The following is a 140,413-nucleotide window of genomic DNA, read 5'->3' on the forward strand; positions in this document are numbered from 1 at the left end:
CACCCCCTGGAGCCCAGGGGGTGCTGCAGGGCAGGGGGCTGGGATCAAGGCTTTAGGCCCGAGGAAATGGAAACTTCCTGTCGGGTGTTGGGTTTCAGGCAGACCGACCTAACGGAACGGGGGCAAAGCCTTGGGATTAGTTTTGAAGTATTTCCATTAGAAAATCGGGTCGGTTTGATGAAAATGCCCCTCCGCAAGTCCCGCCTGGACGGGCACAGTGGGCCAGGCCCTTTTGCCGGCAGGGACCAAGTCAGGTCCGCGTGCAGTCACGCCCACAGCCCCCGTCGCCAGCCACAAACAACTCTGGGGAGACGTGGAGCCGGTGACACCCCCTCTTTGCACCTTAGTTGTGCCATCTGCAAACCGGGGGAGCTGATGCAGCTGCCTGCTCTGTAGTTGTGATTGCGGCTAAACTGCCCCCCTTCCAGCAAACACAGGTCCCAGCGCGGGCTCTCACTGAGGCTGTTTTACCTCCTCCGCCCCCCCCCCGCCCCTGCCCCACTCTGGGGAGCGAGAGCCACATGGGGTACACTGCTTCTACTTGTGAAAAGTCACAGGCCACTTGTGAAGGGGGGAGAGGTGGTGGCATCTCAAAGGCCTGATGTCCCTCTGGGGTGCCAGCCACGCCAGGAAGGGGCCTCACCAGCTGCACTTGCCCAGGGTGGTCTCTGTGGTCATTACTGATGGAGCTGGATGCAGGGAGGCCAAGGCGCTGGGTGTGGGGGTGGGGGGCCGGGGGGGGTGGTCTCCAAGGCAGGGGGTTTAGCCCTATTCCTGTCCCCAGGCCCCGCCCTGTTCCTCCTTGGCCATGGTGGGAGGTCCCCCCACCCCCGGCCCCCGTACACGCAGCCCTAGAAGTCTGGCATTGGGATCCTTCAACACGTCTCCGAGTTATATTATGGTAACAAACCAGTCAAAATTCCATTTTACAGTTAAATAGTACAGAAGACAGACAGTTTACTGTACAAGCAAGTTGTGCATTGAAAACAAACACATCAAGCAAATTATAGTGCAAAGCAGTTTCCACCCCTCCCCACCCTCTTCCCAGCTCTGGGACGGATTTACTGAAGATAGGTGTGTGGCAGGTACTAACACCTCGACGTGACAATATGTCACAAAGGATCTGTACCCGCCACCAACAGGCTTACAGTAACGTGGTATCACAACCCCTCGGTTTCCTTGTGCTTTCTCAATCAGTGTGTTTGCCTAATACAACTTTAAAGCAGCCTCGTAAATAAGGACCCATTTTTAGCAGCCCCTGCTCTCTGTACCCACTATGGGCCTTAGAATCAGACTCGGCATGGCTATCATCACTTTTAGTCAGGGGGCGGAAGGGGGGGATCAATTTATTTCCTGTCTCTGCCCCTACCAGGGCTTGGCTATCAGGAAGGGCTAGTAATCCAGAGTGGGGCTACAAAGTGCTGGGCGCTGGGAACCCAAGGGTGCCTCCCCCCGCGGGCCTGGGGGCCGGTCTGTAACCACAGAGGACAGGAGTGAGCAAGGTCCAAGGGTGATGGGTCTGTAGCTGCTTCCTGAGAAGGGGTGGAGAGCCCCCCTGGGTGTAGGGAGTCAGCAGGACACCCCCCGCAGCCATCGTCAAGAGATGGAGACTGCTCTTTCCAGTGAGGACAGGACGAAAGAAACTGCAGCAGGGGAGGTCTGAGTAAGGTTACCAGAAGGACTTCCTAACTTGCCGCCGGAGTGTGTATCCGGTGTGCATCATCTGGCTGCTGTTACAGGTCGGGGGCGGCACGGCAGGCCGAGAGCTATTACAGAGACGACAGCTAAGGAGGGGAGATTGTCACATCCACAGAGGATGTGGCTGAAACTGACGAGAAACCACACGCTGTCTAGCCCTTAAGGGTTTTCTTGTCCTTTTCCATTTACGCCTTTTTAGAATTAAACTCAGACATGAGACTCTATGCAGCCTGAACCCCGAGGCTTCCCCATTTGCAAGCTAAAGGGGCGATACTTCACCTCTGAGCCCAGGGGGTGCTGAGCTGAGGCTGCTGGGCCCTTCATGGCTCTTCTGTTCCGCCATCACGCGGCCACGGCTCTCCACCCCTACAAATGTCTACGAGCCACGGATGTGAATTCCAGCATCACCTGGGTTTCCCTCTGGTCCCCACCAACGTGGGCCTTTGGTGGAAGTCGGTGGGACGCTTGCTGGAGGAGCATGGCCTCTGGGGGAGGTGTGGAGGGCTGTTAACAGTTCCACACTCTCAGAAGGCAGAGGGGATGTTGTTCGCTACGATAGGGCTTTACCTGTGACAGACAGTGTGTCTGAAAACATTCGAGGCTTCTTTTTCTAAAATCAGCTTTCGAAACCGGTTTTTGTTCCAGACCGCTTTTGGAGCACAGACTAAAGATGGAGAGCTGTCAGAGGCTCTGGCCGGGCCTGCCCACAAGGTTGGGGGTTGGGGGCGCACAGCTTGGCTGGACCTACATGGGACAGGACGCTGAAATCCGGCCCCACGACCTCCCACCCAATGTCTTCTGCTAGGACCTTTCTGGTCCCTGCGCTCTCTCCAAAAATGGCAATTTCGAGACCAGCCTAGAGGGAAGGGGGGATCCCTGGCCCTCCACCAAGAGAACAGAGGGTGAATGCCTTGGGCTGGTAAAGTGCATGGAGGACCTGCCTGCAGGTGTCTTTCCTGGTTTTAGGGACCTGCTGCCATTGGCTAGTCTACTCTGGGGCCTGGGACCCACAGACAGCTGGGGCGGCGGGGGGTGGCTTTGGGCTGCTGGGAACTGTAGGGAAGCAGAGCTGGGTGGGGAGCTGGCTCGGGGGTCTTATCATCTCACCTCTGCCAGCGATTTCCTGGGCCGCTCGGTGGGTCCCTTCCCCATCTATACAACGAGGAGAAACCCTCTGAGGGGTGGGGAGGCCTTCCAATTCTGACTCAGTTTGTATGAACGTGGAGGGAGGGCTGGGCCCGTGGGGTGGGGGTGGGGGTCTCTGAGGAAGGTGGGGTGGGGCAGGGAGGTCTTTCCAGGGCCCCGTGGGTAAGAGGCCAAGCCATGCGGGCAAACGTCACCTCTGTCTGGAACAGAGATGGTCTCCGCCCCAGGGGACCTGGGCCCCGTGACAGCACCGGGCGTAGCTGGGGACAGCTAGGTCATTCCGGGGGAGGCGGCAGGAGACTTTCCCCACGTGGGGTGAGATGAAGAGGAACTGGGCCGGGGGCAGTGACCTGAGGGAGGTCCCCGCCTGTCTGTACGACGACGTGGCTGGACTAGATGCTCTCGGAGCCACCTGCCGGCTCTGGAGCCCAGGATTCGCGGACCCCGGGCCCGTGACCGGCCCGGAGCGTTAAGTCTCATTCCCGTCCGGGGCCTCAGAGCTGCGCCGGCCACTTGTCGGGAAGGTTCGGGGGGCCCCTGCCTCCGTTGGGAGCAGTGGGCTCTGACCCCGGGCCGGTCAGTAGGGCCGCCACACGGCCTCGTCCACGCGGCCCGGCGTGCTCAGGGCGGTGGGGGAGTTGCTGTGGCTGCCGTCCGCCTCCACGCTGTCGCTCTGGCCGCCCAGGCTGGGGTTCATGAGGTTGCCGGCGGCGACGGAGGCGCCGCTGGGGCAGGAGGCCAGCATGCGGGTGGGGGAGCGGTCGCCCCCGCTGCCGGCCACCATGGAGAACTGGTAGGAGCCCGAGGACGCGCCGTAGTAGAGGTGGTAGGGGGACGGGTTGGCCTGGAAAGGCCCGCTCTGGTTCTGCGGGGCCCCCGGGTAGGGCGGCGGGAGGTAGGTGTGGTGGAAGCGGCTGGTGGCCGGCACGCTGGCCACGCTGAGGCTGCCCGAGGGTGTGGCGCTGTAGGGGAAGGCGGCCGACATGGCCCCCGGGTAATGCATCCTGGGGTCGGGGAAGCGGCTCTCGGTGAAGGTCTGCAGCGCCGGGAAGGAGCGGTCGAACTGGCGGGGGTCGGAGAAAGGGTTCAGGTCCGAGGTGCCTGGGGGACAGAAAGGGGGACAGTCAGTCGCAGCCTGACACCACCCCAGAGGCTTCCGGCGCACGGGCCCTTCGCGGAGCCCCTGCTTCTAGATCTGCCTCTGCTCTCACTGCCCTGGGCTGCTCGTGGGCCGGAGCCTGCCTGACTCCGAGGCCGGCCCCTGCAGGGAGGCGGCGTGAGCAGGTGCCCGGGCCACAGGCGGCCCCGGGGGCCTCCCTGGGCGGGCGGAGAGCGGGGAGGGCTTTTCTTTCTCCTCACGGAGTTCTGGCTGTGAAACAGCCCAGCTGCAGAGGCCTGCCGAGGGGGTGAAGGTGGCCCCCACCTGGGGAAGCGGCTTCTGCCTTCCTCCCTCCCTGTCAATAGCTGGTAAGACCGTGGGTGTGCAGACAGCCTCCAATGACGCTCTGAGCTTGGGAGCTGGGGCTTGCTTTTACAGATAAGGAAACTGAGGCAGAGAGAGAGAGAGAGAGAGAGAGAGAGAGAGAGAGAGAGAGATTGATTTTCCTGACGTGGCGCAGAAAGGACTAGAACTCATCGCGAGGCCGCTGCTTCCCGCTCTCTGCTGCTGGGTGTGCGAACCTCTCCTGCCCAGGTGGGGCTGGTTAGCTTACCTGAGCTCCCACCGGTGTGTGTGTGGGGGGGGGAGGGGCGGGGCTGGGTCCCCAGCAGCTGTCTGTCCCCCACCCTCACATCCCTCACCCCGGGCCTGTGTCTGCGGGGCTGTCCTGCAGGCCGGAGCGGACTGAAGGCCAGACCATGATGAGATGCCACCCTCCCTGCCTCAGCAGCAAAGCGAGATGGCAGCCAGAGGGGCTTAGCGGCCTGGACCCTGCCTTAACCTGGAGAGACCCAGAGTCCAGCCCAGGCACTGCGCTAGCTCCCCCGAGGATGGCTCCCCGCTAGACTCCGAGACAAGGGCATCTCAGCCTCTGCCCCCTACTCTTAGAGTCACAGACCCGCCAAACCTCAGCATTCAAAGGGGCTTCAGGACGGAGTCTAATCCCTTCAGTAGGAAAACTCAGGCTCAGAGAGGGTGAGGCACTTGCCCAAGGGTCACACAGCACATCAGACCTGGCACAGAATCCTAGAGTTCGGGTTCTGAGCCCTGACAGGTGTCTGATAGGCAGGCAGCTGTCCCATCTCTGAGGCAGCACGGCACCTGTCCTGGGTCTGACACTTAATAGCTGTGTGTCCTTGGGCAGGACACTTAACTTCCCTGTGCATCAGTCTTCCTACATGAAAAAGAGTCAATAATAGCTCCTGGAGTTAATGCACGTAAAGTGCACAGACCGGACGCAGAGCAGAGGCCCGAGGAGGGTTGCTGCAGTAGCTGTGACCCTCTGTGGCTCTGAGTACCCAGGAGATCTGGCCACTCCAGGGGCTGCAGAGATAAGGCCCTCCCCCTGGTCCTTCCTTGTACCCTGGCCGAGGGGGTAACTCTGGACAGCAGCAGAGAGGCGGGTGAGCCCCTGGCAGTGGTCCTGAGGGCAAGCCTGTCTGGTCCCCACCCCTCTATGCCACCCACCAACTAGGACTCAGGAGGAGACCAGTCGCTGTCACCTGGCCAGCTCTAGGCGGGCACTGCCTGCTCTGAGGACGGAGAGCTGCGGGTACCCTCGCGCCTCTTGATTCCCCAGATCTGCCCGACATGCCGTGTGATGTCAGGTGAGGCCCGTAACTTCTCAGGGCTTTGGGGTCTTCCTGACTCCACTGGGGAGAGCTGCCTTAGCAGCGGGCTCTAGTTCTGGTCCCAGCTGTGAATCAGAAGGGAACAGTGCTCCCAGGCTCGAGGTGGGTGGATGTGGGGACAAGGGTCCGGATGACTGCAGCCTTCTGGAACATTCTAACAGGTCCCTTGGCTGGTCAGTGCTGCCTTGAAATGTAAGGGGCCAGAGGTGCCTGGGTCCCCACCCTCGTCCCAGAATGCCAGTGCAGAACGCCCTGTCGGCAGTGCCTGGCACCCCGAGCAGAGCCAAGTGTGGGGTTGACAACTCGACTCTGAGCCCAGGAAGTGAGTGGTGCCCACCGGATGGGAGCCGCATTCTCCAAACAAAGGAAACCCGAGCAGGGGCCCCAGGATGTGACAGTAGGGCTGCAGCCCAGGACACACAAGGCTGTGCAAGGTGGCCCCGGGTCCGGTGCGTGTGGCCTGTGGAGACCACGTGGCCCTCGGAGTTGCCTGGCCTGCCACTGTCCTCTCCTGCCTCCCTCCCGGAGCGGTGGGGGAAGCGTCTGCCCTCAGCACCCCTGTGGCTGCTGCCCCCCCACCCCACCCCCAGCCCAGTAGCCCCAGGAAACCGGAGCTGGCCAGCTGTGGAGCAGCCAATCCCAACACTGGAAGGAAATGTTTATTTTCTTCTCCAAATTGCCCCAGCTGCTGCATGGTGGCTGAATGAGCCCTTTGAGCTGTGAGAAGCCCCCACTGTGGGCCCACAGCTGAGGGGGCCGGGGGCTGGGGTATGGAGGGCTGGGGGCCTCGGCACTGCTTGCTAGTGACCAAAGCCAGGGGGGTCAAAGGGCACAAGGGGCATCAAGAGAAGCGGTTGGGGGGGGGGGGTCCTGAAAATGATCCCAGGATAGATTCTGAAGGCAGAGGCTCATCCCACCAGAGGGGGAACACCAATGAAGGGGCCCCAAATCTAGCCCTGCTGACACCCCTCTGCGGCCGGTACTTTCTTCCTCCCACATTACAGATGAGAATACCGAGGTTCAGAGAGGTGAAGGACTTTGCCTAAGATCACGACCGAAGCCTGGCACAGCCCCTAGCCAGGTCCACCTGACTGCAAAGTTCATGCTCCTTTCCTGGTCCCGGTCATCAAGGGCCCTTCCTTCCACTCCAGAGAGGACAAGCCCGATGGGGATGGATGGGGAGAGCTGGCTGGGGCAGACGGCCACAAAAGGCTGCTGTGGATGATTAGGGAGGGGCTGGGGGCCCTGCTTCAGGATGCAGTAGAAGGGGAAGGACCGGGTCAGCCCTGCCCCCAGAGTGCAGGTAGGGGTTCTGGCCTGGCCCTCAGGCTCCTGTAGCCACATCCACACAACTGTGGCAGCGCGGAGGGAGGCTTTCCTTCCACAGGAGCTGCTGGACAGGAAGCCACTGTTTACTCTCACCTTCTAGATTCCGGGGCTCCCTGGGCCCCAGCTCTGCCTGTAGCAGGGAAAGGCCTAGAGTGTTAGGCTACTGTACCTTGACAAGTGCTGGCCTGTGGGAAATGGAAGCATGCACAGCTTTGGGCAGGGGTGGGCCATGAGCCCAGGGAGCAGAGTACCTCCCACTGGTTCTTGAGATCAGACCCTTGTGCGGCAGCCCCCTGGGCTCAACAACTACTGAGTGTCTCAAACTCACCAGCCCATGGGTCTTTCCCCACCCTGGGGGCTCAGTAGGGCCAAGAGTGGAAGCTTCCCACACCAGAATAGAAGGGACCATCTCTTCACCCCGAGGGACTATCGTAAGTCCCCCTGCCACTGCATCATGCCTGGCGGCAAGGTCTCTCTTAGTGGAGAGCCCCAGGAAGCCCTCATATCAGCCTGGAGCATGGAGAAGGCAGTCAGTTTGTGCCCCTACCGGGCTCTTCCTGCTTGGGGCCCCCTTGTCTGTGCCCTCAGAAGTGCAGGAAGCTCCTGGGGGTCGGTGCAGTGGGGCCCTTGGACCTAGTCAAAGGTCCAAAGTTTTGGGCTCTGTGACCCAAGAGTGGCCCTTAATCTCTTAAGCGTCAACTCGCTCATCTGCCAGATGGGTTCTAAGCAGGCCGAGAAAGAACAGTCACCCACATCAAGCAGTAGCAGCTGGCCCTCCCGCCTCTGTCCAGCACAGCTGACCAGGGCTCTCGGCCTCTGCCTGGCCAGGGGCCAGCCTCGCACGGTCCTCTGTGCCCCGACCCGCTGGCTGAGAGGGCCCGGAGTGCAGAGTAAATACTCACCACCCAGCCACTTAGTGGGCACCTGCCATGTGCCAGGCATCCTGTCTGCTCTGCAAGGCCCCATCGTGCCTGCTGCGTCCACCCAGGCAATGGGGACAGAGACACGGTCTGGGGCTTCGGCCTAGATGCCTCCCTCCTGTTCTGTTTGGAGAAACTCCCTGGGGCGGGGAGGGGGTTGGGGGAAGGGAGGGCTTTCCCCAGGGGGCGCTGTGTGTTTCCGGGGCTGCCACATCACTTCGCTGTTTACGAAGGTTGTCTGAGTGCAGCCCTGGCATTTGAACATCTGACGCCCCGGGGCTGAGGCAGCCACCACTGCCCCTCTTTCAGACGACGCAGCAGAGGCTCCGGCGGGGGCCACTGGGACTGGTCTGTCACAGGCTCCTTAGACAAGTCGTGCCCCAATTTTAATGGGTACACACACGGTGGAATTAATGCCCATCTCCCTCAAGGGACAGGCAGTTCCTGGAGGGCAGGGACCGTGTCTATTCATGCTGACCCCCCAGGCACGGCACATGACCCGTGGTGGGTGTCAGTAAGCGTCTGCTGAGTGAATGAACGAAGGGCCCAGCCCAGGTCGGGGCACATCCCTAGGAAACAAGTGTAGGAGCAAATGAGCACCAGCGACCTCCTCCAAAAAACAAGGCGGTGCAGCGCATGACCTTCAAATGAGCTTTCGGTCCGGAGGCGCAGGACCACGCCCCGGCCCCCCGTCCGCCTCCCCACTGCCCTTCCCGCCCGTGCCGCACCTTGGATGGGGGTCTGGGCCTGGCTGCTGAAGTGGCTGGCGGTGCTGATGGAACCGCGGGGACTGGGCGCGCTGGGCGTCACGCGCATGCGCAGTCGTTCCAGGTCCCCGAAGCGATCGGGGAACGCCTTGGTCTGGTCCTCCAGCTTCTGCCGGTGCCCTGCAAAGCATTGGGGGGGTGGGGGGGGAAGCCCGTCAGCAGCTGGTTCCTGAGAACCTCAGGGGGACGGAAATGCCTCACTCTGCTTGGGGGGGGGGGGTGCGGTTCTCCCTGACACCTCTGCAGGGACAATCCTCAGGTTACTACCGACCTCTTTTCTGAGGTTCCCCAGAGCCCTCGTGCACAGAGAACGGTCATTATGGGCTGCCCTGATGGCCCGCCTCACCCCTACCTGCTGGAGCAGGCGTATGTGCTCTTCTACCTGGCGCGCCTCTCCCCTACCTGCTGGAGTAGGCATACGTGTTCTTCTACTTGAACCTCAACAGCCCACTGTGCAGCACAAGCTAAACTGAAGCAGCAGCCGTGTGAAATGGCTCAGGTGGGCTCCCGTGGGCGTGAGGGAGAGAGCCCCAGGGGCAGGGGGTGCTGCCACCCTTTACCTCCCCACTCCCCCCCACTCCCCCCCTCCCGCAAGAATAATTGGCCCTGGCCTGGGACAGCTGGCTGCTCTAGCCCTCAGCCGTCCCGAGACCCCCCAGCACAGCCCTTGTCCTCGCCGGGCCCCAGACAGAAGGGAAAATTCACCGGGACGTGTGGAGGAGGCATGGGGAGGGCCCGAACTCCCACCTCTGAATGGGAGCTGGGGACAGGGGACCGGGGCACCTGGCTTGGGGCATTACACGTGGAGAGACTGCTAGCATCTGCCACTACTTCTCTGCCACAGCCCACCCGGGGAAGGGCCCCAGCCTCGTCTCCTAGGCCCCAGAGGTGCGGGCAGGGCTGGGGCGGCCATGCGCTGCCTCTGTGCAGCTGGCTGAGGGCTCCCCGCATGGCTTCTTGAATGACATCGGGTTTGTGGGGACCACCCCTCCCCTGCCACACCACATTTTCAACTATTCATTTTCCATTTCATAAGCAACACATGAATCTCTACAAAAACAAACGCACTGCAAAATTACAGATAAGGCTAATGACTCCTTCGACCCACCCTGAACCCCTCCCCAGAAATCTCCATGTGATCAGTTTGGGGGTCTTTCTTTCCAGCCTCTTTTTGGTTTCACGTGCACGGAAAACACAGAGCAAGTTTCTCCCGAAAGCCTCTGGAGTGGTCTCAGGCTGGTTTATCATTCTGTAACTCGCTCTTCAGCCAGGTGGACCACCTGTCTCCTGACCTGTAGAATGGGGGGAGTAACCCAGCCCCACAGAAACAACGGAGCTCCTGCCGAACCTCGGGGGGCCTCCTTGGGGCTCGGTGGGGGCTCAGCAAGTACGAGGAGGGCTGATCACTATGGCAGCAGATGTCCCTTGTTCCTGCTGGTCACAGCCCCTGGTGGCTGCCACTCGCTCAGCCAGTCCTCTAGGATGCTTAGGTCGTTTTGAAATTTCCTCCACTCTCCTTCACATGCAATGTCCCTGTCACAGCCCAGAAACGTCCCTATTCACACCTCTTTGTGTCTGGGGATCTCTCCAGCGCACAGACACTGGCATGGGCTGATCAGTCAGACACCAGCCGTGAGCCTGACACCCGAGGCTGGCCTATTCCACTCCAATCAACCCTGAGGGAGGAGGCCAGGCCAGGCAGGGAGGCTAGGTTCTCTTTTTTACCAAGAGAATTGCAGCTCAGAGAGGCGAAGAGGCTTGTCTGCAGTCACGCAGTGAGGAAGAGGGAACGATGTTTTGGATCTGGGACCCCTTGGAGAAGCAGCATGGGGAGGGGCTGAGGGAGAGGGAAGGCTTGCCTGAGTCCCCGGGTCTGCAGGGGCATGCCGAGTTTTCTAGATTGACAAGGAGAGAAGAAGAGGGAAGTAGGTAGGAAGTAAAACAGAACTCCTCACCATCCTTCCTGAGGCCTGGAAAATGGCATCCTGGGGGCCTGAAAAAGCATGAAATGACTGTTGACCTCCCTTGGGAATGAGGGGACAGAGTTGGAGGCCTCAGAACAGGTTTGACTTCTGATTTTCAAAATGGGGATGCAACGGATTCTGGCGCCACAGACACCCAGGCTCCCTGCCCACCCCTGCCTCGCACGGGCATCTGAGGGCTCTTGGGGAAGAACTTGGAGTCCTGGGAGCCACGGTGGGCTCGGCAAGTCACCAAGGAGCCGGGAACCCCCCTTCTCCTCCCAGGAGGCCCCAGGCCTGGAGCCCAAGGGACATTTGTCTGCCGCGGCCTCCCAGGACCTTTGGCAAGGGGGGAAATGTAGGCTGGGTGAGTTTAGCTGGAGCCAGGGCTACGGGCTCTGAGGCCTCTGGGGGCCGGCAGGCCATGAATGAGGCACTCGGGGTGGGTGGGGAGTGAGGCGGACTGGAAGAGGGAGTCCTTTGCAGGAGGGGCAGTTGTCCCCCGGTCCAGCCGACGGGTGCCCTCATGGGGGTGGACCCAGTGTTGCCAGACCCACCAGTTTGGCAGGAGAACAATAAACTTGCTTTTATGTGAAATCTCCCATGCTCTCTATGCTGGCAATTCACTCCAATACCGAGAAACAAAACAAAACAAAACAAAACAAAGAAAAGGAAAGAAACATCCCAAACCCACTCGTAGGATGTGTCCTGCTCAGGGGCTGCCAGTTTACAGCCTCCAAGTTCGAGATTTCAGCGTCCGGTTGGTTGTGTAACCTTAGCCCCTGAGGACTGCTTCGTGGCTACCCCTCAGGAGGTGGTCTCGAGGGGGGTGCCGCAGGGCTCAGCCCTGATAAGCCTGGGAAGACATGTTGTTGCCGTTGCTGCTGCGGCCACCGAAGAACCAGCAGGGTGGTGTGGACAAGCTGGGGGGCAAATGAATTCAGAACGATCTCAACAGGCAGGAAGTTGGCCGGATAGACGTGGAGACTGCAGACTGACCTGACAGCGGTGTGGGTGCGAAGATTCTGGGTGTCTTAGTCGACCACAAGCTTGAAGTGAGACAACGGGGGCTGCACAAAAACCCGTGCGATACGTCCGGCCTCCTGATGATCGCCATTGTGGAACGAAGCCCCGTTTCTGAGTCACGCTGTGTACGCGGCATTTGTGGCCCAGCGGAAGGAGGGCAGGGTTCACAGCCAGCCTGGGCTCGAGGTTGGGCCCAGCCACTTGTGCAGCTTGGTGGCCTCACTCAAGTCACACGCCCTTTCCCCTACCCCAAGCCGCAGTGTCCCCATTGTGGCCACACAAGGTCTATAAATGCCCTCCAGTTACATGGGTTACTTCTATACCCCAGCTCCTGCCAAGGGAGGGTGAGATTATCACCCCCACGTCAGAGATCAGGACACCGAGGCCACGACGGTAAGTGTGGGACAGAAAACGGGGACAGCAGAGCCAGCACTGGCGTGCAGACCCCTGAGACCAAGTCCCTTGACGCTTTCCTTTTTGCTCCCACTGTACAGATGGGGCTGCTGAGGCTTCCAGAGGAGATCTCTGCTATGTGGTCGGTTTAGGCCAGAAGTCAGGTAATCTGGCCCCGAAGCATATACTCCACCACGCACTGTGCTGCCGTCACAAAGGGCCCGGCCCCTGGAGTGTGGGAGTTCTCACAGGGCTTTGGGAATGGCTTCCTTGTTGCTGGGGAACAAGGGAGGAGCAGGGGGAAGCTGAGGTGGCTCCGCGTGGCCCAGGCGCCGGAGAGTCTCAGAGCCACAGGGCCCCGGCCTTCACGCTTGGAGCAGAACGGAACTTCCTGTGCCCGGGGAAAGATGGGCCCACAGAATAGACCTCTTTCATTTGGCCACCCACAGTGGGAGCCGGTGGTGGTGGTGGTGGGGGGGGGGGCTTGGCCTCGCTCACTCGGTCATCTGGGGCTCAGCCCTTTCACACCGTGCCTCAGTTTCCCCTCTGCACAGCTTGCTCACTGGGGCCCCTCTAAGCTTTGAGAGTCCCTGGCTTAAGATGACCACTACCGGTGGGAGCCACCGGCCATACTCGGGCCTCCAGAAGAAAAGGAGGCAGGGTTGCTTGCTCCATGGGTCACCCACCCCCCACGCCCCCACCCCACCTCTCTCCTCTTGCTGCTGTTCTTAGAGTTTCTCAACTATGCTCTGCCTCTCACACTTCAGAGCCACAGCTCAGGCACAGCCCCCGCCAGGAATGCTTTCCTGTCCTTTGGGGCTCGCCCCAAGAGCCCCTCCCTGGCAGGAAGACCCCTTGTCCCAGCACCGAGCCTCTGCAGCACCCCATAGGCTGAGAGCAGCAGCTAGCGGTGCCGGAAATAAAAACAGCAGCCCCTGCTTGCTGAACGCTCCCTCCACTCCGGCGTCTAAGGTGTTGACATGCGCTGCCTTGTTTCACCCTGCATCTTCTCACTGTCCCGACTTTACAGGTGAGAAAACTGAGGCTCGGTGAGGGGCAGCGACATGTCTGAGGTCACACAGATGGCTTGAGGCCACCTTCTCTCCCTGGAGTCCATCCTGAAAGCAAGGAGCCTGGGTTTTGACAATCATGGGCTCCAGATAACGGGTGTTAGGGCCGAGCCCCGGCCCAGGGCCCAGGGCAACTCTCTGGGGCCCAGGAGGACGGGCCTGGGAAGAAGAGGAGAGGGTCTCAGTGGACTCCACCAGGAGCCCCGCCCTGCTCTGCAGCTCAGTGCTGAGCGTCCAGCTCTCTCACCACACTTTGCTCTGACCCACCAAGTCTCTCTCCTCCTCTGGGCCTTAACCACCACAACGGTCAAGTGGTTTTCATACTACCTAACCCCCAAGGTGAGGATAAGCTGCAGGACAGACCCTAAGTGTTTAAAAGCAAAACACTTTGCAGGGAGGATGGGGGCCACCTGGGTAAGGCCCCACCTTGGCCCACCACACCTGTCAGCCTCCAGTAGCTGGGCTCAAGTCACTGCCGGTCCCTGCAGCATGCCTCGATTAGTGCTGTGACCCTCATTTATAGGAGGCCAAGGTCCCAGTGGCCCAGGCCTGGATGAGGCAGTTCTCACCCACTGGGGATCTTGGGCAGGTCACCTTCTCCCTCTGGGCCTCAGCTGTCTCATCTGTAAAATGGAGATCACATTGGAACTCCGAAGGGTGTGGACAGGCTGCAGGAATTAAACAGGTGGCCCGGCCTAGGCCCTCAAGGAAGGCGTTCTGGGCGCCATAGTTCTTCCTTAACGTGTCTATACGGTAGGCATGCCCAGCCTCGCAGGTGTAGGAGAAGGGCCAGAAGCGGGGGAAAGGAATACTGCGGCCCAGCCACGCTGAGTGATTCACCCAGGGTCACACGGTGCTGGAGGAAGAGAACGAGGGCTGGATTCTGGGCTGGGGGCTCCCTTCCCACGAGTCCCTAGGCATCCTTCATCACCACCAGCTGGGCCGGCACGGGGTCCCTGCACCTGTCAAGTACCTGGTGCTTCTTGGGGACCGTCAGGGCCATCCCCCTGCCTTCGTGCTGCCCCAACACAAGTCCCCGTGATGAGAGCGGCAACCACTTTTGCAGGCACCTACGAGGGGCCAAGCACCGTGCTAGGTGAGCCATGCATATCGTTTATAAGGGCCATAACCCTCTGAGGGGCTGCTACCATCACCCCCGTTTTACAGGTGGGAAAGTGGAGGTGCGAGGTCAAGGTCAAACCTGGACCGGTCAGCACGTTGCACGAAGCTTGGCGGCTGAGGTCTCGGCTTCCCAAGCGCTCCGAGAGAGGAGAGCTGGGCTGACTGGCGGTGAGGTCTGACTGGCAAGCGACCAGCTCGGCGCTCGGCCTCGGCTGGGTGGGAGAGGGACGGGGAGGCAGGGGACAGGGGACAGGGAGAGGCAGAGCCGGGCACAGGAAGAGCGGCGGCTGCCGGGAACAATGTGGGCCCCAATTACGGGGCCCTTCACCCATCCGAAGCCACTCAGCTGCCTCCTCGGCTGCCTGGCCCGGCTCTGGTGCGGTCACAGCCCAGACACAGCAGCCACTGTCCGCCCAGCTGCGGGGTGGGGCCCCCGGGCCCCAGGCCCGCTCTGTGGCCTGTCAGGAGATTTACACCCGACTCTTAACAACCGCGGGGAATCGCAGGCGGGTGCTGGGCCCCGGGTGGTCTGCCTTGAATCGGCCCCCTGTGAGCAGATGAAAGCCGGTCGGTGGCTGGGCTGGGAAACCGGCTGGCCGGGGGCCAGCGGGCAGGGAGGCAAGCGGCTCCCTCCCAGGGCCGCAACTGGGGCTTCCAGCGGCCTGGGGTTGATTAGGGGAGCCCGGGAGGTCTGAGGTTAACCCCTTCCCTCCTGCTGGGTGCACTCCCCTGGGGACCTAGGGGGTCCTGGGAGTACGGGCCTCTCCTCAGCCCAGGCCTCCCTCTACCTCCCCACACCTGGAACGGAGACCGAAATTGTGGCAACTCTAGGACCCTGGAAGGCCCCGCTATGGGCTTAGGGTCACGCTTCCTGCCCGTGCCATCCGGAGCCTGTTTGCTTACTTCCTTCAGGCCTCTCTGGTCAAATGTCACCTCCTCAAGAGGCTTCCCCGGTATCCTCTCCCTGCCCGCATCCCATCCCTGTGCGCTCTACCCCTCCCCCCAGCTTTGTTTTTCCCCATAAGACTTCCCACAACCTGAGATTAAGTCGACTAATCATTTAGGTACTTCATCTATTCAACCCATATTTACTGAGCACCTACTAAGCGCTCATGTCTGTATTCCAGGGTCTATGCCCGCACGTGGCAAAGCAGAGGAAAGAACTTCTGCCCCACAGAGCGTATGTAATAGTGAGCGGAGATGGGAAATAAATGACATAAATGAGTGAACTCTATTGCATCTTGGAAGGTGATCAGGGTTCTAGGTAAAAATCAAAGCTGGTAAGGGGTGGGTGCATGTGCGTGATTTGAAACAGCATGACGGTGGTGGAGATCTCACTGAGAAGTTTGAGTAAAGCCTTCATTCAGGGTGGGAAAGTACAAGCCACGCATCTGGGGGTGTCTGTGTTTCAGAGAGAGAGAACAGCAGTGCAAAGGCCCTGAGGCAGGGATGTGGCCGCCCAGTTTGAAGACCAGCCAGGAGGCCAGGGTGGCCAGAGCGGGGTGAGCAAGGAGGATGTCAGAGAGGAAGTCAGGGGGTAACGAGCACAGATCACGTGGGGTGCTGTGGCCACAGGGACAATAGAACTATTTATACCATCTTTCCCCACCTCTAATGTAGAAGACCCAAGTGGGACGGAGCCTGTCTATTGGGCTCACTGTGGCATTCCCAGTTTCTAGAACAGTGCCAGACACATGAAAGGTGCCCAGGAAAATATCTGTTGAAATCATCCCATGTACATTTTTGGGAAGAAAGGGCCCACAGGCAAGATGCTCAAACTGTCCCCCTTTGCCTCCGGCCGGATTAAAAACTTGGGTCCTACCCTTTCAGGTGCCAGCACCTGCTAAACCCGGAAGATGGGGTGAGTGGTTCCATGCCAGAATCCATGCCAGGCACCGGACTGCCTCCTGCCTGGATCCTGGACCCTGCTCAGCCACCTGCTTTTTAACCAGCCCCCGGTGACTATGAGGGACACCAGCATTGAGAACCTCAGAAACCAAGGCCACACAGGCAGGAAGCCACCAAGCTAGCCTTCAAACCCAGCCAGCCACCTGGCTGCATATCGGGCATGCTCTGCAGGGCACCAGAGGGGAACGACCCAGCCACAGAACCCACAGCTGGGCCTCAGGGATCTGCAGACTCCTACTCCTTGGCTCCCAGGACCAGCCCCTACTCCCACCCCCACCCCACACAAGGCTCAACCCTCACATGGGGTTGGGAGTCACAAAGCAGGAGAAAAGCCCAGAAAGGAAATCCTGTGATAATCCGTGAGGGTTTGGGTAATTCCTGCGGGCTGTGCAGCTGCAAGCTCCTTTAACGCTCAGGACAACTCCCCAGAGCAGATGCTACTATCCTCCCCATTTTACAGATGAGGCACAGTGAGGCAGGAAGGCCCTTCCAAGTGGCCCTCACTTCCCTGAGCCCCAGACTGGAGCCCATGGGGTGCACTGAAACTCACCCTTGGGCAAGTGGCTCTGCCTCCTGGCCTGTCTCCTCCCGGGTGGTTGCAGACCTGTTAATGGGGACCTGGCACACGAGGAGTGCTTGGTGACCAGCAGCACTGATCGGGTCTCTCACCTCTTACAGGTGGGGAAACGGAGGCCCGGAAAGGAGGAGGATTTGTCCAAGGTCACAGACAAGGCCAGGGTGGGGATGGCAGCCAGGGTGCGGGTGAGACCTGACCCGAAGGCCTGGTGGGCGGGGGCACAGGCAAGCAGGCCCTCAGGACGGGAGACCTGGAGAACTGCCTCCTCCCACACCTGCTCTTTTCTATAAATAAGCTTCTGCAAAGATTTTGTTTGAACAAGTCTCTTTAACGAGACTTAAAGGCCTAGAGAGGGGTGCCATTTGCCTCGGGTCACACAGCCAGCCTGGCCTCGGACTCCGGCCCATCTCCCGGGCTGGCTTCTCTTTCCTTCCTCTTGCTGTCTCCCCTCCCTCCGGCCTCGGGTGCCTTGTCCTGTGCAGTCCCCTGCTGACCCCCGCCTCCCACCGCCTTCCCCTATCAGCTCACCCCCAGAAGGGCTGTCTCAGGTCTGGGGACCCCAGGAGAGAAGAGCCGGCAGGGGATTTGAACTGGGGGCTCCCAAAGCCCTGCCCTTATCCAGGGCCCTCAAGGCGGGGCGGGGGGGGGCAGCTCTGGGCTGAGAACGGCTGGACATGGGGGGTTTTGAGGGATTCCAGGCATTGCTGGGCCCCTGGGAACCTTCTTAGCAAGCTCTAAGACCCCCTGCCACATGCCTCTATGGACTGGGTGCTCACTGCTTTGTGGAGTGGCTCCTAAGTGCTACATCATCGCAGTGAAGCCGACTGTGGCTCCCGTCCGTCCCGATTCTGCCCCTGGAGACAGAGTGGTGTGCCACCAGTTTGATACCCTTAGGGCCATGGCTTGGGCTGCCCCCCTGCTGCGGACCAAGAGTCACCACCCACCGATGGTGCTCGTGGTGGAAATGCACGGTGGTGGCCAGGTGCTGGGGATAACCGAACACCATGGCTCCAGTGACTCACCAGGACCCTCCCCCTGCCACAGCCAGATGCTATCCACATGCCATCACTGGTCTCTAGGCCTGTGGTGTGGGTGGTAGCACCCCACTTCCTGGAGGCGGGGGGGCTGAGGCTGAAAGAGGCCAGCAGTTTCCCCAACATCCCCAACCAGGCAGGCTGTCTTCCGCATCCTGGTGGCTTATGGCTCACAAGGGTTTCCCAGACATCACCAGCTCGAGACTCTTAGGGTCACTGACTCAGTTCACAGGTGACAAGACTGAGGCCCAAAAGACAACACGACTTGTCCAGGGTCATGGATCCCAAGGCCAGGGGCATGGACCCATCCACATCCAGTCCCGGCAAGAATCTGGCCAGAGCAGATGCCTGCCTTTGGGTCTGAAGACCATATGAGGGAGCTAAGGGAGGCTGGAGGAGGGGGCCCTGAGGGCCTTCAGGGAGAGTCATCCGGGGACACCAAGCCCAGCTTTAAGCCTTCCCCAAGTGGCCAGACACCGGAGTGGGCCCCGGAATTGGACAGATGGGGAGCTAGGTCAGTCTGATTCCCCAGGAGGAGGGGCCAGCCCTGGGTGGCCCTCACTGACGACACCCTGGCAGAGCCCCATCTGTTCTGAGCCTCCTGGGCTCTGGTCCCCACTCTGTCTTCCTGCCCCAAGTCCACCCAGCTTGGAATGGAAATCGACGATGACTGTCTCTGGGAAGACAGGGCCCCTCCCAGCACCAAAGGCCATGGGAGGCCCTGGCAGGTTCTCAACGTCCCCTGGCCTGGACTCTCTCCCCACTGGAACTCGGGTGACCCTTTGGCTCTGCTGTCGTAAGGATCCCAATGGACAATAAATGTGAGAGGGTTTTCTAAACTCTAAAGGGCCACGAGTAGGAAGGGAAAGGCAGGGTAGCTCCCGATACCCCACACTAAGCATGTTACAAGTTGGGGGGTGGGGTGGTCCAGAATGAGCACTCTGGTCAGGGCTCAGAAAGCAGCCAGTCCAGAAATGGCCAGCTGGCCAGCTGGTTCTCTGTTTCTTTCATTCATTCATTCATTCATTCGATTCATTCATTCATTCACTCATTTAGTGAACACAGACCTCTGGCCCATTCTGTGGCAGCTGCCCCTCAAGTGCCCATAATGTAAACCTGCAAACAGCATTATCCTTCAGCAGGCAGAAGCAATTAAACACAAACTCTCTTTGATGCTAAAAGGCACACATCAGGACTCCCTGCGCATAGTAGGTGCTCAGTAAATATCTGCAGAATCAAGTTCGCATTCTTGAGTGTGGGTTTGGGGGTCAGAGTGCCCAGGATGCGTGTGACTTAAGTCACATACTGAGACCCAAAGAAAGTTTCCAAGGAGGGGATGTGGCCTCACAGCCAGACCAACTCCTGTTTTTGATGGCTCCCTCCCTCAGCCACTGGCAGAGGAAGCTGGGACAGAGTAGAGCAAACCTGGCCCGACCTCCCCCCACCCCCAACACTCACAAATACCCTATTGGAAGACTTTTCCATCTGGTTCCTTTCCCTAACAGATGCCAATCACAAATCCATACTCTCTCAGCTGGCTGTCAGTGGGCAGTCCTGGGGGGTGGGGGGGGTCAAGCTGATTCTGCCATTACCCCTTCCTATGGTCCTTGCTGGCCTCCAGCAGTCCAGGGATAAGCACAGAGGGTTTGGGTTTATTGGCAGGCACCCGGAGTGTGCAGGGATGTAGAGCCCAGGAGTGCAGCCCCCTGATGAGAGCGTTTCAGGGGACCACTGCCATCTGTCTGACCTCGGCTGCCGCCCTTCCCCCTGCTGGACCCTCCTCCCCACTGCCCAGCGGGCTCAGTGGCTCGGGCACTTACGTCTGGGTTCCCGGGGTCCATCCACGGTCACCTTGATGGCTCGGTGGTAGGTGGCCACTTGGGTGGGGTTGGTGAACACGGTGATGGTCAGTGTGAAACTCTTCCCTGGAGGGGGGGGGGGGAGTGGAGAATAAAGGCAGGAGGTTGGCACCTGGAGCTGTTAACAACACCCCGTCTCCCTCCCAGAAGGGGCAGATCTCTCTCCTTCGAACCTGGGCAGAAGACGGGGCTCTGGGTGAAGTTCCAGCTGCTGGCCTTGGCATTCGGGGCCCCAGGAGGTCTGGCACCAACTTTATCATCTTCCCCCTCCCCATGCTCTGGCCACCCTGCTAATTTTCTCCCTGCTTCCTGGCTTTTGCGATTTGGGGGTGCGATTTTCGCAGCGACCCTTGCGATTTGGGGGGGGGGAGCACCGCACGTATAACTACAAAAATATGTATAAAAACGCACATATTTTTTCCTAAAGGTAATGAGTGATCTTTATAGAAAATTTGGGGAACACAGAAAAATCGCCCACGGTTCAACTAGCCAGGAATAAACACTATTAACATTTGGGTGTTTTCTCCTCTAATCCTTTTTTTGTGTGGGTTATGTGTATTTACAGAGTTGCAATGATACCAAAATACATATTTTCATACCCTGGTTTTGTTTTCTTTCATTTAACCTCACATCATAAGCACTTTCTCATGTCGTTAAAAATCCTTCATAAACTTCATTTTTAATGGCTGCAAAATATTTCAACTCACAGAAGCCTCATCTTTTATTTATCTGTCTTACTCTCTGACGCCCCTGCTGACTTCTCACTGGTGTGTGCAGCTGGGGCGGAAAAGGGGCTGATTTGGGAGCTGCCGACATTTCATTTGTACACGCAACTGTTATTTCCAGAACTCTGTTCTATTTTTAGACAGACATTTGGCTCCAAAGTCTCCATTCAAAATTCCTAAGAGAGGAAAAACTTTTAAAATGATAATTTTTTTTTAACCAGTTAGAATAAAATGAAAACGACCTTTCGTTTATAAGAATCTTTGTCTCCATCTCTGCTTATTTCCTCAGAAAAGATTCCAAGAAGTGGTGAGTGATTTCATCGCAGTCAGAGGGTTGGGACGTATTCAGGGGCATTGATCTCTCTGGCGAGATGGTGCTCCAGAGAGTCACCGCGACCGTGACAGCTGTCAGCGCGGTGCCATCGGCAGCATGGCCGCCTGTCAAGGTGGAAGGAAGACCTTACTGCCCCTGACTCCGTTTGCCTTTTGGCCATGCCCAGTGAGACTGAAAGTTTTGACACGTTCATCCTCTGTCCTAACCCAACGCCAACTATCGCCTCGACGTTCCTTTATGCTTTCCTATTGGCATTTCGGCGCCTTTGAGAGATCGCTCTGCAGTAGCCTCTGAGCGCTTTCCCCGCCCTTTGTGTGGCCATCAGTTTCTCAGCTCAGTGGCCTTTCTGTCTTGCGTTTTGCTTTTTGCCTTCTGACCCCGAGCTGGTTTGCATTTCCAGTGCTTCCTCTCGCTGGTGCTTTCTCCCACTGTCTTATGTTGAGGCGGGTTTCCCCGTGTGACAAGCGAATCGAGGCTTCCCCTCGATAAACAGCCTTCTTCTCTGCCTTCTACCTCTAATTCTTTGGCTCTTCTGGGGGTATAAGTGGTGGGTGGGGTATGAGGTCAAGATTCTCCTCAAAGGGCAACCCAATTCTCCTCTCACCTTCGCTGAAGTAGGCCTCTCCTCTCCTGCCCTCTTCTCTAGTAGCATCAAAGCCCCCACACGGTCTGAGACTGGGGAGGGTGCGAGGGGAGCCTCGCTGATCCCCTAATGCCGGCCTCCTCCTTCTCTGCCCCTGAGCATCCCTACCTCTGCACCCCAGTTGCAGACCCAGGGGCTCCCTAAGGGCAGGGGCCTGGGGGCCACGGGCGGGCACCGAGGGAGGCAGCCTGAGTGGACCCCTCTGCAGCCCCTGTACTCCCGGCAACTCTCCAAGGCAGGCAGGCAGGCAGGCAGGCAGGCAGCCAGTCTTGATGTCCCCGCTTCACAGGTGGGAGAGGAGCTCTCAGGGCAGGGAACACTGCTTAGCGGTTCTCTTTGCACGGTTGGGTCCAGTGATCCATGAAAACTCTAGCCCCCGAAACAGGAGATCCAGAGCGGAAGGAAATCAGGCTTCCAGGGCCCCAGCACGGAACCCTCGGGCTTCTGAGACACCAGGGGGTGGGTTACATTGAGGTGCGGCTCAAACTGGGGAAGAGTGGGGCCTCTCTGGAAGAATTTTCCTGAGCCAGTCCGCTGGAGGCAGGGACAGAAATGCAAACAGCGTCTTCTCCTGGACTCCAGGGTCCGCAGAAATCTAACCCCTCACGCTCAGACCACAGGGGCACTTTCCATGGTTTCTGGAGACTGGAAGTGCAGAAGGTCTAGGGAAATGCCAGGCCGCAGGCTCCCTGCCAACCCCCTCCTGGGACCTGCCTTCCCTCACTCTTTGGTCACTTTTCTCCTGGACTCCTCCCCCTCCCCAACTAGCTGGGCACTTTCTGGGGGGGGGGTCTCCAGGCCTCTGCCACTTCCAATGCTTCCTTGAACTGCCGGGTGCCAGGCTGGATGGGCCCCAATTATTGAAGTGCTTCTGCAACTCTCTCTGGACTCCACTGAAAAGTCACCTCCTCCGTGAAGCCCTCTCTGGTCACTTTATCACAAGCAGGCATCTTAAACCTGGCCTCCGAGGCTCCTTCTCAGAATTAAGTGGGCCCGTGAGCAGGGACAGGAAAACAAAAAATGACAATTGTATTGTCCCTAACCTCTGGCTGCAATTTAGCATCTCCCTCAAGTATGACCGTCGGCAGCAAACCACAGAGGTATTACAGAAGTTCCTGTGACCTTGTCACCAACAGACGTCACAGGTATTTACATATCACATTACTGACGTTGCAAATTTCTCTAAATATCTTTTGTGCTCGTCACGACCTCAGAATCGTGGTCGTCATCAGACCCATTGCCACATCTTACCATTTAATACGCTAACAAAGCAGCACATTTATCCCAATTTTAAAAGACATTTTGCTAACTATGTTTTATTGTCATTGGTTTCCATTGTAATCCTTTGTGTTTTATTTGATTCGGTAAAACACATTATTCTGAAACTGTCAGGCGGGCCATAGGGTAAAAAAAAAAAAAAAGGAAAAAAAAAAAAAAAGGTTAAAGACCTCAATCTGAAGCATCAGAGACCCTCTCGCTCCCACCCTACCTTGGGAGGGAGCTGCTTGTCCCTTGTTCACTGCTGCGTCCCCAGCCCCAAGGACAGCATCTGGCCCAATAGGAGATGCTCAGTAGATGTTGGTTAAATAAATTAAGGGAGAGAAGACCGTTCCCATTTTGCAGATGAGAAAACTGAGGCTCACGGAGGGGCAACGAGTCATCCGCGTCACACAGTATTTGGGCAGGGCCCAAAAGGTTAGAATGTGCTGGGGCCTGTGCCCCCACCGCATACTAAGGACCCGCTCCTAGGGAGTGAGAAGCCCCCACTCTCACCAGGCACTAAACGGTAAGCCATCCCTGAGGTCATCGGCCCTCCTCAACAGTTCCTCCCCCCCCCTTCCAGGCTTGGCACCATCGTCCCGGGTACCCAAAGAGAGGAGGGAGGGAGGAGTAGCTGCCCCATGGGGCCCTGAGTGACCCCAGACATTCCCATAGGACCGGGGGTGGGGGTGGAGGGGGGCCCTGGACCAATCAGCACAAACAGCCAGGTCCGGGAGTGTGGCTTTAGGCAAGTCCCTGTCCCTCTTAGATGGGTTCTTGGGTCATAACCCCTACCACAGGGGGATTCATGGACAGCAGGAGGGAACAAGTCTCAGGGGACCTCGGGGTTTTCTCAGTGTTGGCCAACAGGCCCTCTGTCTCCTCTCCCAGCGGCAGCCGGTAAGCCACACCCTCATCTCTCAACCCAAACCTCTCTCCACAAGCTCTGGCTGCTTTTTAACCTGCCAGGGATAGTTTAGGGAGCTCACGCTTTCTTCATTTTCACCTAGGCCGGTGGCTGCCTCCTAGAGGACATTTAGGGAATTTGTGGCGTCTGGTCCTCCAGAGGTGGGATGTGGGGGGCAGAGGACGCAGATGTCCAGCACTGCCCAGGGCACGGAGGCAGTCATTCTTCCTGTGTGTGGAGAACTTGTTACAAAGAGTCTCTGAGCCACGAGCCTAACTCAATTTGACATAAAGGGAAGGTTTTTTTCCACGCTTTTAATATCTACTGAATTGTCCAGGATGGGAGACGGGCTTTTTGTTGTTTTTTTTTTTTTTGACCCTGCCAAGAATTGCTCACAACTTCAGAAAACTATGTCATCGACAGCGATGCTGCGTTCAGACCTCGAGTCCCGTGCGCCTGGGCTGGCGGTGTGCCCTCGTGGGCACGGGGTGTTGTGCCAGGCACGCAAGCGCCCACTCAACCCACAGTGTAGTCTTGCCCAACATTTACGTGTTCAAATGGATATTTTACCATAAATCACTTTCCCCTTTCTTCCCCGTTATAGTTATGGAATTGTATAGGTTTTGAAACTGCGCGTAAGTAGGTAAGTTACATCGTCTACGCGTTTCACTGTAGGCTGGTGAAGGGGGCGGAACAGAACATTCGTTGTAAGAAGGGCACTGTGTCTGGTGGGGTGGGAACCTCGGACCTACTGGCTGCAGGAGACACCGATGGCTTGGTTTCTTTCCCTCCCTTTTCTTGGGCCCCACGTTCAGGCTTATCGCGAGGGCTCTGTGGCGGTGGTGGTGGGTATGTGTCCTTCATGGAAAGCTATTTTCCTAGCTAAGACAGAATCGAGGAAACAGGCAGAAGTTTCCATCTGGCTTCTCGGTCTTGGCAGAAGTCAGAGGGCCAGGGAAAGGCTCGGGGTCCTGAACTCCAACCTGTCCCAGCTCCCAGAGTGACCCACTGTCTGTGTCGATTGCTGATGTGTCCTCTCAGTGGGAATTTCCCACTGGGCAACATGGGCACAGCAGATACGCCGCTCCGTGCCACCGGACCCCGGCGCCCTCCTTCCCCTCTGCCAGCCGCCTCCACTTCTCCCACTCGACGATTCACACCTTCTGGGTTTCCCCCACCCCCGGCCAAACCGCACCACAATCACAGAATCAGTGACTATACCGCTCAAAGCGACTTCAAAGATCTCCAGTGGCGGGCATCTGAAGTAACAAAATCTGTAACATGCATCCCACTCTCGATGTGTGCCAAGTTGATACGCTTGTGCCAATTTCCTTAATCCTCACAAAGTCTCAACAGGGAGGGATCATCGCTGGGGAAACCGAGGCACAGAGAGGTGGAGCCACGCGCCCCATGTCATCCAGCAGAGCTGGGACTGAAATCCAGGGGGCTGGTTGTTGAGCCCAGACCGTTTAACACCATGAGCCTCTGAGGTCTGAAAGTCTCGTCAGGTTCCCCAAGTACTGGATCTCCCATTCAGGCCCCCTGCCTGTCCCCCGAGTCCCACGAGACTGACGGGAGAAGGGCGGTGAGAATGGCTTACAAACTCAGCCCCCTGCGTCTCCCAGACGCACAACTTCAGCCTCCAAGAGCAGGCGCCTGAACACTAAACAACGTTTGGGGAACCCGACTCTCTCCCCTAGGCCCTGCAGGGTAAGCGCAGGTCTGTGCGCACAAACGGCATAGAGAAATCATCTTCCGTGGCCGAGTGGCCAGCTGGCTGGCCATGCCCTCGGTAACTCTGGGAATCACAGGGTCCCCTCTTCCTCCCAGGACAGGGAGCAAGGTGCCACGTTCCTGATGCCTTGCTGGCTCCCGGGACCGACCTCTCCTTCTGCCTGCCTCACCAGGGGCCACAGCTTCGGTGGGCCTCCCTCGGCCTCCCCTACACATCCTCGCCCCACCTGGGCCTGCACACCTGGCCACCGCCCCCAAGTCAAGCTGCATCCCGGCGGGCCACCGCCGACGGGTGGCGTGGCGAGTGACTCTCCACTCAGGGCTGCAGCCGGGATTAAGTTGCAAAAAGCCTGAGAGATTGGGGATGACAAAAGGGGCTCGGAGACTAATTAGGAGCAGCAATGAAAGCTTAATTCATAAAAGCAAACATTTTCCATCCATCAACCTGCAACCAGTTAAGGGCAACGTTTGAAAGAAATCTGTGCATGGGGAAGGGAGCCAACAGGAACAGGAAATGTTTGAAAGAATGTAAACTATTTCAGTTTCATAAAAAGTAACAAGTAAACAGTTATTACATGCAAATAATGCCCTGGTTTTAATTAATGCTGAAAAGTCAAAATATGTTTGACATTTGTATGTATACATTGAACGGTTGGAGAGGAAAAAATGGTGCCCAGATGCCCGTTTCTGAGCAGGGCTGGCGGCTCAGAGGGAACTAAAACCTTGAGAAGGTCTTGTTTATTGGTGATGAAAAGTACAATTCTGCCTCAGCCTCTGTTGAGACTGGCGGCAGAGGAAACCTAGCTTACTTTCTTAGCGAAGCTGGAGGGGCAGGCTGGGTCTTGGGAAGGGCACTCCCCACTTTTCAGCAGGCTGGTCTTAAAGGGCCAGCGAGCCCTCAAGCCACCATTTCGCTGGGGCAGGGTTTCTAGGACTTCTCCACCCACAAGCGATGATGGGTTTCGGGTCCCAGAAGCCTCCCACTCAACAGTCCCGGGCGGCAGCCACAGTGGCCGCGGCTGGTCCTGCCTTCCTCCTGCTGCCAGAGGTAGATCACACAGGCAGGGTGGCGGACCAGCCTTGATTCTGGGGTGGGGGATGGCGGCTTTCCAGCCGCGCTTTCCAGCATTCGGCATCCTGCACTGCATTCACCTCTGTCTAAACCACCCTAAGGCTCACGGGGCTGGGGAAACTGTGGCTTGGGGAGACCACAGCTGGGGAGAGGCAGCCTCAAAGCTCGAAGCTCTGGGAGATCCCACCCCTGTGGGGAGGGTGGCTGGGGTGCTCGCCCCCCCCCCCGCCCCGGTCCCGCAGACCAGCCATTTGTCTAAGCCAGCTGCTAAACCCGCCTGCCACAAAAGAGCTACGAGGCTGTTAAGCCACGATCTGCTCCCAGCATCTTTTATGAGACCAGAACACTCGAAAAAGGGGTGATGTGGATGGCTTTGAGAGTCAGTAAATCCCAGAAACTGGGAGAGAATTGTGTCTTTCTCTGGCAAAGGACCCTAACTTTCTTCACATCCTCAAAGGGGTCTGTAACACCCCCATGGGGTTCCAACCCACTGTTCTAGACCAAGTCGGGCCTGGAGACTTGTTTCTGGGGCTCCCACTGGGACCCCAAGGGATTGCTCTCAGCTGCCCTCCTCCCCACCTCTGCCATTGCCAGTGTCAGGGTGCGCAGTCTCCCTTCGGCTCACCTCGCCCACTGCGGCCCACGAAGCGAAGGTCGTTGAATCTGGCCACCTGGTTCTTCATGACTGCCGAGGCATTGCGCAGTTCAGCAGAGTAATTCTCGTCATTGCCTGCCATCACAGTCACCACCGTCCCATCAGGCACATCCCCCAGCGCCACCACCTGAGGGCACAGGGGCAGAGGAGCAGCTTAGAGAGGTACGGGGGACGCAAGGGAGAGGTGGGGAGGGGCCGGGCAGCTCCCCTAGGTCCCAGGCGCACTGCAGGATTTCTCAAAGGCAGAGCGGACAAGAGGCTTAAACACAATGGACACCTTCCCCCCCCAGATAACAAAAGCAAGAAGCCCAAAGCTCTGCCTTCCACACCCAAATCCTAGATCGACTGGTTAAGCCGTGTCCTGAGAAATTATTCTTTCAATTAAATCCGAGCGAGAGCTGAGAATGAATCGACACACTCCTAGCAACAAAGTCCCTAAATAAAAATAATATCAACAACGGTAATGACGGGGCTCCTCCCCAAGCTCAATTAATGCAAGAGCCGTTTGGGGTACGAAATTTGGTCCTGAAATGTGGGCCAGGCCCAGGTTATCGGCCTCTGCAGAGCCTGAATTCGTTATGCAGGGAAAATGCACAATGTAAAACAAACTGGTGTTTAGAGGGGGGTTGTACAGAAAACCCCTTTAAAATGAGAGAGGGATTTCTGATAGCAGGAGGATGCACCTGCTGGGAACTGCAGGATGGGGCTGGAGATGCCTTCCTGATTCGTTCTGTCTCCCCCAGCCCTCACCCCAAGCATCGGGGAGAGGCAGATGCCTTTTGAAAAGGAATCAGACTGCAAATACAGTCACAGCCATTTAAACGTGGCCACCGCGTGCAGGGACTAAGGGATCCAGATGGTAAAAATTTCAAGGAGAAAATGTTTGGGGTCTGATTAAAAAGGCCAGATTTCCTGTCAACATCCTGTCTTCTTTTAATTTCAAAGATTCCTTTTAAGCTCCAAGTGACAGTAAAACCTCCGATCTGGGGATTAAAGTCACACGGGCCTCCCCCTCCCCCTCCTCCCCGGGAGATTTTCCCCACTGGCATTTTAAGATGTCACCCGGGAGACCTCCAAGAGCCACTCATCCTTTTTTTTTTTTTTTCAATTTGGAATTGTCTTAATGGGAGCAAGGACGGCCTCAGCTGCCAGAAGCCGCAGTTTCCAGCCACCTCGGGCACCCACCACCCCCAGCGCCGGCCCTTCCTGCCCTGCCCTTTCTCACGGCAGCTGTGAGAGGTTTAGGGGAAAACCAAGGCGTTTTCGTTTCATCTCGCTGCCCCCTTAAAAAAATGAAAATGAAACAGTCGCCTACTCCCTAGCAAAGGGAAAAAAAAAGATCCTCTGAATGGCTGGGGTCTGCCGGGGGTGGGAGCGCCCCCCTCCCCATTTCGGCCTGACATTCGGGATTCCCGCCCGCCACGGTTTAGGGTTCGGTGCCCCCTTCTCAGCCCTAGAGTCGCCCGGTGTAAAATTTCAGAAGCCAGAGGTTGAGGGTGTGAGCAGGAAGTGTTTCTGAAGCGGTGCAGGAGGAGGGGTGCTGGCGGTGAAGGGTAGGCCCTATCCACCCTCTGCACCCCACCTCCGGTGTCCTCGCCCCGGTTCCGGGGCTCTTCGTCCCCTTTGCCCGCAAGGCTGTGTCCGCGGGGGTCCGGACCGGCGAGGAGCGAGGCCCCTTCCGCCCGTTTCCGCATCAACGTCTTTCAGCAGGGCTCCCCGAAGGTGGAAGGGGCAACCCTCCCAAGAGTCGTCCGTGCCGGGTGCCTCTGAGAGGCAACGCCAAGGTCCCCAGGCGGAGCGCGCGGCGAGACCGAAAGCGCCCCGGGCCCGGCTGCTGGGCTCTCGCCGCGGGGTGGCGGGCACGTCCCCTCCCTTCCCTTGCCTTCCCGGGGCCCTGGCTCCTGCAGCCGAGACGCCCGGATCCCCAGGACCAGGGGCCGCCCGCCCCGGGCCCGGCACTCACCTTGAACGCGACGGGCAGCGTCTTGTTGCAGCGCCAGTGCGAGGGCAGCACGGAGCAGAGGAAGTTGGGGCTGTCGGTGCGCACGAGCTCGCCCGCGTGGTCCGCCAGCACGTCCACCATCGAGCGCACCTCTGGCCGGGCGCGCCCGCCGGGCCCCACGGGCGCCTGCGCGCTCAGCGCGCCGCTGTTCTCGCCCATCTTGCCGCCGCCGCCGCCGCCGCCGCCGCCGCAGGGGAAGGCCGTGGAGGGAGGTGTGAAGCGGCGGCTGGTGCTCGGGTCTACAGGAATACGCATAACAGCGGCCGTCAGGGCGCCGGGCGGGCGGCGGCGGCGCGGCTCCCCCGGGGGCGGCCGGCGCGGGCGCCTCCTCGGCCGCCGCTGCCGCGAGAAGCGGGAAAGCAGAAGCAGCCGGGCCGCGGCCTCAGGGCGCAGGGGGCGGCGCCCGGGGACGCCCCGCCGGGGCCCGCCCGCAGCGAGGCCTCGCTGCCCCGACGGCCGCGCGCAGCCTGCCCGCTAGCCCCGCATCCTGGGCTCCCGGCCCGCGTGCGGCCGCCCTTCGCGGCGGGACGTCTGCCTCGGCCCCGGCGGGGCCCGCGCGGGCTGTCGCCGCCGCCGCCGCCCGCCCCCGCAGCCCGCTCGCGGCCGCCCCACCGACCGCGCGGCCGCAGCCCCAGGACAAATCCTCGAGAATCAAGTGGCGGCGCCGCGCGGGCCCGCGCGGGGTTACTATCCCGGGGCCCGCGGGGGCGGGGCCGGCCCGAGCGACGCGTCGCTCAGCCAATCGGAGCCCCCATCGCCGGCACCTCGGCCGCGCTCGGGGGGGAGGAACGGGGACCGCCGAAGGCCGCCCAGCGGGGAGGGGCGGAAGGCCCCGCCCCAGGGAGGACGCCCGGGTCGGGGGCCTGGCGCGTGAGCCCAGGGCTCCTCGAGAGTTCTGGGGCGCCGGGGCCAATGCTAAAAATTTGGTGAAAACGCCCGGGACTCTGCAGGGGGCTCCTTTGCCGTTGTCTGCAGGGCCGCGGCTCCCTGATGCGCGGGTCGCGGGTCCCCTTCTCGCGCCCTTTCCCCGCCGCCAGTGGCGGCACGTTCCCAGCTCCCGCTGCTTTCCGCCTGTGATGCCTGCACTCTCAGCCGGGGGACGCGGGGGGCTCCCAAGGCCGGTGACATCGAGCGGGGAGCTGCCCCAAAGAGGTTTTTCACCCTTCCCTGACCCCTTCCCGCAAATTATTTTGACCCATGAGCTTGCACCGCACACGAGATTCCGCGACCACCAGCGGCCTCTGCAGCTCCCAGCCAAGTGCGGCTTTGGGCCCGGCCTCTTTGGCCCCGTTGCCAACCGGGGACAGACGGAAGGGTGTCCCCTGCGGGCCCGTATCTGGCTTGGGGGTGACTAACCCCGTTCCCTTCCTCTTTGCCCTCAATGCAACTTTCAGCACCGTGCAGGCCCCTTGCCTCGTCGTTCTTCGTTGTGGCGGCCTTCGGCCTTCGCCACATTCTTTGAAAAATACGATGGGGGCTGAAAAACGCGAGTGTTTCCCCCTGATTTTTGCCCGGCGCATATAGCCACTGTTCTGCATGGTGCAAGAGGACCGAGTCACGGACAGAAGAAAACTGCGGAGAACGCGGGAATGGCTGCCAAACTAAGGGCGCCGGCTTCCAGAGGAGGCAATTTTCTTCCTCTCTGTGGATGCAAACTGGCCCCCGCGGGCCCATGGCCTCGTCTTCCCCGGCTGTGTGCTGGGGCCGCGCCGCAGGGACGCAGACCGCTCTGCCGAAGCACTGTCGCTTCAGTCCCGGCCGCGCGGCCCAGCGACTCCCAGGGCATCACAGCTGTCAATCCTGTCCTCCTCTCCCGCCTCCTAGGCCAAACGAGCGGGCCTAGGGAGAAGCTACAGCGGGGGGAGGAACTGGAAAGATCGAGCCCCCATTCATTCTGGATTATCGCCCCAGATGCGCTCCCTGGAGTCTAGGGAGCGAACGAACGCGTGCGGAATCTCCCCGCTGTCTTGGAGATTGGGCTGAATATTCGTTGTTCCCGGGCTTGACAGGTGCAAAACGACGAATTCCAAGCTTCGGAAACCAAGAAGCATAGGATCCGAAGGTGGCCGCAGGATCGCGCCCCAGATCTGAACCCGGCCCAGTACGTGCCATTTCGTTCTCTCCAAACGAATTCAAGGCCCTCGTGTGCCCCAGGGGGGACAGGCCGTGGCCCAACCTCGACCACCTGGAGAGCCGGTCCCTGCCCCCGTCATAGCCTCACATCAGCCCCTCGGGCCATTTCGAAGGTGGGAACACCACCGAAGGACCCTTGCGGGATCCTTTTATGGAGCCTACAACTCGGAGTTACAGATCGCGGGGGCCAAGGCCCTTGCAGTCTCGGGAGCGCTGGCAGTAGCTGCGGAACCAGAAGCAAGCGAGGGACCGGGGCCGTGGCACGTCCGACCTCTGGGAGCTTCCCGCCTGAAGGCCCACCACGTCGAGGCCAGGTACGGCCCAGGGCCAGCGAGGGCGGGCGACGCGTGTGGCCCTGGAGTGGCTGAGGGGGCCAGGACCCGCTGCGTCTCGGGTTTGTAAATTTGATTCGTCTAATGGTTTCGGTTTGCACCCGTGCCCTTGCTTGTCCCTCCGCCTGATTTCTCCCTCATCCTACGGCGGCGGGTTTACAAACGGATATCCGGAAAATGCGGTTCCTGTGGGTATCGGCACCGGGCACAGGATCCGGCGTGCTTCCAGCCCTCGGGAGGGTGCTCACTGCGGATGGGGATGGGCGCGGAAACCAGGGGAAGTTTGGGTCTCCAGCCTGAGGTCGGCGGGGGGCCGCCGGGCCGGGAGCAGTTTCGGGAGCCACCGCTAGTTGGCGCCTGCACTCTGCCCGCCGCGGAGTTGCCCGGCCGGCCCTGCCCACAGATGTGCGCCAGCTGCAGTCCCGTGTCTAGAGGCTCGCCTCCTATGTACTGCCCTTTCTGGACGGACGTGCGGTACGATTCCTCACCATCTGTGCGACCAGGACAAACCAATGGCTTTGTGTCAGACGGAAGGCTCCCCTACCTGCCCCTGATGGGCACCCCTGGCACCCCAGGGTCCCTGTGCCCTCCGACGCACAGAACATTCTCCCTGCCAGAAATGCACAGTTGCTTCCGGTCCCATTCCGGGGGGCCAGCGGGTGAGGAGGACAGCTTCTTCCCAATTTCTGCCAATGGCCAGCCTACATCCTTTCCATCCCTGACTGACAGCCTCAGGGTCACTTCTCTCTCTCTTTCTCTCCTTTTGATGTTTCGAGAGGCAGTTGGACAGCTCCCACTCCCTTATGTGGGAAACGTGGATACCCTCTCCCTTCCCCATCTTGTATGGACAGACATCTCCTTTGCCTCTTCCAACGGGCCGCTGTACAAATTTGCTTTTTCTTAAATGGCTCTCACCTAAGAGCACCCTAAATTGTCCGCAGCAGGGCTAAGAAGCTGGGAGGTCTGGGCCTACCTTGGCCCAGAGCTGGGTGAATAGCTGGACCTAACCTGGGGTCCGCAGAACTCAGGATCTGGGGGCCATTCCTCCCGCCAGCATCCTTTGCCCTGGGAGTGGGAGCCGTGGGGTCAAAATAACCCTGTGTCGGGGCGCCCTCCTCGGGCAGCCCGAGGGTGTCTAGGAGTGCACTCTAGGTGGGATGGTGGTAGTGAGGTGCTTGCTTGTGTCTCCCCACGGGCCAGAGAGCTCACAAGGGCAGGTCTGATTCCCTGAGAGTCCAGTGCCCGGGGAGGGGTGAAGATCCCCCCAAGCATGCCAGACACTGGACATATGGGACATGGAGAGTCTTCTGAGCAGCTCACTGGTTGTGGACGGAGCCTGGCGGTTTGTCCAACTGCCTCAGTTTGTCTTCTCCCACCATCGACCGTGACCCAGGGAGAATTGCTTAAAACCTGTCTGACGCTTGTCTATTTCTTCTGTGAACTGGGGGTAAATGAGCCGTCTCCTCACAGAGACGCGTGAAAGGTGCTTAACACAGGCCTGGCACATAGGGGGTGCTCCATCCATGCGAGCTATCGCTGTTGTGAGAAATAAGGCCCGGTCACCCCTTGTCTGGGGCCTTTGGCAAGTCTCTTCCTCTTTGTGGGCCTCGCACTTCCCATTTGTGAAACATCCAACTTTCATGTTCAAAGCTTGCCAGGTCTCAGAGCCTAGTCCATTGCCCTGTCCACCCTCGGTTTGCCTAGAGGCTGCCTGGGGCAGGTGAGGACCATCTGTGACCTGCCTCCAGGCAGAGGCCACTTGTGGGAGGGTTTTCGAGCAACCATCACAGGGCGGCCTGAGCCTGGATCTTGACAAGACTCACCTTCTTTCCCCGAGGCTCTCAGACCCTCACTCTGGAAACCCATGGGTCCCCACCTCCCACCCCCCTACAGGCAGACAGAACTCTCTCCTCTAGGACCTGGGCTTCGCTGATGCTGTTAGCCTCCTCCCCCTCCCCAAGGACACTTGCGCTCCCTTTGTCCTGAGTCCCCGGGGGAGCCAGTCCAGTTACTAGCAGAGGACTGTCTTCTAGAAGTTAATCATTTCTCACAGTCTGGCTTCCACACCCTCACTCTGGAGGCACCTGTGGTGAAACCCTCCTGCTTGGTGGCCTGGAGCTTCAGGTGGGACATTTCTGTCCTTCACGGAGCCTCAGTTTCCTTTTCTGTGAATGGAGTGGTTCTAATCGCTCCATTTCATAATCCAGAGGATTTAAACACTCCCTCTAGAAAGGCGGGGGGGGGGGGGGGCGTTGCGTTTCACCACATCTAAAATGTCATCAATTGTTCCATGTGAAAGAAAAAGAAAGAAAATCCTGCTAATTAAACCAAGACTTGCCTGCATCCCGATTTCAAATATGTGTGTTTATGCGTATATATTATTACACACACACATATGTGAGTTAGTGACAAAGGGTCATGAAAAACAACAATAATACGGTCAAGAGATTGTCGCTGATGGGCTTGGGAGCCCTTATCCCCAGACAATTTCCTTCTGGGCAGCCTCTCTGGAAGGCTCCTGAACGTGCAGAAGAAGGACCAGTGTGCTTCTCAAATTACAGGGTGCCTTTTTTTTTTTTTTTTTTGGAAAGGGCCAGCCTCTGAGGGAAGGGAGGGGGGGAGCTGGAGAGAGCACTGTGGTTAGGACACCACTCCTGGCTCTGCCACTGACTGGCTGTGTGACTTCTGCACCTCACGGAGCCTTGGTCCCCTGGCGGGTAAAATGCAAAGAATAGCACGAGTGACGAGATCGCCCAGGTGTCCCGGTGCCCAGGCACCGCGTTTGTGCTTTAAGCACATCATTTCAGGGGCGCCTGGGGGGCTCAGTCAGCTGCGCATCTGACTTCGGCTCAGGTCATGATCTCACAGTTGGTGAGTTTGGGCCCCGGAGCCCACCTGGGTCCTCTGTCTCCCTCTCTCTCCGCCCGCCCCCCACGTGCTCTCTCTGTCTCTCTCAAAAATAAACATTAAAAAAAAAAAAATAAGTACATCATTTCATTCCATTCCAGCAATTGTGTGCGGGAGCTGTTATGCCCATTTAAACCAAGAGTAATGGTGCCCCAGGTTTTCTGGGCTAGGGAGAACCAGAGTGGGGTTAAAATCCTGATCAGACTCAAAACTTGGGGCTCAGAGGCACTCCCTGATTATGCCCCCCTGCACCGGTTGAACAAAATACTGGGAAGAGCCGGGGTACAGAGAGCGAAAGTGCACAATACACGTCAGCTCCCACGATGGTGGCGGAGCCGGAGGCGCAAAGGCGTGGGTCAACAGCCACAGGCGTGGAAATCAGCAGACCCTTGAACCCAGGCTGGGAGGCAGCAAGGGGCTGCACGGGTCATCTGCTGAGGCTTCCCCACCTTGTGCTCTCCTCCGGCCTCCGAACCTGCCGGTGAGGAGACAGACTCGGCTGTAGTCCCCAATGGACAGACAGGAACACTGAGGCCCAGAAAGTGGGAGAGACTGGACCTGTTTCACCGAGGAAGAGGCAAGACTTGGGACGCAGCTCTGGCAAGGCCAGGGGCGGCGTGGTGCGACCGAAAGCAGGGCGGGCTGACAGCCACCCCTGACCTCTGCCCACTCTGCCTCGGCCAAGTAGGTGAGCCAGGCCAGGACCCGCATGATGGTCTCCTGGTGCCACCTCACAGCCTGATGAGACCTTGGGCACCCGTTGCTCCAGGGGAGATGTCAGAGTCTGTGAGTCTTCTCAGGTCCTCAGTGTCCCCATCTGAACAAGGAGAGTGAGTACCCTATCATGGTCCCTGTAGGTGCCAGGCTGGCTCCCCTCGGGCCTCCAGGTAAGTTTCACTGTGACTTTGAGGCCAAGCGCACGGGGCTCCTCTCCCTACCTCCGCCTCCTCAGCACTGGTCCTCCTCCGGTGGCACTGGTCCCCTCTTCCCCACCCCCTCCTCGCAGGTCCTCCTGAGAGGGCACTCAGCTTGGGGAATTGCAGAGACAAGAGGGAAGGATGGAAGAGAGCGGTGGTCTCAGTGTGAGCCCGGCCGGGGGAGAGGACCCAGGCCCCATCAGCGGTAGGGGTAGGGGGCTCTCATTCCGGCTCCCATCAAGGGGTCTGGTCTTCCTACTGCCTTCCCTGCTCCTCACTTTGGTCATCTATGAAATGAGGAAATAGTTCCGGTAGAGCCTCTTGGTCTGTGACTAATAATTGCCCTCATTTGGGCCTCAGAATGTGAGAGCCCTTCTTGCAATGCGATTCCTTGACCCAGGTTCTGTCTCTGCTCTGCTGGCTGGTCAGAGTGCCTTAGACTCTCCATCCACATCAGCGGGTAGGTGTAGAGCTAGCTGCTGGCAGTCACCAAATCAGAGAATTCTTCCTCAGGAGGGGGAACAGAGAGTGGTGAGAGGGACCTGGGTAGCTGGGAGCCCAAGAGGGTTCCGGGAAGGGCATACCCTTTCCCCGGCCCAGGATGGGGCTTCGGCTCTGGCAGTCAGGGAGAGAAAGGGCTCCTCTCAGTGGCTGTCACCTCTTGCACTCCCTAGAGTGGAGGTTTTTCAGGTTTAAAACGCCTCCAAACCTTAATCAGATGGCCAGGAGAGGAGCCAGTCAGAAACCAAGTTTTGGAATTGAATCGGAACCACGGGATTAGAATCTTGAGCCCTGTTAACCATTACTGACAACAGTTAAGGTCTCCTGGCGTGCCAGGCGTGAGCCCACACTTTATGCTCATTTGTGCCTCACAGTGCTCTTACTGGGGAGGTACAGTCACCCCCATTGTACAGGTGAGGGAACTGAAGACGTAAACTCGCCCAAGGTCACGCAGCTGGATCCCAACCAGGCAGCCTGGCCCCACGCTCTGTTCTCACGGACCAGAATCAGATGCCTGAAGTTACAGTCATGGAAGAGAATTAGAGTCAGAATTTTATAATGTCAGCCTCAACAGGGCTCTGAGCTACCCTGTCCAAGTCTCCCGTTTGTCCAGTGGCAGAACCGAGGCCCGGGGAGGGAGAGGGTCTCGCTCAAAGTCACAGCCTAGGCCAGGGGCAGAGTCTGGAACCCCCTCCCAGTCCCCCACCCCCCAGGTACTCTGGTCCAGGGGGCCTCCCTCTCCATGGCGGGCCCTCCTCACCCCACCGCCCACCCAGCGGCTCCCTGGCCCAGTCGGTCCCATTAGGGATTTTCCACCTCCCCAAAAAGGTCCTAATGACTGTCAGTCCTTGTGAAGCCTTAATTAATCTCAGAGGCTGATGGCTCTGAGGAGACCGGGGGCTTTGGCCTTACGCAGATGAAGATTACGGCTCCATTTCATGTGGTAGAGAAGGAACGCCTCAGACATTCCTGCCAGCAATAAAAGCCACATGGCTCTCCAGCGTCGCCCTTGGAAAAGAAAAAAAGCGCAGCCCTTTGCGGAAAGAAATCAACTATGTGCTGTATGCATGGCATGAGATAAAAACGGTGGAGAACAGTTGGCCTTTTATGCTGCTTCTAGTGGCCACCGAGAGCGGCAGGGCCCAGCGGCCATGATCCCAGCTGCAGCCCTGGGGAGAGGCGGTGGCCCTCGGCACAGCGATGGCAGCCGCGGTGGAAGGGCCTCAGCCCCTCCACCTGAACTGGGTTTGAGCTGCCCTAGACGTCCCACAGGCAGGGCTGGCTTCCTGGGCCTGCGCCCCGTGGGGTTGGACAGCGGCCTGCTTGCAGAAGGGTCCTATGCTTGCTCTCATGCTCTGCCGTCACCGCCCCTACATTCTCGATACTTTTTGAACAAAGGGCCTGCATTTTCATTTTGCACTGACCGCCACCCCCCCCCCCCCCCAAATTATGTAACCGGTCCTGCCCACGAGTCACCCCGCCGGCCAATGACAACATCTCCCCTATCACGGGCCTGGGCCTGGGCCCGGGCCCGGGGAGCAGTGTTTTTTTAACACCTACTTTGCTGACATTATCTGAGACGAACTTCCAACCAATCTTGTGAACCTGGCAGATGTGGAAACTGAGGCTCAGAGAGGCTGCCCCACGGCAAAGGAAGCCCGGGTTTGGAATCTGGTTCCTCTCGTGCCAAAGCAAGTGTCTTCCCCACCCCGCGTTCCACAATATTTTATCTTTAAAACGCTCCGTGGGGGAGGGTGACACACGCAGTCAAGCTTTTTTGTTTCCAAATAGCAGAGGGGGTGACGGAGGCCAGAGAAGCGAAGGTACTCAGGGCACACAGGGTGGCTAACGGAGCACCCAGTACCACGCTGTGCGGCAGTGACAGGGGCCTGGATCCACTGGGCTGGGGCTGGGGAGGGGGCGGTGGGCCCCAGTTTTATAGTTGTTTGTTCCCCTTGTGAATTTATTAGCGCTCTCTGTGGGTCGCTGCCTCGAGTCTGGCCAGGAGTCCCGGACTCCCACTACCCCTCACCGGTTAGAAGTTCTCCTTCTAACTTTCTCCACTCTTTCGTGTTCCGGTTTTCCTCTGCCACCCTCATTGGCTGGGGAAGGAGTTGCACCTTGTATCTCGATAAACTCAAAGGCGTCCCCGTCTTCAACGAATCCTAGAAAACTGGAGCTGCAGGAGGCCTAAAGGCGGTCGTGCCCTATAACTTGGGCTAAGCCCAAGACTCATGGACCTGGCTGCTGGCTCCAGGGGAGCCATCCCCTTATTTCTTGGTGGGTGACCCCAGACACGTCCCTTCCCCCTCTGGGCATCCGGGAGATAAGGGCACTGGACCGCACTTGATCCTCAGGAAGACTGTCCATCTTCAATGTTCTGGAATTCCTTATTAATCTATGACAGTTCTGGGGATACCGCGGTCCAGGAGAGGTCAGAGACTTGCTCAAGGTCACATAGGATGCTCACTGGCAGCTGGAGCTGATCTGAAGCCCCTGCCTGCTGGCCCAGCCCTCCCCTGCACCAGCCTTTGGAGGGCCCAGCCTTTGTCTCGTCCTTCTCAACCTCTCAGGCGCCTTAAGTGCCCAGGTCCGGAAGCCACAGCTAAGGGTACCTGGATGCCCGTTTCAACAGATGACCCCCAGAGGCCAAAGGCCAGCAGGGCTGGATGGCTGGGGTTGGGGGTGCGGCCAGGGAGATCTGCCCTTGCGGAGGTGTTGAGGATGTGGGCAGAGCCAAACAGAGGCCCGAGCAGGCTCATAAGTCCCTGCCCGGCATGTCTAGGCCACAGGCTCAGACCCTGGGCACTCTTTGTCATCTGCTGTTGGCATGCATTTGTCACTGGCAAGAGTGTGACGTTCATCACCTGTGTGTCTCTGGCCGTACCTGAGGGGGCTTCTGGAAGGGGATCATAGAAGGTGCTCAGACCTAAGGTGGGGGCTGGGCCCTCTTACTGCCCCATCTTTGAGGCTCAGTTCAATCAGGGATGGGCTCGATGATGTGAAGTTCCTTTAGGTCACAGAGGCCTGGCCCCATCCCTAGGAACACAGGCGAAAATGTTGCCAGTCCTATCCTCGGGGAGCCCTGCGCTCGATGGGGGGGTGGCTGGGATGGAAAAGAAGCAGAGAAATAAGAAACAGATGGGGAGAAGGCACTAGATTCGTTTGGTCAGCAAACACTCGTTGAGTAACTTGTCTATAGTCCATGTGCCAGTAGTTGGTTTAGGTGCCAGGGACACTGCTACGGACGAGACAGGCATGGGGGCTCCATGCAGCTTTGATTCCAGCTGGGAGGGCAGAAGATAAACAAGGAGGTAAATAAACAGACGTGCCATATTTGATAGTGTCTTGCGATGTTGGAGGAAACAGACGAGGACAAAGGAACAGAGAGTGACTGGGTGGGGGGGGGGGTGGTAGGGCAAGGAGGTGGTCACCGATATTTAGACAGGGTGGTTAGCACAGGTGTCTCGGAGGAGGTGACCTCTGAGCCGAGACCTGGAGGCTGAGAGAAGGACCCAGACGGAGGAAGGGAGAACTGTTCCCCCCCCCCCCCCCCCCGCCGCTTTCTCACCCCTCCTCTCTCCCGGGCATGTCCACGGTTTCTAAGACATTTTCTGCCTTCTGTCTCTGTTGCTTTTCCCACAATGGCCCCGAGAACCCAGATGGGGTGAATTTAAGTAGCCCTGTGTGCAGTCGAGGCAACTGAGGCTGGAGATGGGAGGGGTTTGTATGGATTGATTCCACCCCTGGCCGGTGCCCCTCCGTCTGCCCCACTGCTCAGCTTGCTCGTCAACGTCCAGGTCTGGGCGGGCCGCAGCCGGAGGGGAGTCAGGCCGTGGGCACCGTGTCTCAGGGGTCACGGGGCTAGAAACGTGGGCTGCTGGACAGGGCCCGGGAGGGGTGGCAGCTTGGGGCTGGGCGGGGGTCCGGAGCGGAAGGCGCCCAGCCCTGATTGGAACAAGGTGTCTGCACTGGGAGCCCGGCTTCATTGATCTTGCCCGGTGTTCTGGCTACCAGGCGGGGCCAGCGCCGGGCAGGCTGCCGGTTTTCCCAGGTGTGGGGACACCCTGGGGGAATGGCTTTTCATGTGGTTGTGGGGTAGGCATGCCACCCAGCACGTGGGGGAGGCCAGGGCGTCGGGGGCACGCTGGCAGTTTTGGGGGGGGGTTGGTCTGGAGACTTGCAATCCCACAGCCAGCAAATCTCAGGCTCCTGGAGACGGGGTCGCAGACTTGAGTCTCTGCGACCGACAATGTTAGAATCCTTGTCACTGGAGCTCACGTTTATTGGGCGCTCCCTGTGTGCTTAGCACAGTCCCCATCACCCCACCCTAGGAGGTGGGCCCGGCGACCTTCCCCACTTCCGGCGCGGAGACTGGGGCTCAGCAGGGTTAGGTAACCTGTCTGCGGTCACACAGTTACAAGGTTTCTGTCCCAGAATATACGATCCCTAGAATCAGAGACTCCTAGGGTGTGGGAATCGCAGCGGGTCCACACTGGGAGAGCCTTGAAGATGCTTAAGTCCAACTGCCCTGCATTGGGGAAACAGGTCTGGGGAGGGGACGTGGCTTCCTGAGGTCACAGGATGGCCAGTGGCCATCTCCTCTAGGTCATCTTGGGGGCCTGGCTGGCCCCTGAATGTGGGGTCTCTGGGGCACTGACCCCCCCGACCCTCAGTCAAGACCTAGTCTCTCACGTGTTACCAACCTTTCTGGTAGAAACTGATGGTTTCCCGCTAGCACACGGGAAGCTCTTTTAAACATCTAACCTGAATCCCTCATGTTGCAGGGAAACCTTCTTCCTTCTAATCTTGCAATACCTCTGGGAGGAGTTTGGCCTTTGATGGGAGTACTCTTGGAGTGACCGTCAGCTCAGCAGAACAGGATGGCATTACAGACAGGGTTTGGGGAGTTGAGGGCCAGGAGAGGGGAGGGGCGTCACCAATTAGCTCTATGAGTTCTGCATGACCAGCCCCCGCTCCCCCTTCCATCTCTCTGTCTTCATCTCCTTTCGCTCTCTCCCTCCCCGTATCCAGCCACACTAGCTTCCTTGCTGGTCCTTAAATACCAGTCATACCCCCACTGTAGAGCCTCTGCACATATGTTTCCCTCTCCCAGAAGAGCCCCGAACATTCTGTCTGTATGGCTCCACTCGCCGCCCCCTTCGGGTCCCTGCCCCACTCTGTGAACAGCCTTCTCTGAGCCCCTGTGTTTCAACAATGGCAGAATAATGACCCCCAAAGATGGCCACATCCCAACGCCCATCATCTATGAATATGGTCCCTTATGTGGCAAAAGGGACTTTGCAGACGTGATGAAGGTTAAGGGCTTTGAGATGGGGAGCCGGTTCTGGATTCCCTGGGTGAGCTCGATGTATCGATATATCTATATTGTGGGAGTAAGAGAGGGAAGCAGGAGAGGCCAGTCAGAGGATGATGTGATATGGACAATTGACAGGGGCTACCATCCAAGGAAAGTGAGTGTCCCGGAGAAGCTGAATACGGCGAGGAGATAGAGTCTCCCATAGCTTCCGGAAAGAAACACGGCCCTGCCGATACCTTGATTCCAACCCGGCGAGACTCACATAGGACTTCTGACCCCCGCCCCCCCACCCCGAACCATAAGATAATATATGCATGTCGTTTTAAGCTCCGAAATTTGTAGTCATGTGTCATAGCCTCACTAGGAAACCAATACATCCCTATTTCTTGATTTATACTTCTTCAGCACATTTATCATCACCTGATAAATTATGCCTCTCCTCATGAATGGTCTCTTTTCCCCTGTAGAATGCCAAGTCCGGGAGGGTAAGGTTTTTGTTTTTTAACTTGGTGCTGCATTCCCGGTTAGAGTTGCCAAGTTTAAGCAAATAAAAATACAGAACTTTCAGTTAAGTTGAATTTCAGACCAACGACACACACTTTTTTTTTTTTTTTTAGTATAAAGCGGTCCCCGATATTGCGATTACTTATTTGTCTGAAAACTCAAATAATCTGGGTGTCCTGTATTTGGTCTGGCAACTCTATCCCCACTGCCTAAAAAAGTGTTGGGATACATACGAGCGTCTCCATACACATCTATCGAATGAATGAAGTACGTACATGGATGAATGAACATTAATTTCCAGCCTAAAACTCCTCTTGGTTTCCAGAACGCCTCCTGGATAAAGTGTGAATAATAGCCAATAATCAAAGCAAACCGTGTGATAGCCCTGCTTACACAGCGGGTGCCGTTCGGAGCGCATCGCGGTTGTTTCCTCGGTTGCTTCTTATAGTAACTCCTGTGAGGTCATTAGCTCATTTTCCAGGTGAGGAGACTGAGGTCCAGAAGGTTTGGCAACTTTCTCAGAGTCACATGACCGCTGAGTGGCACAGTCAGGCAATTCAAAGCCCTTGAAGAACCTGGCTTGCAGAACATTCTAGCTTCGTCTCCGGACACACCTCCCTGCGCACAGTAGGTCCTCTCTGATAGCCCATGATGCCTTTTCAAGGGGTACCGTCCCCCGATCTGGGACCTCAGGACACTTGCTTATGCACCAAAGCCCTGTAGTAATTTCCCTTTGTTATGAGACCATCTCTGATGCTCCCAGGATGACTCAGCCTCTCTCTCTTCATTACTCTGTGGCCCCTTGTCTGAATGCATCGTAAGGACTTGCCATCGCGTCCTTTACTCCCCCAGACTGTGACCTCCCTGAGGTCAGAGCTTTCAGCTCTTTGGCTGTGGAGCTTAGAGCCTGGCCCTAGGGAGGCGTCTAGAAGCACTGAGCATGAATGAATGAATGAATGAATGAGTAAGTGAATAAGTATCTTTTTCACACTGGGCCTCAGTTTTAGAGTCTATGAAAGGACGACAACAATCTTTAATCCCCCACCCCGTCTCTTAAAACACATTTCTTTTTGATTATAAGAATAATACACATTCATTAAAGAAAAATTGGAAAATAATAAAATTATGAGGAAGAAAATTAAAACCACCCATAATCCTGCCACCCAGGACAATTGTTAGCATTTTGGTTTTTAGCCTTCTGGTACTCCTACTGTATGTATAGATTTAATTTCTTCTCTCTTCCCCTCCTCCTTCTTTTCCTTTTTAACACTGGGAACGTAGAGCGCATGCCGTTTTCAACCTGCTTTTAAAATGCACCAACATACTGTGCGAGTTTCCCGCGCCCCTCGTGAAGTCCTATCCCCGATGGCAGGGGACGCGTCTGTGCTGTCGGGCATGGGGACACGGGGTAGGAGTGTGAAGATTACTGCCCCCCCCCCCCGCCTTCCCCAGACGGACCACCATAGTGCTCCCTTGGGGCCGGCCCTTTAGGGTGTTTCTGCATTTGTCATGAAGACACTGCCGGGAACACCCTGGTGTACGCGTCTCAGTCCGTCCCAGATTCCTCCCTTAGGACCAGTTCTGAGCCAGCCAGTCGCACTGGGCTGAAAAATACCCATTTATCCAGCCATCTGTCCACATGATGGTTGAAGGCGTATGGTTTCCACCCCAGATCCTCGATTCCAACCAGAATAGCCTCACAGATGACAAGAGGCTGAGGGTGCTCGTGACCTCAGGCCCGGGCAGACATCTTACTTGTGAATAATTTGCTACCTGAGCTCACCATCACCATGTCCCAGGCCTTGTGCATCTCCGTGTGTCCTCACGATCACTGTCCGGGGCAGGGATGCTCCCATCTTATGGATCTCAGACTGAGGGTCTGAGAACTAAGTGGCTTGGCTGAGGTCCCAGCGCAGGGAAACAGGGCCCCTGGGAGCCACCTCAGGTCAGCCTGACCTCACGTGAGGCTGACTGTCCCACCCTCCAGGGGCCACACCCATGTAGACCACCAATCCTGCTCTAGGGAATTGTGGGCTTTGTAGTCTGCAAGTACCTTGTCCCACCATACCAGCTGCCTGCTCTATAAGGGGGGGCACAGTCCGGCATCCCCGGGAGGCATGGACAGGGCTTTGGCCTAAAAGCTGGTGGCCAGATCCTGCCCTATGTCCTGACTCCTCTGTGCCTCAGCCTCTCCATCTGTAAAATGGGTAGGCAGAGACTCAGATGACAGCCCCCTGGGCTTTAGGCTGCTTCAGCAGACTGGTAGTGATACTCGCTGCTGAGTCAGAGGGAGAAAAACTCTGTCAGATGGGTCACTTTGCCACAGACAGCCGAGCCTGGTCTTGGGCGGGGACAAGCGAGGCGGGCGGTGTTGGAGTGGGCAGGTCTGAGTACCAGGCTGGGCTAGGGGGACCTGACAGCCCCAGATGGAGCCTGGCTGCACCCCCCCCCTCCCCCAGCCCCGGCAGATGGGAGGCTATTTTTTAACTGACCCCACAGGAAGAAGAGGCCAGAAATGAGTTCAGGGGGTTAACCCAGGTCCCTAGGGCCCCTTCCTATTTGCATCCTCTTCCCCCACCACCCAGGGAGCTGTGTGGACTTCACCAGGAGCTCCCTGAAGCCTTCCAGAGCTCCCAGAAGATCAGACTGCTGGAGCTGGAGGGTCCCCACGTGGCCCCGGTGACATGTGGGGGGAGGGGGGGAAGCCGAAACCCAGAGCCTGTCTTCCTCACTGCCATCCCTGCTGTGGGCTTCCACTGGGCCAGGCCGTCTCCTCCACTGCCACCTTTCTGGGGACCCTGGGCAGCCCCTCCCTCTCCCGGCCTCAGCTTCCCCGCCCTGTTAGATGATGGGTGCCCTGTAGGCATCTCTGAGGCCTCTCCCAGCTGAGAAGATTTGTTCTGGGCCGGGGCCTGTACTCTGTCCCATCTGTCCTGGGTTCCTGGGAGGCCTCCTCCCTCAAGCTCCAGCCCAGTGGACAGGGGCCAGTGGCAGGTGCTGGGGACCCCCCAGGAAGAGGAGGGATTTCCAGGTCAGAGAAGCAGGACCAGCCTGGGTAGGGGGGTAAGGCAGCTTCCCCCTGCGGCCTCCGTCAGACCACATCACCAGGTGTCCCTCGGTCCCCGCAGGCAGGGGTTCCTGAAAAGTTCGGTGTCTGTTGCAGTGGGTGTAGCCTCTGAGGTGTGTTTGCCCGTGTGAGCATGTGCGTGTTCCTATGCGCACGGTGGGGGTGGGGCGAGTGTGGGGGTCGCCGGCCCACAGGCGTGGGGGCCTAAGGCGGAGGTGGGGCCTTGCCGAGCTGTGGCAGAGGCCGCACCACCCCGGCAGATCCTACCCAGAACCCCTCGCCGGGGCCGGTCTGACTTGAAGGCCGAGTGTATGTGGGGGAGGGGCGCACGCAGGGCAGGGGTGCACGCCCGGGAGGGCCCAGGGCCCAGATGCTCTCAGGGCCTCCAGAGGCTGGGACCCCCGTGGGTGCTCGACAGTTGCTGACTCTGACTGGCCTCCTTTCATTTACTGTCTACTTAAAACCACGCTGTTAATACACAGCATGAATTGAATCCCTCACCCAACCCACCCCTGGCCCTGTGACACAATTAGTTTTGGCCCCTTGAACCATGTGAAGGTTAGGGGCGCTGACCCCCATGCAGTCAAGACTCTGCATATGAATTTTGACGCCCCCAACCCTTAGCTACTGTTGCCTGGAAGCCGCACCAATAACATAAGCCGTCAATGAACACGTTTCTTGTGTGTCACATGTATCCTATATACTCAGGTAAGCTAGAGAAAAGAAAATGTTATTACGAAAATCCTAAGGGAAAATGCTTTTACAGCTCTGTATTTCTGGGGGGAAAAATCCATGTAGAAGTGGATCCTCGAAGTTCAAACCCGAGTTGCATCAGTGTCAACCATACTCCAAGGACACTGGAACAAATTGGAAAATATAGAAAACCATTCAAAAAATGTTGAAGCCTGAAATCTTAGAGCCAGGGTGAATCCTCCAGGCATCTTTGAGGAGGTAGAGGTCTGCGGGCTTCTTGATATAATCATATTCATTCTCCCAGCTGAGCGTTTCACATGGGCTGCTGGTGGAGCTGAGCACTTTAAATACTGTCTTAGTAGGTTCTCTGAACTGTCATTTCTCCCCATTGTGCGGATGAAGAAACTGAGAGGAAGGGAGGGTAACTAGCTTTAGGGAGTGAGGGCAGAGCTAAGATTCCAGGCCTGGCTAACTAAAAAGAAAAAATTTTTAAATGTTTATTTATTTTTGAGAGAGAGAGAGAGGGGACAGACAGAGCATGAGCGGGGGCGGGGCAGAGAAAGAGAGAGGCACAGAATTCGACACAGACTCCAAGCTCTGAGATGTCAGCACAGAGCTCGACGCGGGGCTCGAACTCACGAGCTGCGAGATCATGACCCGGCTGGCTAATTTGAAAAGTGCAGATCTTCTCAGGGTCCAGGGCTCGGCTCTCTGAGCAGACTGTGTTTCCCCATTCATCCTTCCAGCTGTATTTCCTGAGCACATCCTATGAACTAGACCTAACTCAGCTGTGGACAAGACAGATAAGGCCGTAATCTGAGCCCCCTAAATGGTCACAGACTGATCTCCAATCTTGACCACAGCTTGATTGCAAGCTCTGGTTGTCGATGGCTGAGCCACAGTCCTGCCTCCCCCAGGCAACAGGGGCTTCTATGAGCTTTTCATCAGCCATGATATATTTAAAAGCCCAGGTCAGGTGCCTGTCTGATCAACTCATTGTTCACGTGGGCAGGGAGGCCATCAGGAGCCCACCCACCACTTCCGGCCCACTATTCTGGGCCAAGCTTCCCTGGGGCAAGGTGCTGGGTGTTGGCGTGGGGCCTGGTCTGGCAAGGGAGGGCGTAGATGCCCAGGTCCCCTCTTGCGCTTGACTGATTGCCACAATACCCAATTTGTGCACTCAGTGCAAAACAAAGATACAGAGCCCCTGTTTAAAAAGCTTTTAGCTTTCTTTCGTGATCTCTCTTAACTTGTCGTGGCGTTGGTATTTGGTATTTAACGTTGTACCCCTTGGACACGGGGCCACCGTGGGGTGCGTGCAGACCCTCATAGACATCCGGGCCCCCACCCCAAACCTTGGTGTATGGGTCATGTGCACCTGTCCTCCCCATGCCCGCAATCATGCCCAGCCCCGCCTGTGGCAGGGGCGGGGGGCAGGACTGAGCCCACCTCTGTCCCCGCATTCTCCTCTGTCTCTTCCGACTTCACTTACAAAGCATAAAGGCAAAGATAAAATTAAGAATTTCAAGATGGCGGCTGCAGGGCAGTAACCCAAGTGTGGGGTCCCCTACTGAACTTGGAGCTTTGTGCCACCCCAGAGGTTACAGTCTAAGAAGCTGGCCCTGCCTGAGGGAGGGACCCAGCTCAGATGTGAGGGCCAACCACCCAACTCCCACCCCAGCAACAGAGCCCCTGACATGCAGGGGTGCAGGGAAGGTGTGGGGTGTGTAGGTGAGCAAATGTATTCAGGAACCGCCTCTCATGCACTGGGCTGTGCCTGCGGGAGGGGCGGGCAGAGGCTGGGTTTGAACCCCAGCTCTACCGCTTATAAACTATGTGAACTCGAGCCAGTGACTTCATTTCTCTAGGCCTCAGTTTCCTCCCCTGCAAAACACAGATGAAAATGTTCACTTCGCAGGGTTGTGAACATTAGCAGTGATGTATATAAAGTGTGGAGCCCAGCCCTGGCACAGTCAATTTCAGAGGTGACTCAGGGCAGAGAGATGTATCACCAGGCAAACCCGGGGGTCCCTAACCAGGGGCAGAGGCATGTCTGTGTATCCCGCACCCCACATGGGGCATGCCCAGGCCAGTAGGCTTGGGCATGACGCTGGGCCAAACAGAATCCGCACTCGGTGGGAGAGACCGCTTAGGAGAGGAACCCAGAGGGAGGCGCCCTCACCAAAGTGCTCACGGTGCTGTTACGAGAAGGATAGCACGGGCCCCGGCCAGAGAAGAAAGAAGCCCTTTGTTTGTACCACACGTGGACCTGGGCCAGCCATGGGATTTTGGCCTGGCTTTCTGGAGTGTTTGCAAGCTCCTCTTTGGCCGTGTCCTTCCTTGACCTCCCTGGGCCTCAGTTTCCCCATCTGTGCCCTGGTGAGAGAGAGGGCCACCGTGCATCAAGTGCCTTCTCAGTGGACCGTGCACGGTGCCTTACCAACCTCCCCTCTTTGGTCCTCAAATGTCAACTGGTCCATCTCTCAGATGAGAGAGCTGAAGCCCAGGGAAGGCGATGACTCACCCAGCAAAAAAGGGACGGAGCTGGCTCGCATCGGCCAGGCCTGGTGCTGGCAGCTCTTCCCAGGAAGGGGACCAGTGCAAGCGAAGGAATGTCCCTCAGCCCGAGAAGACCTCGATTAACTCAGAGCTGCTGTGCCGTGGTAAGGTGCACAGGCTCTCCAGACGCAGGCTGCCTGGGGTGGAACCCCAGCTGGGTGGCCTTGGGCAGGTGGTTTAACCTCTCTGGTCTTCAGTTTCCTCATCTATAAAACTGACTTAATAGCATTTGTCTAATAAGGTTGTGAGGATTCACAGAGGCATTAGTGAGAGCTGTATGTAAGAGTTTGCTGCTAAAGTATAACTACTTAAGAGTTGAGTTGTTATAATTAGGTTTCCTAGACAATTACGCCTTTATCAATGTCAATTTTGTACTTTTCCTTTTTGTATTGAGCACCCAGCTAATTGGTCTTTCAAGTCTTCGACAATTTCCTCTCTCCTTGAAAAAAAGAATTTCCTGACACCCCGGCCCCCCCCCCCCCACAGCACCTATAGACACAGTAGGTTTAAAGGCTCTTGCTAGAGCAGCTTTTCCCAAAGTGGGTTCCTCAGCACACCAGCCCCAGGAGGAGCCTAGGTTCATTAGCATATTAAAGGCTCTGAAAAGTCCTTCAGCAAAATACTCGGCTGGACCTTGTTTGATACAGCCTTCCCCAGTCTGCTTTGGTCACAGAGCCCCTTTATTTCTGCTCGACACCTGACAACATCTGCCGAACACACGGTGGGAGATACCCCCCTCATTTCCTGGTTTCTAGGAAATGGCAGAGCGGAGCGAGACGGATGAGTAATGCCCCTCACAGAGATGCGTGGTTACCCGACCCCTGCAGAAATCGTCTGCACCGAAGCTCTTCCCTCGCTTCGCTGGTCCCCTGTGCACTCACCTTCACTGTCTGATTCAGTCCCCACAGCAGCCTGGGGAGGTCAGTAGCGTCAATATCCCCATCTTACAGATGAGGAAATTGAGGTTCAGGGAGGTTAAGTGGCCACACAGACAGTAAGTGGCAGATCCGGGAGACAGACCCACACGTTCTGATTCTAAACCCCACATTCTTTTTTATGAGCATTGATAGGAAAAACAAAAATAGATCTCATTCTGCCAGGATCAATCTTCCCCAGTGACATGCTTTTAAAAATCTAAAGTGTTTTTTCCCCCTATACACTGAACGTATTACAAACTTAAAATCTTTAGCGGTTTTTTTTTTCTGATTACAAAAGCCACCCGTGCTGGCTGTGTGTAAGACTTTTTAAACACTTTGAGTTGGAAAAAGAGAAAGTCCACATATTCCCATGCAGCGAGGGGCTACCGCATTGAGCAGGACAGACATAGAACATTTCCGTCATCACAGAAAGTTCTGTTGGATGGAGCCACTCTAGCCTCTTCTAGAATCCCGACGTATATGCATAATGATTCTTAACATTCTTGATGAGGTTCCCGGATACGTTTATGTCTCTGTATGGCCTCACCCATAAAGGGAAGAGAGACTCCAGAGGCAAATACTAAAAATGGGGGAAAATAGTCTGAAAGGAAATAGATCGAATGATAGTGGTTTTCTCTGGGTGTTGAGATTATAGTTTCTTTTTAAATTTCCTAGATCCTTTAGGAGATCTACAATATAAAATACAGGGTTTCTGATGGATTTGTAGTTTCCCTAATGTTCTCGGTGCTTCTAAAATCTTTAAGCTCTGATCTTACCCTAGGCTTAATTTATTATTATTATTTTTTAAATTATGGACTCATGCGGGCGCCTGAGTGGCTCAGTGTGGGTTATGTCTGACTTGGGCTCAGGTCGTGATCTTGCGGTTCGTGGGTTCGAGCCCCGCTTCGGGCTCTGTGCTGACAGCTCAGAGCCTGGAGCCTGCTTCGGGTTCTGTGTCTCCCTCGCTCTCTGCCCCTCCCCTACTCGTGCTCTGTCTGTCTCTCTCTTTCTCAAAAATAAACGTTAAAAAAATAATAATAAAAATAAATTATGGACTCTATGAAGAATGGAAGCTTGCACAAGTCAAGGGAAGGAGACAGAGGTTTCTTCTCGGGCCCTGGGCCCCTCCGGCCCGGGGCTGTCCTAGGCAGAGCTGGCATTACCACATGCCATCCGTGCAGCCGCTCAGGGTGCTTTGCTTAGAAGAGCCCCACACTTGGTGTAATGTCCCGCGGTTGCCATCCTGAAACTCCCAGTGATTTTTTGTACAAGGGGCCCTGTATGCCTTTTGCACTGAGCCCTGCAAACTGTGTCGCTGCCTTGGGTGCCGGGATTCTCCCTGGGATGGGTTGCGTTTTGACTGCTCTGCGCCGTCGCCCTGGTCCTCATCAGACCAGAGATGTGCATATCCATGGAGCGCTCTACGTGCCTGAGAACAAGAATGCTTCGGTGGCTCGGATGTATGTCTAGGGAGTGATAAAAATAGGGTTTGCAAGTGGGTGCGGGAGGGCCCCTGTGGTCTCTGTTCACACGCATACACGCGCTCAAGGCGCACGTTTGCACTGGCCTATTTCAGAGGCGGCCTGGTGCATCATGGGATACCTTGTCCCACATCACTGCCCAACTTGGATCCTGCCTGGACTCCCCGCCTTGAAGGCCATGCCCAACCTCTAGGCCCACCTCCCCTCCAGCCTTTTCTCCCTCAGCCTCTCCTCAAGACCCCCAAGCTCTCCCATCTCTAAGAAACCCTTCATCTGTAGTCTTTCTCCGTCCCTTAGCCAGCACTGTTAATTCTGCCTGGACCACTGATGTTCCTTCCTTTCCAGACCTACCCACCTCAGACTCTACCCTTTCTGTGAAACCTTCTGGAAGTATTTGAGAAAGAATTGCACTGGTTGCGTAGAGGAGAATATGAATCACTTTGCCTGGAGGTGTCAGGGAGGGCTCCATGGAGGTGGTGAGGCCAGGCCTTAAAGAGGAAGAGACGTCTGCCAGGTAGAAGGAGGAGCTTTGTTGGGCTGGCTTTGATGCCAGACAGATGATGACACGTATCTGGGCTTCACCCGCTACTAGCTGCGTGACCTTGGGTGAGTCCCGTCCCTTTGCTGAGCCCCAGTTTCCCCATCTGTAAAGTGGGGATGATAACAATAACCCCCTGCTACATGGATTGTGGTAGAGATGAAGTGAAATGAGGTATTCTTGGAAAGGAACCGCGCACAGAGCCTGGCACCCCATAAGTCATCAAGAAGTGTGGTTCCTGTGTCCCTTCCTCACTGCCTTCCTCCTCCTAAATGTTACTTTCCGCGGGTCACACCATCACCGAGTCTGTTTGTTTATTCATTTCCGCCATGGGGGTGAAGATCCTGTGATGGATACCTAATGGGGTCATGGGAGCATTTATGGAAGTCCTGGAAGGCTGAGGCTCCCGGGGCATTTTCCAGAGGTGAACTCTTTCCACTCGTCACTAAAACATCGGCTCCGGGAGGGTGGGTATCTTTGCCTTTTGCCTGCTCCTGTATCCCCATTTCCCAGTACAGTGTGTGGTGTGCATGCAGTTGGTGTTTAATAAATGTCCACCGGAAGGTTAACAGCACCAACTGGTCCCCATTACTTCCCAAGTCCTGGGCGTTCCGGGAAAACGGTCTCCCCATGAGGGCCACAACACAGGCCACAAGCATTTCCTGAGCACCTGCTGTATGCGTGGCTCTGCCCGGCCCAGGGCAGACCCTTCCTTCACAGCCTGACAGGGCTGGGCCCTGGAGGAGGATGACAGACGCGGTGATTTGGCAAGAAGAAGAGAGAGGAGGGGTGGCCAGCGGGGCCCAGGCTGGGCAGGAGCAGGCTGGCCCCACACTGTGGTGTGTAGGCTGGCAGGAGGCCCAGCTCAGTGTTTAAAGGTTTAGAAAACACTCAGTCACCCAAAGAGTTAGTAACAAAGGCTCCCCGCCATAAGTGCACCATGTAGCATTGACTATGACATTGTAGTGTTTTCCTTCCAGTCTTTTTTCTAAAGTCTTATTCTCAGGGGTGGCTTCCCTTCCCCTTCGGGAAGGTATACGGCGGCTTTTTAGGGGGGGAAACAGGCTCTCCTTTGGGTCCCCCACCACCGCTAACAAGGGGCTCCTCATTCCCACCATCGTGGCTCTGACACATCTTCCTGAGACATGAGAGTGTCCAGAGCTGTGTGAGGGGCTTCAGCGGGTCTAACCTCCTGCCCCTGCTTCCTCCGTGGGCAGGGGCAGGACTCAGGTCTGCTGAGGGATGACTCAGGGGAAGCCTCAGAGTGGGGGGCACTTCCCAGGGCTATGGGGGTGTCGGTGCTTAGCCATGGAGCACGCAGGTGAGGGCATGGAGAAAACGGACCTTTCCTCTCCTCCTCACCCCTTCCCTTTTGTTCTCTTTTCCATTGGAACGCCCCCAAGTTTCCTCTTCCTTTAATACCTTCTGCTGGCTCTGCACCCAGCTACCTTTTCCTCTGAACAGAGATGAGCAGACCAGTTGGATTCACTGATGCTAAAGGGTCATGGCTACGGGGTCCCGGATGGGCACCCCAGAGGGGCTGAGTGGGATTTCAGTCACCACGTCATGCAGTGCAGGACGTTTTAAGGGGGGGGGGAGACTTTGGTCACCTCTGCAAATCATAAGTTATGGGCATCCACCCTTTCCGCCCACATGTAAGTCTGAACCTTTTGCCAAAAACACTTTTCCCAGACGCGAAAGAAAACCCCAAAGAGGAACCTAAACCATCACGCTGCGGTGCCGATCGGACGGGAGTGCCCAGGCTCCCACCAACAAGCGTTTCAAAGAATGAGCCAGACGGTAAAGGGGGAAGTGAGGGGGCCGCTGGAAACCTCCCAGGCTGGTCAGTCTTGGTTCATTCAATCCCTGGTCCATCCATTCGCCCTTCTCTCCACCTATTTAGCAAGAAACGCTGGGTGGTCCTTCTCGACAAGTGGGGGGTGGGGTGGGTGAGAGTGGGGCAGGACACTCCCAAGGCCTGGAGGGGACAGGGGAAGGCCCGGGAAGGCACCCCAGGGGGAGGCCAGAGGAGAGAGAGGTAACTTTCTCACTTTGCCTATCCCGCTCAGAATCAGACAGGAACTTCCCCCGGGAGGAGGGAAACATTAAATAGCCATAATTTCCAGCATTTATGGAGGGCTTGACTCTGCACTAGCCGTCTGCACTTGACCCTGCGTTAAGCACGTAATATATATCCTCGTTGAACCCATCCAACAAGCTTTGAATTGGCTACTGTTTGTTCTCCCCATTCTAAAGATGGGGAAACTGGGCTCAGAGAGGAGCCACGCTTTGTCTAAGGCAAGCCTCGAGAGGCTGCAGCCTGGGCTGGTAACCACAGTTTATGTTGCCTTGTCCCCATAGAACGCCTTCTTCTCTGCCACCCTCCCAGAGGGCCGTTGGCAAGGGGTCTCATGGTCCCCCTACGGCCTCTTCCGTGCTTACCCCTCTCTGGCACTGAGAAAACCAGACGTGGGGATATCTGCTGTGGCAAATGATGGAATTGGAGGCCCAGCCGAGTGGCCCACGCCCAGCAGGAGACAGACCGCTGAGTGAGCCCTTGCTGCACGCGGGCCAGCACAGGGCTGCGGGACAGGCCCCATTCGCTCTTGGAAAGCACCCAGTGCTCCCAGACCCATCTCACAGAGGAGGAAACTGAGACTCAAACAGGTGAATCAACATGTTGGCTACAAAACCGCTTAAACCCGGTCGGCCTGACTCCTAAACTATGTGCAGGGCGGAAGGTTTGTCGCTGGGTGGGCAAGAAAACTTGGTTTCTTGTTGCTGAATTGGACCTTACCCAGGCCAGACCCCTCTTTGGACCTCAGTTTCCCCTTCTGTATAATCAGGAGGTGGCACTCTCCGTCTGCCAGCTCCAACGTATCCTGCACGGGCTCACTGTTTTGGGTTCTCGCGACTTCCCAAGGTATGACGGGGTCTTACTCCCCTGCTAGTCCCACAATTCCCAGAGCCCCTCCTTGCTTGGGGCTGGGGGGTGGGGCTGCCTTTGGGAGGTGCTCTTTCAAGGCCAATGACAGAAGGCCTGGGCTCCATGGAGGGGCTAAAGCTCTTCCTTCCACCTCCCTCCTCCCTTCTTCTTATTTCTACCAGGTAGGCGGGATACTCAGCACCAAGCTGGGCACCAGGGCTGGCCCTGGGAGGCCAGGGCTCCTGGGTTGTTGCAGGTGGTCCCAGGGAAGACTCCTGGCAGAGGGGGTGTTTGAGCTCAGTTTTAAAGATTGGGTGAGAATCCCTAGCTCCCAGGGCCGGGGGGCACACGCTGGGTGGTGAATTTGAGAAAGGGTCTGCCGATGAGGCATCTCAGGGGACGGGAGTAAGGACGGGCATATCTGCTGCCCGTTCCTTCCGCCCAGCCAAACCCTGAGCCCAGGCCTCAGTTTCCCCACCTATCGAGCAGTCTGGACTGGCTCAGAGGCAAGGCTGGGATGCGTGGAGGCTGCTCTCCCCTGCCTCTCAGAACCTTCTGGAGGGTCATGTTTTCAGGCCCTGTTGCTCAGGGGCATCCTTCTCCCAGCTCCGCTCCCCTCCGTAAACTCCCCTACTCGCTCAGGTAACCAAGCAAGCCTCGGCTTTGATGCGGCCACCTCAAGGCCGAGGCGTCAATGGGCCCTCTATGTGACCAGTGGGGCCGCTGGGGGCCGCCAGCTGCCGTAGCGGGCGTGGGTGAGGCCTGGACACACAGTCCCACTGTGTGGGGCTGGCTCATGCCCGCCCAGACCCTGTGGCTGGTGGGGGGCTCCCAGGAATGTCTCCCCGGGGGGCACTTGGGACAGACAGGGTGGTCTGGGGAGACGGGTGTGTGCAGGGCAGCCCCGGGAGCCACCGTCAAAGGGGCCCAGCAGACGTGGCGCCGGCTAAGCACCATAGTGGACGCAGGATGGCTGGCGGTCGGTCTGGTCAGTCGGTTCATCTCCCAGGGCTGGGGAGGGAGGGGGAGGCTGCCATGGGCACACCGCTGAGGGTGACCAACTGTCTTGAGGTGCCTGGGATTTGGGACTTTCAGGGCAAAACCCAGGAGAGTCCCCGGTTGTTGGCCACTGCCCAGAGCTTAGGAAAGGACAGTGACTGACCTCTCTGGTCTGGGCAGCTTCCTCCCTGTCCGGTGACCTCTGAGTCAGACCATCCGGGCTAGATCTGCCCAGTGCCATCTCGTCCACCCTCCGCCTCCACGCAGCCTGCCTCATGCCCAAGAGGCCGTTTTCCATTTCTCCCGGGCGTCTTTGGGGGGAGGAGCTGCGAGTCAACTGCCCACCCAACCGCGGCTTCGAGAACCTTGGCCAGACTGGAGGCCCGACAGACCTGCCGTCCATCCACTTCAATGCTTCTGCCGGCTCCAGCCATCCCGGGGGTGGGGGCGCCCAGCGTCGTCTCAGTCCTGTCTCCACACCTTTGCCCCAGGCTGTTCTCTCTCTGGGGGATGCCTTTTCCCCCCTTGTCACCTCTCCACCCCCCAAGACCCAGCCAGACCCAGCCTGAATGTCTGAAGTTCTCCAGAGGAATTGCTGTCTCTTCCCCCAGCTGGGTTAGTACCCCTCTTTAAACTTCTAGACGTCCGTTCTTCCCCCCTTATAACATTGATCACCCACACCCCAGTGCAATTTTCAGCTTACTCATCTCTTTCCACACCGGACCTTGAGCTCTTCAAGGACAGAGAATCCGACCCAGTCACCCTTGTGTCCAAGATCCCAGCGCAAGGCCAGGCTCGTGGAAATTATAAGAACGAAGATGTTTGTGGGGCGTGTCGCCCGGGCTAGGCGCCCTGTTCGTCTGATACTCTCCAGAGCCCCGTGAGGTTGGTATAATCATCACCCCCATTTTACTGACGGGGAGACAGGTACAGAGAGGTGAGGTGACTTGTCCCCGGCTGCGGAGTTAGCGAAGGAAAGGCAGAGTCAGGGTCCACAGCCTGTGCTTGAATCTGGGGCTGGGCCCTCTACTCCCTGATAGGCTTTTGCAGAATTACCGGATAAACGAGAACCCCTGCCTCCCCAGGGTCTCCTAGATCCCGCATGTGGCAATTCAGGCTCATTTCCCCCAGTTTCCTCCCCAGAAGCCTCCCCTCCTTCAGTGTCCTGAGGGGAGCGCTTTTGCCTGCGTGGGTGCCCTTTAGGGGTGTGCTGCCAGGGGGGTGCCCCAGAGAAGGGCCTCATGCGCCGTTTAGCACAAGGGCCCTGGCCTTCAGTGGAGCTGCGGATGGGCCCTTGGGCATCCTCAGAGCCGTCGCCTGCGTTTGTCAGATGGGGAAACCGAGGCAAAGAGAGAGGAAGGGACTTGCCCATAGATGCACGGTAGGTCTGAGTCAGAGTTAGGTCTCAGGGTCTCCGTTTGCCAAAGAGAAGAATAAATACCCTGTGTCCGGGTCTAGTCCCGGCAGACGAGGAGGGAGAAGGACGGAGACCTGTGGAGGGTGCAGGGGCCACCCCAGGAGGCCTCTCACACCTTCCGTCCTGGTGCCTGGAATTCTGCCAGCCTTTCGAGTTGAGCATTTTCCTCTGCTTTCCTCCTCCCCCGCTACTTCAGGGTGGGAACCAAGCATCTCTCCACCCTCTTCCCCAGCCTCTTCTCCAGAGTGACCTGAGGTGAGTTTGGGAACTGGGAATCCACGTGTTTCAAGGCTCCCCAGGGGCGGAGACGTCCTGAGACCCGCTGAGGGCCCGGGGCCCGAGGCCTGGAGTTCTGCTTTTGCACGGAATTCAGGACATCTGTGGACTGGGGTGGGAAACACGTGACATCCTTCCTTTCATGAGTCTCTAACTAAAACTCAGCCTCTATTTCCACCGTGATTTTGTCGCCAGTGGAAATCCTAGGTGTGCTTCCGTCTCCTCGGGGCCCGTCCCAGATTATCCAGAAATAATGTTTCTGCTCATCCGCTGGCTTGCGGCCGCTCCTGGGCCTCCTGAGGTCTTTTCACTCAGCGTGTCCCGACAGAGACCTCACCCCTTGCTTTTTTGTCGTTTGATAACCGTATTTCCACAGGTTTGGTTTCCTGCACTTAAGAAGTGTGACTCTGAGAAGGAGTCTATAGGCTTCCTGGGGCCCCAGAAAGATCTGTGACTCAGGATAGGTTAAGGACCCCACGTGGGGCAGTATGGAGCCCGGGACTTTACGGCCCAGAGGTTGGATGTCTCTGGGGACAGAGGTGGCAGATTGGGGGAGACGGATCCCCCAAAGTAAGCGTGCCGTAAACGGAATGTGGGAAACGGAGCTGGGCAGGAGAGAAGGGGTCGGTCAGAGAGTGTGGACGGACGCCTCGGGCCCCCGACCTTGAGCCCTCCCCGCGGACCCTGTCTTACAAAGCACATCTGTGTCCCTGTCCGTCAGGAATCCCGTCTGTGGGCGCACGTGGGGCCCAAAGCCGCCAGCTCTCCTCCCCCTCCTGCTCCTTGCTGCCGGCTGCCCTCTCTCTCTCTCTCTCTCTCTCGGGCTCCACGGCGTCAGGAGCCCGTCTTCGGTGGCAGGTAGGTCCCTTCATCTCGTCTCCCCAGATTGCTTTGTTTTGAACTCTGCAGCCCTCCATCTTGCTCATGGAGGGAGGAACACTGATTACAAAGACCCAGCAAATGGTTTCTATAAACTCTTAATTTCTTGCCACAGACTGCCTTTAATTAGCTCCGAGGACTACAAAGGGGAATTGCGTTATAATAGGAGCAGCTTGAAGGAAGACTGTCAGCTCCCAGACCTGAGGCTGTTGCTTGTCACCAGCCACAACCAGGTTTGGCGGGAGTGTATCCGCCTCAGAGGTGGCGGCCCCTCCTCCCCCCGCCACGACTCCGTCCCCATCTGCAGCCATGCAGCCGGCCTCAGCCTCTCTCTAGGGAGGAGGAAGGGGGTCCCACCTCAGACAAGCCCGTGCAGAAACCTTTAAACAATAAGCACCCAAATGTGCCTCGGTCCCTGCCCGGAGCTGGCCGCCCAGGGACGGTCTCTGAGTCGCTCCGTTAGCCAGCAGTGGGACAGGCCGATGGGCAGAAAGGCAGACAGACAGTCAGACCGACTTCGGTATCTCAGTTGACCACCTCAGCTGAGAAAAGGCAACCCCAGCTCCCTGAACCTTGGGGTTGCAGACCCCACGCAGCTCCTCTCTCTATTCTGGAGGAGAACCCGTCTCCGTGAGTCACCCAGAGGCACTGCCCTCCTGCACGGCCCATCCACAGCCTCAGACGATCGGAATGTCCCAACCGGAGGGGTCACAACAGAGAGGTTAAGTTACTTGCCTAAGGCCACTGGGCAAGGTAGCCACTGACCTGGGACGCAGGCTCAGGGCCACTGGACCCCCAGTCTCAGGTGCCACAGCCCCATCTGGACTCCTGCTGGGGGTTGGCAGGGGCGGGGGAAGGCAGCAGGGGGTTGCCTGAGACCATGGCGCATCAGCCCTACGAGCCAGACAGAGGCAAGAAAAGTCTCCCCCTGAACCCTAGCCTCCATCAGCGGCCCTAAGTGGGGGATCCTGGAACCCTATCTTTTTTGAAGGACACAGCCCAAACCTCTGGGTCACTCACTCTAGGCCACGAATAGAGGCAAATCCAGCCAGAAACACTTTCTTCTCCTCTGTGACCAAGGTTATAAACCTTCCCCAGTCCTGCTCCCCCCGCCCCCCGAACACTTAGCCAGTTTCAGTGCGCCCCAGAGCTATGCAAGCTCTCGACAAAAGCCTGTAGCCATCTCTTCCCTCTGCTTCCCTCAGTCCGGGACGACTTGGAAAGCACTGGAGAAGTCCTCAGAAAGATCTTTAGATCCATGGCTCTTGACAGAAGCTGGTCTGGCTCTGGGAGGACTGAGTGTGCCCCAGAGCCCGCATCTGCCTGAGCTCAGGGGGAGGGTCCAAGCTCTCCAGGTGGGCCAGGGGCCCCGTCAGTGAGGCAAGAAGCCTCAGGTCACAGGGACTCCCTCCATGTCCTCTCCGCCCCAGGACCCTTCGAGGTCGGCCTTTGAGGTCTTGTGGTATCCATTTCCCCTACTGTCCCCACCAACTGAGGATAAAAGTCCCACAAAAGTCCACTCCAGGAGACCACGGAGGCCGCCAACCCCTCTTCCCACCTCAGGCTTTCAAGAGTCCGCGGATTTAGGTAGGCAGGCCGTGCCCTTGAAGGCAGCCAGGGTGCTCGGTGGAGGGACGCGGTCCGGGGCCTGGCCACAGCTCCCCACCCGAAAGGCTCAGCCCAGGGCCCTGGGCAATCGTTACTCACCGCGGATGAAGGTTGGCGAGTAGGTCGGGAAGGAATCGAAGATGCTGTTCGAAGCCATGCCCCTCTCTGAGGAAGGCGAGAAATCAGACCTTCAGGGGGTCGGGTTGGGATTGACTTGGTTGGCTGTTGTTTTATTTTTTCCTGGCTACTTTTGAAAATAAAAGGGGGGGGTGGTGTCGCTTTTTGTTTGTTTTTTGTTTTGTTTTGTTTTGTTTTGTCTCTTTTTTCCCCCCCTATTGCTACGAAAAAGAAAAAAGGAAAGAACGCGAGAGTGTGTGTGTGAGCGAGAGAGAGAGAGAGAGAGAGAGAGAGAGAAAAAAATCCCCAAGGAAAGTAAGTTTCTGTTTGTACCCAAGAATTTGGATTCCCAGTCCCACAGGAATGTCTAGCCACAAATTTTCAACAGAAGCGTATGCAGAGTGTATCATTAGATGGCGGGAAGGGGCCTTCGGCAGCCAGGGCGGAGAAGCATGTAGGGCAGGGAGAGCAGAGCCAGGCCCAGCATCAGCGCCACGGGGAATGAATGAATGAGGCTCACCCCCGACGGAGCCCAGGCTCCAGTGGGTGCGAGGGCGGCCCGGGGGTGGGGAGGACCGGGAGCCAACCAGCTCCCGCGCAGGGCCCTGAAGGCGGCTGAGGGCCTGGCCTTGTGGTTCTGTGGTTGAGGGACCAGGCCTTCACAGTGTCAACCCAACCTCAGCTCACAGGATACAAGAAGCCAGCTCGCGGCCTTGGCCCATTGGCTGGGCTGTGGTCACCTGGGCTGTGATGTCACGGCCTCTTAGAAGATCTTGTGGTTGCCTCTCTCTCTTTTTGGAAAAAAAGAAAAAAAAAAAAAAAAAGAGGGAGAGAAAGAGAAAGAGAGAGAGAGGAAAAAAAAAAAAGTGATGGCTTTTATTTGTGGGGCTGGCCTCAGCACGCGGCCCAGGAGCAGAACAGAAAGCAGTTGGAGGGGGTGGCCGGGCGGTGGTTTGGATCCTGCAGGAGACTCATTTTTAATTAAGGCCAGTGTTGGCCTGGGCGGGTCCGGAGGCCCGAGGGCCCTCCCCAGACCCACCGGCGGGTGGCAGGGCTCTCCTCCGCGCCACCCAGCCCCTGGGCTGCGGCTGACACCCTGCCACGGTCCACCGCCACCGTTGCCGGGGAGAAGCGTCCACATGTGTGGCACCGGAGGGGGATTTTATGGGACGTGGGATTAATACACAGGGAAATTCGTGGAGCGGCCTCACCAGGGCTCACACCCCAGCGCAGCCTGCACGCTGAGCCCTCCCTTGTGAAAGCTGGCGGCGGGGGGGCCCGTCCAGGCCAAGGAGCCCTCAGCAGGGCTCGGGTTCTGAGCCCCTGAGCTTGGCATTCAAAGCCCTTTGCTCATTTTGCCCTCTTTCACGTCCTCGGGGTTCTCTGTTGCAGCCTAATGTGCCTGGGCTTTCCGGCCTCCAGGGCTGGCCCCGCCCCGCCCCGCCCCGTGGCCCTTAATCAGGGCACTTTTTGAATCCTTTGTGGCCCAGGAGGTTCAAGGGATTCTGAAGTAGAAAAGACATGGGAAATGATTCACTTCTACACTTCTGTGTCCCCAGGGGTGTGTGTGTGTGTGTGTGGCGGGGGAGAGGGTGGTGGCTTGCACCATTTCCCTTGCAAGCTGTACTCGCCCATTGCATAGGTCAGACACTGAGGCGTAGGATGTTGAAGTCAGCCCGTGCAAGGCCACAGAGTATTGTAGTGGGATTAGAACCCAGCGTCCGGTTTATGAGCCTGGGCCTCAGCCATAGTAGCACACAGCAGCCTGCAGCGCCCTCTAAGCTCCGTCCTGAGACTCAGAAGCCCGGGCACTGGCCCCTGGTCCCTCTCAGGGAGCCTGAGCGTGGAGCTGGGCCCCAGCAACCATCCTCGGACTCACGGTGGTGTCTAGGCCGACGCAGACCAGGGCGGGCATCTAGAGAGAGGAGAGGCTTGTCCAAGGTCCCACGGAGACCTGGTTCCGCCCACAGCCAGGCTGGTCACTAGGGAGCAGGCCGCCCTCGGAGACCCGCTGCCTGTGCCTCATTTGGAACCCCGTGAAGGCTCAGTCTTCTGTTCCTCAATGGCGAGTTGGCGGTGGTAGAGTCGGTGATGGGTTGTCATTTCTCCAGGGAGGAAGCAGGTTTATGGTGAAAGCCACAGGGCTCTCGAGTCAGATTTGAGTTCCACCCTCAGCTCTGCTGAATCCCAGCTGCAAGGCCTGGGGCAAGTCATCTCCCCGCTCTGGGCCTCAGTTTCCTTCCCTATCAAATGGGGATAACACATTTCTCGGAGGGACAGGCGACCGGGTGAGGACACCGTAAACATTTCCTTGCCAGAGTCTCCGTGACGTAATTTGGGGTCTGTTATGAGTAGGCCCAGGTAAAGAGGCCTCCGTCACATCGGAGGGCAGACTGCCCCCACTGGAAACCCACCAGCTGGCCTGGCCTGGGCAGGGCTATTTGAGTCAGGAGCACACACGGGGCCCCGTCCCCTGGTTACATTTGGAGCGTTTTGGAGTCTGCCGCGTTGTGAAATAGATCAGAGACAGACACGGCAGGAAAGACCCTCTTTAACCGAAGTGGAAACTGAGGTCCCCGGAGGGGCAGAGACTCAGCCAAGCTCACCCAGTGAGTCAGTGGAACCCTGGCCCCCTGCTTCCCAGCCCGGGAGCTGTTTCTGACATGCCAGCACCACCTCCAGTTTCTGTCATCCCACCCTACACGCTTTGCTGTTTTTTCCACGTGTCAAAGTGAGTCCCCCTATAATACCTGTAACTTGGTCACCCCGAGGGACTTCCCCTTCCCCGGAAAGCTGAGCCCGGGCCCAGGAATGGGAGGAGGCCCAGGAGGCTGTGTCGGGCCCAGGGGCACCTCCGCACAGGGGGGGTGGTTTAACGCGTCCCTGCGACCATGCAGCAAGCACACGCCGGGTACCACGCTTGGTCCTGCCCTCGAGAGGCTTAGAGTCTCCGCGTGGCCCTCAGAAGCATGCGCCAGACTGAACGAACCTCTGGAGGCCGCTGGGGAAGCAGAAAGAACATTCCTGGAACCTGACTTTGGAATATTCCTGACGCCGCGAGATTGTGGGCGAGAGGCTTTATTTTTCCGAGCCTGCTTCCTGGCCTGTGACACGGGGCCAACTGCAGTAACTACTTGCAATTGCAGAGAAGATTAAATGAGAAAATACTGTGAGTGTGCCTGGCACACAGTTTCTCAGTCTCTGGAGTTTCCTCCTTTTAGCTCAGACTGCGCACTCCCTTGGCGTGCAGCGGACAGCTGGGTTTCCTCCGCGCGTTCGACGGTCTTCCTCCTGTTCTGGCTGACGCCAGCCCAGAAGGCATCTCCTACAATTTCTTCTTTAAAGAATGGGGATGTAGAGATGCATACGAAGCCATCAGCACCCAGGAGCATCTAGATTTTGCTATTTCCCTCCCAATCTTTCACAGTGTCCCACCCATACCAAATTCAATGTATTCTTTAAAAAAATTTTTTTTCTATTTTTAATGCCTGCTTATTTTTTGAGAGGCGTAGAGAGACAAAGCCCAAGTTGGGGAGGGGCAGAGAGAGAAGGAGAATCCGAAGCAGGCTCCAGGCTCTGAGCCGTCAGCACAGAGCCCGACGCGGGGCTCGAACTCATGAACCGTGAGCTGAGGTCGGACGCTTAACCGCCTGAGCCACCCAGGCGCCCCCGAATTGGATGTATTCTTAGCACCTTGCCTTCACCAAGTCTTTCCGAGGTATTCAGCCTAGTTTCCTAGAAAGAGACGCTCCTGCTTTGCGTCGTATCGTCGATGACTTCGCATCGCTGCCAGTGAGGGTCCCATCGGAAAAACAGAAGCCACTTTGAGTACTGGAAACAGAGGAAAGTTAATTCGGGGGTCGCTGGCGACACAGGTGATGGAAGAGCTGAGGAGCCAAACACTGACGGTGAGGAGCCCCAAGATCAGCCACGGCAGGAAGCCGCTGCCACCCTTTGGCGAGAGAGACGCGCAAGGAAAGGTGTTGCCAGCACGCCCTCCCCCACCTGCAGAAGCAGAACGGAATGGCATTTGCTGGAGCCACAGAGGAGACTCAGCCGCCACGGCAATGCCCCCGAGACAAATAAGACGGGGGCTCTCTCTTCCTCCCACCCTTCAGTGTCCTCCCAGTGCCGCCCATTGGTGGAGCGGAGCTGGAACCAGCTGACTTGGTGGAACCAGAGCCTTGCATCGTGCAGCCAAATGGGGGAAGAGGGTAGAATGGATCTGAGGGCAAAATGGCCCCCGGACCGGCCTAGTAGCCAATGAGATTTTGTAACCATGAAAACCCAACTGGCGAGAAAGGGTTTGAGAACAAACCCGACTGCTGTTTGGCAAGTTGATGGCTCAGTGGGTTGGTGGGAGCAGAAGGTGTGGATTCCAACCGGGGATCTGCTAGCCGAGGGGATCGATGGGCATGTAACACCAGAGACGCTAGGAAACCCCAGGAGCTGGTGACATGGAGAATAGTTAAGAAAGCACCTACTGTGAGTGGTGATGAAATCTGTTTTCTCAACCCGTGTGAACAGCTGGTACTTCCACAGTAACCTTGGGCTGCTGTGACGGTCGATTATGCCATCAGTCACGGGCACTGGCCGCAGGGCCCGTCTAGGAACTTTGCAAAGATGGCACCCTCCCTGTACCCATTGGGCCTTCCCAACAACCCGGAGGATAGGAGCAGCTCCCTTCACTTTTCTGATGAGGAAAAGACTAATCCCAGGCATTGACCCCCAAGTTCTAGCCTTTCGAAGTCAACACAGCCAGCTTGGACGAAACGGGCAGTGGAATGGAGGCCGGCACTGGTCTCAGAGTTCCAATTCCGGCTTTCCACCAGTGAATCACAGTGCTGGGCTCACGGAAGGTGCTGGAGACACATCTGCTGCAGGCTGCCCGGGAGGGCAGGGGGAGTGGAGGGGGGTGGGCTCCACCTTCAGGCCCCCGCACGGAGACATCAAGAAAACGTTCCCCTCCCTCCCGGTTCTCCCCAATCTCTGCGGGGTCCACCCCCTGCCGTAGCGTAGACCCGCGTTCAGGCTGGAGGACGAGGCCACCCAGGGGTCAGGATACCCAGGCCAAGTCAAAAGATCAGTAGCTAACGACCTACCACTCGGCAGGCGCGTGCTGAAAGCTAGGTGAAGTGACCCACCCGGGGTCATCCACTCCGCGGGTGGAGGCAGGATTCAAACCAGCCTGCCCTCCACCTGCTCTCTGGGCTCCTTCTCCCCTCCCCACCCCCAGCCTCTCTCTTTCCTGTTGTTTGTTTCATAAAACTGCTCATGGTGCCCCCTCAGAACCAAACCCCTCCCGTCCCCTCCTCCCCCTTCCTGCATCAGCCCCCTTCTCCAGGGCCCCCCTGTGCTGAACCGCTCACTGTCACGTCCGTGTAGCTGCAGGGTATAGCCTAGGCCGTATGTTCAGCTGTCTTTATCCCCAGCACCTGCCTCACCCAGGACCCCCGCCACTCTTCCCTTAGCGTTTCCTCCTGCCTGAAACTCTACCCTAGTGCACCTTTGGGTCGGGATACGTCAGTCGTGAGTCCTCTGTTACAAAGGCGGACGCGACCGGGTCAGGGAGCAATGGGGGGCCCGAGAGGGGTGAGCCGCCTGGGGTGGGGGAGGATCGCAGGCTGAATTCCACCCCAAACGGGGCCGGGGCAGGCACCCCTCTCTCTGGTGAGAGCGTCCCCCGTGCCCAAACCATGCCATCGCTGCTGCCCCCCCACCCCACTACCACCTACACACAAAGCCAACCAGGCAGACACAGCAGGGATGGTTCTCCCCATTTCACAGCCAGGAACACTGAGGCTCGCGGAAGGAAAGGTCTCACACACCGGCCGCTTGGCGAGAAGGGGATTCAACAGCAGGGGGGCCGCTGCCATGTCCCCCAGCCCCAGGGTCCCCCTTGACCTCCCCTCTCTCCCTCATGTCCCGTTTGGGGAGGTCCAGGTGCTGGGGACTTGGAGTCAGAAGAGGCAGGTTTGATCCCAGCTTTGGCAACTTCCCAGTCCCGCGGTGTCTTGATCCTGTGAGCACCTCACCGCCCTCACCTGTAAAATGGGGAAAAATCAAAAGCCCCTCTTTCCCAAGGTGTGTAGATAGAGGGGATCCTCGGGAAGGGTTCGCAGCAGGCACTGGGCAGGTAAGCTGCTAACGCGGAGAGCCCTGGGCAGCCAGAGGGGTGGGAGGGGGGCCTGTGTGGAGAGGAGGAGGGGGGAGCTGGCGGGGGGAGGGCGCCTGTGGCTGCCCCCAGCAGAGGGGGGGGGTCCCAAGGTCCTGAACCTGGGTCCCAGGCTGCAGGACAGGGCACTGGAGAGGTCCCTCTGGCCACAACACATCCTCCCAGTGATGCTGGTCGGCCCAGAGGCCTCTTGTGTTCCTCTGAGACCTGGAAAATCTTGCCCATAAGACGCTGCCCTCCCTCAGCGTCCCGGGCCCCTCAAAGGAAGAAAGGAAACCCCAAACTGCAGCCCCTTTTGGCTCATAAAACCATCTTTCTCTGGGTCTTTCGGTGGAATAACCTATTTTTAACATCAAAGAGCTCTGCCAGGGGCCTAGACCTGCTGAGGGACCAGCTTTGTGTGACCACAAAGGGGCGGGAGGCAGGCACTCCTCACCGGCTGGGGCGGGCAGGAGGGTGGCAGGAAGGGTGCTCCCACCCGAGGGCTGGCAGAGGGGGGCCTCGGAGGGCCACCAGCCGGGCTTCCTCCCTTCCCATTCAGTGAACTTCTCTGGGCCCGGCCTGTGCCCCCCGCGCCTTCTCCCCCCCTCCTTCTTGCACATTCTCCCCACAAACCTAATAATAACAACCATGACAATAATCATAAACTATTGCTCACCATGTGCCAGGCATTCTTCCAAGAACCTTATGTAAATTAATTCACTTAATTCTCATGGTAATCTGATCATTTCACAGATAAGCATCCTGAGACTCACAGAGGTTCCTGGACTTGCTCAAGTTCAGCCCAGAGGGGTGGAACCAGGACTTGAACCCAGACAGTCCATTTCACCATTATTTAGTCTCACTTTACAGCTGAGGAAAAGAGGCTCAGAGAAAACGATGGACTTGCTCCAAATAACCTGGGTGAGAAATGGTGAGGTCAGGGGGCTCCCGGGTGGCTCAGTCGGTTAAGCGTCCAGCTTCAGCTCAGGTCATGATCGCCCAGCTCGTGAGTTCAAGCCCTGCCGGATCTGTGCTGACAGCTCAGAGCCTGGAGCCTCCTTCGGCTTCTGTGTCTCCCTCTCTGTCTGCCTCTCCCCCTGATCGTTCTCTCTCTCAAGAATAAACATCAAAACATTTTTTAAAAAAAGAAATGGTGAGGTCAGGATTCACGACTGGGATCTCTGACCCCAGACCCCTGCCTCTGGGCTCCTAGAGCGTGGCACCCTGGACCTCGGTTAATCCTCTAACAGATGGGGTGTGTATGGGCGGGGTATTCCTATCGTACTAGGAAGGAAACTGAGACCCAGAGGAAAAGAGACTGCTCTGTGCTACAGAGCTGGGAAGTGGTGGAATTGGGATTCCTGAAGCCTTTTCAGCAGACTCCCCCATCCACCCTGCCCCCCCTTCTGCCCTGCCCCCGGCCCCTGCTGCTTTCCTTAAGGGGGGTGGGCCCCTGGGGAAGCCAGGATCGGTTGTAAATTTTAAAAACTGATTTGGCCTTAGTGTTATCCCCCCCTCCCCCCGCTTTATCTCGTTCCCTTTCTCTCTCTCTCTCTTGCAATCGTAATGACCCCGTTTGCAGGGGTGTGCCGGCCAGCAAATTTGCTGACCCAGGCAAAAGGAAGGGGGGGTGTCATTATGTGGTTGGGAAATGGTGGGGCATTTCGTATGCCACCGATCTAGCATCCCAGGAATTTCAGAAACCCTCAAGGAAATTAGAGAATTAGCTACCATCCCGGGCTGTGGCTTCCTTGTCGCTGTGTGTGTGCATTCTCTTGACTTTAAACTAGGGCACTTGGAGCATCTGTACATAAGGGGCAGCGTCCCAGGCAGAGGGGCTTTCTGAGGTAAGGAGAAAGCCTCTCCAGCCAGTGAGGCTATCGGCCGAGGCTGACACTTGGGGGGACCAGGCTCAGAGAGGGGCGGGAACTTGCCCTGGGCTACACAGCTAAGGTTAAGATCTACTGCATCAAGTGACTCACAGCATGAGTCACTTTCTGTGACGCCAGGCTCTACAAGCAACTTGCTGTGTGGAACCAGAGGAGTTTTCTTCCTTCCCTGGGTCATTTCTCCTCATCTGTGGAAGGAGGGAACGGGGTTATGGTCTTAGTTTCAGCTCCCCCAAAGGCAGACCCTGAGTCTCAGGAATACGTGTAAGCGGTGTATCCGGGAAGTGATCCCAGGAAGCAGGGATGAGGGAGGGGAGGGTGACACAGGGAAGGGAAGACAGCCCATCCGTACAAGGTGCAAAGGCAAGCAGCCGCTCTGGGCACCTAGAGCTCTGCCCCACCGGGAATCCTCTAAGGAACTGGCTGGAATACCATGCAGAACTGCTACCCCAGGGGCGAGGGAGCTGGGGTATGAGTCCACCAGCGCGCATCTCTCAAGCGTTGAGGGTCGTTCTAGGGATGATGAATCTCTAGCAATTCTTGCTTCTCCCCCGCGGGCAAAGCTCACTCAAGGCCGGAAAACATCCTGGGGCCAACCTGTCCTGGAGGGGAGCGATCTATTCAGACCAGTGAGTGATTTCTAAGGCATCTCTTGGCTCTCATAGGCAAGGATTCATGGTTTCACGTGCACCTTCACCAGTGTCCTCTCTTATCCCTCCTAAACTGCCATGACATCAGGGAAATGATGTGTTGGGACAGTTGGTGGGGTTCAAAATCGCTCCCTCACCACTTGTCCCAGGGCCTGAGATTCCCCTATCCGTGCTTTGGCTGTTAGCCACTGGTTTTTAAACCTACCAGAACCCCTGGTAGGCAATAGCTTGGGGTGGCCCTGAGGAGGGATGTGCCAAGGATTAGGCTGAACGGGGGAGAGGGGACTCTGTTGTATCCACTGTTTCTACCAGAGAAGTCTGCTTTATCTTTTTATTTTTATTTTGGCTTTTATTTTTCTCTTTAAAGTTATAAATGCTCATGTTTAAACAGCCAAATGTTTCTAAAAGACTTTCCTTCCCACTCCTTACAGAAACCACTTCCAACTCCTTTCACTGTTTCCTTTAGTATTTATTCCATTTCTCAAAAAAACATGCTTACCAAGTTCATTGTGATTTTTTAGTCCTAGGCATTACCTGTTGACCTTCCACCATGGAAGAGGGTTTGGCTCCCTTCTGTCTGACCCTTTTCATACCATGTACCCTTTCCATCCACCCAGGGTAGTTATTTTAGTTTTAGATTAATTATTTTATTAATTGTATATTTTTATTTTAGATTAATGACTACTATTTACTCTATTACTATTTTATTTTAGATTAATTATTACTATTTGCCTTTTTACAACTGGATTTTTTTTTCACAGCTTAGTTACATGTATGCTTTGATTACATTTCCTTGCTTGTACAGCTTTTTGTTTTCCCTGGAGTTGTAGTTTGTTTAACTTTTCATTTGCATAATTTTCTGTGTACTTACCACTGATTCATCCCCAAACTCTCCATGAGTAGTCCAAATCTATTAGGAAATTCACTAACAACAGGTATTTTGTTTATTTGAGTTTTTGGAGTCCTCTTTCCTGGAACCCCCTACCTACTCCAGTCTGGACTGGTTGCTCTCTAGCCTGCTGCTCAGTTGTCAACCTGGGATCTTCGTTTACTGGAATTCTCTTTGCCCCTCTTACACTGAAGCCCTTGTTTTCTGGATTCTTTCTCTTTCTTGGTTTACTCCTTTTGGTGGAGAACATCTTCCAGTAGCTTCCTGAGAAAGGGTGCATGGGAGGTAGATTTTATTTGTGAGCTTGTTACATTTGATGATAACTTCAGTCATACTTTATGGATAGTTTGAAATAAAATTTCCTTTTCAAAGGTATTTTTCCATTCTCTTTTTGCTTTGCGTGCTGCTATTCATAAGTCTGATGACATTCTAATCTCTGAAAATAACCTATTTTCTCTCTCTCCCTGAAGGCTTTGAAGACATTCTCTTTGTCCCACGCATTCTGAAATTCCACAGTGAGATGCCTTTGTGTGGTTCTATTTTCATCCATTGTTCTGGACGTTGAATCAGCCCTACGATCTGGACATTCACAGTGATCATTCCCAGGTAGTTTGCATGGATTATTTCTTTGATCATTTTCTCCCTTTCTTTTTGGCCGTTCCCCCTTTTTGTTGAGCTTTCTAAAATTCTAAATTATTTAAGAGCTTAATACCTTTTAAAATTCTCATTCTTTCTTATTTTCTATTTCTTTAGGTTGTGTGTTTTAGTCTTTGGGGGGAAGATATCTTTATCTTTTTCTTTCAGTGTTCCTATTGTTTCTCGTTTCTGTTATAATAATTTGAATTTGTACTTCCTGGGTTCTAATTATTGCATTTCACAACTGCCTATTCTTATCGCATAGATGTGGTACCTTCTCTTATCTTTCTGAGGATATTAGCGATAGTATTTTTTAAAAGATTTAAACTCTCTGCCTAGTGGGCTTCTTTTAAGTTACTTATTTTATTTTATTTTATTTCATTTTATCTTTTATTTATTTTGCCTTGTCTTTCCCAGGAGAGACTTTCTTCATATGGCTGATGATCCTTCTCCATATGCTTTATTTAATCGTGGGGTACTAAACTCTGACGGGAGGCTCTGTATAATTGTGTGGGACTGCCCGACTCTGGATTTCATATAGAGGGAGGCTGGCTTCATCATTTCCTCATTTAGTATCTTTAGATCTTTCCCCTTAGTCTGCTGAGATTCCCTAGGGTAGATGCTTCTACTGTGCTTGGAGGTTATTGGAGTGGCTGCTAATGTTTCGGGGAAAAGAGGGTTCTCAATTCACATACGTAATGTTCCCTTGATCCTTCATTTTCAGTGTGGTGGCCTCTGCCTTCTACGTGGCTGGTGGTCACCTCCTGTCCAGAGACCCTCTGCTTTTTTTTCTCTCTCCTAAAAACAAGCCTCAAATATTCCACTGGGGTGAGGGAGAAGATCTGGGGGTCTAACTACTTCCTGCAGATTTTCAAATATGCCTCCTGTTCTCAGTTCCTTCCTCACGTCCATTTCCAGACACATGGCTTGTGCCCAGTCGCTGTTTTGCCGGGTATGAGGTCGGGCTGCTTTCTGGCTTTCCCCACGGCTCTATCTGTGGCGATGCAGTCTCCCAGGTCTGCCAAGACAGTGACTTCTCACGCAGATGCTCTCCAGGTTCCTACGCTCTGTTACTGTTGTCTTTCTTCTTGTTCTCCTTGACCTTGTAGGCTCAGGCCTAAAAATCCTCCCAAACTGAAAAACGCACCACCATCACCCAGCTAACTAGCAACACTCTATACGTAGGAAGTGACGGTAGATGTAAGCCTTTAATCCACTCCTTTCTGTTTTTTAGATCATGGGGGACGATTTGGTTTGGAATGAAGATTCCGGATACATCTTGTTTGTGTTTGTGAGGACTCCGTTTTTATTTTTTTTTTTTTAATTTTTTTTTCAACGTTTTTTATTTATTTTGGGGACAGAGAGAGACAGAGCATGAACGGGGGAGGGGCAGAGAGAGAGGGAGACACAGAATCGGAAACAGGCTCCAGGCTCCGAGCCATCAGCCCAGAGCCTGACGCGGGGCTCGAACTCCCGGACCGCGAGATCGTGACCTGGCTGAAGTCGGACGCTTAACCGACCGCTGCGCCACCCAGGCGCCCCGAGGACTCCGTTTTTAAAAGATGCAAATACTCCCCAGATTAACTTATAAATTATACTAGCAAATCCAATCAAAACGCCAACAGGATTCTTTACAGAACCTGAAAGACTGTTCCTAAAGCTCCTGTAGAAGAATAAATGGCCAAGAAAAGCTGAGAGGAGTCTGAAAAAGGGGAACAAGGACAGGATCACTCCACCAAACACAAGCATCTAGGATATTACAATCCTGAAGTCAGAGAGGCACCAGCACGAGACTGCACAACCAGCCAAGGAGTCCAAATAAAGAAGCCAGAACCTGATGCCGCTGTAAGGGTGCATCGGTCAGGGTCCCGCAGAAAATAGATGGGGCCTTAAGGAAGCAGTTTTTCACAGAGGTGTGGGCAGGGTTAAGGGAGCCGGCTAGGGGTCCACCAAGGTCCCGGCGCCGATGCTCCAACCACCAGACAGGAGGCGGTAGGAGGGTTATTTCGAGGGTCAGGCCACCCGTAAATCCAGGATCCAGTGGGGGGATAGGGTGGATGGCAGTGTCATTCACAGAAGCGGGGGGGAGACGTCTGATGGAGTCGCTTTGGGAGCTGGGATATTTGCCTTGTCTGTGGGAACTCAGAGTATCTGGTAGATGGTTGGCTATTTCCACTTGCGTTGGTCATTCTCCGCACACACCCCCCCCCCCCCAGATCTGCTCCCCACCTCTCTCTACCTGCTCTGTGCACCTGGAGGCTGATGCCGATGGCCTGCCTTGTCTGGACTCTGTGCCCTCTGGCTTCCCGGCTGGGCTCAGTCACTGGGAGCCACTGGCAGGAGGTGCTGCTTGGTCTGGCCAGCCACGGTTTGGGAAGGGTCTGCCTTCCTTCTCTGAGTCATCCCCGCTACTAGAGAGTTCCTGCACCATCTCCCCTCCCCTGTCCCTTCAGGCTGAAAGCATATTTAATTCATCATTTAAAAAATTTTTTTTTTCAACGTTTATTTATTTTTGGGACAGAGAGAGACAGAGCATGAACGGGGGAGGGGCAGAGAGAGAGGGAGACACAGAATCGGAAACAGGCTCCAGGCTCCGAGCCGTCAGCCCAGAGCCTGACGCGGGGCTCGAACTCCCGGACCGCGAGATCGTGACCTGGCTGAAGTCGGACGCTTCACCGACTGCGCCACCCAGGCGCCCCGGAACAGATGTGACTTAAATTAAGGCCATGGTCTGGCATCCTCCAGGTGGCCCTAACTGCTGTCGTGTGTGTCCTTGTAAGAACGAGGCGAGGGCAGGCAACACGGAAGAGAAGAGGCAGGGATTGGAGGGATGTGGCCCCAACTCAAGGAATGCTGTTGGCCACCAGAAGCTGGGCGAGGCACAGAAGGACTCTCTCACAGGCAGCGTGGATCCAACGAGGCAGAGGATGAAAAGAGCCTGGGCCCTGAGGAGGCCACACCTGCTGCCAGGCTCCGATCACCCATGGCATCTGACAGCACAGGGTTTTACCTGCGCCACGGGCTAGCTGTGCACCTAGGGCCGGTACCTTAACCTCTCTGGACTTCTATTCTCAGCTGAGGGTCAGGAGGGCGTCAGGGAATTGCACCGGGGCAACTTGTTGGCAGGCAGTTTCAGCAGGTCCCGTATGCCCCAGGGATCAGGCCCACAGGCTCAGACTTGCCCATCAGCGCGCCCCGGGGGGCTGATCCCTTGGCGTCCGTCCTTTCAGGGCCCATGCATCAAAGACCCTCAGAAAATGGTCCTGCCCCTGGGCTGGAAGGGACCCTCCAGGTTTCTTGAGGGGCTGTGGGGAAGTTGCCCCCCTTGATTCCCCGCCCCCTCCCCACCTCTGCCCCTCACACAAGGATGTTTGGTTCCCGGATCAAAGCCCCTGAAGTTACCTCCCGAGAGGCCTGGGGCAGGACGGGAGAGCTGATGGCGGGGTGTCGATCTCTCTTCTCAGTGCACCGTGCGCGCACACGTGTTATCAGCCCTCCTCTTCACCCTCACCTGCGGGCCAAGACGGTACAGTCTGTGCCCATTTAATGGGTGGAAAAACGGAGGCTCAGGCCAGGCAAGTCCATGACCCTGAGGGCCGGGGCCACAGCGGAGCTGACTCCCTGCCCTGACCCAGGACTAAGTCACTCCTCCTCGGCTTTTCTCCCTCTAGTTATGCTCCCCTCCCCTCCCTGACTACAGACGTCAGCTAAGTTCAATGCCGCGCAGGTGGACAGACGAAAGAAGATGTGGAATGGCCCCAGTCCTATTACCCAGCATAAAGCCCTGTCAGGATTTGGGGACACAGCCTCCTCTCGAGTCAACGTCTGTCTTGTTCTCTCCTTCCTTTCCCCAAATGTCGTCATCATGTCTAAATGTTCATGAACCTTCTCCCGTATGGGTAGATACTGCTGTTCAGCTGGCATTCTTTCCCCGGTTGCACAAGCTTCAGGGGGGTCTGGGGAGCCCTGAGATCCACACACGAAATCATGGGAAACGTGGAGAAGGGTCCCTCGCTTCCATAAAACTCCCCCAAGGAGCCTGGGGCCCAAGGAAAGATTAAGAGGAAGAAGGCTCAGCTCACAGACAGGAGCTGTCCTGTGAAAGGCTAACCATTTGAGCCCACATTGGGGGATGGCCACCCCGGAAAGCTGGTCTCATTTGTGCTAGAGGCGCCTCTGCAGTAAGGGCCTCGATTACACGGGTGTTTTGGGGGCAGAGGTCTGTGACCCACGTGTGTCTGGCGTTTATGAAAACAGATTCCCAAATTCCCAGCCCGGCTTCTACCCGCCCTTGTGTGAGAAGCCTCCAAAGGGCCCTCCAGCTGCAGCCTCCTGTGCCTGGGAATGTTTGGAAAGCGCCCACCGCTCTCTCCGAGGTGCCCTTTAGCTTTGAGGAGCCCAGGAGGCATGTCCTGTCCCCTGCCATGTGGCTCCTAGGGTGGGGGGGGGGGGGCAGTGAGCCGGAGGGCAGGATGGACCGCTTGCTTCCTCACAGAGATTTGTCTAGACCTACGATGCACCAGGCGCAAATCTCCGTTCTAAGAGCCACAGTGAACAAAATGAGGTCTCTGTCCTCCGGGAGCTGGGTTCTCATCGGGGAGACAGATGGTTAGCCAACCGAGCCACCCAGGCACCCCCAAAATTATGGTCGTTTTTACATTAACAAGGGAAGGGGCGCCTGGGTGGCTCAGTCGGTTGAGCGTCCGACTTCGGCTCAGGTCAGGATCTCGAGGTTCGTGAGTTCGAGCCCCACGTCGGGCTCTGTGCTGACAGCTCGGAGCCTGGAGCCTGCTTCGGATTCTGTGTCTCCCTCTCAGTAATAAATAAACGTTTTGTTTTTGTTTTTGTTTTTTAAGAGCTAATGTAAACGTGAGCTGGGCCCGGTGGAGTCCTGCTTCTGGGAAGCTATCGCAGGAAAAGGCGCCGAGAATGAGGGGCGGGCTAGCTTAGGTAGGTGTTCAGGGAGATCACGCGGCAGGGGACACGCAGAGACAGGGGCGGAGAGTGGGGAGTGGTGGAGAGGATGGAGGGGTGCCAAATGCACGTGGGCACAGGGAAATGTGCTCCGGCTGAGGCAGCAGCAGGGACAAGGCCGTGCAGAGGAACAGTATGGAGGCTCCCGTCTCCCTGCCTTCCCGACGCAGTAGGCCGGCTCTGGCGTGCCCAAGGAACAATCTAGGCAACCCTCGGTCGAGGCCATTTGTAGGCAGGGGGCACAGCTCGGGCTGGATCTGGACCCCTGCGTTGCCAGATTTGACAAGTAAAGTGACAGGATGTGGGGTGCCTAGTGGCTCAGTCGGTTAAGCGTCTGACTCTTGATGTTGGCTCAAGTCACGATCTCAGGGTTGGGGGCTGGAGCCCGGCCTCGGGCTCCACCTGGACCAGGAGGCTGCTTGAGATTCTCTCTTTCTCCCTCCACCACTCATGCTCTCTCTCTCTCTCTCTCTCTCTCAAAAAAAAAAAAAAAAAGAAATTAAAATTAAATAAGTAAATTAGAATATAAATGAAAATAAAAGCACAAGATGCAAGATGTTGCATGGGACATACTAAAAAAATGATTCCTTGCTTATCTGAAATTCAAATGGGCATCCAGTATTTTATTTGGCAATCCTTTCTGGGCCCGACCAGGGACAGGTGGTCCTTGCAGCAGTAAGGGGCAGTTCTAAAGACACAGCTGATGTCCCCTGCACAAGCATTTGCACTTAGTCCTTGGGTGGGCAATGGGGAGCCATGCAGGGTATTGAGCAGGGAGCCCCAGAGGCTCCGATTTGCGCTTGAGCAGAGAGTTACTTGGGTGGGAGGAGGGTTTGGGTGGGAGAGGTAAGGGGACACCTGGAGGCGGGGAGATGTCCAAGAGGGGGTGCCGAGGCCGGAAACAGGACAATGCTGGGAGAAAGTGGGGGCTACAGATGAAGTCAAGAGGCATTTAGGAAGCTGGGAGTTTGTGGCCTGGAGCCTGGGGGGGCGGGATGGTGGTAGGATCATGCGGCGGAGCTCACCGAGTCCAGATTTGTGACGGTCCAGGCTGGTCCCGCTGTGTCTGAGCAGAGGAAGTGTCCAGCAGGCAGGCGGGCATACAGCTCTGGAGCCCACAGAAGACTGAGGAGGCGTGTGGTCATCACCTGCCCGCACTTGGCCACGGAAATGCCGGGTGTGAAGAGATCCAGACCGAGGGCAGGAAGCCGGGTGCACCGGCCTGAGGGACGGGGAGGGGAGGGGAGATGAGAAAGTGACTGGGAACGCGGAGGGGGTCCAGGGCAGGGTCTGGAGGGGAGGTCCCATCAATGCCGGCAAATGCTGCAGGGAGGACCTGAGATAGGACCGTTGGGTTGTGGGGCCGGGGATGCTGGGGACTCATCAGCTACAATTTCAGGGGAGTGGGGTGCAGGAAGGGCAGGAGAGGCAGCAGAAGCCAGACCAGATGCACTTACTCACTCATTCATCCATGGACTCATTCATCCTTTCGGGCTTGGCGCACAGAGGAAAATAGCCCTCCAGGAGCCAAGGGCCAGAGGGCTGGAGGGGTGTGACCAGGGGATGGGGGGAAGGGGGACCAGGAGGGGGATGGCCTAGAGGAACAGAGGGTTCAATGGGAAACCAGGCGGGAGTTGTCTGGGGCGGCATCTGGAAGCAGCCTGGATAGCGGGGAGTGGACGGAGGGGCAGGCTCTCCTGGAGGGCTGCAGGGAGGCGGTGTCCTTTGGGGATACCCAGATTCAGGGCAGGTGGGAAAAGAAATTTCCTGAAGATCTTGACTCTTCAGAGAGCTGGTGAACCATGGCCTGGGAGACCCAGGACGCTGTGGCAAGGTTTGGTGTGGCGGGGAGAGAGGGGTTGCAGGCCCAGGGAGTTCCGGTGACCAGCAGGGGAAGTCTGCCCCAAAGAAGGCAGAGACTGGCTTCACGAGTCCCAGAGCCCCAGTCTGTCCCTTACCCTGCCAGATTCTTCCTGACCCCGCCCCCCCCCCCATCCTCCCAAATCCCTCTGCTCTCTCGCCCTCTCCCCAGCAGAATCTGTACCCAGTAGGCGGTAGAAATGACTTCCTCTGAGGTTTGACCACAGAACTACCTTCCCGGCCTCAGCCCCCACCCATGGCGCCCTACCCCGCATTCTGGGGAGTGGACAAAGCAAGCCGAGGGGAGGCAGCCGAGATGGGATTTCGGGCAGGGGTTGCAGAGGCGAGAGGACGGTCTTCCCAGCGTCTCAGAACGAGCCACTCTAACGGTGTTAGGGGACCGGGCCTCCTGTAATCCCGGGGCTGGCCACTTTGGGTCGCCTACTGACAGCCCCCTCTCCATCCCGGCCAGTGGGGCGACAGGAGTATTTCCAAGGCAGAGCAGCCTTGAAGAGCAGCGAGAGGGAAATCAAGACACTCCCCTCGCCTGCCCCATCAGCTCTGCACACTGAGGCACATCAGATAAGCTTCTTGTCTTGTGTGTGGTCGAGGTGTCAGACGGGCTGGCTGCTGTCTGCTTCCCTCCGTGGTTCTCACGGCTCAGCTGGGCCTCCGGGAAGCCCGGGGAGGGTGTGGGCCAAGGCCACTCGCTCTTGGAGCCAGGGCCGGAGTGGACTCCTGGGCCCCGTTGCAGGCCCAGAGGATGCAAACTGCCCGGCCCTCTCTCGGTCCACAGTCTCCCGTGGCTTCCTAGGACCGGTAGCATCACCCCCGCGCTCTTCAGCCTGGAAGTGGAGGCCTTCCCGGTAACCCCCTTGCTATGTCTCATCACCCATGTTGCACTGGGAGGACGGAATACTCTGCACTTTTCACTCTGGATCTCAGTGTTCGCAGGGATTTTTCCTCCTGCACGTTTCTTCCTTGCTTCTGCATTGTCTGAATCCCGTTCATCCTTCGTGGCTCCGCTTCGACGCCCCTCCTCCAGGAAGTCCCCCAGCTGCCAACCTGATTCTCTTCTTCTGCTGTGCTCTTAGCAGCCGAGATGTCAGCCTCCAGTCTGTGTCTCCCCTTAGCGCCCGGCACAGCGTGGTAGGTAGCGTGGGCGTCAGTGAGTGCATTCGGCGGCTTTTCTACCTTGTTCGGATTTGGCTCGCAAATATTAAGCGCCTATTACATACAGGCCTTAAATTTCACGTACCCAGTCTTCTTTAATATTTGCACGGGAAGGTGGTGGTATCGGTGTCACCGGGTCCGTTCTCCATGTCAGGAAACAGAGGCTCAGAGAGGCGAAGGGAATGATCCATAGTCACACAGCCAGCAAGTATCAGAGTTGGGATTACTCTGAGCCCCTCCTGAGTTCAGAACCTGGGTGTTTCTACTCCGCGCCTTGTCCTTCCAGTGGGATCACTCCACGGCTCTTCTATCCAAAGGGGTCTTGGAGGGAGCAGAGAGGGGAGAGGTTTGCTGTTGGTTCCCTACTGACTTTGATTTCAACCTGCTCTTTCTTCATTATTTTTTTTTCTTATAACAAAAGAAATGTACGTTCAGGTCTGGCTCTTTAACCCAGCGCTCTTTCCAAGACACTCCATTCACTGCTTCTTTTCCAGGTGGAGTGCCCGAGCTACAGAGGAACAGAAAGCTCACCTGGTCCATCCCCCTGCCTCCGGTCAGGACCCTTGGTCATTTCAAGTGAAAGAACCCCAACTGTGGCGGCTAATACTAGGTGGCAACTTGGCTAGGACATAGGACCCAGACATTTGGTCAAACGCCTGCCTAGATGTTGCTGGGGAGGTCGTTTTCAGATGGCACTGACATTTAAATCAGTAGCCTTTGAGTAGAGCAGATCGCCTTCCATCATGTGGGTGGGCCTCATCCAATCAGTTGAAGGCCTAAAGAGAGAAAGACGGACTGCCCCAAGGAAGGGAGAATCCTGCCAGCAGTCTGCCTCTGGACTTGGCGCTACAACATCAACTCTTCCCTGGGTCTCCAGCCTGCTGGCCCACCCCGCAGATTTGGGACTTGCCAGCCTTCACAATAGAACGAGCCAACTCTTTAAAACCTCTCCCGCGTGCTCTCTCTTTCTCTCTCTGTTCCGCTTTCGTCTGTGTTGGCTTCATTCACGAGCAGGCTCTCCTCAGGAGGCGCAAAGAAAGATGCCAGCGGTTCTGACATCGTCTAAGCTTAGCAAACCACAGAAAGGGAGGGCTGCGTTCTTAATAATTCCAGCAAAAGTCCTGGGGTTGACACTCGCTGGCTTGGCTCACGTGGTGTGATTATCCCTGAGCCAAGAGCTGAGACTCTGTCTGGGCCAGGGGGCCCGCGGTCCCTCCTTTCTGGGGCCTGACCTGGGTTCCCACATATTTGTTCGCACCCTGCCTGGAGTTGCAGATCTGGAGAAAAAGCAAGCTAGCGCGACGGAGCCTATGGATTCATCGAAGGGGGTTAGGGGCAGCACCGAACTTTAAACATTCTCTTGGGAAGCAGTTTGGCCACAACTGAAGTCTGGCTCATGACTCCCCTTCAACCCTCACGGAGCTCAGAAGCCCTCTGCCCGATGCTTGAATCCCTTCTGTGGCCTTTCCAAGTGGTTGCATACCTCTAGTGACGGGGAGCTCATCACCTATCGGGGCAGTGCGTGCTAAATTTGTCAAGCTCTGACTAGGAGAAAGTTCTTCATCGTGCCGAGCTGAAATCTGCCTCCCTACTTTCACTCATCAGTTCCCATTCCGCCCTGTAGCCACCCCCACCCCTTCCCGTTCCAGGCCAGCACGATGCTAATCCCTCATCCACGCCAAGGCTCTCCAGGCCTCTAAGTCAGCTCTTCTATTCAGCTGTTCTCCAGATGCTGAGCCAAGCACATTATTCGTATTATCTTACGTCTGCCTCTTTGAGATGGATGCCGGTATTGTTCCTGTTTTACCGAGGAGGACACCGAGCCTCAGAGGCGTGAGCGGGCTTGCCTAAGGTTACCTGATGAATATGAACTGAGCAGGAGGCCTGCTCTGACCCCAAAGCCCATGTTCTTTGCCGTTGTATTCCCCCACCTTCGACCGTGCCTCAAATGACATGGTTTCGAGAAGAACCCCCTGAGAGATACCCTTGCCTTTTTCTGGTCGTGATCCAGTAGATCAAAAGTTCTCCAGGTGGGTTGTCTGGGACTGAATCGTATGGGTAAAGACTCCATGTTATGAAACTCTCTCTCAAAGTGGCTTAATTATTGGCCCATATAACTGAAAAATTCCAGGGGGTATGGCTTCAGGCATGGCTGGATCCAGAAGCTCAAACAATATTATCAGGACTCAGGCTCTCTTACTCTCCTTCTGCGGTTCCCCATAATGCCATTCTCTGTCTTAGCCTCAATTTCAGGCTGCCCTTTCCCTTGGTGACCTTCAGCAACCAAAGTTTTATATTTTATCAGTTTAGCAAGGCCAGGGAAAAGAGCAAAGTCCCAGGACTGATTCTCATTGGCTTGGCGTGGGTAATGTGCTCTTCCTTAAGCCAATGGCTGCATGTGGGAGCTAGCGCTCGGACTGGTCAGGCTTGGGTCGCAGGCTCATCTCTGGAGCTGGGGAAGGGTGTCATTTCCACCCAAATCGCATGGACTGAAAGTATGTGTGTATTTGTTGGGGGAGCGGGTGTTGGGAAGTTCCTCAAAAGAGAATAAAGGTGGCGTTTAAGAAGAAGCAAGAACGGGTTTAAGAAGAAGCAAGTGGGACCCAGAGGTCCACTCGTGAGCCAGACCTCCCCGACTGCCGGGGACTGGGGATAGGGGAGAAGGTGATTCTCATCTCCTTCATCTGGGTGCCCTACCTTTAGTAATGCAGCTAAGAATCCCAGTGTCAGTGTCAGCAGCCATGTCGGCCGGTCGATGAATCTCCGAGGGCTGGGGCGCTGCCCCGCGCATCGCAGCTCAGACCCGCCTCTTCCTGCTGTACTTTGGGTCCGAGTCAGCATTTCCACGTGTCTTGTAACGTGCAAGTGGAAGTTCCGCAGAGGCTGGGGTCTTGGTTTGTCCTGTCCTCTGTTGTGTCCCCACACCCAGAACAGTGCCCGGCCCGTGTGGATGCTCAACGAACATTTGTTGAATGAATGCATGAGACCAGCCAGGCCTCCAGCCGGCCGAGACACCACAGCTAGCTCCCGACCAGAGCGCTGGGAGGCAGGTCCTGCTTGCTTCTCTGGCAGGTGAGGAAGGGGCTCGGAGGGGTCACGTGACTCGCCCAAGGCCACACATCCAGGGTGTGTGGAGCTGAGATCCAAACCCGCACAGGAGGGCAAGGCTGGAGCCCCATCCCACGCAGCTCCCAGGAGGAATCATGGAAACACATACTGAGCGCTCATTATGCATTAAACATCCTACTAAGGGTTTTTTTTTTTAATTTTTTTTTCAACGTTTATTTATTTCTGGGACAGAGAGAGACAGAGCATGAACGGGGGAGGGGCAGAGAGAGAGGGAGACACAGAATCGGAAACAGGCTCCAGGCTCCGAGCCATCAGCCCAGAGCCCGACGCGGGGCTCGAACTCCCGGACCGCGAGATCGTGACCTGGCTGAAGTCGGACGCTTAACCGACTGCGCCCCCCAGGCGCCCCAAACATCTTACTAAGGGTTTTGCACGTCTCCCGGCATTTCATCTCGTCTTCACGGCAACCCCGCAGGGTGGACTCTGTTAGATCGTATTTAACTGCGGAGGAAACCGAGGTGCAGAGACATACGGTGACATATCGAAGTCACTAGTAAGTGGCTGAGCTGGGGTTTCATTCTGGGTTCTTCACAGCCGGCCAGGGCCGCCTCGCCCAGCAGTGACCCGCTCCCGGCTCACCCTCGTCTGATGACTGTGTCAGGCACTAGAGATACAGACATGCAGAATGGACGAAGGCTCCTGACCTCCCAGCCAACACTCTGGTGGAGGCATCAGAGAGAAATCGTAAGGCACAAAGCAAAAAGAAACATGGGACGCCAAGAGCACTGGAAAGGAAGCAATGCGTAGGGTAAGAGGACAGAGCGGAGGTTCCTCAAAACATTAAAAATAGAACCACCCTACGACCCAGCAATTGCACTACTAGGTATTTATCCAAAAGGATACAAAACTGCCGATTCGAAGGGGCACGTGCACCCCATGTTTCGAGCAGCGCTATCGACAAGCGCCAAAGTATGGGGGAGACCCCACATGTAAGGAACAGAATCTTGCCATTTGCAACTACGTGGATGGACCTGGATGGTATTCTGCTAAGCGAAGTCAGTCAGTCAGGGAAACATAAGTGTATGATTTCACTCATATGTGGAATTTAAGAGATAAGACAGATGAGGGGCGCCTGGGTGGCTCGGTCGGTTAAGCGTCCAACTTCGACTCAGGTCATGATCTCACGGTCCGTGAGTTCGAGCCCCGCGTCGGGCTCTGTGCTGACAGCTCAGAGCCTGGAGCCTGTTTCCGATTCTGTGTCTCCCTCTCTCTCTGCCCCTCCCCTGTTCATGCTCTGTCTCTCTCTGTCTCAAAAATACATAAACATTAAAAAAAAAAAATTTAAAAAATTAAAAAAAAAAGAGGTAAGACAGATGAACATAGGGGAAAGAAAGGGAAAATAAGATAAAGACAGAGAGGGAGACAAACCGTCAGAGACTCGTAAATACCGAGAACAAACTGAGGGTTGATGGAGGCGAGGTGGGTGGGGGGATGGGCTAAATGGGTGATGGGCTTTAAGGAGGGCACCGGTTGGGATGGGCACTGGGTGTTAGATGTAAGTGATGAACCACTAAATTCTACTCCTGAAATCATCATGACACTAGATGTTAAGTAACTCGGACTTAAATAAAATTTAAAAATCAATAAAAGAGAAAAAAATAAAAATCAATAAAAATCAATAAAAAGAGAGAGAGAGAAAAAAAAAGAAACCTGCAGGATAAGAGGGCTGAAAGTTACATGGGGGTCAGGAAGTCTTCCCTGACGGGAAACATTTGAGCCGAGGGGTGACCTGGTCTGACTCATGAGGAGGTGACGCAGAGCTGCACCCAGGGGGCACGGAGGAGGGGCAGCCCCTCACAAGAAAACCCAGATACTGTTTTCAAAGGAAGGAAGGACAGATGCCGAGGGCACTCGAACCCCAGGCACCCACTGCAGAGGAAGGCTGGCACGTAGGACCCGGGGCTGCCCAGCCCGCAGGCGTGATATGCGGGAGCCTGGCCTCCAGTGACCCTCCGCCCCCCACTTTCTCTCTTTATCCTTCCAGGCTGTGGGCGTGCTCCTGCTGGATGGCGTAGAAGGGTCCTGTCTCAGGCACTCAAGGGCCTGACTGTCTTTCCAGCTTCCCTGTGCCCCCCTGCAGCCTCCTCACTGCTCCTGAACGTGCTCTGTCTAGTCCAACCTCCCAGCCTTTGCCGGCGCTGCCTCCTCTGCCCGGAATGCCCTCCTCGCCATCCCCACGGGTTGCGATGCCACCAGCCTGTAAGGGGGACCACGCTGCACTACAATCGGCTGCTGGTGGGTTTGTCTTCCCCACTTGCTTGAGAGCTCCTGGAGGGCAGGAGAACGTGTTGTTTTTCTGTGTCCTCATCACCTTGCCTGGGCAGGTGGGCAGTAAACGTTGGCTGAATAAGGGAGCGAGGGAATGAAGGAAGGAAGGAAGGAGGGAGGGGAGGAAGGAGGGAGGGGAGGAAGGAGGGAGGGAAGCAGGGGAGGAAGGAAAGAAGGAAGGAAGGAGGGAGGAGGGAGGGAGGAAGGAAGGAAGGAGGGGAGGAAGGAGGGAAGGAGGGAGGGAGGGAGGGAGGGTGGGGAGGAAGGAAGGAAGGAAGGAGGGAGGAGGGAGGGAGGAAGGAAGGAAGGAAGGAGGCAGGGAGGTGAGGAAGGAGGGAAGGAGGGAGGGAGGGAGGGGAGGAAGGAAGGAAGGAGGGAGGGAGGGAGGGGAGGAGGGAAGGAGGGAGGGAGGGTGGGGAGGAAAGAAGGAAGCAGGGAAGCAGGGGAGGAAGGAAGGAAGGAGGCAGGGAGGGGAGGAAGGAGGGGAGGAAGGAGGGAAGGAGGGAGGGAGGGAGGGTGGGGAGGAAGGAAGGAAGGAAGGAGGGAAGCAGGGGAGGAAGGAGGGGAGGAAGGAAGGAAGGAAGGAGGGAGGGAGGGAGGGAGGGAGGACCACCCAGTTCAAATGTGACCTTTCTTGGGAGCCTCCCCTGATTTCCATGTTTCAAAATCACGTGTCGTGTGTTTCTTAGCACCAGTCATTTCTGGATGTGCCACCTCAACTCCCTTTCTTGTGACTCCATGAAATACGTCTTAATCATCTCTCTCTTTTCCTCTTGCCTCCCCATCCCTTTCCCATGCCCTCGCTGACATACTGTGCTTGCAAAGAATTTAATAACTACATGCTGAATTAAAATGACGAAAGGCCTTAGAAACCTACGAGTGTCCTCCCCTTCCAGGAAGACCAGTGCTCTTCTGCTGAATGCGGGTGAGGCTTACGCCCATTTTGTTCCGGCAGGGAGACCTCAGCCGTGGAGGGGAGGTGAAGGGGGTAGAGGGGGGCCGGCTTCGGAGTTCTCTAAGGGAACAAGGGCATGTGCGTTGGTGCCCAGGTACCGATGCTTCATGCAGACTCCGAGTTTATTTCCCCGGCCGCCTGTGGGATGGCTCTTCGTCTCCTAAGTGCACAGGTGGGGAAACTGAGGATCGCAGAGTGCTACAAGACCCAGGTCACTCCGCCATCAGGAGACACGGCTGGAATTAACCCCAGGGGTGTGTGGGTGGTAACCTGGCTCTTAAGAGAAGAAAAGGGACGCGAAAGGAAAGGAGTCCTGATCTGTAGTGTGGGCCAGTTCCCGTGGTGTAAATACTCCCACCAAGGCCAATTCCCAGCTACCAACCACGGGCCTGGCCTGCGAAATTCCCAAATATGTCACGGTTGCCTCTGGCGCAGCCCAGGGTGGCCCCGGCCGCCACCCGGAAAGGTCTGTGTGACCACCCAGCCAGGTCTCCTCCCACCGCCCAGACTGGGCCAAGGCAGAGGCAGCAGGGGGGGTGGGGGGGTGGGGACGGCCGGTGGAAGGCAGCTGGTGGGGGGGGGAGGCGACCCCACCAGCCTCAGGTTCCCCCACCCCACTTCTCTCCTCGCTGGCTCCCCTCATCCCACTCTGCAGGTGGCTGCGGAGGGAGGTGTCCCCACTCCAGCCTCCCTCCCAGAACCCCCCCCTCCGCCTGTCTTTCTCTCTCACTCTTTGTCCTTCTGACGAAGTTCCCTCCCACTTTGCTCTGCGGGGCTCTCTATCTCTCCTTCTCTCGAGCTCTCCCTCCCTCTCAGGAAACATTTCAAAGTCTGTTTAAAAAACAACACCGCCACTGACTTTACAGGTTTTTTTTCCCCTCTTCTTGAGAACAGGACGTGAGAAGGCCAGGTTGAACTTCCTGTGTGAAATGATGTGGGGGGGTTTCTGAGCAAAACAAGGGTCAGGCTGTTGGACCCGGAGGGACCGATGCCAAGGTCAGCTGGAATCAAGCCTCAGACAGGGCAGCCCACGGGGTGCCCAGGCCACTGCCGCCCTCCCTGGGGGCCAGGTTTTCTGGACGTGGGCTGGCGGGGAGCCGGGACGGGCACAGAACATTCCACCACACGCCACAGTTGTGCCCCGATTCATCCAGGCCCTCACCACGGGGCAGGAGGGCCACCCCCCACCTCTTCCCGCTGCGGGTGTGGCCCAGGGTGAGTCACTGCCTCCCCAAGCCTCAGTGTCTTCATCTGTGAAATGGGGTGATGAGCCTGAGGTCGGGGTCAGGCCGGTGAGCCTCGACGTACGTAACACACCCAGCAGTATGCCTGGCAAGCCGGTGGGGCCAGGGCGATGGTAGTTATCCGTCCAGCGGGGACGAGGAGGAAAGGAGGTGTTCTGTATAAATACGAGCCGGAGTCTACCCTGTTAGCTGGCAAGACCGTGGTTGGTTGAATTCTCTTAAAACTTCCAATAACTGGCTGTCGGGCCTTAAACACATTACTTAACCCATTCGTGCCTCAGTTTCCCAATCCGTAACGTGGAGCTTATGATAGGACCTACCGTGTAGGAGTGTTGCATGGGTCAAATGAGTTCATAGGTAAAAAGTGCTTGACACAATGCGTGGTATATAGTAGATGCTTAATTAGTGTCTGCTGTTAGGATCGATTTACACATCTCTAAGGGCCACTGGACAGAAGAACATGGTGACGTTTCTCGGTTAAATTCAAGGAGCCTCCTGATCGGGACAATCTCCGTGCATTTTCCTCCCAGACATCATCAGTAAGAGGCTCTTAACCTCTCCGTGCTGCCCCCGGGTCCTCAGCTGTGACTTGGGGTGGTAACAGTCCCCACCTGACAGGATGGGAGTGGGCGCCCCCCTTGAGCAGTGCTCGGACACCGTGGAAGGATTATTGTTCTTCTCTTCCCGGCGGCTTGGATTCCACGAGCCACGGACAGGAGGCTACTGCCTCCCTGTGCTGCATCACACGACCTGCGTGGACCGGTCCCAGGGGCTCAGGTGGACCGACCTGGCCGCCCCCTCGGGCCCCCCTGCCCCCGCAGCCACCAGGGCCTAGACCAGGTCTGACCCAGACCCAGCCACCCGGGACCCTTCTGATGGGTTTGCGGCTGGGCACGTGACCCAAGCTGGGCCAAGGAGAACCCCGTCCGGGCAGAGCGGTCCCAGCAAGTGTGATGTCCGCCCTCCGTTAGGGGCTTGTCGCCGTCCCATGCCAGTTTGTGCGTGAATTCGTCGACCCTTCTCGGCCTCTTTCTGTGCCTTTTACAGGTGGACACAGGAGTCAAGGGGCCTGATTTTGGTCCGGGTCCCACCACTGACTCCCTCTGTGATCTTGGGGAGGTCCTCTCATTTACTGACTCAACAGTTACCTCCGTGTCAAGTGCCGAGGAGTGATAATACCCTCGAACGTTTACTGAGCCCTTGTTGAGCCCTAAACACTTGGCATCTGAGAGAAATGCTAACGTTCCCATGCCACGGGTACCTGTGAATGGAGACTCCCCAAGTTCAGAGTAAGTGGTTGAGCTGCGATTTGAACCCGTGCCCGGTTCCTCGTTGAGGCCCCCAAACCGCTGGCTGTCCCACCTCTACAGAGCCGGACGCCCAGCATCTCTGTCCTCGTGGAGCTCCCGTGGTAGCTCTCGCCCCCTCTCTATGGTTTCCCGGTGGGCTCTAGTTTCAAGGAGGAAGAACAGGCTGTGTCCCAGATCTGGGTGTCCCAGCTCTGACCTCACTGCCGCGTGGCCCTGGGCAGGTCTTGGCTCCTCTCTGAGACTGTTTTCCTCTATTAATGAGATACGTTCTCAAAGATGCTTCACGGGGCGCCTGGGTGGCTCAGTCGGTTGAGCGACCGACTTCAGCTCAGGTCACGATCTCACGGTTCGTGAGTTCGAGCCCCGCGTCGGGCTCTGGGCTGATGGCTCAGAGCCTGGAGCCTGCTTCCGACTCTGTGTCTCCCTCTCTCTCTGCCCCTCCCCCGTTCATGCTCTGTCTCTGTCTCAAAAATAAATAAACATTAAAAAAAATAATAAAAAAATAATAAATAAAAAAAGATGCTTCACGTTCTTCCCACCCTCTGGCGACAGCTGGGCTCTTAGCACCCCTCCACACTCTACCCCTGTCCCAGGCTGTCCATTCGTCTCATCCCCAAAGTCTGGCTGCTCCTCTGAGGACTCAGTCTTAGAACCAGTAGGCTGTATATCTCCTGGTCTCCCTTCCTTAACGGGGGCGGGGGCAGACAGCTGGGCCAGGTGAGATGCCAAGGTCCTGGGTTGGGACGGATCCGCCGCCCCCCGCCGCACGAGCCTGTCTGGCCTGGCGAGGGGGGGGGCTGTTTTTTTTTCTTCCAAATCTAAAATCGATGGGGCTCGACCCAGCAGATACGGGCGGAGGATTTGGAGCCAGGAATAGTACGCCTTGGGTTTCAGAAACACTGGGAGGGTCAGCTGGTGCGGCAGGACCGCAGAGCATGCTGGGAAGCCCTGGCCTGTAGGGAGGAAGGGGCCAGGGCCAGGCGGCACCTTCTGGGCTTGGGTCCGACCCCGCACTTTGGCAACTTTGTGCTTCAACTCATTGCTGTCTCCCTCTGGTGGGTTGGTGGTGCAGGTCTGATGGTACTGGGCTGGGGTCATCAATCTGGTTCTAGCCTCCCTCTGACACTGCCCTGCTGTGTGGCCTGGGGCAAGTCTCTGTCCCTCTCTGGGCCTCAGTTTCCCCAGCTGCCAAAAGAGGAGGTCAGAACAACGATCAGTCACGATAGTCCAGCTTTGTCCTCAGTGATGGTGGCGGCACTGTTCCCTCCTGTCTGGACGCGCCGTACTCCCCAGGGAGGGCTCACGGAAATGGACACGGCCCTTGTGGGGGCGTAACTGGTCTGTCTCACACTCTGGATCCTGCCATCCCAGAGTGTCGATTCCCGTCCCCTAGTCACACGTTCCTACCCCCTCTTGGCGACTTCCCTTCAAAAAGCCTCATGATATCCAACCGCCATCCTTGGGGCCTACCCCTGTCTCCCAAGAAGGCTGTAGCTCCCCATGGGTTTGGGGACTGGGCGCTGGGTCATTGGCTATTTCTGTGGTGACGAGGCTGGTGCCCAGAAAGGGGATCTCAGGAGCTGGGCCTTCAGATGGGCTCCTTACGACGCTCTCCGCAGCTGGGCTCCAGCATTTGTTGGGCAGCCAACACTGGGTTGATGGTCTACACTGGGTCCCAAGCCCTGGACACACCCCAGTTTCTGGCCCTCAGTGTCCCTCTGCAAAAGGAGTATGCTGAGCTGGGACAGCTTGAAGGGCCCTTCTAGACTGAAGTCCTCACATCACTATCACTCTCGGTCCTCTCTACATTTCCTTGACTTCCTGCCCTCCCCTCCTCCTCCCTCCCTTCTCTGCTACTCCCCTCTTGGGATCTCCTCCTCCGTTCCACCTGTGGCACCCTCATGGCCTCCTGACCCAGACTAGCCCTTCCCCCCACTGTCTTCCCCTCTACCCTTTAAGAAGAACTTTCAAAAGCACCTGCCTGACCAGACCCTAATCTGCCCAGCAACCTCCCTGGCTCCCCGTTGCCCAAGACCTAGAGATCCAGTCCCCCAGACCTTCATGACCTTCTGTGACCTTCTGTGCTCTGCTCCCAGCCCACACTTCCATTTCCGTCCCCACCCTCCCCGTGTGCCTCCAGCTCCCCAACCACAGCAGGCTGCTCCCACTAATCAAGCAGGGTCCACGGCCTCCCTACCTCTTGGCCTTTGCTCTGGCCCTTCCCTCCTTTTCCCTTCTGTCAATCCCTGCTCCTTCTTCACGACCCACACATAGGGGCATGTCAGCCGTAGTTCCTGGTGCTCAGAGCTCCCCCAGCCCTGGCTGCCGCCTCCCCCGTGCTACAGGCCTGGGTCAGATTCCAGGTGGGCCCCACAGCGGGAGGATTCAACAGCATGGAGGCCATCGACTCCTCCCGAATTCCAGGACACTGTGAGGTCCCTGAGAACAGGGCCTTGGTCTTCTTCATGATACCCCTCAGGGCTTTGTTTATATGGAAGGAATCACCTGCTTCACGGAGCCGAGTTGCCCTTCGATTGAGAGCGTGGGTAGTCTGTCTAGAACGGGGCCGGGGTGAACGGGATCAAGCTGGCTTGGAAGGCTTTATCCTAAACCAGGTGGATTTGAGTTAGATGGGCCCCCGGCCACCCAGGTTGGGTTAGGCTGGGTTATCTGGGCTCAGTTGGATTAGTTAACCTGAGTGCCCTGGATTGGGCTAGTTAGTAAAGTTGGCTGAGTTAGATTGGGCTGGTCAGGGGAAAGAGCTTGTTGAGTTGAGTCAAATTGGATTACTTGGATTGGGAGAGCTGGATTGGTTTGAGCTGGGTAAACCGAGCCGGGTTGTGATAGTTGAACCAGGATATTGGGCTGGCTTTATTTAGGTGAGTTCAGCTGGGTTGAGTGAGTAGGATTGGTTTGGGCTGGTTTAGATGGAATTGCCTGGTTAATTGGATTCGATTAGGTTAGTTGTGTTAAACCGTTGAGTTGGGTCTTAGGCTGCAGAACAGAAAACTACAGAATACCGTAGACGGAGGGGCTCAAACAACAAACACGTAATTCTTACAGTGGGGGACACTGGACGTCCAAGATCAGGGTGCCAGCACGTTGAGGTGCTTGGTGAAGACCCTCTTCCTGGTTTGCAGATGGCCATCTTCTTGTTAGATCCTCACAAGGTGGAGAGAGAAAGCTCTGTTGTCTTCATCCCTTTATAAGGGCACTAATGCCATCATAAGGGCCCCACCCTCATGACCTAATTATGTCCCAAAGACCCCACCTCTAAATACCGCCACAGTGATGGTTTAGGCTTCAACATGTGGATTTAGAGGAGACACAAACATTCAGTCCATAGCAAGTTGGGTTGGCTGACTTGGGATGGATTAGCTGAGTTTGGCTGACCAGTCAAGTGAGCTGGGTTAGGGGGGCGAGGCAGGGCCACTTGAGATGGCCTGGTTGGTTGAGTGAGGCTTGGTTAGATGGGTCGAGCTCATTACTTGGGTTGGGTGAGTTGGTCGGGTGATCGGTTTGGGTTGGCGTGGGCAGGGTTAGTTGGGTAGAGCTAGTGGGATGGGATCGGTCACTTGGGTTTCTAGAACTGGGCTAGCTTAAATAGGTTGGGTTGGTTGGCTTGTCGGGCTTGGGACACGCTGGCTCGGTGGGCTGCGTCCTGGGCTGGCTTGGTTTGGCCTGGGTTCCGGGCTGGCTGGGGGATAGCCACAGTGCTCTGAGCTCTGCTCAGTCTCCAGCTCGGAGCCAGGGCGTGTGGGGGGTGGTGGGCGCCTTGGCCACAAATAGCTGTGGGGAACACAAACAGTTGGGTCTTGAAAGACCTCAGCGGTGGTGGCTGTAACTTTCCACACGGCCCCAGTAAGCACATCTCTGAGCCTCGTGTTTGGGCCCAGCTGCTGCTTCCTCTGCAAGCAAACCACAATGTGGGGGGCGGGAGAGGTGGGGAACATGAGGGCTCGGAGCCCCTCCTTGTCAGGCATCCCCCAGCTTAGACGCCAGGTGCTCTCTGCCAGGGTAAGAGCGAGTGACCCCATGGTGGGGAGCTAACCCTGCAGTGGCCCCCCTGTGCCAGGCCTGGAAGGGGAGGGTGAGACCAGGAAGGACAGTGGGAGGCAGGAGCAGAGAGGGGGCGATGGTTAGACAACAGGCCTGGGAGAGCTCAGGGGTCCCGGGGACTTTGGTTTCTATGTAGCTGTGGTGGGAGCTGGGCTGGACACTCATTCATTGATTCATTCATTCACTCATTCATTCATTCATTCATTCACTCACTCATTCATCTATTCATTCATTCATAACACTATTTCCTGAGTGCTCATCGAGTGCAAAGAGCTGGCAGGCAGGAGTCACAGGAAGGAGTGATACTGATGGCTACAGAGACAGACTGAGGCTTCCCGAAGACCTGTGTGGCCCAGCCAGGCCCCTGTTTTCTTGCTCCCACCACTTAGACCCCTCTGCTCTCCTCTGAAGGCACCTGCTGTGTGAACAGCTCGGAGCCCTCCTGTGCCCAGATGACATATGCCCCGTGTGCAGAGCCACCCCCTTGGCCAAGCCCAGACCGTAGGGCCTGGCACTCACCACTACCCGCTCCCTACCCACAGCTTCCCTGCCTCTGACCTTGTGCCACAGCCCACCTTCCCCCTCACCCCGGCTGAGCTGCCCCTGGCCTCGTCCCCGGAAAGGCAGAGCATCTAAACCCAAGGGTCCTCATGGACAGTCAGATCAATGCCTGCCCTTTAGAGACAAGGAAATGGGGCCCAGAGTTGAAGAGTGCCTTGCCTGGGACACACAGCGCATCGGAGGCCGGGCTGCACGCAGAGGTCCTGATCCCCACGCCGGGAGCAGCCACACAGCTCGGGGAAAAGTTCATGTATTTGTGATTCAAATAGTCCTAGGCTCGCTGTTTACACCTCCGTGGGCTTGGAAAAGTGCCACACAGCCTCAGTTTCCTTCAGGGTGGTGGTTCTGACACTGGACAGTCTCGCCCCTCAGGGGAATGTTGGGAAACATCTAGAGACACTGTTGGTTGTCACAAGTCAGGCGTCAGGGGGTAGAGGTCAGAGGTGCTTACAAACAAGCCACCGAGCACAGGACAGCTCCTTACAACCAAGATGAGCGGGTCCCAAGTGTCAGTAGCGCTGAAGTTGAGCGTCTCTGGTCTGTGATGACCAAGTGTCCCAGTGTTCCCAGAACCGAGGGGGTTCCTGGGACATAGGACTTCCTGCGCTAAAGGGGAGACAGTCCTAGGAAAGCAGGGCCTCCTTCGCTGGAAAAGGGGCCCCTCATCAGCTTCCCCCACCAGGCCGCCAGGACGTTCCTGTGAGATTCTGCATGTGGAGGGCTCAGCACTCCGTGGACCAAGTGCACATCACATTCACTGCACGGTGCTTCTCAGACTCCCCCTTCCTGAGGTCCTTGCTTCGAATTTTCCCTCCTTTATGCCTGGCCCTCCTCCCAAAACTCCCGGATGGAGCTCCGCCAGGAAGCTATCTTGGACCGGCCGGCCCATCTGCGGCCACCTCTCCCTCCTGGGGCTTCCTGCCGTCCCCTTGTTTGTCCCATCCCGTGTCCCCGTTAGCCGTCAGGTATGCTGGGGGTTAAGGTTAGTTAACCTTGCTTTCTTCCCAGGTAGTTCAGCTCTTTGTCCTGGTGTTGTCTGACCTCCTGCCCGTGCCCCAGCCTGACTGGGGGCGCCCCAAGTGCAGGAGCCCCGTCAGGTATAGGTGCCCTGATGCCCAGCCCAGGGCCTGGCACAGACAAGAGCAAGCATCCGCTGGATACATTTCCTGAGCCCTCGCCGGGCGCCGGGTGCTGCACTCTACAGGTGCTGGAGACACAGTCTTCTCCGCCGGCCCCTCCCCTGCCCCCATCATGCGTGTCATGGGACAGGGCACCCAGCAGAGGCTCCACCCGGACCTGGGTTTTTGCAGCCTTGATAAATGTCAGGATCGGAGTCAGTAAGGTGGCAAGAAGTTCGCGGTACACAGAGCAAAAGGCTGATCACAAATAGGTCTGTAGGCGTGAGCGCATCTTGGTAAATTACATCCAGACGAAGGACGGGTTTTCTCGGCATAAAAATGCACTTTGACCCTCAAGGGCAGAGGTGACAGCCCTGGCCTGGTGCTTCCCTGCTGTGTAGCCTTGGGCAAGTTTTTTTTTAACCTCTCTGGGCCTCAGTTTCCATATCTGTAAACTAGGGATGATACTCCTGCCTCCCTTCCAGGGGAGCTGGGAGGGTCCGATGAGATAATACCGTAAAGGGCCTTCCGCACAGTCAGTGCTCAGTGGATTATTAGGCTCTGCTCCGATTATCACAACTCGGAGGAGAGGCTTAGAGGCCCTGAACTCCTCTCTGCTTTCCCTCCGTCCTGGCTCTCATCCCGCCTCCAGCCCCGTTACGCCAGGACCCCACAACAACAGACGGCAGGCAACATTGAGGCTCCTGCAGCCACATCCCAGTGGAGAGCCGGCTCTGAGCACCCGTGGTCCCCTGGACCAGGACAGGAAGCTGTGGGCCTGCCCCCCGGCACCTTGGAGAGGCCACACCAGAACCCCCACAGCATCTGCTCTGGTTCCCCCAGGCGGCCCCTGCCGCACACCCCACTATGGCCACTGCCCGCCTGCCCACCAGGAACAAGGCGAGCCTCTCTGCACGGGCGCAGGCTGGGAAGGGCGGATTTATTTACTCTTTGCCGATGCTGGTTTGTCTGTCCCTGAGGTGGAGGCCCGCCGGTTGCCCATGTTTCCTGCCTGGGTGTTCCCTGCCTGGTGCTGGACTGACTTGCCTTCCAACCACCCCACCCGGGCCCCCTCCACCCTTGCCACAAGCTCTCCCTCCCCGTCCCCTCCCTGGCCACCGGAAGTCAGACCCAGGAGCCTCTGGGGCCCCTCGGGTCTTTCTAAGCAGGAAGTTGGTCCCCGCGGGCAGCGGGCTCGGGCCAGCTCGCCCTTTGGCCCCGGTTGGGGTGGCCGCAGACAACACACTGGTCAGCCCCACGGAACACAGCCGAGCCACTGTCCTGCCGGGGGCCAGCCAGGCAACTGGGCCTACAGAGAGACGCTTTCTGCTTCTCTACCTCCGCCCATTGTTAGACAAGAGCATCCTGAACTTGGTGGTTGTGGGGGGCAGAGACCCGGCTTAAACTCCTTGACTTTGGGCTCGATGACTCAGGAAGAAACAGAGACGCACCCCACAGTCTTGGGCGGGAAGGCCACTCTGTGGTGAGCCGTCCTCCCAAAGATGCTCTTTTTTTTTTTTTTCCCCAAATTTCAGTCTTTCCGGTAACAACCTCACGACTTTTCTTACTGTAAATTCATATCACACATAAGATTCCTTATTTAATGTACATTTTTATGCCCCCGAATCCTTTCTGCTTAAAGAAACTTAGTCTCGTCCTTACAAATCTTATCTGTGGAATCGTAGATTTGACTCACTACAGAAACCACGAAGCGGGTACACGTCGGTCTATGAGGCGGTCGCTTGGGAGCAGTGGATGAGCCCCCGGGCCCATTTCTTCTCAGACCCCTGAGATGACACAGCCTGGTGCCTTCTGAGCCACCCCCAACGTCAGGAGCCCTGAAAGCTACCTGGTGTCACAGGAGCTGCGTGGGAGCCGAAGGCCGTCCGGCCCGGCTGCTACGTGAGGCCAGAGGAGTTCTGAAGTCTTGCCTGGCCCGGCTCAGGAGGCAGGCCTAGCGATGATAACCCCACGTATTAGCACGGCACTTTACAGTTTGTGGAGCTCACCATGACCAGCCTAAGCTCACGTGGTCAAAGAGGACGATGCTGAGACTGACGGCCCAAGTCCCAGCATGCAGCTGCTGGCAAGCCTGGACGCTGTCTGTCTCCGGTGTCCCCGAGGCCGGTCTCTGAAGCGGTCTGAGGGGCCGTCCAAGGGGCATTGACTCGCTCGCAAAGGAGTGTGCTTCCCGTCCTTGCTCACGCTTCAGTCACCCTCAGGGTGGAAGCCTCAGTTGGGTGCTGGTGTTTAAGACCCCTCTTCTACTTGGTGGCCTTCCCCCTCCCCCCGCCAGAGCTAGAGGCTTCAGCCCAAGAGTCTCTAGCTGGAGCTTTATGACATTTGGGGCGGGCAGCATTTTCCAACGGCCCCGGGACTCCCAACATGAATCGTTCCTCTTGAGTGGGGGGACAGGACCCGGAGAATGTGACTTAGTTCATCAAAGGGCGTGTGTCCTGGGTGGGCCGTGACTAATCAGAGGAAACCTTACAAGAAGGCGAAGTGCCGAGGGGTGGGCTCCTGCTGGCCTGGAAGACACCGGACAGCCCTCCTGTGAACTGTCTGTGGGCGGCCACATAGGAAGGAACTGTGGGCAGTTCGGAACGCTGGGAGGTGAGGGTGGTCCTTGGCTGACAGCTAGCGAGAAAACAGATGAAGCCACACAGCCACCGCGGACTGAATTCTGCCACCACCCGCGAGTCTGGAAGAGGAGCCTCAGCCCCAGTGAGGTTTCAGCTCTGCCAACACCTTGCTTTCAGCCTGGTGAGACTCTGAGCGGAGGAACCCGCTCACCCCTGCCTGACTCCTGGCCTATGGGAACTGAGAGATAATACATTTGTGTTGCTTGAAGCTGATAAATCTGTTACACAGCAATAGGAAAGTGATACCGGGTTTTTGCTTCCCTTACATGTATTTGGGCAGGTACTTGATATTATTGGTTTTCTTTTTTTTAAATTTTTTTTCATGTTTATTTATTTTTTTTGAGAGAGAGAGATAGAGCGTGAGTGGGGGAGGGGCACAGAGAGAGGGAGACACAGAATCCGACACAGGCTCCAGGCTCCGAGCTGTCGGCACAGAGCCCGACGCGGGGCTCGAACTCACGGAGCGTGAGACCGTGACCTGAGCCGAAGTCGGATGCTTCACCGACTGAGCCACCCAGGTGCCCCATATATTATTGGTTTTCTATTTAGTGTGGACATATGATGTTTCCAAAAAATTTAAATTCATTTGATTTTTGTTTTTATTTTTTAATTTTTTCCCGTTTATGTATCATTATTATTTTGTTATTAAATATAACTTATTGTCAAACTGGTTTCCATACAACACCCAGTGCTCATCCCAACAGGTGTCCTCCTCAATGCCCATCACCCACTTTCCCCTCTCCCCCACCCTCCGTTCATTCAATTTTTGAAATCAGTGTGGCAAATTAAAATTCTCCCATCCAAGTACTAACCAGGCCCGACCCTGCTCAGCTTCCGAGATCAGACGAGATCGGGCGCATTCAGGGTGGTATGGCCGTAGACTTTTGACATTCATACCACGAAGAGGTATATTATGTCCCCTCTCCCTGAATCCAGGGGCTGGGTGGGGGTGGCTGTGTCTGCTTCCACCAACAGAGTAAGACACAAGTGACAGGATGTGACTTTTGTGTTAGGTCATCAAACAACATGCAGCTTCTCCTTGGTTCTTTGGGGACACTCATGCTTGAGAAGCCAGCTTTCACAGAAGACCGCTGACTATCTTGGGGCCACCATGCCGGAGACCCACGAGTCGGTGCTCTGGTCACCAGCCCACCTGTGCTCCCAGCTGCCAGCCAACATCAGCCACCAGCCATGGGAGTGAGCCAGCTCGGACGTCCAGCCCAGTCGAGCCTTCAGATGAATGCAGCCCTAGCCTTGCATACGAGGCCCCAAACAAGAAGCACCTTTCCAGGTACTTCCTGAATTCCTGACCACAACATCATGAACAAAATCAAACGGCTGTTTTGAGCTGTTGCACTTCAAGGTAATTTGGTTTTTTTAATTTTTTAAAAATGTTTTTATTTATTTTTGACACAGAGAGAGAGAGACAGAGCATGAGTGGGAGAGGGGCAGAGAGAGGGAGACACAGAAGCTGAAGCAGGCTCCAGGCTCCGAGCTGTCAGCACAGAGCCTGACCCGGGGCTCGAACTCACGGACCGCGAGATCATGACCTGAGCCGAAGTCGGATGCTCAACCAACTGAGCCACCCAGGTGCTCCCACCAGACAACCGTTCTAAACATGTTAGAGCATTGAAATCTATTTAAAGCCAATGGATGATATTCCTGCCATCTCTATTTTCAGATAGGACACAGAGGCTCAGAGAGGTGAAGTAACTTACAGGAAGGAGGCAGAGGAGAGGCTGGCACCCACACCTTTCTGAGCCCCGAGCCCAAATCCAGCACCTGTCCTGCTTCCCGGGTGCACAGGAAGACTGAGGTGGCAGAGAGGACACTCCAGGTGGGGAAACTGCAGCAGCAAAGGCTTGGAGGCTGGAACCTGCTTGCTGGAGCCTGGGGGAGGGGAGGCGAACAGGAGTGGGAGACGGGGCAGGGTATGAATGCCCGCTCAGGATGTCTGCATGCAGTTGCGACATTTCTGGCTCTTTCGACCAGAGCCTCCCTTTCCTTGCAGGAATGTCTTTTTTTTTTTACACTGCAAATGTCTAAATACATACACGTGAGTGTGTGTGTGTATGTGTGTGTGCACATTTTTTTCTTCACACGGTAAATGTCTTTAATCAAAGCTGGCCCCCCTCAAAGGTATTTCGGTGTGCCAAACGTATAGAGAAGCTGGAACCATCTTCTGGTTCCCAGCCCACGGGTCACTTTGGCCCAGGAAGGGCTTTGTGACAGCTGGGTTTATGAGAAACAGTCTCCCTGGCGGCCTGAGACACGTGGCCCAGGAGGAGGGGCTCGAGAGCCCGGCCAAGAGGCCAGGCCCTCAGGGCACAGCACGGTGGGGCCCCTTCTCCACCCCTCCTGAGACAGTCCTAGGCCTCCCGCTCTCCCGGGAGGCACAGATGAGCATTGTCTTCTAGAGCCGGAGGACGGAGGGGTCCTTCTACTTCCTGTGCAGGCGAGCCCCAGGAAGGGTATCAGACTTGTCCAAGGTTGTGCAGTCAGACCACAAGCCAGACCCCTAATGCAGGGCTCTCTCCTCTGCACTGGGCTCATTCATGCTTAGCGATAAAGGATCATCAGAGCTTTAGAGTGTCCTCAGTCCTCATTTCTACCCCATTGGCAGGAGAGATACATGTGTGGGGAGATCAGTGTCCTGAGCCAAAGGGCTGGGGAGGTAATGGTGGGGTTTTAGACATGGCTCTCTCCGTTCTTGGCCATACCACTGGGCAGTAGTCTAGATCAGGTGAGCCTTAAGTGGGGTCCTGGTGATGCCTCTCAGGGGTGGGAGGATGAAAGGAATCTTAGCTGGCCATGGGGAAGCCAGGAGAAAGCCGAGGTGGGAAAAGTCAGCCTTTCCGGGGGACATCTGAGGCTCTGGGAGGAGCGTGCACGGGGAGTCAGAGGCCCAGGGTCTAGTGTGGGGAGGCCGCCGTGCCTCTCTGCGAGCGCAGACATTCGTGGAATCTACTCAGCGAATATTTGCTGAGGATCCATTTGCCTGGCTCTGGGCGAGGGAAGGGCAGAGGGGGAGACGGAGCCAACGCGGGTAGTTCCAGGAGCTCACTGACCAGCAGGGGAGAGAACAACAGATGGGAGTACTGTTACGGTGTAGAGTCTGACCAGGACCAGGAGGGAAAATGGAGAGGGCGGGCTGTGGGGGTTGGGATAGAAGCGGTGGGAGAGGAAGCGGATCAGGGGAGGTGTGGAAGGGCATCCCGGCGTGGCACGGCATGGACGGAAGCCTGGAGGCGGGGAGTGCAGGACGGGCGCGGGCCTGCTCAGCTGGGACAGCCCTCGGGAGGGAGTTAATATCTGGAAAGTGTGCTTGGAACCAGGCCAGAGTGGTTCTCGAATGACCGGGGAAAGATTTGGGACTTTAGGCAGCAGGAGCTCTTGAAGGCTTTTGAGGCAGGACATGTCACCAAGCATGTAAAGCAGGAAGAGTCACCTCTTGAAAGTGTAATGCCCTCTTACCTCTCCAGGGCTTAGCTTCTTTTTTTAAAAAAAATTTATCTTGTTAATGTTTATTTATTTTTGAGAGAGAGAGGGAGACAGAGTGAGAGTAGGGGAGGGGCAGAGGGAGAGGAAGACACAGAATCCGAAGCAGTCTCCAGGCTCTGAGCTGTTTGTTAGCACAGAGCCTGACGCAGGGCTCGAACCCACGAACCGTGAGATCATGACCTGAGCGGAAGTCAGATGCTCAATGACCGAGGCACCCAGGTGCCCCTCCAGGGTTTAGCTTCTTTATCAGTAGGTTGAGGGAATTGGACGACGTTACAGATAGCAAATACCTGGCATACATATCACTGATTCCCAAACCGCATCCATAGCAGGCATCACTAGTCGATCCCTGCACTTTCTCCCCCTGAGCTCGGTTTAGGCTCCACCGCACCCGGGCCAGTCTCTACCATCACACGGAATTGGCCTGAAGGGTGGTGCTGACTGGCCATTTCTCAAAAAGGTGATGCTGGTGATGCTGATCGCAGTGAAGATGCCTCACAGAAGAGCTTTTGTCTTATCTTCTGGTCAACTCACCACTGGGGTCACTATTTCCGGCTGCAGAGAGACGGAGAGGCTCAACAAGGCCTTTTTGCAAAAAGGCTCACATCCGGGAACCAAGGGCTTGACCCCACCTCTCGGCTAAATCCCACCGATCCCGCCCCCCCCCCAAGCCCAGACAAAGGAGGCCGATTTAGGGGGTACCTCCAGCCTTGCCACTGTCCCTTCTAGGGACTCTCTCCCAGCCCCGGCCGTGGCCCTGGTGGTCCTAGACACGGAGTGCAAGGAGCTCCTAGACTTGGCACAGGACAGACGCCCAGTTAGTTAGAAAAACATGTGGCTCACCCTTCCCTCTCTGGGTCCTCCAGCCACCACCTTCTAATTCAATTTCCCTTGAAAAACAATGGTTTCAGCGGACGGAGAAAGAAGATTTTCCAAAACTTCGTAAAGTTTTGCAAAATAATTACCCCCCAAACTGGCAGACTCCCTCCCAGCTGGATTTGCCCCTTGCTTCCCCCTGAAGTCGTCCTCCCAGATCAGATCCTGGGCATCAGCTGGGCATGGGGTCCCCGGAGGTCACCGCCCTCCTTCCTGATTTCTCACCTCCTCTTTCAGTGAGGACTGGTCCAGCAGGCGAGGAGGGAGGAGATGATCTGTCTGTCCCTCAAGCCCGGCCAAGGCAGGGACCAAGCCCCTGGTGGAAACTCCCTGAGCCGGCTCCACCTTCCTGGTGCCCTCGCTGCCCCCACGGATGGGACTGAGCCCCAGGGAGGGTGCGTGACTGCAACGTCACGAAAGACCCTGAGCCAGAAGTAAGTGGGCAGTGAAATGCTCCCCAGTTCCTGACCCGCAGAAATTGCAACATAATAAATGTTTATTGCTTTAAGCCACTAAGTTTTGGGGTAATCTTTTACAAAGCAAAAGATAATATACCGGCCAAGCCCTCTGCCTGCAGAACTTCCTGCCACTTCTCGCTACAGCCATTTGCCCAGCTTTGTTAAGAAAATCGTCTAACTCTTGGAAATAGGCAAAGAGAAGGCAACATGTCTTTTCAGTGTCACAGTGGGGCACCATTTACCAGGGTTGCCACGCGGACTTAATCATCTAGAGGGGGTGCACCTTTGACTTAGCGTATGCTGTTAGAAGACCTAACTTTAGTGGCGCCTGGGTGGCTCGGTCAGTTAAGCGTCTGACTTTGGCTCAGGTCACGATTGTTTGTGAGTTCGAGCCCCGCGTCGGGCTCTGTGCTGACAGCTCGGAGCCTGGAGCCTGCTTCACATTCTGTGTGTCTCTCTCTCTGCCCCTCCCCAGCTCACACTCTGTCTCTGTCTCTCAAAAAAAAAAAATAGTATTAATAATAAATCAATAAAAACATTAACCAATTTTTTTTTAAAGTCCTGACTTTGGAAGTTGTATGTTAACTTACAGATCTCTGTCTAATAGAAAACCCCAAAAGGTTGTGGATTGTTGGCCTTTTAGGACATTAACTAGTCTTGTATCTGACTGAGCCATTTTATTCTAACATACTTTCTCTAGTATCCAGGAACTATTCCCCCAGTCCTCCTTCGAAACAGCATTACCATCTTACGGCAGCTCTCATAGCTGAATTAAACACATTTTTAACGTTTGTTCAATCTACATTTGAGTGGGAGTCATACTTTAAAAACATATATATCTAGGGGCGCCTGGGTGGCTCAGCCAGTTAAGCGTCTGACCTCGGCTCAGGTCATGATCTCACAGCTTGTGGGTTCGAGCCCCACGTCGGGCTCTGTGCCGACAGCTCAGAGCCTGGAGCCTGCTTCAGATTCTGTCTCCCTCTCTCTCTCTCCCCCTTCCCCCACTCACACTCTGTCTCTCTCTCTATATATACTTTGACAGCTTACACACCTCTGGGAATGGGGAGCTCACTACCTATTAAGGACCCCAGGAATCTTAGGACGGCTCTGAGAACAGGCTTAGGAGCTCTTCCTTGTCCTTCTAGCTACATCCCCAGGCTAACTCCCATGGCATCAACTCACCACTCAGAGCTCTATTACTGGATGCAGAGAGAAGAGGCTTCTACAAGGCCAGTCAGCTTTCTGCGGAAGCTTTCTCCCAGGCTTACATTCCAGCCCCAAGGGCTTTTCACTATAGAGTACCTATTTTGTAACCAGAAAAATAAGTTATTAAATTAAGCCAAAAAAAAAAAAAGAAAGAATGCTATCTAAATTTTGCATCTGTGAGTTGATGGAGAACGGATATGGGGGTAAGAGCCATTTATTGGCAGCGGTCTACTCTGACCCTCTGCCTACTCTCTTCTCTAGGATTTGGAGGGCTCTCACTAGGCAAGATCTCACTGGTTCCCATTCTGGCCCTGTGGCTTTGGGGACGAAGGCCAAGTCTCTACTATGCCCCTCTCTGTGCGGCCCGTCCCTGCACACCTCACCCCTTTGTCTCATGCCAACCTCCCCCTGGCCCCTTTCATCCCCAGGAACATTTTCACCCCCTTGAGCTCACCATGATCCCTTGCACCCCCTGGCCTTTTGTCATGCTGTCCTCTCTCCCTGCGATGCAGGCTTCATCCTCCCTGCCTTGACCATTTCCCGCTCTCATGGAGGCTCTCGGAGCACCTGTACCCTGCTCCTCCCCCTGCACTCATTAGGTGGCAATTTAATATTTCCCTGTGGAATGACTTGATAATGCTGGCCTTCCCCGTTGGACTGCGGGTCATAGAAGGATGGGAACCTCCTCTACCTTGTCCTATATTTTGCCCCCCACCCCCCGCCCCGCCAGGGCTCACAGTGGGCTTGGTGAGCAGTGGACACTCAGAGCCCATGGGGCGCAGGGCCTGGCAGCGAAGAGGCATCCGGCAGGGTTTGCTGAGCAAATACGTAAAGGTTTCGTGGCGAGTGGTGGCGGAATGGGAGGTTAACACCTAAGTTGCTGGGCTCGAGGTCCCGGGCTCCCTCTGCGGCCCCGTGCGCCGAGGGGGCGAAGTCGTTGCTTGTTGAGCTGGATGGAAGTGCCTTGGCCTTTCGCATACCCACAAGCCGTGACTCAGGTTATATGAAGAACAATCAAATGCTCCCTCTTTTTTTTTTTCTCTAAAGACAGCAGCTTACTAGCCACAAGAGACCTCCTGACGCCTACTCACGCCTCAGCTCAGCCAGAGGGTTTTCTTTATTTGAAAAAAACTTGTGTAGAACAAGACGTAAATGCTCATTGAAAAAAAAAAAAAAGGGGCGCCTGGGTGGCGCAGTCGGTTAAGCGTCCGACTTCAGCCAGGTCACGATCTTGCGGTCCGTGAGTTCAAGCCCCGCATCAGGCTCTGGGCTGATGGCTCGGAGCCTGGAGCCTGTTTCCGATTCTGTGTCTCCCTCTCTCTCTGCCCCTCCCCCGTTCATGCTCTGTCTCTCTCTGTCCCAAAAATAAAAAAAATAAAAAAATAAAAAAAAGAAAAAAAAAAACAAACGTAAAATGCTACTGAAGTGTGGTGAGAAAACGTGGAAGGCCTCCTGCTGGGGTCACACTCCCAGAAATAACCACTGTCACAGCGTCCACACGTGTAAAATAACCATAACAATGATAACAGCTAACACTGACATGGGGCTCGCTCTCAGGCTACTTTACATACGGAGCGTCACAAAAGCCCAGATGGCCGGTGCCTGATTTTCATCCCCGTTTCATCGATGGAGAAACTGAAATGTGCAAAGGGCTTGAGTAAGTTGCCCAACGTGGCGGGACCCGGGGACTGGAATCCAGGGAGCAGGCTGGAGAGTCTGGGAGCTTTTCTAGAGACTTCCTCCTTTTATGCAAGTGTCGACACTTCCCATCTTAGAGCACGGTCGTGCAAGGCTGGAGCCTGGACTTAAGCCTCGACTGCTCCTTCCCAGCTCCGTGACCTGGGACAGCTTACCAAACCCCTCCGTGCCCCGGCTTCTTCGTCTGTGAAGTGGATGACGGCAGGGCGGTTCCACTTTTGGATGGTTGTGAGTCAGGGGAAGGAGAGTGACTGCTGTTGCTGGTGTCACTGCCACCTGCTCCAGGCGTGAGCTGTTCTCCAGGAGGATGCACACTTCTTGCCCCCCCCCCCCCCGCAGTGAGCCACTGTCCCAAGCCGGCAATGACCTCCCACCTCCTTCCCTTTACTGGCAGCCCAGGGCCCGAGCCCAGGCTTTCTGAGTTCTGGCAGACATTGCCAGAAGAGCACCATGGCTGTCACCCTTGGGGCGACCGCTGCGAGCCCGGAGCCCCGCGAGGGCCTTTCTGCCCAGTGGACTAGGGCTGTCGTGGTTGAGAGCTCGGGAACCTGACGGTCCTGAGTTCAAATCTGTCCTCGGGCGCTTCCCGCCGCTGCGCTGTGGACGAGAGGCTTTGCCATTCAGCCTTGCGGGGAGCTCAGAGCGGGTGCGTCGTGAGTGAAGCGGGTCTCACTTTCTCATCCGTGAAGGGCGTGCGGTGAGCACCAGCGCGGGGGGATCGAGCAGACGAACTGATTTGATAGGTGCCGGTGCTCGGCCCTGCACGCACCTTGTGATCTACGAGATGCCAGCGTGACCTCCTTTTCTCTCCACTATAGCCTCAGAGGTAGAACTTACCAGTGGGGAAACTGAGGCTTCCTGAAGGCAGTCACTTGCCCAAAGTCATATCTCTGGCATTTCCGGAGCTCTGATGGCTCTGAGGTGGCCACGCCCAGCCCCACAGAAGCCAGCAGCCTTCTCTGGCCCCAGGATGGGCCCGCAGCCCCCGCTCCGGTCCCCCTCCTTGCCCGTCACACCAGGTACCCCTTGCCACTTCTATGACACCCCTGACCCACAGGGCCGCTGGGGACAGTGGGGATGGGAAGGGGAGCCAGAGGCTGCCGTTGCCAAGAGGCAGAGGCCAAGGACTGGCCAAAGGAATTCTAGACTCCCCAGACCTTGGAGTGGGAGAAGCAGACCTTCTTGAGATGGTTGGGCCCCCATTTCTGTCCAACCATCTTCGAATACGCCCGAACCAGCCTGCCCCCTGGGCTGCCAAGCAGTCACCCAGCCTCTGCTCGCACCCCCGCCAGCACAGAGCTTGCTGTCTCCAGAGGCCCCCACTGCACCCGGGGCTGCACCCCAGCTGGCGGGAGCGCACGAGATCACAACCACAGGGGCTCCGACAGTCGGGTGGAAAAGCATCGGTTCCGAGAAAGGTCTGGGGCAAAGCCCACCGCACCCTCCCTTCGTGCCCAGGGACAATTGACCAGCGGAGGCCCCCTTCCCGGGACTGTCAACCCCACTCTTTCCACACCAGCTTGTCCAGTCCTTCCTCTGCACGGGGCGGATCTTCACACAACCGGGTTAGGTAATGCTCCCCACACCTCATGTGGGGAAAGCTAGCGCTGTCCACTGATGGAGAAACTGAGGCACAGAGCAGTGAAATGGCATGCCCAAACACCCATGGCAGTAAGTGACAGAGCTGGACACTGATCCCTATACTCGGGTGAGATGTCAGAGCCAGCAGGCCCCAGACCCAGGATCTGTTCAGGGAACTTCAACCGAATCCCCGGGGGTGGGTTTAAGGGGCGCCTACCCCAAACTTAATTAAGTATATGTTTTAAAGGATCCCCAGGGAAGCCAGGATCGAGAATCACTAATGGGTCCAAGCCCCGTCATTTTTTAGGTGAGGCAACAAAGGCCCAGAGAGGCCAAGTCACCTGTCCAAGGTCGCACAGCAAATCCATGGCACTAGAACTGGGTCTTGGGGTCCCTCAACCCGGCAGGACTCTGACACTTTTCAAAGTTGATGCTAAATAAACTGATCGCATTTCATTGGTCAATGTGCTGCCCACACCCACCCCTGCTGCAGCTGCCCAGCCCCCAGCCTGATTTCTCCTCCGGATTGGCTGGGTCCTCTGCATTCAGAAGCAGAGGGAAAATCCAACAGGGAAACTGGCAGGTATGGGGTCCTTTTGCCCGCATCTGCGGGTTTGTCTTCCCCTTACCTCTCGCGAGATGGGCTGGAGGGTAAACAGAGCAGTGTTCTTTGTGGAATGGAGAGGGCCTGTATCTCTTCATAGATGCTAGGGCAAGGGGGCTGGGCAGGAGGGGGGCCCCTCTGGGGCACCCCCTGGCCAGGACTGCAGCAAGCGAGACACCTGGGATAGTGTCCAGCAACCAGGGTCATCTCACCCCTTCCATTTGCTGGTCGAGTGAACGTAGCCCGAAACCGCCCCCGCGAGTGGACACCCCTCAACAAGCTGTGGCCAGTGGTTGTGTGGCCCTGGCAGGATTAGATGAGATGAGACCCGTCGGGGTCTCCCCGCAGGCAAGTCTAAGCATGTGCTGTCGTCACAAGGCATCTGTGTCAGGGCCGAGTGTGAGCTTGAACCTCACTGTATGACCCTGGCTAAGTCCCTTCTTCCCCGGAAGCCTCAACTGTCTCTTCTGTAAAATGGGAAGAAGATGATTTCTGGGGTCCCTTCTTGCCCAGCTGTTCAGGGTCGATTTTTTTTTACTGCTTTCAGAGTGTGCTGTAGTCACAAGTTTAGAGCAGACAAGGTCAAGAGCAACACCTGGAATCTGACCCTGATTCTTTCAGCACAGTCAAGGCAGGCACTGCTGACTATCCTCCGTGCAGGACGGGCTGGAGGGGCACGTTCCCTTGGGACACAACTTGGACACCGAGGCTGGCTTCTCCTGCCTCAACTGTGCAGTGTTTTCCTGACCCGGAGCCTAGTTCTAAAACCTACCATTTGTCCAGACCTTCTGAAGCTCCCATCTGTTAACCACCTGCTACGTGTCAGCCCTGTGATGTGATGTGACTTGTTCAGAGTCTCAGTGGCAAGAACAAGCCTGACACGGAGGCCTGTGTGGCCCTGGGTTTCTGCACTTCGTCCCACACTGCCTTACTTTGCGAAAATAGTGCTAAGCCTACCTTTTATAAATGCCTCACTATGCTCTCGGGAGTTTACGGCAGTTGGTTAGAAGCGTGGCCCCAGAAGCCAAACTGCCAGGGTTCAAATCCTGGCTCTAACCTTTGCTGTGTGACCTGGGGCAAGTTACTTAACTTCTCTGTGCCTCAGTTTTTACACCTGTAAAGTGGCTTACTGACTTCCTTCCAAGGAGAACAGCGTAGAGAGGGAGGGGTCTGAGGGTGGGGAGAGTAACTTGACAGTGGAGAAGCCTGATAAACACCACCTCAGCTTGCCATCAAGGTCAACACCACCATGTGGTCATGGGGATAGTGTGTGCTTTTTATATGATGTGATGAAAATGGCATTTTACCTTGTGGTCTTCCTCCTCAAATCCTCTAACTCCAGGCTAATCATGAGGAAAACATCGGAGAAGTTCCAACCGAAGGACATTCTACAAAATACTTGACTGTCAAAGTCATTTAAGAACAGGAAGGTCTAAGAATCCGCCAGGGCCAAGAGGTGCCTAAGGAAACATGACAACTAAATGCAATGTGGTGTCCTGGGCGGGGTCCCGGACCGGAAAAAGGACATCAGGTGAAAACTATGGAAATCCGAATAATGTGTGGATGTTACTTAACATCAATTCATTAGCTGTAACAAATGCTCCATATTAATGTCAGATATTGATAGTGAGAGGACTGGGTATGTGTGTGGGGCTTATGGGAACTCTGTATTATCTTCTCAATTTTTTCTCTACATCTGAAACTTCTAAAAACTAAAGCTTTTTTTTTTTTTAAGTTTTTTAAGCTTATTTTAATTTTGAGACAGAGAGAGAGTGAGAGGAGGTGGGGGCAGAGAGAGAGAGAGAGGGAGAGAGAGAATCCCAAGCAGGTTCTGCGCTCTCAGTGCAGAGCCCGGTGTGGGGCTTGAACCCACAAACCATGAGATTGTGACCTGAGCCAAAACAAAGGGTCGGACGCTTAACCAACCGAGCCACCCAGACGCCCCAAAGCTTTTTTTTTTTTTTTTTAATGGGAATAATGATAGTTCTCACCTCCTAGGGTCATTGGAAGGATAAAATGAGTGAATGCATGCAAATTGCTTTGAATAGAACCTGGTGCATATAAAGCCCTCAGAACTGCTCGCAGTCATTATTATCATTGTTTTGGGGTGGGCACACACGCCCGGGGTGGGGGGGGGGCCAGGTAGGTCAGCAGGTCACATGATGGCAGCCAAGGTTCGCTCCCTACTGCCGGGGAAACCGTTTCTCCTGCGATTCTGGGAAGGCTGAACTGGCGCATCCCTGGCTGGGTTTGCTCGCCCACCCTGTCCCAGTCAGCCCGTGTGTGCTCCCCTGGGGCCAGGACGGGCAGAGGAGAGGAGCGGGCCCCAGTGAGGTGTGTGGGGGTGGGTACAGCCCCAGTCTCAGAGCCAGCGAGTCTGGGGTGAGCCTGGCCCGATCCCAGCCAGCTGGTGACCTGGAGGAAGTGAAGGCACCGGTCTGGGCCTCCCCTTCTCGCTCAGAAAGTGGGGGTATTTGCCTCAGCCTCATATGGCCTGGCGTTGGGGTAAGTACTCAGTAAAAGGAATCGTTCTGGGCAGGGCAGGGTGGGTTTAGCATTTCGAAAAGTGCCCTGGATTGGAACGATGCTCAGCACCGTCCATTGATCGGCATCCCCATCCCCCACCCTGCAGAACGACCCTCCCCCCGGCCTCCTTTTGGTTCCTCTCCTGCCCATGTGAGGCCAGATTGGGCTCTGAGCACAGGTGGACCCGGAACTGGGGGGCAGTTGGCTCTTCTGGTCCCATAGGAGGCAAGTCAGGAGAGAAGAGGGGCCTGGCCGCCAGCTGCTTATCCACAGGGGATAAGCCACCTCCGTGGGATAAGCACCCACCCCTTGGTGGGGCCATCCCGGGGGAGGGGGAGGGTAGCCAGACGCTGCCCCTGTCTGGGCACACCTGGAGCCGGGCAGTGGGGTGTGAAGGAGGGCTGCGTGGGGTGGAGAGCCCCATCTCCTGCCTCCAGAGGCTCCAGGGCCCCGGTCCAGAGGCTCGCAGCCCCATCTCTGTCCTAGCCTGTCCCAGTTCCTGCAGCCACACCACTGCAGCCCTGGTCTCGGAGCTTGAAGTCCATTTGGTCATCTGGAACCAGTTCATTGCCTCGGAGGCCTTGGCCTTGACACCAGCCACAGACCAAGCCCTGATGCATCCGGGCACATAGCCTGGGCCACACGGAGGCCCGACCCTGGTCTCACATGGACCCATAACCACAGCCCCAGCATCCAGGCCCTAAGCAGCCATGTCGGAGATGTAGATGTGGGTCCTGGAAGGACCCAGGCCACTCACTCTCTGGGGCTGAACTGCCGGGCCCGCAGTGTCACTCCCGGACGTGGAGGCCATCCACACGGCTCCAGGACAACCTGGACACACAACTTCGTAAAGCCCTCGGCTGACCCTCGGGACACATGGGTCCTGCACCACCCCCTTGTGACCCTGGACACGTCCCACGCTTCTTGGCCTCAGTTTCCCTTTTGCCCTCTGAGGGATGAATGGATGACCTTTGAGGACCTTCCCCGTTCTGACAGTTGGTGATTCGGGAAGACGGGAAACATGAAATGCTCTTGTGGGCGTGTTTCCAGACTTTTCCTGGCTCTTCTTTTCCTAGTTTGAATCCCCTCCACTCTGCTCTCCTGGCCTCAGGCTCACAGCACAGTGCTTAGAAACAGCCCCTGGGGCCACACAGACCTGGCCTCGAGACCTAGGGGGACCTCAGCAGGTTTCTTAGCCTCTCAGAGCCTCAGTCTGCTCATCTGTGAAATGGGGATTTTGAATGCTGGGAAATCTCGTGCAGGTGATGAGAGGCCGGCACAGAGCCTGGCATGAGCAAAGAGTCAGTGAGAGTCAGAGCCAAACGCTCCACCCTTGCATGGGGTTTCTGGGCTTTACTCGGGTCCAATGGTGACTTAGGATCCTGTAACACCTTTTTCTTCCCTTTCCCAGTGGGGAGGCTGAGGCCTAGAGAGGTCAAGCTCCTTGCTGACAGAGTGGGATCAGCATGATCCCATGGTCCACCCCCGAAGCCTCTTCGCTGCACTCCATGGAAACCATCACAACCCTGGGCAGGCCGCCGCCTCTCTCTGAGCCTCAGTTTCCTCCTCGGTGAGAGAAGGGTGTGGGCCGGTGGGACGTCCCTCTCGGGCTCCCAGAGCTTCCCCGGCTCAGCTACTGAAGAGGACAGGAGCGTGCTGGGGTGGGAGGTTACGGCTGGATGGCAGGCCTCGAGAAACCTCTGGAATGTGGGTTTGAAAGTTTGGGGCCCGTTTTTGCTACAAGGCACCCCCCTCCCCTCCTTTCTTTTCATGACTTTTCACCAACTGTTTCTTCCCTTAATCCAAACCATTGTTTTTCCAGGGTGAAATTTAAATCAAAGCCACATGGTTTCCCCAACACACACACCCTTGCCAAATGGAAGCGTGTTCTGGGGAAACAATAGCGACCCTGTTGAAGGGGACTCTGATCTCTCTGTGGGGATCACCAGGCAATGGGAAGACTTGGGGGGCTTTGAGTTGGCCGGACTGGAGTGGGCTTAGAAGTTTCCAGGCCCAAATGTGGCTCAGACCAGGGACAGAGGATGGGCCACAGTTCCTTCATTGGGAGGGCAGGCAAGAGCCCCTTTCCTGAGCCTGGGGTCTCTGCCATGGGCATATGGGATGGTGCCCAGACCCCTGAGCACAAGGCGTGGGTGGGTTCACAAGGTCAGCCCAGCAGGGCTTGGCCGTTCAGGGGACTTGAAGCATGGCAGCAATGTGGTCTGGTGGGTAAGACGTCTGGACTGGGAGCCTGGTTTGTGTCTGCCTCTCGCTCACTTGCCATGTGACTCTGGACAAGCTCCTTAACTTCCCGGAGCTTCAGCAAAATGGAGCTTTTGCCAGGCCTCTCTCTTCGGGGCTGTGGGGAGAATGATCCAGGCAAACTGAGGCCGGCACGGGGTCGCCGGAGCACGCCCGCTGCGCGGGGCAGCTCACAGAAGCAGCTCAGGAAGGTGCAGAAGTGAGGGGGTCTCCGAGAGGAAAGGAGGGAGATGCCGGGCACAGTCCCAGGACAGAAGCTAGGGAGCGGGAGGGGCAGGGAGGGGGAGGCAGGGAAGTCTAGGCACAGGGTTGTGGAGTGGGGTGGAGGGTCACAGCCCTCTGAAGGGGGCAGGCGGCTCTACTTCGGGGAGTGGAGGGGGGAGGGGTACGGGGGTGGGGAGGGACCCCGGGGAGCGGGGAGGAGTCCTGGCCAATCCCCAGGGACCTCGCTCCAGGGGCTTCCCCAGGCCCGGCCTCTGCTTTGCATAGTCTAGCACCCCCAGGTGTGCCCATAGCTTGGAGCCCCTGGGGAAGGGCGAGGTCAGGAGAGCAGGGGGCACCCTTCCACACCCCCACACACAAAGAGTTAGCCACCTGCCCCCAGGCGTATGTCTACAGAAGGCCTGGACACCTGTTGGGTGAGCACACTCATACACACAGGTCCCTGCGCCCAGGCACACAGACTGAGACAAACATGCAAATGGACACACACTAGACTCATATGCAAAATACAGACCCAGACAGGCCGAGGCACAGAAACACATTCCACACTGGGTCCAAGCCACGTCCAGGGCTGCGCGCGCATGGAAACGCATACACGTGCACGCGCATGTGCGTGCGTGCTTGCACCCTCGTGCAAAACAAGAGCCACAGAGGCCTCGTACGGCACAGCTCCGAGAGGAGAGCCTCTCCCACCCCCCCCCCCCACCCCTTATTCTCTCCACAAACACAAACGGCACCTCCCAAGAGCCAGGATACAGAACAGACACGGTCCCCACCCCTGGAACTTACATTCTAGTGAGACAAAAAATCAATAATGCTTGTTGAAATTATTCTTCTTCTTCGCGTGGTCATGTGATTTGATTCCTTTAATCCTCACAATGACCTTGTGGAGTTGGGGGTATCTGCCTGACAGATGAGGACATGGGGGGGGGGTGCCTAGAGGGGTGGTCCCAGAGCTGACAAGCAGCGGCCTCTCCCTCGGAGGGCTTGGGACGGGGCTCTCTGCCACCCGCAGCGACCTCCACGCAGTCCTGGGGACATACCCCACCCGGAGATGTGACCATACCTCACCTGTGACGCTGGCCTAGCCACTGTCCTTCCGCTAAGTCCTCATCCACTGGGAGAAGTCCTCCTGCCGGTCATGCAGTAGAGGACGTGGAGTCCCCGAGAGGACAGGTGGCCTTATGAGGGGGCAGAGCTGGGCACTGCGTGCAGGACCAAGGGCTCCCTCAGCCGGAGGGTCAGAGAGAGAGGGGAGCATTTCTGGCTCCCGCCCCGCCCCCAGACCCCTCAATCAATCAGTCCAGGAAACCTCCGTGACCCTGATTCCAGCTGCACATGGTGCTGGGCTGAGTGGCGGACCTCAGCAGGGACCAGCCAGCTCCAAGGGCTCCAGGCTCCGCCCCTAAAATCCAGCCGGCCCAGCCTGTGGGCTCCGCATTGCTTCCCATGTCACCTGAAGAGTCACCACCGAGCGTTGCCAGGCTGAGAGAGCCACGCTCCTTGAGCGCCAGGGCACGAGGGGACATTTGGCCCCGCAAGTCCTGATCCCTTTTTCCCTGCAGCCGGGAGGTACGGGGGCATCATTCATCCAGGCCCCTTGTAAGTGATGCGTCATTTCTGGGGGCCTCTTGGCAATCACCCTCTTGTGGGGGCAATATCTGCCCTCTAGCCACTCACAACCTGTCCCAGAGTTTCTTAGTCACCCGATCAACTGGAGGAATCTTAAAAAGCTCACCTCCCTGGGCCCCAGCCCAATCTACTAAATCGTAGTCTCAGGGCTGGAGTCTTACAATCCGCACTTTTTCCCCAAAGCCCAGAGATCTAGAGAACCTAGAGAGCCAGCACCCAGAACCCCTGGCCCAGGGCCCTGATGACTGCTAGTCGTTATGTTTCTGACTTATTAATCAAAATGTTTAGTCTTATTTAATCCGGGGTCAACCCCCAAATGATCTAGTAGGTGCTCGAGAAATGTCTGATAGTGACACCAGTGGGCTGGCCAAGGTCGTGCAGCAGAGAGGTGCAGCTGTTTTGCCACCGGCCTGCTGCGTGACCTTGGGGGCAAGCTGCCGCCCTCTCTGGGCCTTCGCCCTGATAGTTTCTAAGGGCTGACGGTGAGCCCCTCCTGGCTACCAAAGGCTGCTTAAACACTGGGAAGTGATCTTGGTCCCAGCCTGGGATGGGACTGATTTCCCAGGCATCTCTGGGGTTTCCCCAGGTTACCCCCTGAAAAATGGGCCTAGGCCATCGAGTCACCCTGAGCTATACTGGGCACAGCCTGGACGTAGAGGGTGTTATTCCACACCTAAGGGGAGTAACCTTGGCCGGTCCCTGAACACTAGCCTGGGCCCGGGGGGGCTGAGCTTGAGAGAGCGAGGGCCCCCCCCCGCCCCCTCCCTGCCCCCTCCCCCATCTCCACGGGGAGGCCGAGATGGTGGGAGAAGAGCAGGTGCTCAGTCCTCCGCTTCTTAGAATCCCTGAGAGGACCGGGTGGGTGAGCTCATTTACGGGAAAGGGGGATGGGGGCTTGCTCTTCTCACCTGGCCCTCCTGGGGGGCAGCAAGTGCGTCAGCAGCCCTGGGCCCCGGCCTGCCTCCGGAAACGCCGCCCAGGGCTCAGTCACGAACCCAGGCAGGCAGGGGGGGGGCAGCCGGAGCACTGAGGGGAGTCAGGTGACCTGCAAGGAAGCTTGGCTGGGGGCCTGGAGGCTGCAGCGGGGTGTAGACTGAGGTCAACTTCCCCCTTTCTTGGCTTGTACCCCTACACCCGCTTGGATGTCTCTTCAGCTGTCTGTCTGTCTGTCCTCTGTCCTCCGGCCCCCCATAGGCTCAGGACCTCTGCTGGGCCCCCCTGGTGCCTGTGAGGCCTGAGTTCCCTTCAACAGGGGCCTCCCGGGGCCTTCAGGTCAGAGTCCTGCATGCGGTGGGGTGCAGACCCCAGCCAGGGCCTGGTGGGGAGAGCCCTGTCTCCCCCCAGCAACCCCCCTCCCTCCCCCCACCTCTCTGCAGCTATTTAAAGCAACTGGTGGCCGTGGGAAACTTCTTCAGATGTGTGGTTTCTTCTTCTTCGGCACAGGGACAGGGCGTCTTCTCTCTCTCGGTCTGGTGACTCATCCAGAGTGAGAAAAGCCTTTTTGTTGCTTGACGCTCGCTTGAGGCTCTGTGGTCTGAGAACCTGGCCTGATGGGGCCTTCCCTCACTGGGACTCCTGGAAGAACTTGGAAGTGCCCGGAGCGGCCCTTCGGTCCCACCAGCGGACCCAGGGAGGCCAGGGGCTGACACGTCGGGCCGGGGTCAGGGCCTGCCTGGCTGGGAGGGCGCCTGTCTTCGAAACTCATCGCAGCCACCGCTTCCTCCGAGAAGGTGCCCCTGGTTCCTCCAAAACCTCAGCCAATCTCCACCTGAGCGACTCAGTCCTCTGCCCTCAGTCTTCTCATCTGTGAAGTGGGGCGGTGAGGCCAAACTTACAGACCTGCACGAAGGTTAACTGCAGAACGCGTAGCATGGTATCTGACACACAGTAGGTGCTCAGTGGGTGTGGCGGATCACCAGTGAGAGTTGCCAGCATTTCCTGGGCGTTTATTTTGCGCCAAGCCCTTTGTATGAATGATCCCATTTACTTCTGGGAAGTGCTTACTGGTATCACTCCCATTTAACAGATGAGCAAACTGAGGCACAGGGAGTCAAGTAACTTACGCATTATCTCATACCCAGTAAGGGCAAAGTGAGATGCAAACCCAGGTGATGAGACCCCAGAGCACGAGCCATTAACCCCTGCGCCAGCCTCTCCCAGGAGCGTGGCACGTGGTAACTGATAAAGGTCTAGTTTCCAAGAACCACGAAGAGCCCTTCTGCCCAGAGCCTTGTCCGTGCTGTTCCCTCTGCTTGGAGGCTGAACCCATTCTCCTTGCCTGACCGTATTCTCCTCCAGCTTGAGACCTCAGCTGGAAGGTCACTTCCTCCTGGAACCTTCCAGGATTGCCTGTTAGGTGCCCTCGTGGCACACGACACCTCCCTGCCTGCTTATCGTAACTGCCATCGAATCAAGATCAGTGCAATTTTCTGCCCGGGTCCCTCCCCAGACTGCGAGCAGCCCTCGTGTAGGGGTGAGTCTGGACTCCCGTTGCTACATCCCCAGGGCGAGCACAGTTCCTAGCACACGATGGGTTCTCAAGGTTGTGGACTGAATAAGTGCCACCAAGGTGTCCAGTGGCGGGGCGGGGCATAGAGGGGCATTCACCGGGAAAGTTTTCCAGGGACTTGTCTTTTCTCTCGTAATACAGAAACCCCTTTGGTAACCTCTGGGGAAAGCAGTCCCTTAGACCTGCCACTCCATAAGGTTTGGGGGGAGACAGGAGGGTCCCAGGGGGGTTTTGCAGGAGACCCAATTTCTCAGGACAGCCGGTGGCCACCCCTCCGTGGATCTGGGCCTCCCAGGCCATTTGCTTATGGCCGTGGAGCATCGTGGAGGTAAGAGGGAGGGACAGTGTCCTGTGCCCCCACCACTCCCTGCCACCGTGGGAAGCCACTGCGGTCCCGTGAGGAAGGAGCACTCAGTTCTGTCCTGGAGGTCCAGAGGTCACCAGGGTCAGGGCAAATGGTGCACATCAGAGGTGGGGTTGGGGTCCGAGAGACGTTCCAGGGAAGTAGGCGAGCACAGGGTCTTGGGTCTCCAGGGTGTGAGGGGAGCCGGGCGCCCTGAGTGATGGAGCCGAGAGGGAGGCTGGGCTGCCCCGGCTGAAGGAGCAGCCGCTACTGTCTGCTGATCTCTGGTGGGTGCGTGGAGAACCGCCATGAACGCAGAAAGTTGGGGCCTCAGACGTGGACCGGGGGAGCAGACGCTGAGTAGAACCCACGCCAGCGGGGGGCCGGCGGTGAGGGGGGGGCAGCCCATCTGACCACGGGAGCAGCTGTGTCAGCCAAGGGGCCGCCTTTCTGTCCAGGGAAGGGGCCGTAGCCACAGCAGCCACCAGTGGGTGTCACTGCACCAGCAACCCGCCAGGTAGGGACCGTGCAGAGGCCCAGAGCGGCCACACCAGCAAGAGTAGCCCAACTGACCACAGAAGCAAACGTTCCCCCTTTGACACCAAATGCTCTATGTTGCGTGCGGATGCTGGGGCTTTGGCCACCGCTCTTCCCTCCTTCCTGGGGCTCTGGCTGCCTTGCAGGCCTTGCAAGAGTCAGTGCGGGCCCATGGAGGCAGGAGGACCGTGGGCATGAGGGGAAACCGCGGCCGGGGAGCTGGGGGTGGCAGGGGAGAAGCCCGGGCTACTGGACAGGGTGGGGGATGGGGAGGGGGGTGGGGAGCGCAGGGCCGCCTTGGGCATTGGCGTCACCGCCTCCTCCCTCTGGTCGTCCCCTTGCCTCGAGCACAGATGAGAGCTCAGGGCCTTGGGAAGCCGGCAGACTGGAAAGCCGAGGATCCCGGAACCTGAAGCCCCAGCCACAGGCTTGTCACTTGGGTGAGATCTTCCCCATCCCTCGGATGCTCTTGGAAGAAGGGGGAGGAAGGGCGCAGCGCAGTGAGTAGCTGCAGAGAGAAACCGGGCACGGGGAGTGGAGATAGCTGGCCCGAGCGGGCCCCTCGTCTCTCAGGGGCCTCGGTCTCTGTCTGTAACACTAGACGCTTGGCCTCACCGTCCCGAGCACTCTCCCAGCTGGTGGCTCAAGAATTGGAGGCTTTTGCACCTCCATTACCCCACATGGAGGCCGGAGATGTGGAGCTACATGGCCAAGGTCACACAGCGACTCGGCAGGGGGGGGTGGGGAGGGGAACTTCACTCGACAGGGGACAGGGGGTAGAGACGAGTCCTGGGGGCTCAGGCACCTGGGGATGGACAGAAGGCTGTGCAGCTGAGCCCCCCACCTCCACCCCGGCGTCCCTTCTTGCTGAAACGCTCAGACACAGGAAGAGCAGTCTTCTCCGGGGCCGCAGCTGCCTACCTCATGTGGAAAGCCACAGATTCACCGAAAACCCAGGTCCCTGCCCTGTCCATTTCCGACTCCCTGTGCCGGCCTCAAAATCGAAGGTGTCTCCCCACTGCGCAGAAGGGAAGGCCGAGGCCAGCAAGGGCAAAGGACTTGTCTGAGCCCCCGCCCCCCGCTCCCCCCAGGAGACCATGATGAACAGGGACTAGAATCGAGGTATCTTAACTTGTGATTCTCTGGCCTGGTTCCCCGCCCCCGACCACCATCACCACTACCACTAAAACTAAAGATTTATCAAGGGCTCCAGAAATTAGCTCTAGTCCATCTGGGGCCTGCTCAGATATGTGCCCAGCCAGGTCGGACTCCTTCGCTGCAACCCCACCCTTGCCTTAGGGTTCAGCCTTGCCAGCCCTAGGGTCCAGGTGCTGCCCTGCTCTTCTGTTACCTGAACAGCTTCCTGGAAAGCCCTGGAGAGGCCGGGCCGGAGCTGAGCGCCAAAGCTCTGCCAGGCCTTAGCGAGGCCAGCAGCTGCCTTCTGAGATCAGCCTAAGGAGGACGCGTCCACAGTTGTCCCTTTACGTTTGCAGAGCCCGAACTTATCCTCCCTGAGCTTACAGCCTCACAGCAGCCCCTGGACAGACAAGAAGCCAAAGGCACCTGCTTGGCTAAAACACCATGACTGACCTCAGCTCCTCTCCTCTTGGGCACTGGGTTCAGGGGGCTGCGTTCTTTAAGGGTAGAAATGCTCCAGAGAAAGTGCCCTGTGGATCCCAGAAGGGGAATTTGCAAAGGACTCTGAGGCACTGGGGAGCTGGGGGCCAGTCAGGGTGAGACACCCATCCAAGGTCACATAGTGAGTTTGGGCAGGGCTGGTAGGGGAGATCTATCTGCTGTCCCCGACCCAGAACCTGGCTCTGATCGGACAGCTGGGCTGACCCAAGGCCCGGCTGGTGCATGACCCCAGGGTGGTCCATGCAGGCGAGGCTGGGAGTCTCCATCCACAGCTCGGAAGCCCATCAGGTTCAGAACACCCCCAGCCCCAGGGAAATCCCAAAGGCAGACAGTTGTGGGAATGAAAGGCCCCCTCCCCACCCCACTGACACACCCTCTGCCCTTTTGCATAAGACTGGGAACGTCTGACCTGGAGCCCTGGCCGGATTCTAGTCCGGCCCAGTCAAAAAATTTCCCTCGCAGTTTGGAATAGACCATGGTCATCACTTCCTGGACCCAAGGGGAGGTGAGGGTCAGGCAGGGGACTGGAAAAGGGGTGACCCCACCATCAGGCTCACAGGGACATGAGTTGGGGGGGGGGGCATTGGCATGGGAGTCTGCACACTGAGGGTCTAATCTTGGCCGGGCTACAGATTCACTGTGTGACTTCCAGCAAGTTCCTCTCCTCTCCGCTCATCTAAAACAAATGTTGCCTCACGGCTCTTCCTGTCAGGGCATCTGTGGCTCTGAATACTTGACTCTTTTAGCAAATAGAAGAGACACAAGGGAGACTGAGGCAGTAGGTGTTGGGAAGGCGTGGGGCTTTGGGCCACAGAGATCTAAGATCAAATTCTGGCTCTGCCAGGTACTTGCTGTGTGGCCTCGGGCAAGTGACTTGGCCTCTCTGAGCCCCCATCTCTGCACCCGTGACACTGATAATCACGTGATTTAGGCCCTATCTCTCTGCCACTTTTCCAAGCCGTCCCTCACAGACAACCCCAGCCGCCAGTGGGGTAGGGGATCTTACTACCCCTTGCAGGAGATGAGGGAACAAATCTTGGTGGACCGGGATCTGAACCCCGACTGTCTGACTCCAAATTCCAGGGTCTTTAGCGCCTGCTACGCAAGGGGGGTCATTGTGAAGATGAAAGGACAGCATTTGAGCCACGTGCCTCACTCACTGTGCTCAGCAATGGAAGTGACTATCATCTTATTATTTCTGTTCATCTCGCTCTACTTTTCCTGATTAATGCTGTGACCCTGCTTCCTGAGATCAAGTGACCGTCTACTGCTTCTCTCTGGAGTGCCCGCCTGCCCCCGATCTGGGAGACTCGCGCTGCCCTCTCTGCCCTCCAGCCCACAGGGCTGTGCCCCCTCATGGGGCAGGGGGCCGGGGAGGCTGGTTGGAGGAAAGGCCACTTGCCCCAGACCGCACAGCGGCTCTCAGCCCATGGAGCCGCCAGCCATCCTTTGGGGTCAAGTACATCCAGGAGTGCGCTGGAAACTTAAGCAGGTGTGGGGAACGGGGCAGTGAGAGTTCAAGGCAGGGTTGCAGAGGACCCACTGGCCGGGAGGGTTTGCAACCTCACCTATCTGCTGAGTCCTTGAGGCACCCCTCGGCTCTATGTTGAGTACTGGGGTTTGAAATTTAGACAGAGAAAATTAAGGTTTTGTTCCCCACCCCCGCCCCCCCCCCACCGAGATTCTTCCCTGTACCCGCTCCCTCAGCTGGCTTGTTTGCTTGTTCGTTCATTTGTTCAGGCAGCCAGCGTTTATTGAGCACCTACTGGCTGCTGGCACCCATGAGCCCACCTGAATCCTGGCATGTCACCCAGCTGAGCCTGCCCCGTCGATGTCCCTGCTCTGCCCCCCTCTCCTCGACTCTCCTGTTCCTCCTCCATCAGGCCGGGGGGTGGGGGAGCCGGGGTGAAACTCAGAGGGTCGCGGTTGTCACCAAGGGGGAGACTGGCTGGTGGTCTTCAGCTGTGAAGTCGGCTTTGGTTTTTCGGTTGAGAATCACACCCACACTTGCAACCTGTGGGAAGGAAGGTGACTGGGGCCAGATTCTGTGTTTTCTGGAAACACCACAGGGTGGTGAAAGGTTTTCCAGGCCCTAACCTCAAGCCAAACTGGCAAGATTTTAATCACTGAACGGTCATCAGGTGTCTCCCATGACCTGGATCCGGCTTCACAACTTGAGGACACCAGGAAGAGAAACGCCCTCGGCACGGAGGCCCCCGCCACTTACAGAGAGCACAGCAGAACATGCGTGGAACGCTGGCTGTGCCAAACACTTTCCGTGCATTTGCCCGTTTAGTTCTCAAACCTGTCCCATGACAGGTGCGATTCTCACTTAACAGACGGGAGAGCCAAGGCTCAGAGCTGTCAAGGGACACACTATGGCCACACAGCCAGTAACTCAGATCTGTCCCCTCCGAAGCTCAGTTTCTGAGTTGCTAGGCCACAAAGTCCCGTGTTCCTGGTGCCCACCTGATTCCACACCTGCAGTGCCCCAGGAGCACTGCATGGCCTGGCAGCACCTGGTGATAAGCCAGGAAGAGGAGCCTGTGGACCAGGAGGACCACGCTCGGCCCCTGCTCAGGAAATTGTCTGTTGACAGACGATCCTATTTTCCTAAAAACAAAACTGTGGCTAAATGTGCACAAAATGGATACTTGAAAAGAAAGAAAGAAAGAAAGAAAGAAAGAAAGAAAGAAAGAAGGGAGGGAGGGAGGAAGAAAGAAAGAAAGAAAAAAGAAAGAAAGAAAGAAAGAAAGAAAGAAAGAAAGAAAGAAAGAAAGAAAGAAAGGAGGGAGGGAAGAAAGAAAGGAAGGGAGAAAGAAAGGAGGGAGGGAAGAAAGAAAGAAAGAAAGAAAGAAAAGAAAGAAAGAAAGAAAGAAAGAAAGAAAGAAAGAAAGAAAGAAGGAAGGAAGGAGGGGAAAAAACAATAAAAGGGAAATCAGATGCTCACCCCAGAGCCCTCCACCCAAGCCGGAGCTCAGGGGGTTTCGGGGATGGGTGGCCCAACATGGCTGTGGTTGGCAGGACAGTTCTCCCAGTGAGGGGAGTGGTCATTGGGCTCCAGACACAAGAGAGGACAAGGACCAGTGGCCCTGGAAGCCTCCAACGTTCTCTCTCGGGGCCAGAAGACACCACTTTGAGCCTCTTGGGGCACAGGTAGGTGGGGTAGACCGAGTAGCTCTGGGGGCTTGTGGTCAAGGATGGGGACTGTGGGGTCAGGCAGGCCTGAGGGGCCCAGCTCCCCCTTTGACGCAGAGGACAACCTGGAACAAGTCGTTGGCCCTTTGAGCCTCAGTTTCCTCATTGGCAAAACAGGGCTCGAGAGGGCTGTCAGGAGGACTCCATGAGCTCATGCATACAGAGGATCTTCCAGTCCCTGACACGTAGGAGGGAGGCGTCACGCAACGGCAACTCTTACTCCTTGGTCTCTGCTTCTGGGCCCCAGTGGCCTTTGGGCCAAGCCCTGGCTCTCAGGTTGGGAACTGGCTAGAGGGGAATTGGGTGTAAACCCTTTGCTTAAGGTGCAGAATCTGAGGCTCGGGGAGGGGAGAAGGTGGGACCTCCACCCTCGACCACACCCGGCTGCCTCTCCCAAGGCTCAGTGCAGCTACACGGAAAGTGTGGGGCTCGGCTACTCCGGGAGATCCGAGCTCTGCGTCAGTGCTCCTTATGTGCGGTCCAAACACCTTCCTTGTGATGGCTATCTCCCCTCCCCGCCCTGCCCCCCGCCCCCCCCCCCCCCCCCGCCTCCCCGAGCCCTGCCCAGGCTGCGTTTGGGATCTGAGGACCAACAAAGTTCTCCTCCTTGCTCTCCTTCTGAGTCAGCCCCACCGCACCACGCAGGTGACTCAGGGGAGACAAGGCCCCAAACCACACCCCATCTATCCCTGGAGAGGGGAGCTTCACCCCAGGGCCGGGTTTCCCAGAGCCTGCCCTGCCCTGCCCTGCCCCACCTACGTCTCTCGGCCTCCCTCGGAAGAAGGGGCTGGAGGGCGGAGGAATGGAGGGATAAAGAAGGAGGAAAAGGAGCAGGAGGGGGCTGGGCACCAGGCCAGGCTGTGTGTTCCAGACCTCTCTCCGCTACAGCCCCAGCCAGGAAGTCGAGTGTGGAGATAGCGAGAAATCCAGGGCTCCCCAGTATTCACACTTGTTCCGTGACTCAGTTGTCCAACAAACATTTGTGAAGCGCCCACTCGGTGCCAGGCGCGGGGCTGGGCCCTGGGGTAGGAGATGAATCAGACCCAGTGCCCGCTCCCTGGCAGGGGTGGGGGTGGGGGTGGGGGTGGGTCCCAGTCTGCTGGAGGAGACAGACATGGAAACAAATCATTAAAGACATGAATGAAACTCTTTGAGATAAAAATACACGGGATCAGTGAACACAGAGGGGCCACTGAGATGATAAACTTAGGGTTTTACGCAAATTTCACTGGAGGGAGAACTCATGTACCAGCCCCTAGGGGGTGGGAGGCCAGGGTGGGGGCTGAGCTCTTCAGGGGTACCGAAGGCCCCACGCACTGTGAGCCATCTTCCCACCCCGCCTGCATTCCAGTGCCCTTCCGGGAAGTGTTAGCCCTCTAAAATTCGGGACCAGGGAAAGAAAGGCCTTCCAGAATGCAGGAATCAGATTCAGATCCCAAGATTCCATTTCTAGGCCTGGATCTGCAACCCACTTACTCCGTGGTCCTGTGCCCGTTACTCATCTGCTAAGCCTTAGTTTTCTCATCTGCCAAGTGGGGCCCTGGATTGGAATATAATTCTAATAGCCAATACTTGGCTGAATATTTGCCGTGTACCAGGCACTGGGCCAAATGCTTTGCATACGTTACCTTGTTCAGTCCTTACATCCGCCCTGTGAGGTAAATACTATTAATAGAAGAAATCTCGCACCCAATGAGAGCAAAGCCAGTGGTTGGCTAATAGAAAAAATATTTAAAGCAGGATATCTTATGATACATAAAATAAGCATTTATTGAACGTAACACGTGTGCATGTACATTTATTAGACGATCTTTTGATGCAGGGCCAAACCTCTTTGAGACCGAGGCCTCTGGCCAAAGTCCTACCTTGTTTTTCTTGCATAAAACAAACCTGTACAGCAGCAGCCATGGTTCCCATCTGGGTTTCTTTAAAGCCAGGGGAGACCTTCGAGATGCTTGTGAAGCGATCTGGAAGCAGAAGATTTCTGGATTTTTAATAACTTCTCCCCAGTTTTAATTTCCACCTAATTCAACCAAAGGTTTTGGTGGATTTTAACAATTGTATTCCCAGTCTTTTGAAGTTTGTCTTGCCCACACTTAATTCAGCAGCACGTTTTGTTTTTTTTTTTTTTCTTTTTTGGACAACTCTCCTTTATTGGATCTTTCCAAGGCTTTTTTCTTAGTTTCCAGAGACAAGAATTCTCTGTCCGGCTCTCATTCAAGGCCTGCTCGACGGTTTAGCAATCCCAGCTGGCAGCTCCAGGTTTGGGGAAAGACCTCCCCAAGCCCGCACGAGCACCTTGATGGTGCCCAGCCTGGAACGTTCAGAACGCCGTGGCATCCACGAATCGGCCTTTCAAAGGAGTGGAGAACGTTTCTAAATCTAGAGAATCCGTTGGCTGGAGGCCAGTTAAGGCAGTCTGTGCTGTTTTCTCCCCATTTTACAAATAAGGAAACCAAGGTACATGAAGTCATTTCCCCAAGACCACCCTAGGCTTGGCAGAACTGGATCTGAACCCAGTCCTGTCGCCCGACTCCACGTTCTTTATTCCTTATGTTCTGCTGCCCCTTTAACACTCTGAGACCCCGTGAGCCCCTGGCTTCTCTGCTCATTAAAAAAATTCACGCACTGTGCACATCCGTGGATGATGATCGCTGCTCTCGGGGTACGGCCGTGATTCCCCCAGGTCTGTGTCCCCAAGCCCAGGGCTTACGATGGGAGTGGTTAGGTTGCCTCAAATCTTTTTGTAAGTGTCCCGAGTACCTGCTCGGAGCAGACACTGGCCTGGGTGCTGGGATATAACGGGGAGGAGAGACAGATGTGATTGTCGCCTTTGTTGAGCTTGGCGTCTGGTGGGATCCTTCCAGTGTCTCTCACATCCAAGCCTCCTCTGGCTCAGACTCCCCCTGGGGTGGGGGGGGGGGGTGGGGGGGGACACGGGGGACAGCGAACGTACAAAGGATGCAGATTTGGGGGTCAGATAGATCCGAGTTCCAATTTTGGTCCTGCCACTTACTGACTGTGTGACCCTGGGCCAACGGCGACCTCTCTGAGCCTCAGTGGGAATGATAACTTCTCATTACAGGCCCTCCGTGGACAGACACCCGCAAGTGCCCGGTACACAGTAGGGCCAGGAAGGAGAAGCTCCCGGGAGCCTCTGGGATGAGCAGGCCCGCTGGCCAGGAGGCGCTCAGCTGCGGTCAGGGGACCGAGCAGGCAGCCAGCCCCGAGCGGCTTCCGACAGTTGGTGGCTGTGGAGAGGGACACGGTGAATGGGGGCAATGAAAAGAGGCCAGACGCTGTCCAGGCCACAGCACGCAAGGGGCGCTTCACTCAGCCACCTCCCAGGCTCAGAAAGGGGAAGGCGGCCCAGACCGGGAAGTGGTCGACTTCTGATGACCACCTCACGGGGACCGCGCCAGCCCGAGCAGGAAGTGGTCGGCCCCTTCCCGCCCCCCACACTAAGCCGGGCCCCGCCTGAGCTCACACTGGGAAACAGCTGGGCCCGAAAGTCCCTTTCTCTGGTCTGCTCTGGGAGCAATGCTTTATTCTTAGAAACCCAGCTCTGGCTGGGGCCCCCGGCTTTGTGGCTGGGGGTCTGCAGACCTGGGTTCTCATCCCAGCTCTGCCACTTCCTTGGACTGAGGCCCTTGCCAAGTTCCTTCCCTGTCTGGACCTGTTCCCCATCTGCCATGCGGGGTGATAATCTCCCACCTGCTACCTCAGAGAGATCAGGAAAATTGAGTCCTGGAAGGTCAGAGCTGGAAAGTCCCCAAGGGCTCCTCTGGTCCGATGTCTTCTTATGGATGAGGAGACCGCGGCCCGAGAAGGAAGGAGATCGCTCACATGAGCAATCACAAGGGATCTCACGCAGCAGCGGCATTTGAGATTCGGGGGAGAGCACTGGATTGGGAGTCTTGTCTGCAGCGGGATCTTGGTCAAGTCAAGCAGCCTTTCTGAGCCTTTTTCTGCCACAGGAGACCAAGCCTTATCTCCCAGGGTTCTTGTGGGGCTCACCTAAAATGATGCATGCGGGGGTGCCTTGTAAACTGTCATGTGCTTGACCGTGGAGCCGGACCGGAATACAGACCTCATGGGGCCTGCTCTTTGCTGCCCCCCTGTACCCGAGACTCCACGTACAGGGAGGGAGGGAGGGCTTCTCTTGCTTTTCTCCAGCCTCTTGGGTGAGAGGTGACAACTGTCTTTTCCTTGATTCCACTGAGTCACTGGAGGCTGTGCTGCTGGAGGGGCTGGATGCGAAGAAGTCACCTTACCCACGTCAGTAGCCAGAGATGCTTATCATCACCGCCACCCAGCCCATAGCTTATTTTACCCACCGATGCCACCTTTCCTGCAGGCTCCCAGGGCCCTCCCAGGACCCTGGAGCCCAAACAGCCTTGGTGGTGCGGGTTGGAGGAGTGAAGAGGCAGGACCAGCCCCCTCCATACCAGACCTCCCCGATGTCACCTGGCCCAGGCCGCCCAGGCCTTGGGCTTCAGGAGAGGGGGCCTCAGTGCAGGGAGTCCCCGGCTGGTGGCGCTGGCAAAGGAGTTGGAGATTAGCCCATCCAGGGGGCAGAGCTGGGGTCCGCGGGTCTGAAGGAGAGCTGGAAACCCCCAGACCACATACCGGCTTGTGGTTATGTGTGATGTGTGTAGTTGTGTGCCTGTGCGGTTGTGCGTATGTGTGACTGTGTGTGTGAGCGTCTACCCTTCCTGAGGGAGGTGTCCAGATCTCATTACATTTTCAAAGCAAAACTTACAAGTTCAGGATCAGTGTGCTTCCCCCATGTTCCCATTTTGCAAATGAAGAAACTGAGGCACAAAGCGATGAAGTGACTCACAGCCCTTACAGGCAGGACGAAGTGGGGTAGCTGGTGCTCCAATTATGACCTCCTTTTTTTTTTTTGGCTTAAAAATAGGCCCTGAGAAGTTGAAAGGAAGTCTCCATCCCATCCCCCCTGTCCGAGGACTTTGAGGGCGTCTGGGGCTGGGGGAGATTGGGCTTTACCCAGAGAAGTGGAAGGTTAGGTTAGATCCCTGCACCAACCCCCAGAGCTCCTACCATGACCATGACCACCACCAGCACCGCCAGCATCATGGGATCTGCCTTACTTACAGGCCGGACCAGTCTGTCACCACCAAAGTAGAAGCTGGGAGGCCCAGCTCGGGTCTCATCTGGAACCCTGTGGGGCTGGCCCAAGGGTGGGATGAAAACCACCTCTGCTTCTAAGGTGGGTAGGGTCTTCTGAACTGAAAGTGAGCTCAACTGACCTGACCCTCATAGAAGATCCCCTTAAAGATCCGTAAGACGAGTAAGCCCTTACCCAATGGAGATTGGGAAAACGTATGCGTTGTCCCTTCCATCTTTCTACAAATGTGCATTTGTTATTATTTTAGCTGACACCTCTCCAGCACCGATGGGACACGGTTCTAAGTGCTTTGGAGACAACGAACTAATTTAGCCCTTGCAGCACCTCGGAGACAGGCCATGTTATTCTCCCCATCTGATAGTTGGCGAAACAAAAGCACAGAAGTCAAATGACTTGTCCAAGGTCACACACTTAGTAAGTGGCTGGGTCAAGATTAGAACCCGTAGCCTAGTAAATGGGTAGGCAAAGATTGGAACCCATTGCACTACGCGGTCGGATTGGAGGAGTTTGGAGGAGCCCCAGGGGAACCCCAGAGGCACAACCCCTGCAAATGATTGTGAGCTCTTGGAAGGCATGGGCTGTATCATTTCCACTGCTGTGTTCTCAGGGCCTAGCACGGGGCCTGGTACACAGAAGGAGCTCAATAAATGTTGGCTGAGTAAATGAATCAGCGGATGACACTGGCCTGAGCCACACTTGAGGACAATCCAACTGAAGTCATAGTTCTTCTTCCAGCCAACAGGGGGCAGCATGTATAATAAGGTGAGACCTCCTCTAGCAGCCAGGAAGAAGGAATTAGGAGAAAAAGGAGGAAATACTTTGTGGCAGGCATGAACAGTTATCGACTAAAAACAACTTGAAATAAGCCCGGGCTCCCACCATGATAGGGTAGCATGACTGGTGTTCTTAATCTGACAACTAAAGGGTTGGAGATCCAGAGGTGGGGAGGTTCTTGCCCAAGGTCACACAAGTGAGTAGCAGGGCCAGGCATGGCATCCAGGTCTCCTGGGCTCTTTCCTCACCAGAGTGGTACAAATAGCTGAAAGGTTAGAATATGGACCAGACCGCCCCTTGTCTGCCAGGACAAGGTGGGCCCTGAAATGGCAGGTGTTACAAGTTACCCTTTGTGCACATAGCCAGGTTGCCCCCTGGCGGCTATAACCGGCAGGTACCCGGAACCACAGTCAAGATTTTTGTCAATGTATCAGCCAATGGGATGCATTGCTTCCTTGCCAGTCCCAGTTTGGCCTCTGGCTGTTGGAAAGACAAAGAACCAAGAGGATCAGGTTCCAGGCCCTCCCAGGACATGCAGTCCAATGGATGAGGCAGGATGGCCCCTGGAATGGGACAGAGAGCCGGTGTGCCTGGGCCCCAAGGACCATAGCCGGTGGCCGCCCTGTCCATCTGTACCTTGTTCAGCACTGTGGATGCCCCATATCTCTCAGGCTCACGTCATTCTGTGGGGCAGCTACTCAGACTTTCCCCATTGGCTGTTAGGAAACTGAGGCTCAGAAATGAGTCATCATTTTGCTCAAAGTCACATAGTTAGGAAATGAAGGAGCTGGGAATTGAACCCCAATCTAGCAGATTCCGGGTCTGGGCTTGTTCAACGGCCCCCTGTGATCACTGCTGCAGCTCTGAGCGAGTGTGGTCAGCTTGGTCCCGGAAGGCTGTGGGGAAGGGGGCTGCACCGTGTCGAAGGCCAAGCCAGCTCCTGACGGTGACATCACCCACTGATGATGATGACAGCCCCCACGCAGTAAATACCATCTGGTCGGTCTTCGGTGCTGCGTGCGGTGGTTTAAGTACTTCCCATAGGGTCCTTTAGTTGCTCGCCCGCTTAGCAAATATTCATCAAACGTCTCCTTTGCTCCTATGTTTTAGGTGTGGGGGGTCACAACAGTGAACAAAACGGAGTTTCCTGCCTTCCTGAAACTTGTATTCCGGACAAAGGAGATAGATCATGGGCCAAATAAGTAATTCACATACTAGTGTGCCAAGTGGTGATGAGTTTTGGAGAAAAAGTAGGAAAGAGGGATGGAGACAAGTTTTTTTTTTGGTGGGTGGGGGGTTTTAAATGGTGTGGTCAGAGAAGGTTCCCCTGAGATTATGTCGAGCAGTAAACCGAAGGAGAAGGAAGTGAGCCACATGGTGTCTGAGGGAAGAGTGTTCCAGGCAGAGGGAAGAGAGAGTGCAAAGGCTCTGAGGCAACTGTCTCATTGATTCTTCTCAGTCAGCCTTGAGTTAGAACTACCATTCTCCATTTCATTGATCCTCCAGGTTAAGCCCTTTCCGTGTCTGGTAGGGAAGAGACGGGGCAGATGGAGAAACTGAGGCCCAGAAAGCTCATGGCCAAATTCACCTATGAGAGCCCCCATTAGAGTAAAGGGGTTCTCCTCCTTAGAGGGACTTGTACCTCAACCCACTGCCAGGCAGGCTGGTGGAGGAACATCAGTGACTAATCTTAGCCTGACCAGCCACTGCCCAGGAACCAGAGGTCAGTCTGTGGTTGGGGTCAGAGGTCAGCCTTAGTCTAAGGTTTGTGGCTGGATCTGGGGTCAGTCTGTGGCTGGGATCAAAAGTCAGTCTGTGGCCAAGTCAAGAGCCTGTGTACGATTTGGTTCAGGGGTCAGTCTGGTCTGCGACCAGGAAGAGCAACCAGCCTGTATTCAAATCAGGACGCTGCCTGTCATTAGGGTCAAAGGCCAGATGGGCCAGGCCAAGGTCAGACCTCAGTCATGGCCAGAGTTGGGGGTGTATGTCTTTGCAATAAAGACTTCCAGCTAAGCTGCATTGGGCCCAACTATGACCTCAGAGCCAGGCCAGGACAAATCATCAGGTGTCGTGACCACTGAGCGTCAGCCACGCGTGAGGGGGCGGGCAGGGCCCGGACAGCATAGGCCACAGCCGCACACACGCTGTGTGCTCAGGAACCATGAGTTGCCCACAGGTTTTCTCCTGTGACTCCCCCAGCAGTCCCGGAAGGGGCATTCTGCCCACTTTGCAGATGAGGAGACTGAGGTCTAGAGAAATTATCTAGGCCTAATAAACTAATCAGCAAACCAACAAGCCTCTTTAGCGTCTCAAACTAAGTCAGACGATAAAGACCAGGATCCAAGAGGCCCTGATTCCTACTTGAGGCTTTTGTTTTCCTTTTTATGCCCAGCCACCTCCCCACAGGGCCAAGCGGTCTGAGCCTAGAGATAGGCCCCCACCTGCTCAGCCACTGCTTGAGGCTGGGGCGGTGGGGGGAGAGTTTCGAGGGAGCCAAGGCCCTGTGGGGAGGCGACTGGACGTAAAAGGGAAAACAAAACCTCAAGTGGGAATCAGGGGCTGTTGGTTCTGGTCCTTATTGACTGACTCAGTTCAAGACTCAAGAGAGGCCTGTTTGTTCGCTGATTCATTTATTCAACAAATGCCTTCCTGGGTAACTCCTCTAGACCTCAGTCTCCTCACCTGTAAAGTGGGCAGAATGCCCTTCCCAGGACTGCTGTGGGAGTCACAGGAGAAAACTGGTGGGCAACTCATGGCTCCTGAGCACACAGTGTGTGTGTGTGGCTGTGGCCGATGCCGTCTGTGCCCCGCCCACCCACTCACACTCGCCCGTCTCCACACAGGCCAGCTGGGCACGTTCCAGCCGTGGCACCTGCAACCCCCACCTGACAGCTCTCCCTGGCCACAGGTGTGGGCCAAGCCAGAGTGCCCAGGAGTTGGCACTTGCCAGGAAGGGGTGCTCAGCCAAGGACTGGCAGGAGCTGGGGAATAAATCTGGAATGATCTGGAATGATCTGGAGGGTCAGCTGGATGGACCCGAGGGCTCTGGCTGTCCCCTTCCCACAGCAGTAACTTACTCGAGGTCACACTCCTGGCACTTCCCGCCCTCTCACTTCCCCAATCCCCTGCAGGAGCTCCCTGGGGCCCTGGCTCAAATGGATGGCCCGCAACTCACACCCCAGTGTTAGAGTCTGCCTTTGAAATTTTCTTTTTAATTTTTTTTTTTTTGAGAGAGAGAGCGAGAGAGAGAGAGCAAATGAGGGAGGGACAGATAGAGAGAGAGAGACACAGAGTCTGAACTGGGGTCCAGGCTCCGAGTTGTCAACACAGAGCCTGACGCGGGGCTCGAGCCAACGAACCATGAGATCATGACCTGAGCCGAGGTCAGACGCCCAACTGACTGAGCCACCCAGGCGCCCCTAGAGTCTGCCTTTGGATCAGCCCAGCCCAAGGCACAAGTACCTCATATACCTCGTTTCATTCAGTCTTTGCAACGACCCTGAGGGGTAGGTCTCACTGCCCCATTCCACAGAACCAAGATTCAGAATGTTGAAGACGGGGGGGTCACACAGCAAGTAAATGGCAGATCCAGGATTCCTTTCCAGGACTGTCTGTCTCCAGAGCCAACACCCCCGACTATGATGTTATGCAGCCCCCCTCAGGGACCTCCCTGAGAGTGGAAGCAGAAGCCAGGACTGAGTGCGGAAGGAGGTAAGTGCTGGTGACAGTGTTGTCATATGGGCAACGAACGGTCTCTCGGCAAGCTAAGAATGCTTCGATGGGGACATGAGACTTGACCTGCATGTTGACGGATGCATAGTTGTCCAGGTGGTGAAAGGAGAATGTCCTCCAGGCAGAAGGAAGAGCATGTATAAAGGCTCAGAGGCACGTGAGTGGATGTCATGTCTACCCAATGTCAAAAGGCAATGGGGCCACATGCAATGTGATGCATTCAGGGGAGTGGTGGGAACCTTTGCTGAAGTGTTGGGCGATGCATGACAGGGGGTGACCTGGGGGCCAGTGCTCAGGAGGCACTGGAAGGCCAGCAGAGGCTTGAGTCAGGAGCACGATGTGGTCGGATGGGGTGGCCCTGGTGGCAATGTGGAGGGGATAGTGCTTGATGCATAGTATAGGTTCAACACGTGTGTTAAGTCTTAGCTACTAATCCTTTATTTTATGATTTGAGCTTTTGCATATCGTCCTGAAAGCCTTTACCCCAACATAATGAACAAGTATTCTCTTCTAAAAAGTTCAAATTCTGGACACCTGGGTGGCTCAGTTGGTTGGGTGTTCCACTCTTGATTTTAGCTGAGGTCGTGATGCCGGGGTCATGGAATTAAACCTCGCATTCTGCTGAGCACGGAGCTTAAGATTCTCTCTCTCCCTCTCTCTTTGCACCTCTTCCCTGCTCACTTGAACTCTCTCTGTCTCTCAAAAATAAATAAATAAATTTTAAAAAATGAAAATAAAAAAATAAAAATTTTGTTCTTTCTCATGTACAGCTTTAAATCATCTGAAATTTATGTTGATGTTCGGTGTGAGGTAGGGATCTCATTTGACCTCTTCTATCTGGGTAACCAGTTGACCTAGCACCATTTCTTTAATCACTAGGTCGCTCTATAAATGCTGATTTCTGCCGTATGCTATGTCCCATTTATAAGTGGATATATTTATGGGCTCTCTCTTTCACCATGTAACCACTCTCCCTTAATTACTATCACTTTATAATAAGTCATGGTATCTGAAAAGGCAAATTCTTTATTCTTCAAAATTGGGTTGGTGTATTTGTTTCCTATTGCTGATGTAACAAGCTACCATAAATGTAATGTCTGTAAACAACACAAATTTCTTCTCCTACGGTTCTGGAGGTCAGAAGTCTGGAATCGGTTTCACTGGGCCAAAGTCAAGATGGCAGCAAGGCTGTGTTCCTTCCTGGAGGTTCTGAAGGAGAATCCATTTCCTTGTCTTTTTTGGAGTCTAGTGGCCACCTGTGTTCCTTGACCTTGAACATCTTTCTCCATCTTTACGTGCGCCATCCCTCTCCAACCGTGGGCCTCTGAAACTAGAAGACAGGTTCTCTGCTTCCCAAGTACAAAGGTGAGACAGGCATAGGGTTCGGGCTAGAGACATTCTCACTCAAAAAGGGGAGAAAATGAAAGAAGAAAAAGCAGTCACCAGTCCAAAGCAATTTCAAAATCCAACAGGGCAAACCCCACTATGTTTCAAGGCCTGGGAAAAGGTGTCTATGGTTTGAGGTCTGCACTCCATATACAAAACAACACAACTACAAAATTGCCAGCCTTCCCTCACACCATATGTAAATGTAAACTCAAAATGAATTAGACACCTAAACTATATTAAGTGAAAAGGCCAGACACAAAAGAGCACGTAATGTACTATTGAACATATATGAGATTCTAGGAAAAACCCAAGTTACGGTGACGGAAAGCAGACCGATGATTGCCAATGGCCGGGGAGTGGGAGGAAGGGTCTGCCTGACCACAAAGAATGTGAGGCACATTTTGAGGGGTGATGGAACGTTCTGTGTCTTCATTGTGGTGGTGGTTTACAACTGTGGAAAGAAGTAAAGACGGAAAGAAAGAAGGGAACAGGGGAGGGAGAGAAGGAGGGAGACAGCGAGGGAGGAAGGGGTAAATGAAGGAAGGAAGAGTCAAGTCTAGCAGGCCTGGGGTGGGAGGTGGCCTCTGTCAGCCTGGAGGGTCCTGCAGAGGCAGACCTCAGGCTGCTAGACCCCCGGACAGGTCTACTGGAGTTCCGGCCCCCGGACCTCTGGGCAAAGCATCTCCTGCCCCCACCTTTCCAGAACAGAAAAGCGATCAGAACACCTGGATTTCTCCCACCAGGCCATCGTGCCCCTCAGCAAGCCCTTCCCTCCTTGCTGTGCCTGGTGCCTGGGTGTCCTCTTGAGGGCAGGGATTTTGGGCTGTTCCGCTTACTGCCATGCCTGACTCAAACAGTGTCTGGTGTGCATAGTACATTCTCGATCAGTGCAAGCCGCTCGTGTTATGCTCATCGTGTCCCTAAGCCAACTAAGGGTAGTGAGCATGTCCCAGGTCCTGCAGCAGAGGGGAGAACCACAGTCTGGCCTCATATCATTTGGCCCCGAAGTCCAGCTGTTTAATTAGCACACGAACTGCCCCCAGGGGCGTCCCCCCACCCCTCCGGGTCTGAGTTCAGGCCTCCACCTACAGAGACAGGCCCTCCGGTGGATGCTCACCCACGTCAGCCTCGGTCCCGCAGCAGCCTCTGTCCACCCCAGGATAGGCCTCTAGCTGGTCCTCATTTCCCCTCAAAGCAGGTATCGAAGCACAAAGTACTCCGGGCTCTGGAGTCCACCAGCCTGAGTTCAAACGCTGGCTCTGCCGTTGCCTGTGTGACCTTGGGTAGGGTACACAGCCCATGCCTCAGTTTCCTCTCCTGTAAAGTAGGGACAGTGGGATTGCGGACTCCAAGAGTTGTGACGATCCAATAAGCGAACCTGAGGAAGATGCCCGGAGCAGAGCGTAGGCCTAGAGAATATTGGCCCTTGCGATCTTTGGAGCTGCTTCCGAAGGCCCCACCCCCTACCCCGGTGACTGTGACCTGCAGGGCTGAGCAGAGACTAACTGCTTTCCTAGAAGGGCCGGCCCAACCCCTCCGGCCCCATCTCAGAGCCCTGCCCGCCAGGGGGCCGTGGCCAGGCCCTCAATCAATAGGCCCAGCTGATTGTGGCGTTGGGGTCTCAACCACCAGCCGCGGGAGTCCGGCTGGCCCAGACCACTGTGAGCCAGGTTCCCAGGCACCCTAGAGCTGCTGCCCAGGGTCCAGACTGGTCTCACCACACCTTGCCAATGGGGACCCTGAGGCTTCCTTGTGCCTAAGAGCTTTGTCTTCGGGGAGGTCAGTTTCACCTTGCAGCTCATTTTACAAATGGGGACGCTGAGGCTCGAGGAAGTCACCAGTCCGTCCTAGAGGCTTCTTGAAGGAGCCCAAGTCCAGGTTCAGGAAAAAATTAGTTTCTTCCCAGCCCCAAGGTGAGCAAAGACCTTGCCCCACGCCCTCCCCCACAGGCCCTTTGTTCACCTGGAGGTCAGCGCGGGGACTAATTTTTTTCACTTCCTGTTTTTCAAGCCTAACCCTGGACCTTCCCTGGAGAATGTCGGCCTCCACCACTAGCCCGGATCTGCTCTGCTGTGTCCAGCCCCTGCCATGGTGCCAGGGGGTATTTATAGAAACCTTTGCCCAGGCTGGTCATCGTTCAGGGCAGTAGCATCTCAGTGAACTCTCCACCCCCTGAAGATTCTTTGGGGAAGGGGCTGCTGAGCCCCTCTGCCCGGGCTGGAGCAGGGGCCGTGAACTTCGCAGCCTCGGTCCAGAGCAAGGATGGCCTCACCCTCTCATCCAGCTGCTTCCTGCACACCCGCGCCTGTGCACACCCCCACACCGCGTCCAGGGAGGCCGGCGGTGCCCAGACCCAAACCCCCGGCAGCGTGGGCTTCCTGGGGGAGGCAATGTGTCCTGGGCACGGGCTCTTTCGAGGACATTTTCAAAGTCCTCATCCATTCTCCTCCCAGCGTGAAAAACTCTGTCATCCCAGCCTAGCCCCCTGTGTGGCCATGCATTTCTGAGCTCCTGAACCCATAATACCAATGTGAAAAAGGGGATGGAGGGGGGGGACAGTTGCTATCTATTCAACCCCTAATAAATGTCAGGTGCTGCACTAAAGCATCATCGCATTTTAATCCCAAACAAGCCTATGAGAGAGGTACTGTGATTATCCCCATTTTGGAGACCATGGAGATTGAGGCTCAGAAAGGTTAAGAGACTAACCCAATGTCACCCAGCTAGAAAGTGGAGGGGCCAGGATCAGAACCCACTTTCTATAAGACATTGCCCCCGCCCCCCATACCCTCCACACTCCCTGCTGGACCATCTCTGACGTTTCCCTGGACACAGCCCATCGTACCCCAGGGAGACACCGTCCTGAGCAGCAAAGTGGCCGCACTCGACCGGGCACGTGGCAGGAGCGTGTTCCGCCATCGCTCCACCCAGCCCCGCGCGCCCCTCCTCACTCCCCTTGCCCTGTTCCGACCAGGACTCCTCAGGCCTAGAGTAGGGCTCTTCGGGTCCCCTCTTGACCCTCCCATCCCCGGCACCCACCCCGCCATTCAGAGCTGGGCCGTCAGCCCGACGCTCCCCTCGGGATTCTCTTTGCTTCCAACTCCCCAGGCCACCAACAGATCTATTACTCATCTCGTTTCTATTATTCATTTATTCAGTGGGTTTAGGGGCAGTCAGGAGGCCCTAGGGACTCAGGAGTGACCAGATCGGCCGAGGGCCAGGCCCAGCCTCTGTGTGGACACTAATGCCTTATCACAGCTCTGGAAGGGTCAGCATCATGGAGGCCTCAGGCTGCTGCATGTGGCTGCTGTGGTCAGTGCTGGGGCAGGAGCCAGCGTCCAAGGCCAAGCCTGACTAACCCTGGCACCGGCCCCCGCTTGCCAGAGACGGCTGGGAGGAGAGAAAGAACTGGGAGCAGGTAGGCCTGTTGGGGGTCCCCTGGTTATGCAGCAACCACAGGGACAGGAGCCTTCGCATTGTCCCCCAATCCCCCCACATCCACATGGTTTCCTTTCATCCCTCATGTACTGGCCCCTGGGTGGTGGAGGCAGCAGAAGGGGCAGCGGAAGGACCCCAGGTATGAAGTTCAAATATGAACAGGCAGACCCAAGCATCCCTCCCCCAATTACCGCGACTGTCACTGAAGCCCATGGGCACCCACACTCCTCCTTGCTGCCTATTTGCCACTCGTCACCCTTCTCGAGGTCTCCGTGACTGCTCCCTTCACCCTCTCCCTGTAATTTCTTGCTCCTCCTCAGAGGTGAGCCCTGTCACCCGCTCGATATCTACTCTACAGATCCTTTCCTGGGCATTTAAAAAAAATCTACATAGAGGGGCGCCTGGGTGACTCAGTCGGTTAAGCATCCGCCTTCGGATTAGGTGACAATCTCGCAGTTCGCAAGTTGGAGCCCCACATGGGGCCCTGTGCTCTCAGCCCCAAGTTCACTTCAGATCCTCTGTCTCCCTCTCTCTCTGCCCCTCCCCTGCACGTGCACACACACACACACACACACACACACACACACACGCTCTCTCTCAAAAATAAATAAACATTTGGGGCGCCTGGGTGGCGCAGTCGGTTTAGCGTCCGGCTTCAGCCAGGTCACGATCTCGCGGTCCGTGAGTTCGAGCCCCGCGTCGGGCTCTGGGCTGATGGCTCGGAGCCTGGAGCCTGTTTCCGATTCTGTGTCTCCCTCTCTCTCTGCCCCTCCCCCGTTCATGCTCTGTCTCTCTCTGTCCCAAAAATAAATAAATGTTGAAAAAAAAATTTTTTTATAAAAAAAAAATAAATAAATAAACATTAAAAAAACTACATAGATATTTTTCGGTCTTCACGTGCAAGGTTTACTTTACGTAAATAGGACCCTACTACAGCTACTTTTCTCTAAATTGCCCTCTTTTTAAAGTAGTGTGAATGTCTTTCCATATTTGTATATACAGATCCGTCATAATTATTAACCAATGCAGATTTTGTACTGAACACAAAACAAAACAGAAAGGCTAAATCATCCGTATGCGATAGCTTTATTCTTTTCTTAGCTGCCTAAGTTAAGAAGTAAAAGCCCCCAATACGGTGTGGGTCTTTCGTATTCTTTTCCTAAGATTATCGAGACCGAACTGTATAGAAGGTCTACCCTCATCCACCCACTTTTCCATTTAGCGGTCTGAATGCATCTTGATGTTCCCTGATTCTGTTCCACCGCTGAATATTACTCCATTGCCTGGACATACCATAACCTACCCACCATCCCCCCTTTGATGGACCTTTCAGTCAGTGCCAGCCCTTTGCCATTGCTCAAATGAACAGCCTTCTAAATATGTCCCTGTGCCTGCCTCCCGAGGGCCCACCCATACTCATCACCCTGCCTCCTCTGGGCACACAACTGTTAGCTTGCCAGGCACTCACCAAGCCTCCAGGGGCTAAAAATAAACAGATGGGCTCCTCTGCCCGCATTTAGCAAGCACGTTCCAGAATTGCATCGCCCACAGTGACCACAGCCCTGGTTTGGGGTGAGACTGAGAAGCGGCCTCCATACCGTTCCTCCCACATCCCCTTGCCCCGGCCAGCCTCGCCATTCTTCCTCCGGCAGTGTGGACACCTGGGACAGGCCCCCTCTGTAGCCCTGGCAGGTCTCAAAGGCCAGTTGGAGAAGGGGGCTCCCAGGCATGGTCTCGGGGGCACCGACGGCCACTGTGCTGCTTTTCTGTCCGGTTGTGAAGCTAAAAAGCTCTAAAATTGAAGCAGGAAAATTGGGTGGCTTTTGTGACCCACGTTAGCCACAACCCAGGCAACAGCCACCGCCCTCAAAACAAGGAGTATGTGTGGTAGGGGGCGGGTGGGGGGGAGGATGTAAAGCCACGAAGATAAACACAGAGGGGTGAGGGCCCAGGTAGGACGACAGGTGACCTCTCCTTCGCCCCCAGAAAACTTTGCAGGGAAAAGATCACCCGGCAGGCAAAAAGCAGTCAGAAGAGGGCAGCTGTGGGAAACCCCTGGGACCTTTGTTCCCACGGGATGTGGCGAAATGACCTCAGGCCATTTTTGTGCCTTGTCTACTGTCCTGGCAACCAGCCTACTGTGTGTAGGGCCAGGGTACTCCTTAAAACGTACAGCATTTTAGCCATGTTGAAGCTCATGTTCTAGAAACCGAATCCTGGATGGTCAAGGCCAGGGCTGTGGAGAGTAAACAGACCAACAGCAGTCAAGCTGGCTCTGAGAAATAGATTCCGGAGTCGCCCTGGAGAGTCTGATTCGGCGGGTCTGGGGTGGAGCCTCAGCACGTGTCTCCAGAAAAAGTTTTCATGCTCATGACCTTGAATTTCTAACCTAATTGTGTTCTCTGGAGTCTTGGGAATGGCAGAGGCTCTCCCGCAGGGGTGAGGGGACAGGGGCGGGACCCCAGGCTTTTTATCTCTTCAACTGGGGTGAGGTCATTCTTATCTATGCTATGTACCAAATCTCCCCCGGTGGAAGACATCTTCAATTGATTTTAAGACATACCATGGTTTTAGGTACCTCAAGGAAAAGTCTTGCCAGCTAAACTAAGACAAACAATAGATTACAAAATTCATCTCAATTTCAGGGATGTTAAAGGTGAAATGTGCATTCTAGAAGCAAGAGGGGTATTGCGGTCTTGCCCTTCGGTGACATCCTACAACTCTTAGGGAGGTCTTTTCACCTCTTACGGGACCCCAAGTTCCTCTGGCCTTGACCCACACCTCCAGCCACCTCCCCAAACCACTTTCCTCTTCTCTGTGTTCTTGCTCTTTGGCCATCTTTCTTCAGGCACTTGTATCCGACTTGTTCCCTCCCACCACAGGGCCTTTGCACAGGCTGTGCTCACTTCCCTTTCCTTCTTAACCTGCTCCTGGCTGAAAAACACAACCCAGCTGCCACTTCCTTCGGAAGGCCTTTCCTGACCAACTTTCTTGGGTCCCACCCCCACGCCACCACCGTTATACTATTTCGTGTCATGTTCATAATGCCGGTCTCAGCTTCAGCCTCACCTTGTTGTATGTGATTAGGAGGGGAATGTTGGAATTCCCTGACTGACTGTAAACCCCATGCGAGTCGGGACTGTTGTGACTTACTGTTGAATCCTTTGCATCCGACACTGTGCCTGGCACATGGCAGGGACACTGCAGTCTCCACAGGCTGCCACCTGTCCCCTCCAATACGCGGCCCCAGGTTTCAGTGCCTTGCGAGAGAGGCCATCCTGCCCCATGCCGGCCTTGCTGCCTCGGTCGTAAGGGTGCAGGGATGGCCGCTGATGTAGATGACCCCACACGACGGTCGCCCCCTCCCCTGCACCCTGGCTTCTGCACTTGGCCCAGCCTGTTCGGAGCTCAGTTCTGCTTTCCTGCTCCTCCCCCCCCCCACCTCCGCCTGCCATTCACTCGGGAAACCAAACCAGAGACAAAGGAGAGGGCCGAAGGCCACCTGCCAGTGTGTCCACCAAGCTGGCAAGAGAAGGAGGCACTGAGGACCTGAGCGAGGAGAGAGAGTTCTGGAAAAAAAGTATTAGCAAGAGTCTAGGAGTCAAGTTTCTGAGTTCGAATCATCGCCCAGCACAGGCAAGTTCCTTCCATTTCTCTGTGCCTCAGTTTCTTCATCTGTAAAATGGGGACAACACGAGCAGCTTCGAAGGGTGGTTTTGAGCAACACACCGGCAATGGACTTGATTGAGTGCGTCTTCAATAAGCACCATGGCAGGGAGGTGCTTAGCACATACTTCACGCTGAAGGATTGCTGCCCTTATCCCCCAGCCCTGCGGCCACGGTCTTGTCCCTGGGGCCTGCTGAGCCCTCATCGACCTGGCGGCCCATATTGATCTGACCAGGGCCCCCTCGGGAGCCCTTTCTGCGTGGACCGGCCACCCTCTGCCCCTGGGTGGCTGCCCTTTGCCAAGTTCATGGTCTGGAGCAGCCGGCCAGCTGGGCCTCCTGCTAATGAGCCTCTTGCCCTGCCCGGGTCAGCTCCCCATAGTCTCCATCAATCCCTGACCTTCCCAGGGAAGCTCCTTCTTCCGCTCCTGCCTCTCTGTGGCTGCTGTTCACGCTGTGCTCTCCTTGTTCCTGGCTGGACTGCACCTGCAGGCCTTGAACCCTAGCTGCTGCCCCTTTGACATGTGTGTTTCAGGGCCAGGGCTGTGGACTGGACTGGACACGTGGTCTGGGTTCAGATCTCAGTTTGGTCCTTTCCTAGCTGATAGGGACTGAAGGTTTGTGTCCCCCCAGCATATTCATTTGTTGAAGCCCTAATCCCCAGGGTGGCTGTACTGGGTGACAGGGCCTCTGAGGAGGTAATCCGGGCTAAACGAGGCCCTAGGTTGGGCCCCGATCCAATAGGATTAGTGCCCTGACGAGAGGAGCCGGTAGCAGGCACAGAGGTCACGTGAGCACACGGGAGGGGGCAGCTGTCTGCAAGCCAAGAGAAGAGGAAGGGACTCACCTCGCTGCCACCTTGACCTTGGACTTCCAGCCTGTGGTATCGTGTTAGAGCAGCCGGGGCCCTCGGCCTGGAGGACCTAGGCTTTTCCTCTTCTCAGATGAGTGCATCCGATCTCCCCCTGCCCACCCCCCTAGCACAGACACATTCCTGGCATGTGTGTGCTGTGCCTCAGTTTACTGTCTTCCCAGGAAACCAAGTGCAGAGCCCGCGGTGTGCTAGAAAGATGCTGAGGAACGATGTCTCAGGTTCCTCCATAAGAGAGGTGCCCCGGGCCTCTTCATTCCCCGTGCAAATACCCCTTTCACTAAGTCTCTGACTCTTTGGCGAGAACCTTCTGGCTTTGGCTGTGGGCACCTCTAATCACGATGCTAACAAGTGCTGACGGCTACTGGATACTACTGTGTTGACCTCTCGATGCCTCCTTTAATCCTGCCAACACCCTTCGGAAGGCGACGCTAAGACAATCCCCATTTAACGGAGGAAGAAACACAGGCTCGGCAAGGTGGGGCGACTGGCGGAAAACGGGACAGGAGTGCGGGCGAGGGTCACTCTCCACCAGCACGCTCCACCCCCTGCAGCCAGGGTGGCCTCTCTCCCAGGTCAGAGCCCTGGCCAGGCACCCGCTTGGGGCACAGCCTAGAATCTTCTGAGAGCCAGGCTTCATCAAGAGCCAGGCCAGGTAACGGTCTCCAGGGCTGGGATGGCAACGCTGATCCCGCGCACTGAGCACTTTGCAGTGTCCGTGTACAAGGGTGGGGACAGACGCCCCGCCATCCGCTCCTCCGGCTGAGTCTTGGCCCATAGAAACGACACCGCCCAACCGCCTGGCAGTGTCTCCTTCTCAGCTTTCATCCACAACTGGCGGGAGAAGCTGCCTTGGGAGATCCATTAGCTCACACGCGGAAGGATGCTGAGGATACCAGCTCGCCCGTCACTTAGCACCCTTCCCCACAGACAGCTGGACTCCCCTGAGGAACTGGGGGGCGTCCTCACATAGGCTTTCCCCCACCGGCACGGATGTAACTGACCGTATCTTCCTTTTTGCCTTGGCTGCTGGGAAGCTCAAAGTCAACTTTGGAACTCAAATTGAGCAACTACCTTGCCCTAATGGGGTTATTCTTCTCTGTGAGCTTGACTGTCTATTTTTATTTCTGTGTTCCTGTTTCCTAATGCTGTTTCTACCCAAGCTTCTTCCCTTCTTCCCTCCCTTCTTCCCTCCCTCCTTCCCACTGTCCCTTCCTTCCTTCCTTCCTTCCTTCCTTCCTTCCTTCCTTCCACATCCTGGGCTGGGTCCCTGCCCTAGCAGCCGCTCTAGAGCAGAGAAGATAGACACATGAAACAAAGAATCCTGAATACATTTATGTCATTACAATGGGATGAGCGGGATCAGGTGACAGGAGCACATCCCAGGGGCCCCACCCCATCGGGGCTTGGGGAAGGCTTTCCTAAGGCCACGGCCCTGCGGCTGAGGCCTGAGGAGTGAGTGGAAAGGTAAGGCATGAGAGCAGAGGGTGGCTGTCGAGGGACCAGCTCTGGAGGCCCAGAGCACAGGGATCCAGGTCAGAGTGGCTGCAAGGACGGAGGTCAAGGAAGTGGACCGGGCCAGCCTCACAGGGCCTCACAGGCCGCACGGATGGGCTTATGGCCTATCTGGAGCGTGAAGGCTCAGATGATATATGACGTATAATAAGGTACGTGCTTTTGCGATCAATTTAAACCTCCTGTTGAAATGAGGAATCCAGACAGGCAAAGCCATGCCAATGAGAATGAGTCTCCTGGATTATCTTCTTCCTTAGGCAGCAACCTTGCCTCCTTCAGGGGCCGAAGAGGATGGTGTGTCTGGGTGGGCAGAGCGTGGGAGAAAATCAGATGCCGTGAGGGGCACGGGTGGGGTCGGAGGGAGGCAGCCCTGAGAGGGCAGAGGCAGTCAGGAAAATTCTATGCCGATTCAGCTGTGGATCTGAGCAAGTCCTGTGACCCCCTCTGGGCCTTGGTTTCCCTCTGTCGCTGACACAGGGGCTCTGCAGGGACCTGTCCAGTCAAACCTTTATGCCTCGATAGCAAAACGCAGAGCTGGTCAGATGGAG

General features: G+C 56.3%; 1 protein-coding gene across 2 annotated transcripts; it reads right to left on the reverse strand.

Moving 5' to 3' along the window:
• Positions 1 to 871: 871 nt before the first annotated feature.
• On the reverse strand, positions 872 to 59,590 carry RUNX3 (RUNX family transcription factor 3). 2 transcript variants are annotated; one of them, XM_023258316.2, is made up of 7 exons: positions 59,357 to 59,590; positions 59,006 to 59,153; positions 28,894 to 29,171; positions 26,901 to 27,057; positions 19,562 to 19,666; positions 8,612 to 8,770; positions 872 to 3,945 (listed from the first exon to the last, which is right to left on the reverse strand). In XM_023258316.2, exons 2-7 carry the CDS (start codon positions 59,061 to 59,063, stop codon positions 3,422 to 3,424), a joined length of 1,281 nt encoding a protein of 426 aa, XP_023114084.1. In that variant the 5' UTR covers positions 59,064 to 59,153; positions 59,357 to 59,590; the 3' UTR covers positions 872 to 3,421. The 2 variants fall into 2 exon arrangements, with proteins under 2 accessions (XP_023114084.1, XP_044891256.1); XM_045035321.1 differs by having other exon boundaries at positions 59,006 to 59,590.
• Positions 59,591 to 140,413: the final 80,823 nt, after the last annotated feature.

The sequence above is a fragment of the Felis catus genome, chromosome C1 (genome assembly GCF_018350175.1).
Source record: "Felis catus isolate Fca126 chromosome C1, F.catus_Fca126_mat1.0, whole genome shotgun sequence".
In the NCBI taxonomy this organism is placed as follows: Eukaryota; Metazoa; Chordata; class Mammalia; order Carnivora; family Felidae; genus Felis; species Felis catus.

Bases quoted from the DNA above. Each gene is read 5' to 3' on its own strand.
- RUNX3 (XM_023258316.2), bottom strand. From the start codon at position 59,063: ATGGCTTCGAACAGCATCTTCGATTCCTTCCCGACCTACTCGCCAACC. The intron at 29,172-59,005 runs GTGAGTAACGAT...GTATTCCTGTAG, and splicing joins CTCGCCAACCTTCATCCGCG to ACCCGAGCACCAGCCGCCGC. The intron at 19,667-26,900 runs GTGAGCCGAAGG...CCCCCCCTCCAG, and splicing joins CGTGGGCCGCAGTGGGCGAG to GGAAGAGTTTCACACTGACC.